Below are 141,948 nucleotides of genomic sequence, written 5' to 3'. Positions count from 1 at the left end.
GCTCTTTGTAAAACCTTGGTGGGGTGTCTTGACCCATCGGTGGCAGAAGCAAGGGCACTGTTGGTGGCAATCAACCTATGTAAGGAAATGGGCTTTTGTAATATGCATTTTGAAGAGGATGCTCAAGTAGTGATAAATGCGGTGAACTCGAAGGAGACGGACTGGAGCAAAACAAGACTTATGGTGGAGGATATCAAATGTGAGTTGGAAAGTCTATCTCAGTGGAGGATGATGTTCGTTCACAAGGGAGGAAACCGTGTTGTTCATGCTCTGTCTAAGGAGGCTACATCATGTTTCTTAGATAAGTGCTGGCTCAATGAGTCACCTGAATGTATTCAAGACCTTGTTTTGATGGAGATCAATGCTCTATCTTTTGTAATGAGAATGAGCAAATTTGATTCAAAAAAAAAAAAAAAAAGGGTTGGAGAATATTTCCTCCAAACTATCCCCATCAATTAGCATCTGTTAATATTAAACATCATTTTACAAGCTAATTTACAATAATATTATTGATCAATAATATTATTGTAAAAACTTAAGCTCACAACATGTAAATTAATAGTTTCATGCTAGCTTGATATGCATAGTTATACACATAATATTTTCATGGTGGAAAAGATTTAGCACTTAAGCATCTTTGTTGGCGATTACTTACCTCAGGCGCTAAATTCCAAACAAAAGCCTTTTGCAAAGAATCTAGCTACTTACTTTGCATTACACTTTAATATTAACCAAAGTTCTAAGCTATAAATCGGCAATCTATATTTAAAACCCTAATAAACACATTCTGCCTCAAAACTGTCCAAACCTCCCAAATATCTTTAAGACGGTCTCCACCATTAGAACTGTCTTCGGCAGCTGAGTCAAGGACCCAAATAAATCAATCTCAAACAATTTCATCCACATAGATTTTCCTATATTGTAGGAGGACAAGCTCCTTGCCATTGTGGCGCCTACGATTCTTGCCATCAGTAAGCCAACAAGCGGATCAACAGTCATGCCACAATCATGTAGCTCATCGCCATCGAGAACTTGAGTAACCATGCAAATGCCAACACCGTCAGTGTGGAGATGCGCAAGATCTACGTCTAGGAGATGTTGCACAACATGTCATCGGATAAGCTCTTGTCATACAAGGAGATTGAAGAGGCGCCACTTGGGTTCGACAAGTTCACCGGGAATTCAAAGGGGTTTGTGTACAAAATCATGGAGGGTTACAAGTGGCATTGGTGAATCTAGTGGAGATGATTGATGGAACCACCTCGCCTCCCATAGTAAGGAGGTCGAGGTTGGGACATATTTAATGACTTAGCTTGTTTTAATGAGGTGCAATTGATGTGGTGATCCATCCTTTTTACATCAGAAGTGATGAAGCTAATTGTGCGATACATACACGTTTGGGAAAATTATTTGATATAAAGTGACATTTTATCATAAAAAGTAAATTGAAGAATGACATACAGAATGATTTGATAACACATTAAACCTTAATGATTGTTTTAATCAATTTTGAATACTTGGAAGTGATTCCATAAAAAGTCAAACTCTAAAGACTAATAATACAATATTTTTCTTTAAATAAAATAAAGAGCCAATACTTCAAATTTTCTGACAATTGGAATATGATTAATGGTAAAAAGGAAGAATGCTTTTGGCTCTTTTCTTTGACTTTTAGAAATGTCTATTTCCTACTTGAACTCGGGGATCGTGGACAAGTCACAAGCTGTCATTCTGATCGAGAACAGGTTAAGAGACCAAGGAACCGACCAATTTGCAAAAAAAAAAAAAAAAGTTGTTTTTTCCTTTTTCTTTTTTTTTTTTTTTTTTTTTTTTTGGCTTTTCCCTAATGGAAGGTGAATGGAAACTGCATATATAAGAATTTATCTCCCGAAACTTTTTACTTTTTGAAAAGTTGAGGATGAACTATATGCATTAGACCATTTTAGCCCCCCGCCACCCAAAACTGTAAAAAAAAGTAGAAAGGTGAAATTTTGAAGCTCAGTTGTGACATATAAATGTTGGGGGGTTTGGCTTCAAGACTCCGAAAGCCCTCCTTTTACACACACATATACATGTGCATGATTCTGGGGTTGTTTGTTGATAAGTAATCGCCATGTCTACTTGTAGTGAAGATGACAATGAGCTTCGGAGAGGGCCATGGACTCTTGAAGAAGACAATCTGCTCATTCACTATATCACTCATCATGGTGAGGGCCGTTGGAATTTGCTTGCAAAACGTTCAGGTGAGCTGAGCTGCTTATTATTAGCAGTAAATTAAAGATGTAGCAATTTGATATCATTTATTGGCTTTTTTGTTAACCATTTTCCTTTCCTGTTTGAAGGGTTGAGGAGAACTGGCAAGAGCTGCAGATTGAGATGGCTAAATTATCTAAAACCAGATGTAAAGCGTGGGAATCTTACCCCACAAGAGCAGCTTTTGATTCTTGAACTCCACTCCAAGTGGGGTAATAGGTAATTTTCTCATCACTTTCTTAATTAATTTTTGTGAAGTAGAATTTGTTGGTATATTTATGGTCTGATTTTAATGCAATTTTGTTGTTCATTTGGTTAATCTTAGGTGGTCAAAGATTGCGCAACATCTACCCGGAAGAACAGACAATGAGATAAAGAACTATTGGAGAACTCGGGTGCAGAAACAAGCAAGGCTTTTTAAGATTGAGACAAACAGCGCAGCATTTCAAGACATTATTCGGTGCTATTGGGTGCCGAGGTTGCTTCAAAAGATACAAGAATCATCATCTTCTGGAGGAATGTTTTTCCAGGACTCAGGAATCCCTCATCAGCCTCTTGACAATCCCCATCAACAGCCTGCAGCAGCAGCAGCAGCAGAAGCAATACAGAGTTTGGATCCCCTGCATGTGCAGATTAATCCAGGCTCAGAATCAATGAATATCTCCCAAATATGTCAAATTTCAGAGTACCCAACAAGTCCATTTCATGCTGATTATGACACATTGGTAAAGGCCAGCTATTATGCTGACAACAATGGCTATGAGATGGAAGCCTTCCACCTGGGAAGTATGCCAGCAACACTGGGGAATTTTGAAAATTCTGCTACAAATTCCCACGTTGTAGAAAATAACTGGGCTGAGAATGATTTTTCAGGCAGCATGAGGAACATGGAAGGACTATGGCAGATGAGGAACTAACAAAAGATCTTGTTCTGGGAAATCCAACCAACTGTTGATGAATTAGTGTTTAGGATTATGTCATTAAGTGATAAGTAATTGTTCATTTTTCTATCTTATTGTTTCTATCCAAAGAAAAAAAAAAAAAAAAAAATTGTTCATTCAATTATTCGTCTGACTTTTATATTGTATTGTATCCAAAGAAAAAGAAAAAAATTGTTCATTTTTATTTGGAAAAACTTCAAAACCCCCTTTCGAGCTTTCATGGGTTTTGAATTTATCTTATCGAAGTTAAAAAAAATTTAATTAAGGGTATCGAACTTTTAATTTATTTAAATTACCTTCTTTTGTTAAGATTTTTTATTAAATCTTGTCAAAATTCTCTAAAAACATTACACATATGTTTTTTTTTTTTTTTTTTTAATAAAAAAATAGATGCATGAATCTTTACAATTTTTTTTTTTTAATTAAAAAAAGATATTTAAAGAATTTTGATAAGATTTAACGAAAAATCTTGTCGGAAGAGAATTAAAAGAAAATGAAAATTTAATACCCTTAATTGAGAATTTTCTAACTTTAAAAGGATAATTTCAAAACCAATAAAAGTTGAAGGTGGATTTTTCCAATCTTCCCCCATTTCTTTCTTTTGAAAAGTAAATGCCCTAATCCTCCAAGAACTTTCTGTCATCTTCCCATTTTCTATTTTGTCCCATTAGCGGGATGGTGGAGGAGTTTTAGAGTTGAATATAATTGAGGAATCATGTTTCTCGTTGAACATTGTCCTTAGCCGACTTGGAAAATCACATCAGATACGGGCAAAAAAGTGGGAGAAATGGGTCCTCTAGGTAGTTGGAAATGTTTGATTTTTCAGATGTTTAATTTTCAAAGCAACTAGATTCCCTATCCAACCAGTTAGCTTTAATTTATGCTTATATTTCACATATGGTTATTGTTTGCAAATTTAAAAAGGATTAGAAAAATATTTTTTAATTTTTTAATAAATCGTCAAATATTTATTATAGTTTTATATAATTTAAGTAATTGCAAGGTACCAGTGGCAGAGCCACTTGAGGCTTAGCGGGTGTCATAGCACCCCTAAAGCTTTTTTCGTTTTTTGTTTTTTTTTTTTTTTTTAAGAACAAACTGGCCAAACTTAATTTTCAGATCCACTGAATGACCCAATTCTGGAAACAAGATATTCTAATTAATGCATGTTGGACTTCCTCCTCTAGGAAGACCCCACCAACAAAGAAAGCATTAAATTGGTCTAAAAATTGAATTAGATGTTTTTTTTAAAAAAAAATTGTTATCTTTCAAATTGACAAATTTGATGATATTCATTTGATTTAACTAAGTTGGTCATCAACAAGTAGTATCACAATTTGTAACTTCTTATTTATTAGCTATACACTCTGAGTAATGTAATACACTATTCTTTTTATTCATTTTTTATTTTTTTTATTTCTCAAAGTTGATGTAGCGTAGTTTTCCATAATATTTGGTATATAAAAATTAATTAATTTTTTGTTGGGGGACCATGCAATAACTAATAGCGAGCGGCTTGATAGGACCAACCCTAACCGATCAAAATCAGTTGATTTGGCCCATGTGAAGATAGGAGACGGAAGAAATTTTACTTTCAAAGAATGATTCATCTATGTAATCCCCCAATAATAATGCCTAATAAAATCATCTCAAGCGCTACTACTATACCTTGACATTAAATACGAAGTGAAAATTGCTATATTTTTTTTTTGTGTGTGAACTATATTCATCAACACTGAGACACTAGAGCTCTATGCCATATACATAATTTTTCATTGACAAAAGCATACATTAATGTACATAGAATTTACAATTCTAAGTACATTCAAAATTTGTCACTACAATTAGTCAACTATGATAACAAAACCAAAACTTACCTTTCTTCATCTCCTTGGGCAACATATGGTAAAGGGTGCGATCAAATACGATAATGACATAAGTGTGCGCACGTAGGACAATGTTATGACACCAATCTATAGCTATTACAGATGAAAGTTGGCATGGGGCAATTTTGGTACCAAGAGAAATCATGTCCAACTGAAAATCCTATCGACCATTATTATAATATGCTCATGTGGGAGATGAAAGCGGGTGCAGTTGGTAAACGCTTTTGGCAAAGGCAATTCATCCAACTTTTTTATTTTTCCAATATTCTCTTACTTTTTACATTACATCAATCACTTTTTAGTACAATTCAACTAAAAAAAATCACTATAAAACAAATTTTTTTTTTTTTTTTTCATTTTTTCAATTTTCCATACCAAACATTCTTACTTTTTTACTTTTTTTTTTTTTTAAAAAAAAAAAAAACAATCTTACGTTTTTTCACATCAATCAATTTTTGCTATAGTATCGAACTGAAACCGAAACAAAATCGTTTACCAAACATACCCAGCGTATGTTGGGAATGATCACACTATAACAGTGTGCACCCTCAACCATGCAATTATCTCCCATGCATGGTGATAGGTTTCCCTTGGGAGATGTCATTTGATAAAGGATAAAAACAACCTTTCCAAGGGTTGCATTTCTGTAAAGGAAGAGTTGCATCTATTGGGAAATGGCGCCACTACATCAATAGATGGATGTAATGGCCCTTGATTTCTCTCCATTTCAAGCTCCGAACAAATTCTCCAATGTGATTAATACCCTAACGGGATTATCATCGATCTTTATATCAAATTTATTCAAACTTTATTTTTTGAAACTCATAGGGTTAGTTATCGAAAACAAGTGACTTTCAATCTATGGGGTTTGGTTTAGAGCCCTAGTGATAGGTACTCGAGGTTGGGTAGTGACTTGAGATGGGATTTGAGAGCTCCTTTTGGGTAGAAGAGACCACACTTCTTCACTTAGGGTAGAAGAACACCACAATACTCCACTTAGGGTAGGAGAAGACTACAAAGACATACGTCTAATTCATTTGAAAATACGTTAAGACTCCCAAATACACCTAGAAGGGGGGGGGGGGGGGGGGGTTGAATAGGTGTGAATACAAATAATGCGGAATTAAAATTAATCACATGCAACAAGCAACATTCACCAAAATATGTAAAGCAATAAAGCAATTAATACAAGTATTTTGGTGACGAAGTGAAAACCAAGAACCTCTTGGAAAAACCACTCCGGGGTAGTGGACCCAGAAAATCGTTCACTATAAAAGGAGGAGGAAATACAAGTTATTCACACTTACAAAACCTTTGGAAGTTGACACAAACCTGTCTAGACAAGCAACCCACTTTCCTGGCTACCGCGGTAGTCCTCTCGGAAACTCTGGCACTCTTACTATCGATTTTCCTTGTTAGTTACTCTAACAAGCTACAACAAACTAATTATAACACATCAAAACAACTAACACTTGCTGGAAACAAATTTAGCAATTACTCCAAGAGACTATGGCTCAAAGGCACATCGCAAACAATCTCTCTTGGCACACAAACAAGCAAACTTAAGCATTAAGGCTTTTCTCTCTAGGTGAGCTGATATACTCTGTATGTTGCCTGAGAAAAAAGATTGGCCAAGTCCCATATTTATAGGCTCAAGAGGACAAGGAAAGTTAGCACAATAATTGGACTTTAGCTGACTGGCGTTCAACCGATAGAAAAGATCGGTCGAACGGTGAAGCCTCATGTGCTAGAAAATGGATGGCAACCGCCTACTTAGGTCCCTGTTTTTTGGAAAGTAGATTCGATGTTGACTACAGCTAGACTAGAGTTCAACCGGTGGTAGTTGAGCGGTCGAACGGTGAAGCACTTCTGAAGACTTCTGCCACGTGGAATCATCTTAGTGGATAACATGAACTAGGATTCCTGCAAACACAAAGACCAGCGGTCAACCGGTGGTAGGTGGGCGGTCGAACGATACTACAGACAATGCTGAAAAACATGGAGACATGCTTTCCTGAATTTCTGGTTCAGTGGACCTTTCCAGGATTTCTGGTTGTCTTGTCTGCGGGTGTTTGCTAGCTGGCGGTTGAACGGTGGAGGCGAACACTACATGTTGACTTAGTCAACGAAGTCAAATGAAACCCTAGCTCTTCCGACACTTAATAAAAAAAATCATTTCTTCATTGGCGGTTGACTAACAGTGAAATGGTGGTCGAACGAGAGACACTGAGTGAACAGTAACTTCTCAGCAAAAAATGCAGCGATCGACCGGTAGTCGAACGGTGGTTGAACGCCTAGCACTGACCTCCCTATAAGTGTTTTACAAAATGCTCCAGAAATGAAGAAAACAACTTACATAATTTTAGTCACTAAATTATGCCAAAAATACTTAGACAAAATATCTAACTAACTCCCCCTTTAGCAATTTAGTGACAAAACCAAAAACCTCAAGACATCCGATTAATAACGAGAGAAACATGTGACTTCATGGATGTCAACTCCTTCCTTCACCAACCTCCAAATGTTACTCCCCTTTTTGTCACACATTGACAAGGGAGCATTAATTTCCTGAAACACTTTAAACAAAACATTACACGTATGGAGAATAGGAAGACTCAAACCCAAACTTTAACAAAAATTCATGAACGACTGAATCATGAAAAGCAACTTCTCCCCTTAATGTATGATTCTTTTAACAAGCATGAGTAAGAGTAGAAAAACTCTAGTTGAGTGTCCCAAAAATATCCAAAGCATGCAAGAGTATCAAAAGATGAATGATCAAAGTCATTTTTACTCTCCATGCAAATATCAATATATACCATCACTAGTCATGCCATTGTGAAATGTGTGACAAGCCTCAATTAGGAGCCAATCGATGGACAAAAATATATTGACAAAGAACCACATAACACTTCCAAACCAAAAGCAAGAAATTTATGTCTTGTATTGGTGGTTAGAAGTCAAATCCTATCTTGCTAGGGCCTAGCTACCTTCATCCAATGCTCTCCCCCTTAGTCTTGGCAATATTATGGCATTTTGTACATTTAACTTGAAGTTTCTCTTTTGAGAAAGTGTCTTTCAATTTAACAAAAGAAGCCCAAGACAAGGAATTTGAGTAGGAGTTTTTAGGCTCTAGGTTCAACTAGCATTTGATCAATCCAACCTGCAAGAAACTCTAATCTATGCAAATGATTTGTCCAACAAACAACAAATTGTCATGGATTGACATTCGTCCTTGAAACTTAAGTGTATAGATATAGCATGACTGAGATGTGCCACAAAAAAATTATGCTTGATAATGCCAATAACGGTTCATTGTAAAGATAATCAACTCAAGCATGATACGAGTATCTCCAAGGCACACATGTAAGAGGATATCACAAAAAGCATTTGAAGAGCATTCAAATAATATATCCACCTTAACAATTCAAGGTACCACACAACACCGCCAACCTTCCCAAAATGGAAATAAAAGTAGAGAATGAAACGCAAACCTAACTAGAGATGCGAAAATACATGAACTAGGATGAAAATAAACAGATCCTAGTCATGTGGAAGGGACTGATTACATTTCATCGCAAATACCAATAGCTTTCCTAAGGAACTCAAACCGAAGAGCATCAAGTAGTTTGGTGAATAGGTTCGCTCATTGGTTTTTCGATGAGACAAAATCAAGAGATATTACCTCCTTTTCAACCAAGTCTCAAATGAAGTGATGTCAAATGTCAATGTGCTTAGTCCAAGAGTGTTGGATTGGATTTTTTGAAATGTTGATAGCACTTGTGTTATCACAGAAAATAGACATTGTTCCTTGACTTACTCCATAATCTTCTAGCATTTACTTCATCCAAAGAATTCAGTACAATAATTTCCAACTGCAATATAGTCAACCTCAGCAATGCATAGGGAAATGGAGTTTTGCTTCTTACTTGACCAAACAACCATGTTTGTACCAATGTAAAAATATTCACCAGAAGTGCTCTTCCGATCATTAGCATTTCCAGCCCAATCAGCACCAGAATACCCTGCAATGTCAAGATTTGTGTCTCTGAAATATACAACACCAAAGTTAAGTGTAGTATTGACATAATGCGTTTTATAGGAGTGAGATGAGATTCTTTTGGATTTGACTAAAATCGAGCACATACACCAACACTGAAATAGAGATTGGGCCTACTGGCAGTGAGGTAGAGCAAGCTTCCTATCATGCTTCGATAGAGTGAAGGATCAATATTTTTCCTATTGAGATCAGCACTCTGTTTCACACTAGTACTCATGGGAGTACGAGCATGACTTTTACCTTCAAGCCCAAATTTCTTCACTAAGTCTTTGGCATACTTGGTTTGAGAGATGAAAATACCTTCATTTGATTGTTTGACTTGTAGTCCAAGAAAGTAATTTAACTCACCAATCATGCTCATCTCGAATTCTTGCTTCATAGTTTCAGCAAAGTTGTGAGCAAGAGAATCCAAAGTAGCACCAAAAATGATATCATCAACATAAATCTGGACAATTAAATTATGATGATTTTTAGATCGAATAAACAAGGTCATGTCTACATTTCCCCTAACAAACCCTTGTTTTAGGAGAAAAGAAGTGAGTATGTCATACCATGCCCTTGGAGCTTGCTTGAGGCCATATAATGCCTTCTTGAGTTTGAAGACATGATCAGGTAGAGAGGAATCTTGAAACTCATTAGGTTGCTCAACATACACTTCTTGAATAACTCCATTCAAGAAAGCACTTTTTACATCCATTTGATATAATTTGAATTTGAAATGACAAGCAATGGAGAGTAAAATTCGAATAGATTCCAATCTAGCCACAAGAGCAAAAGTTTCATCAAAGTCTACTCCTTCAATTTGAGTATAGCCTTGAGCAACCAATCTAGCTTTATTCCGAACAACTATGCCATTTTCATTAGACTTATTTTTGAAAATCCATTTTGTACCAATGACATTATGATCATGAGGTCAAGGAAATAGAATCCATACCTCATTTCGTGAGAATTGATGAAGTTCTTCATGCATAGCTTCAACCCATCTTTCATCCTCCAAGGCTTCCTCAACCTTCTTAGGTTCAAGTTTGGAGAGGTGACAAGAGTAGGTAATATGATTGACCACTCTATTTCTCAACCGAAGCCCTTCATTGACATCTCCAAGAACATTTTCTAAAGGATGATCTTTCTCCACACGAACAAGAGGCTTCTTGAGAAGATGCTTTGGAGAGGGAGTAGAGACTTCTTCTTGATCATCGGTATCTTCCTTGTTTTGAGGCACATTTTCTTTAGAAGTACTATAATCATCATTTATCACAACATTGATAGATTCCATCACAGTGTTTATTCGATGATTGAATACCTTGTAAGCACGACTGTTAGAAGAGTATCCAAGAAATGTACCTTCATCACTTTTGGTGTCAAAATTCCCAAAATTTTCTCGATCCCTGAGAATGTAGCATGTACTTCCAAACACCCGGAAGCATTTCACAGTTGGCTTTCTTCCTTTCCATATCTCATAGGGCGACATGGTGGTCTCGGGTCTTAGGTACACCCAGTTAATGATGTGACAAGCAGTGTTCACAGCTTCTCCCTAGAAATATTGAGGAAGATTTTTAGAATGAATCATAACACGTGCCATTTCTTGGATTACCCGATTCTTTCTCTCCACCACGCCACTTTGTTGAGGAGTAATAGGAGAAGAAAATTCTTGATTGATGCCATATTGATCACAGAAGTTTTCAAACTCTCTTCCATGATCACTCCTTATTCGAAGGATGGAACTTCCTTGTTCATTTTGAATCTTTTTGAACAAGTTCTGAACTTGATCAAATGCATCTAATTTTTTTCTCAACAAAATTACCCCAAGTATATCGTGAGAAATCATCAACAATAACAAGAATGTATTTCTTACCTCCCATGCTTTCAATTCTTGTTAGTCCCATGAGATCCATGTGTATGAGTTCCAAATTTCTAAAGGTGTGTATTCCAAACTTCTTCTTGTGAGCAGCACGAGTTTGCTTGCCAATTTGACAAAGTCCACAAATGACCTGATCAACTTTGTCTAGCTTACGCAAATCAGCAATGACATCTCTTTTTGACAATTTGCACAAGTCATGATAGTTTAGATGCCATAACCTTTGATGCCATAGAGAACTTGTATCCAAGGTGGCTTTGCTGCATTTGAGATGAGGATTTGCGGAGAGACCATAAAGTTGTTTGCAGTTCGCTCACCTCCTATTATCCATGTGCCGGAGCTCTCAAAAATATTGCATTCCTTTTTGGAAAACTGTACAACAAGATCATCATCACAGAATTGGCTAATGCTGAGAAGATTTGCTTTTAGCCGAACAACATATAACACCTCTTCAAGAGTTGGTACACCAGGAATTTCCACCCCCCCTTTTCCAAAGACTTTGGATTTGCTTCCATCATCATAGGTGATATTTCCTCCTCCTCTTCCTTCCTTAAGTTCCTTGAATAGGCCCTTGTTACCTGTCATATGTTTTGAGCAAGCACTAGCCAAATACCACAAGCAAGAATTAATGACATTTAAAGCAATATGAAAAACAAGACATGAATCATCTTCCTTTTTGACGAACTTTTTTTTTTTGGAAGAGATTCCGTACATATAACTGGACTTCCTTGGCAAGAAGCATTTGAAACAGCAACAAGTTTTTCATTAACCTCTTTTACTTGATCAGACAAAACCATCAAATGTTTCATGATATCGGATTCATGCATTTTGAAATCATTCTCCTTAGTCTTAGATTCTTTTGTTCTAAGATGAAAACAATGTGGGCGAATGTGACCAATGACTCCGCAATGATGGCAAGTAGGAATGAATTTGGAGCTCGATTGATTTCTAGGACCCAAAGAGGAATGATTCACATGAGAAGAGGAGGCATCCAGATTATCAACAAACTCATTGTGAATTGAATCATGAAGATTTTTACTAGAGCTAGATTCAACCAACCTCTTTTCTAATGATCTAACTCTATCACTAAGCATGAGATTTTCTGATTTCAAAGCACTACACTTTTCACAAGAACCATTCAGCTTGTCTAACAAAAGATTTCTATCATTTTCAACATCTCTAAGATTCTTCAAGTAGTTAGCATTGATTACTCTTAATTCAGAGAACTTAGTAAACAATCTATAGTAAGTATCTTGAAGATCAATGTCTCTATCAAAATCACAATCAGAGTAATATGGAATATCAAGCAACATATTATCATTAACAAAATTTAAAGCACAATCCGGATATAAAGACATCAAGGGAGTAGACAAGATCACACTCAGGAAATTAATCCTTTACGGAGTGAACCTGTCTCTAATACCAATTGAAAATACGCCAAGACTCCCAAATACACTTAGAAGGGGGGTTGAATATGTGTGAATACAAATAATGTAGAATTAAAATTAATCACATGCAACAAGCAGCATTCACCAAAGTATGTAAAGTAATAAAGCAATTAAAAGAAGCTTTTTGGTGACGAAGTGGAAACCAAGAACCTCTTAGAAAAATCACTCAGGGGCAGCGGACCCAGAAAATCATTCACTATAAAATGAGGAGGAAATACAAGTTGTTCACACATACAAAGCCTTTGGAAATTGACATGAACCCGTCTAGACAAGCGACTCACTTGCCCAGCTATCGCGGTAATCCTCTTGGACCCCCCGGTACTCCTTTTATCGATTTTCCTTGTTAGAACCTCTAGCAAGCTGCAACCAATAATTACAACACAACAAAACAGTTAACACTTGCTAGAAACTAATTCAGCAATTACTCTAAGAGAGTATGGCTCAAAGGCACATCACAAACAATCTCTCTTGGCACACAAACAAGCAAACTTAAGCACTAAGGCTTTTCTCTCTAGGTGAGCTGATATACTTTGTATGTTGCTTAAGAAAAGGAATGGCCAAGTCCCATATTTATAGGCTCAAGGGGACAAGGCAAGTCAGCACAATAATTGGACTTTAGCTGACTGGCGTTCGACCGGTAGAAAGGAGCGGTTGAACTGTGCAGCTTCATGTGCTGGAAAGTGGATGACAGTTGTCTACTTAGGTCCCTGTTTTCTGGAAAGTAGATTCGATGTTGACTACAACTGGGCCAGCGTTCGACCGGTGGTAGTTGAGCGGTTGAACGGTGAAGCACTTTTGAAGACTTCTACCACGTGGAATCATCTCAGTAGATAACATGATCCAGGATTCCTGCAAACACAAAGACCAATGGTCGACCGGCGGATGGTGGGCGGTCGAACGGTACTACAGACAAAGCTAAAAACATGGAGACTTGAATTTCTGCTTCAGTGGTCCTTTCCAGGATTCCTGGTTGTCTTGTTTGTGGGTGTCTGCTAGCTGGCAGTTGAACGGTGGAGGCGAACGCTACATATTGACTTAGTCAACGAAGTCAAATGAAACCCTAGTTGTCCCCACACTTAATAAAAAATCATTTCTTCATGGGCGGTTAACCTGCAGTCGAACAGTGGTCGAACGAGAGACACTGAGCGAACAATAACTTCTCAATGAAAAATGCAGTGGTCGACCAGTAGTCGAATGGTGGTCAAACACCTAGCATTGACCTCCCTGTAAGTGTTTTACAAAATGCTCTAGAAATGAAGAAAACAACTTACATCGCTTTAGACACTGGATTACGCTAATCAAATACTTAGACAAAATATCTAATATCATTCTCTGATTCTCATTAATAACGAAATGGTCTTTAAATAGAAATACAAGTAGAAAAAGCTTAAAGCGATAACACCTAAAGTTCTAATATTCAAATTCAAATAAACTCTAATTCTAATAACATAATCTTAATATTAAATAAACTAATACTAATTTAAATAATCTAATCCTAATGAATTAGAATTGCATTCCAATTCAACTATTATCCTATATAATCATAACCTTATCCTATCACCTAGCCTATACTAAAAAATGTCAAGTGAGTAAGATTATTTAGTAAACTGCTATACAATCTGTCATACAACTTAATGATGTGACACTTAAAATAAGCTTTGAATCAACACTTATGAAAAAAAAAAAAAAAAAATGACTCCAATAGCTGATTTTTATTACAACATCATCTTAGTTGTATGTCAGTAATATAACAGTCTACTAAATAACATTACTCAATATCAATAATAACAACAATTTAAGTTGACTTTCATCAAATATCGAGATGAATATGTTCTTATAATTTTAAGTTGACAAAAAGTTTAGATGTTAATAATTTATATTAGGGAAAAGTCCACGTATCTACCTCAAGCTACCACCGAATTGATAGTCTCACAAACTACCAAAAAAATTGTTAATAGTCTCTTAATAACAAAAATACTGGGATGGACAAGCCATTTAGCCAAATAAGGGTGGCAGAACGAACCAATAGCCTTGCATTTTAATAATTTATATTATCTTTCAAAGATGACTAATGTTAACACTATTAAGCTGTCAACTCCTAGCATGCATGCTTACCCTCAATGAGCAGAATCCCATCCCACTCGTTTAGTGCTTAGTGGCTGCTAGCTTCTAAGGTCAATGAATTTATGGTGGTTTGGTAGGATATCTAAAATTGACATCAAGATTAAAACGGCCTGTTTGCATCATATTTGTTGCCGCCCATGATGGATTTGACAACTTCTTGTCTTCATGAATGATACATATATGCAATGGAAGAATCAGACAAATTTCTGGGATTGGAATCCGGGACGCAGCAAGAGCTTGGGATAGATCCAAGGATAAAAAACTTTAGTGGATAGGGGTCAATAAGTGAAAAAAAAAAAAAAAAAAAAAAAAAAAAAAAAGTTATACCAAATAATTTTTTTTTTTTTTAACCTTTTATTTTTTATTTTTTTTTTCCTTCGATTGAGAGGGGGGCATGGCCTACACTGGCCACCCCAGTTCCGTCCCTGATTGGAATTGATCATGAGGAACAAGAAAGTTGATTTGAATTTAATTACAAGATTGACTGGTCAGGAGATTTTCCATGCATCACAGTAAAGATTCATAAGAACCCGGAAAAAAAAAATCTGTTTTGAAAGAATTTGACTTCACTAGTCGGGGAGTCCTTTCCGGAGAAGAGAAGTTCACCCATTTTGATTTTGGAATCCACCCACAAGCCCATATTTTGTGTTCTTCTTATGAAATCAAAAAATCAAAACGATAATTGAGGTATTTGTTGCATTTTGTCCCAAGCACTAAAAAGGAAAAGCATGGTATCGATGGATTTTGAAATTGGTTTATTATAAAAGCAGGCTTTAGATATAGGCAACTGGGTGTCTGTTCAAAACACATATAAAAGCACTACACAAATGTGATATAGATAATGCTACTTTTACGTTTATTTATTACATTTATTTTATATTAAAGCATTTTATATATAATGTCAATCCATGTGTATTAGAGTATATATGAATTAAATGATTAAATTTGTCTTTTTTTTTATTATTAATTTAAACTTTTGAAATAAGTGGTTATTTATTATATTGGGTCTCACCTAATAAAATAGAGTTTGAGCTAACATGTAAGGATGAGTGTTAGAATATTAATTTAATAATTAAATTTACATCTTCTTATTAGTTTAAACTTTTATGATAAGTAGTGATTTAACTGTGATAAATAAGTGTACAAATGTAAAATTTGCATACACATGCTAATGATCAACTGCAAAATTATCTTAAATGAACAAAGCTAGTCAGGAACACGCTTGAGTTCAGCTCGCAATCGGTTCATTTATTAAATGAATGGAGCTTAAAAAAAATGTATGCTCATTTATTAAAAGAAAAGAGATGCACTTGTATAAACTCAACTCAACTCGTATAAGCTCCTAGAAACTTGTATAAATTTATTTCTATTACTTTCATAATATTATTTTAACTTTGTAATAAGACGATGTTAATTTTGTTTTTTGTTTTTAATTTTGTTTGTCCTAGCTTTCGGGTTGAGGATGGAGTAGATCGGTGTGGGGGCTTAATTCTCACGGCTAGATTTTTAGTTTCTAACTGTTTTTTATTTATTTATTTTTTGTTTTGTATTTAGGCTCTCCATATCTTAGATCTAGTTTGCACGAAGCATATATGTTCCTTAAATATAATTGTACATGGGTTGGCGAAATCTTGAAGTCATTTTTATGACTTTGTAACCTTCATAACTTTTGGCTATGATTTTTCAGAGCTATGCTCTATGGTGTAAAGCTTTATGCTCATGAAATTTCATCAATGGAAGTTCCATAAAAAAATAAAAAAATAAAAAAAATAAAATAAAATTTGAAAAGATAAAATGAATTATCTTCATAATCTAATAGACATAGCTTAAATTATTGAAATTGTTAGTCTTGAAATAGATATATGTATATATGTATGTATGTATATAAGTGGATTTATGTGCATGAGCAGATTTATGTGTATACGTGTGCTTGTGTGTGTGCACTTGTAATGAACGTATATACGTACTATTAGATAAAATATAAACTCATTTTTGAATTGTTTTAAATTTGAGTTAATTTATTTAATTACTTGAATAATAAATCTTAATAATAATAAAATAACTAATAAATAGTATATGTTTTTGAAAAGAAAAATCCAATCACAACATTTATTTTATATAGAGAAAAAATAAGTTAATGAAGTAACTCGTCAACAAGCTCAAATTCATTTGAAAAACAAATGAAAAGAATTTAAACAAATTATCTAACTCAGTAATAAACTCGAGCTATCCATATGGGGTATTTTAATCAGTTACAAAACATGCTTCATGAAGTAAAAGTCACTAGTTCAAATTCTCTCTTTCTATACTCTTGTATAGACATGTCAAAAATAATAAACACGAGCTTAACTTGTATTTGAAAAGTAATTAAATGAATCGAACCTAATCATTCAATTCCCTATTTAGCTCAATTACAGGCTTTTACAGCTTTGCTCCTATCTTTTCAGTCCAAATTATGTGATTATCATGAAAGTCGTGTACAACATAGACTCATAGTTTCATACATTAAAAAAAGAACAAATCAATAAAAAATAATAATAAAAAAAATCAAAAAATCAAACTGCCATCTCTCAGTTGTCACATTCCCATAGAAGCGTAAGGAGACTGAACTCTCTCACATACACATGTAACACATTAATTGCTATGTGACTATTTCTATACCTAGCTATGACGCTTCAATAGGTCCGGTGGTACCACTTTTCTTTTACTTTTTTTCTAAGCAAGAAGACAAGTACGAAAACTAATTGTATCCATTTAATTTGGACGTCAACATAGTACTATTTGTTCTTTGAGAGCCACACAAGAAAGAGGGCATGTGTACAAAGAGGGCCTATGTACACAGTGAAAATTGAAAGCACTTTCTTAAGTCTTGATTAAATCATAACTTAACTCAATTACATGAGAGTATCAATAAGAACTCAAGACGACTAGTATTAATATGTCCAACTACTTGAAGCTAAGAGCTACACAAAAAGGCTGGAGGGGCTTAGACTGTAAAACCTGTAAACGTTCCTTCAAGTCTGATTGACTTATAACTTAACCAAACTATGTCAGACTATTAGTAAAAATTTAAGAGAATTAAGAGCATGTTTAAGATTGTATTTGAGAAATATAATTTTTAAGTCAAAAAGCATTTTTTGACAAAAGTTTAATTTTTAAATTTTTGCCAAAAGTGTGTTTAAGTCATTTTTGGGATTTTTGAACCTTTAAAAGTGATTTCAATTTTTTTTACCAAACGGATACTTTTTTTTTTTTTTTTCAAACGAACTTTTATGCATCTCAAACGCTCACTCAAACAGACCCTTATTCTAATATGTCCAACCACTTAAAATTTTGTTTGAGGCTAGGTATAGTAATAGCCAATATGTGATACCACTTATTTCAAAGATGATCGAGACTAATTGAGAGCGCCACCATGCACCTTCACAGCCTCAAACGTGGTAGCCGATTCTATCCTCATCATCAACTTCTCATACTAAGTAGTAACCACTTGTTTTTTATCTGTTCTACTCGAGTAAAGCTAGAAGTCACTCTTGTGTCTCTCAAAAAATGATGTGGCTTTTAAAATCACCATTAGCCTTGTAATTGATTATTGTTGAATTTTAATCAAATAATGATTTAAAAGACACCTTATTTTGAGAGTGACACGAGAAAGATACAAGAGTAACTTCCATAATTACTTGTTTTACTCATCAGTCCGACATTAATTTTTTAGCTTGGTTTATAGTCTCATTTTACGAATTCTCCAACCTATTATTAATTATATAATATTATTATAGGCTCTTATGGTTTAAACTTTTTAGACAATATATTGTGCATGGTCTAATAATATTTTTTTAAGGATATGATGCTCCCGAATATGTGTATTATCAACAGTTCGGCTACCGTTGTTAAAGAATAAACAAATAATTCAAATACAAAATACTCTTAAAAATATAAAAATAATTTTTACTAAATCTTTTTCACATTAAAAAAAAAAAAAAATCCTCTAAAATATTAGTCAAAGAAATGATTCATGGCCAACTCAAGCGGGTTTAGACGACCGATTTATTGAATTCTTAGAGTAGTCCAAAATTAAATTAGGTGGTATATATACATTTGGGCAATCATTTTCAGCCCATGACAAATTATTAATATTCAAACTTCAACTCAGGTTTCTGACGTTGGATTTTGCTATCAATCTTGAATGTGTATTGGCGCAATCTCAGCCGCAAATTTGTCTACATACATTGTCATTGTCTTGATGCCAGCTTCAACTGTCGATCACTCAAAAATTCTTTTTTATATTATTGAGATATATAGTATTAGTTCAAGAAAAAAATTCTACAAAAATAAAAAGAGATAATATATATAACTCATTCTCTCCCCAACATCTAAGATCATATTCAGTAAGGGTTTTTATTTTAATGATTCAAAATACAATTTTTTTTTTTTTTTTTTTTGTCATTTTAGCTACTACTTTTTCACTTTACACTCAAACAAAACATCTATTTTAACTATCTACTGTAATTAAATATTATTTTTTAGTATTATTTTATTATATGAGAAGAGAGAGAGAAGGAAAAAAGAATGAATATAAAAAGAGTAGAAGGTGCAACAGCAACTTTCAAAAAAATTGCTACAGTAAAAATGCTCAAAATAGCTAAATTTAACTGTATCTCTATTTTGAAAGCATTGTTTGTTTAGACTTTAGAACTAATAACAACGTAGATAACACCTATTGATGTCGTGATAAGATTGGGTCAGGTTATGGCTCAGTGAAACTTGAGAGAGCACATGTAGTTCTTACCATCTAGACCTCTCGTATGCAACTCCTAGCGAGTAGGTGCTTCTATGGTCACGTCTAGGGGTGTCAAAAATTACTGGAAAACCGGAACCAAAACCGAGAAACTGGGAAACTGAGGTCCCGGTTCCAGTTCCGGTTTGAAAAATTCAAAAACCGGGTACCCCGGTTCCGGTACCGATTTTTGGTACCCGATTTTTACCAGGAATACCGGAACCGGGTTTCCATTTTATTTTATATATTATTATATTTATATATTAATATATGTATTATATATATTAATATTTTTTACACTTAGGTTTAGGTTTAGGGTATTTAAAAAAATTAAATTTTTATTTCTAAGGCCCAAATAGGCAAAAACATTGATTTTTTTAGGATTTTTGGACTTTTTTAGGTTTATTTTTTTAATTATTTGGAACAATCACAACAAAGCCTCTTTAATTTAGACAAAAAGACTAATAGATTTTTTTTAAAAATGGGCCAACTTATAAAACAAATGGGCTTATTTTAGGCCCAATACCTAAAATAAGCCCAAAAACCAATTTTTTTAAAAAACCGGTTACCGGACCGGGTAAAACCGGAATCGGCCGGTAACCGGGACCCCGGTTAACCGGGGTCTCGGTTCCGGTTCCAGTTTCTCAAAACCGAGAACTGGGGTACCCCGGTTCTGGTTTTGGCCAAAAACCGGAAAACCGGACCGGGTTGACACCCCAAGTCACGTCTAGATAAAACTCCGTTTGCCTTTTAGATTAAAAAAAAAGAAAGTAGAAAACAAAGAATTGAGACAATTCGGCCTCTTATGGAAATTTCTATGATGTTTGGACTTGTGTTTTGTAGCCCGTAGTTTGAGCCGAGTATTTTAAAGCCCAAATTTTAGCGTAGTTGTCATTATCTTCTGTGATTTACAAGAGAACAAGTAGTTGGCCGGTAGGGAGGGGATCGGAAGGGCCATGACCTCTCCCCTCTTATGAAAATTTCTATTTATATGTATATTAAAGCCAAAATATTAAGTCTGGCCTCCTATTGGCCTTACCCCTGTGGCCTTATTATAAAAATCAAACTTTATTATAAAAAACCCCAAATAGAAAATTTTATTTTAGCCTCTTTACACCTAAAGATTTTTCTATTTTGAATAAGTTTGTTTTTTTAAAAAAAAAAAAAAAAAAAAAAATCAAACGGATTATTAAAGTTGAATTGATGATTCCCCAATGTGAAATACATTATTATCATATGCATATCAACGTATGTAACTTAAGGCACCAAAAAAAAAAACTTGACATAAATAAAAACATTCGAATGAGGCCTTATGTCAAATGATTGCATACTACAATGTTTTCTAATTGTAATTTGATAACTTTAGTGGTTTTTAGTTCATAAAAAACAAATATAAAAATAAATAAATAAAAAACGAGAAAAAGGAAAACCCAAACAACTGAAAAACACCAACAAAAAAAAAAAAAAAAAAAAACTGAAAAAAAATTGATATACAAAAGAAGAGAAGCTCGAGCACTACTGCGACTGTGACACCCTAGGTGACACGATTATTGTAACGCCTCGGTAAAATTAATTAATTAGTAATCAACTTCATAGTTCACCTCTCATTTCAATTTTACAAAGATTAAGAGATTCAAGGATTTCACACTCTCCAAAAAGAGTCTCCAGTGAAAAACTTTTCACTTTTACATTAAGATAGTTACTAAATTAAACAATAATTCTTTAACAAACCAGAGTGATGTTAAACCATAATTCGTTAACAAACCAAAGTGAATCTAAAACATCATAACATAAAAGGGAAAAATATATTTTACCACCATGAAGTATCCACGCATTATGTTTTGGCGCCCAATGTTTAAAAAGTGACGAAAGACCCTCACAATGTATCTGATATTGGCAAAACATACAAGTTGTCTATGAAATCCGTCTATTTGGATAGAAACCAAGTCACGTGCGTGGCATCTGACCTTTTTTAACCAAAACTTTCAAAATTTACCACGGGGGTAATGTGTAAACATAAATGATTTCAGGGGGGTAAAGTGTAAAAAAACAAAAAAGCTTATGTAAAAAAAAAAAAAAAAATCTAAACTAAACAAAAACAAAAAGCCGAAAACTAAAACTAAGACTAAACTTCAAAAAAAATAAATAAATAAACCGAAAACTTAAAAGAGAAGGTTTATGTACAAAATAAAAAAGAAATTAAAATAAAAAACCAAAAAAATAAAAAACTAAACTAAACTAAACTAAACCTAACACCAAAAAAAAAAAAAAAGGAAAAAAGTGGGGGATGGCCAAGCCATCCTCTTTGGCAAAGCCACCCCCAGACCGACCGAATGAGGACAGTTCGGCCACCCCAAACCCATTTGGGGCGGTTTCGACCACCCCACAAACCCATTTGGGGTGGTTTTGGCCTCCCCATTCGGGCATACGACGTGGTCGGACCACCCCCATGGGGGTAGCCAAGCCACCTCCTTGGCCAAATCGAGGGGGCCGAGCCAACCTCAAATGGCTTGGCCAACCCCCACTTTTCTTTTTTTTTTTTTTTCTCTTTTTTCTTTTTTTGTATGCTTTATGTTTAGTTTCTTCTTTTTTGATTTTTTAATTCGTATATAAACTTTCTGTTTGAAGTTTAGGTTTAGTTTAGTTTAATTTTTTTAGTTTAGGTTTAGTTTTCGGTTTTTTTTGTGTTAATTTAATTTTTTATTTTGAATATAAACTTTTTGTTTTAAGTTTTAGGTTTAGTGTTTTTTTTTTAATTATTATTATTTTATTATGTTTATGTTTATATTTACACTTTATCCCCCGAAGTAATTTATGTTTACACTTTATTCCCGATGGCATTTTCGAAAGTGTCAGTTGAAAAATGTCATGTACTACGCACGTGACTTGATTTCACACTCTCCGAAAAGAGTCTGCAGCAAAAAACTTTTCACTTGTACACTGAGATAGTTACTAAATTAAACTATAGTTCTTTAACAAACCGAAGTGATGTTAAACCATAATTCTTTAACAAACCAAAGTGAATCTAAAACATCATAACATAAAAGGAAAAAATACACTTGAACCTCTGAAGTATCCACATATTTGTGTTTTTGTGCCCAATGTTTAAAAAATGACAAAAGACCCTCACAATGTATCTGACGTTGGCAAAAAAACACAATTTGTCTAAGAAATCCGTCTATTTAGACAGAAACCAAGTCACGTGCGTGGCACTTGACCTTTTTTTAACCAAAACTTTCGAAAATGACCTCGGAGGGTAAAGTGTAAACATAAATGACTTCCGGGGGTAAAGTGTTAAAAAAAAAAAAACAAAAAACAAAACAAAAACAAAAACAAAAAATAAAAAATAAAAAACCGAAAACCAAAACCAACTTCAAAAAAAAAAAAAAAAAAAAAAAAAAAAAACCTATTTTTTTTTTAAAAAAAAAGAAAAGGTTTATGTACAAAATAAAAAAGATTAAAATCAAAAATAAAATAAAATAAAAATAAAAATAAAAATTGGGGGATGACCGAGCCATCCCCTTTGGCCACGCCACCCCCAGACCGACCGAATGAGGACGGTTCGGCCACCCCCAAAACCATTTGGGGTGGTTTCAGCCACCCCCATTCGGGCATACGAGGTGGTCGGACCACCCCATGGGGGTAGCCAAGCCACCCCCTTGGCCAAATCGAGGGGGCCGAAGAACCCTCAAATGGCTTGGCCACACCCCACTATTTTTTTTTTTTTTTGTGTGTTTTAGGTTTATTTTTTCTTTATTGATTTTTTATTTTGTATATAAACTTTTTGTTTTAAGTTTAGGTTTAGTTTAATTTAATTTTTTTTTAGTTTAGGTTTAGTTTTTGGTTTTTTCTGTTAATTTTTATTTTTATTTTTTTAATTTCAATATAAACTTTTTGGTTTAAGTTTTAGGGTTAGTGTTTTTATTATTTTATTATGTTTATGTTTATGTTTACACTTACCCCCCGAAGTAATTTATGTTTATAATTTACCCTCGAGGGCATTTTTGAAAGTTTCAGTTGAAAAATGTCAAGTGCCACAGATGTGACTTGATTTCCATCCAAATAGACGGATTTGATGAACGGATGGTGTTTTTTGCCAATGTCAAATACAATGTGGGGGTCTTTCATCACTTTTTAAATATTGTGGCCAAAATGCAAATGCATGGATATTTTAAGGGGTAAAGTGTATTTTCCCCTAACATAAATATCACTCATCAAAGCATAATTGAGTCTATGAGTCATAAAGACAGTTAATTTCAAAGCGTAGTCTTAAGAAGATATAGTAGATAAATGATCATAATCGACTCATGGGGAGTGTCTTCATCCTCGTCCGACATACTCTTTAGCCTATAGAATCTAGCTCCTAAAAAATAACTTGATTATGTCCTTCAAGAGAACTTGGAGCCTCTCAAGTTCCATCATTAACTAAATTGTGTATAAAACAACACATGCTTTACAGGTGAAAAAGATACAAGTGCAAGTCCACGTCTTAGTGAGTATAAATATACATGACGTACAAGTTATCATATAGGGAACTCAATATTTGTAAATCACATGTAGCAATATAATGTTATAGTTCATCATTTGCTCATTAATATAGATATAATATGTTGGGTAATGGATTTGCCACATAATACCCAATAGGCCTCCAAGGTTATTTACCTTAAGCCAGCCCATCATGTAAAGGCCTTGATCCAAATATGTCAACCCACCAAGGGTGAAACGGGAAACTCACAATCCCTAAGAAGAGAAGCCACGTTCATTGAGAACGTGGTCTAGCTTGCAACGCCGAACCAAGCCACGTGTAAGCACGTCCGAGCTAGGAGCACCACCCACGTTCGCCATGAACGTGTTCAAGCCATAAACCAACTCCACAATCCCATGATCAAGAGTTGGCCCACGATCACATGATCAACCCTTCCAACATTGCGCAAGGTGGATCCTTGGGGACGTGGGGCCAAGAATCAGCGAATGCTAACCACTCATTGATGCCTATAAAAGAGAAGCTCCCACCAGGTATTTTGGTCAATCACTCTCAAGCTATTCTTGCCAACTTACTCTCTTTCTCTCAAATCACCAACTGGCTTAGGCATTGGAGCTATCCCTCGCCGGCACACCCAGGCAAGCTCTTATCCTATTTCCCTCTTTTGTAACTTAGCATCTCTTGGATTGACCGCCACATCACCTCTCGGAAAACTGTCATCAACATAATATATGTTGTAATAAGAGAATAATGTCATAGTTCAACTCTATATGGTTTATTTAATCCTTTAATCATTTCTTAGTAGGATTGGCGATGTTCCAAGGGAGCCGTAGTACAATACCAGCGCCTCTAATATTACCGCATACAATCACATACTAACAATCTGATTGAGTTTGACCTCTGGTGGTCCACGCTATTAACAAAGTCATACTATTTTACGTAGAAACAAATGGAGCCTTAATTTTTGTAACAGTAATGTTACAAATACTCCCACTTTCTACACCAATTTTTTTATACCTATATGTGTCTTTTAAAATCATTATTGGATTAAAATTCAATAAAGATTCCTCCTAATCCAATTGTGGTTTTAATTTTTAATTTTTTTTATGAATCCTTTGTGGTTTTAAATGAGTATAGAGAACTGGAAGTCATTAGTTCAAATCCCCCATCTCCCTCCCCTTATGCCGACATGTCAAAAAAAAGTGAGATTGTAGTGACTTTTAAAATTATGATTGAGTTTGTAATTGATTAATGATTACTATTAAATTTTAATCAAATTATGATTTTAAAAGTCACATAATTTTTAGAGTGACATAAAAAATACTTCTAGCATTACTAATGACTAATGTGCCTCCAATCTACTATTAGGGTTGCAATATATGCTATAAAAATGACAAAAATACCTTAAGAATTTAATTTTTGGGTTCATTACCATTTTAGAACCTAGGTTTTTACTTTTTTATTTTCTTTCCACCTAAGCTTCAATTTGTATCACAGATAGTACCTGACTTATGGGTTAATATCAATTTAGTACCCCCATCATCATTCTATCAGCCAAACTAACGGACTGCAATTGGAGTGGTTTTGGCCACCCTTACGACCGGTCTGGGGGTAGTCGAACCACCCCCATGAGGCCATGGGGGTGGTTTGACCACCCCACAGTTTTTGGAGATAGTTTTGGTCATTGGAGTTGGCTGCACCATCCCCAAGGGCCTTAGGAGTGGTTCGGTAACCCCCAGACGGGCCGCAAGGGTGGTCGAAACCACCCTATGACTGTCCGTTAGTTTAGTTGACAGAATGGTGACAAATGTACGAAATTGATATTTACTCATAAGTCATGTACCATATGTAATACGAATTGAAACTTATGTAAATAAAAAATAAAAAAATAAAAAAATAAAAAGGTGAAAACCTAAGTATTAAGAAAATAATTAACCCTTAATTTTTGGTGCCACGTTTGCCTTGGTCAAGAATATAGCTACAAGAGAGCTGCTTCTATGGGGATGTTGCACAAAACTCCACTTTTGTGCATTCCATTTAAACATTGATACATCACCCGGTATACCATAAGAAAATAAAACAAAAACACCGAATATCACCCAAATTTATTAAAAAATTCTCTCACGCACACACATCTTTTTTTTTTTTTTTTTTTTTTATCTGTTTCTCTTCTTCTCAGATGTATTCCCCTTCAGATTTCACCACCACCGGCTAACTCTACCACCGCTGCTGCCCAGCCAGAAGGTCCCGCCTACGCCGCTGACCCCACAACCAGAAGCCATCGAACCCCACCGCAGAACACCGCCGCCCACCCCACACCAGCCGCTGAACCCCTCCTTAGATTTATTCTCTCTCACATATCGGTAACAACAATAGACCCTCCATCAATAGTCTAATAAGAAAGCCAAGGGCTTACGCTATGTTACCTATTGATACAAAATATATCCCAAAGCTCAAACCAAAAGGTCCACTCCAGTTAGAGGCCCACAGCTCACCAAAACACCAAGGCACAAAGCCCAAATCCCAACAAATCCTAATATGATCATCTAATCATATCAGGTCCACACTCAAGCATGCGGTTACGCACCATACCAAAATGGTTGCATGCAAAATCATGTAACCCTATGATTAAGGGAGCACGATAACTGTCCAAACAACTCAATCTGGGAGTAACAACCCAAATCAAAGAGCAGCCAACTAAATCTCTCCTAAAAGGAGTCTAAGTGCACAATATCCTATCTACTTAAAGCTCCCATACTATCTCAAAGGATAATATCGGTTTTCAACCACTCCCACGACTCAAGAGAGTCTAGTGAGAGTCCCACTAGAGTTCACTCCCTCACAGCCTCTATAAAAAGGGGAGCCACCTACAATACAGATACGTACTCAGGCTTTTACTCTTATTATTCTCAATTATTATTGCTCATTATTTTTCTTATTTTATTACTCTTGTCATAATCAAACTCTCACTCAGGCATCGGAGGTGGCACAACCGCCACACCCCCCATCTCGCCGTCTGTCACTACTGATCATTTTTTCATTCTTAGCAGGCTTTGAATCACGTTGCTATCAAGGTTAATAACTGTCTCAACATTACCCATAAGATCTAAATCTCCCTTTAGCATACAAATTCATTAAATTGGTTAAGAACGAGTGCATTTTGTGAGTTGGGATAGAGCCAAGTGCTCTTTTTATGTTTTCTACTCTTAATTTGTCAACCAACTCTATGTTGGGGTTCGACGGAGCAGCAGCATCGATGGTTTAGCAGTCCTTAATCCTTTGTTGGTCATTTCCCCTCACCCTAAAAGGAGCTACCAAGCACTGGTTTAGCAATCTGCAACCCCAGTCAATAGGAACCTTTGCTGAACTTGGTAAGAATTTCCTTTCTCATTTCATTGGAAACCGCTAACGTCGCAAGCCGGCGGTATATCTACCAACCATCAAGCAAGAACGTGACAAGTCATTAAAAAGCTATATGGCTCGATTCAACAAAGAAAAGCTCATGGTCGACGACCCAGACGAGAGAATCGTTCACCCTGTTTTGATGGGTGGTATATGGCCCTACAATCCGTTTATGGCCGATGTAAGCCGTGATCACCCAAGGGATTTAGATGAGCTCATGGCGAGAGCCGAGAAATTCATCAATGGCAAAGAAACAGGAAGAGCCTTCGCCGAACAATCCCAACAAACCCCAGAAAGGAAGAAAGAAAGCAGACAATCAGAGAGTAGTTTGTGACCTCGTAAAGCGGACAATCGATTCAAAACATATCCGGTGCGTGCACCTGCTTCATGCTTCGAACACGGCCAACTCCAACACCAACCTCCAGTGCCAGGTACAACATCTAACTTGTTAATGCAGGTACGGAATCACCCGGCATTTCGTTGGCCAAATCCCATACGATCACCCCAGAAGCAAGAAAATCAGACAAGTACTATGAATATCACCAGGACATAGGGCACGACACAGAAGACTGCTACCAGTTGGAGAGGCTGATTGATAGGGTGTTCCAGCACAGAAGAGAACAAAATGAACGTCCTGGGATACGTCAACCTCCAAATCCAAGAAAGAACCATCAAGAAGAACAACCAACCCAGCCTATCGCAAGAGGAGAAATCAGAACGATTTTCGGAGGATTCGTAGGCGGCAGTCCCACAAACGCTATGAGAAAGGCATACAACGGCGGCTCTGAGCAATGGAGGTGTACATTACGGACCGCCCAACTAAATCCCCGAAGCCTTGACAATCAAAGCAGATGTTTGATATAACTTTCACTGAAGATGCGCAAGAAGTACAACATCCCCATGATGATCCACTTGTAATCACGCTAGCTCTAGCCAACTTTACAATTTACCAAGTGTTGACAGACAATGGCAGCTCTGTAGACATACTGTACGCCCCAGCATTAGGGGTGTCAATACGGTTACGGTTAGCGGTTATTGCTTATTGCCAATAACCGCTAACCGTAACCGCCTTAGCGGGTAGTAGATTTTACTAACCGCAACCGCTAATCGTTAGGCAGTTAGCGGTTAGTGAAATAGGTAACCGTCCGCTAACCGCTTTTTTAAAATTGAGCTTTTTTTTTTGCTTTTTTATGGTGTTTTTTGGCGCTTTTTTTTTTTTTTTTTTTTTTTCTACTATAGCATTTTTTACCCTCATTTGTTTTTTGTATTTTTAATGTCTTCTTAGGCCCAATTGCTATAAAAAGAGCCCATATTGAAAAATAAAAAATATTTGACCCCAAATTTACATTTACTTGTACTTAATCATAACTGGTTAACTTAAAAATAAATAAATAAATAAAATCAACACAACATATGAAAAAAGTTCAACACAACAAATAAAAGAAGTTCAAATAAACATATGATATATATATATATATATATATATATATATATGTGTGTGTGTGTGTGTGTGTGTGTGTGTGTGTGTGTGTGTGTATTATTTGTTATTATATAATCATATGATTTAATGATCAATTCATCATGTGATATAAATATTACTAAAATTAGAATGATAATACATTAATACTTCAATTGTGTTTATAAGTAACACATTGTTAAATCCAATGTCAATTACTTAATTTGATATTATATGAATCACATTATCAATGTACATTAATAATATGATTCATTTGAATAAAGTATTTGAATTGTCATTGAATCATATGATTAAGTATTGATATTATACATTTATATTATTCATATGCATATATCTATAATTATAATTTATAACATATATAGACTTATAAGTTTATAACATACATTGGAATTAAGTCTCTAGGTAATTAAGTGTTGTATTAGTATGAATTGGTATACTTATAACTTATGTCATATTATATATGTATAATTTGTTATTATATAATCATATAAATTAGAATGATAATACATTAATATTTCAATTGTGGTTATAAGTAACACATTATTGAATCTAATGCCAATTACTTAATTTGATATTATACGAATCACATTATCATTGTACATTAATAATATGATTAACTTGAATAAAATATTTGAATTGTCATTGAATCATATGATTAAGTATTGATCTTATATATATATATATATATATATATATATATATATATATATATATAATTTATAACATACATTGGAACTAAGTCTCTAGATACTTAATTGTTGTATTAAAATGAATTGGTATACTTATGTGTTATGTCATATTATATATGCATAATTTGTTATTATGTAATCAAATGATTTAATGATCAATTGATCATGTGATATAATCATATAAATTATAGTGATAATATATTAATACTCAAATTGTGAGTTAAGTATCTTAAAAAAAAAAAAAAAAATGATTTAATGATCAAATGATTATGTTATATGGATAAATATTATTTTCCAAAAAAAATATATTATATAAAAAGATAGTTAGCAGTTACGGTTAGTAAACCCAATAACCTCTAACTGCTAACCACTAGGCGGTTATAGCGGTTAGGCGGTTAGCGGTTAATGCGGTTAAACAGTTAACGGTTATAGCGGTTAGCAATTAGCAGGCGGTTTCTAATCGCCTGCATTGACACCCCTACCCAGCATACAATCTGATACAATTTGGCAGGGAAAAGCTTCGACCAGTAACTTCCCTTCAGATTGGCCTTGCCGGAGACAAAGTCCACCCTATGGGAACCATCGACCTCCCAATCACAACAGGTACGCCCTCATGCCAAACCACGGTTATGGTTTCAATTTTAGTAGTAAACTGTCCTTCAGCCTACAACGCCATCTTGGGGAGGACCGCTCTCAACAAAATGAAAGCGATCTCGTCCACCTACCACTGAAAAATGAAGTTCCCGACGGAAGCCGGGATAGAGGAAATAAGGGGCGACCAGTAATCCGCTCGGAGATGCTACATGACATTGTTCAAAGATCCGCAAGCCAAAGCAACTATAATGATCGATACTGTGGACACACGAAACGAATAGAAACTACTGCAAGCAGAACTTGCAGAATCACTCTCGCCAATAGAAGTGAACAGCAACACAGAGCATGTAGTTCAGATTTGCCAGCACTTGATGGGTGAATATTGTGAGAAGCTCATCCAAGTCCTCAAGAAACATAGAGAAGTCTTCGCGTGGACTCACAGCGATATGCCTGGCATCAGCACCGAGGTAATCTCTCATCAGCTGAATGTTGATCCTTATATCAAACCAGTAATCCAAAAGCAAAGAAGCTTCGCCCCTGAGCGTAACATGGCAATAGCAGAGGAAGTAGAGAAACTCTTGGCGGCAGGGTTCATTAAAAAAGTTGACTACCCCAACTGGATCTCTAATGTTGTAATGGTGAAGAAAGCAAACGGTAAGTGGTATATGTGTGTTGATTTTGCAGATCTCAATCAAGCCTGTCCCGAGGATAGTTTTTCGTTGCCTTGGATTGATCTCCTGGTGGATTCTACCTCTAGTCACGAGTTGTTAAGCTTCATGGATACCTTCTCCGGCTACAACCAGATCAAGATGAACCCGGCGGACCAAGAGAAAACGGCCTTCATCACCGACAAAGGACTTTATTGCTACACCGCCATGCCCTTTGGATTGAAAAACGCTGGGGATACATACCAGAGGTTAGTAAATTCAATGTATAAAAAGCAAATAGGCCGTAATATTTAAGTTTACGTTGATGATATGTTAGTTAAAAGTTGTTATGCTAGTAACCATGTAACTGACTTAGAAGAAGCCTTTGAGGTCTTAAAAAAACATAATATGATACTTAACCCCTCTAAGTGTGCCTTTGGAGTGTCTTCTAGTAAATTTTTAGGCTTCATGGTGTCTCAACAAGGCATCGAAGTAAACCCAAAAAAAATCAAAGCCCTTATTGACATGCAGCCGCCCCGTAATACCAAAAGTTTCAGGGCCTCACGGAATGTCTAGCAGCGCTCAATAGGTTCATAGCCTGTTCCACGGATAGAAGCCTCCCATTCTTCAAGATATTGCATAAATCATTTGAATGGAATGAAGAATGGGAGGCAGCATTCCAAAACCTTAAAGAATACTTGGCAACACCACCACTCCTTAGTAGAGCCGAACTAGGTGAGCTGCTCTATGTCTATATGGCGTCCACTGCCACCACTGTCAGTTCTGTTCTTATAATGGAAGATCAAAAAATACAAAACCAGTCTACGACACCAGTCGCATACTACAAGGGGCAGAAACCAGATATCTAGGAATTGAGAAGTTAGCATTCACCTTGATCACCTCTGCTAGATGGCTCCGACCTTATTACCAAGCTCATCGGATCAAGGTACTTAATAGTCATCCACTAAAGAAGTCTCTCCACAAGCCAAATAGCTCGGGTCGCCTGGTACAATAGTCTGTTGAACTAGGCGAATTCGATATTGAGTATATCCCAAGGACCACAATAAAAGCACATGCAGTTGCAGATTTCCTGGGACGATTCACAGAAGACATTGAAGAAGCAAATGAAGGTGAGTCAGAGCTTGTCTGGTTCATTGAAGTTGATGGGTCATCATCCTCAGAAAAGAGTGGAGCTGGAATTGTTATTAAAACACCTGATGGGGTCATCATTCAACACGCAATCCGGTTCAAGTTCCAGGCAACAACTAATGAAGCTGAATACGAGGAGCTCATTGTCGGACTCCATCTGGCAAAGTAACTAGGAGCCAATAGTGTAAGTGTACAAAGCGACTCTCAACTGGCGGTGGGCCAGTTAACTGGCGAATATGAAGCAAAAGGAGAAAAAATCAAACCGTATCTACAGAAGGCACTGGGCGCCAAGGATACATTTACAAAACTCTGTATTCAGCATGTCTCACATAACTCAAATGTCAAGGCAAACCAATTAGCCCACCCAACTTTTTCTAGTTCTGAATCACCCTCTGGGGATTAAACCAGTATAAGCGAAGTAGAAACACCAGTAATTGAGAATGACCAAGTTTCCAGGTATGTACTATCCATTCATGATATAAATTGGTCTAAACCCATTGTTAAATATCATGTTGAAGGAAACCTTCTTGAGAACCCAGCGGAAGCCAAGGCAGTCCGCTGTCGGGCAGCAAGGTACCTTGTCCAGAATGATGTCCTATACAAATGGGGCATTATACATCCACTCTTGCGATGTCTATCTAACGAAGAAGCAGACTATGTCTTGAGGGGAATCCATGAAGGAATATATGGAAATCACTTGGGAAAGAGATCCCTAGCTCACAACGCTCTGAAGGCGGGATACTATTGGCCAACAATGGCTCAGGATGCACACGACATGGTCAAAAGTTGTAAGAAGTGCCAGCAATTTGCCAACATTCCGAGGAGTTCGCCAAAAGATCTCACATCAATATTCACTCATTGGCCATTCGCACAGTGGGGGGTAGATATTGTAGGACCCTTGCCGTCGGGAAAAAGAGGAGTCAAGTTTGTTGTGGTAGCAATTGACTACTTCACCAAATTGGCAGAAGCTAAAGCAATAGCCACCATCACAAAGAAAAACATCAAGCACTTCATGTGGCGATCTGTGGTCTACTGGTTCGATATCCTGCACTCAATTGTATCAGACAATGGTAAGCAGTTCGATGACGCAGCATTCCAGGCATGGTGTTTGCAACTTGGCATCAGCAACTATTACTCTTCACCAGCACACCCCTAGGCAAATGGGCAGGTCGAAGCGACTAAAAAAACAATTTTCAAGATGATCAAAAGGAAGCTGAGCAGAGCCAAAGGTTTATGGGTGGAAGAATTACCAAAAGTCTTATGGGCGTACCGAACAACCACAAAAACAGCAATCAGAGATACCCCCTTCGCTCTAGCATTTGGGAGCGAAGCTATGATCCTGGTCGAAGTTAGAATGCCCAGTCACAGGCAAGCCAATTTTAACGAAGAAGAAAATGATGCGGCTTTGCGAGAAGGTCTGGACATACTTGATGAAAGAAGAACTTTGGCTGCCATGCAAATAGCAACCTACCAACGAACCACAGCAAGATATTACAATCAAAAGGTAAGGCATCACAGTTTTTGCAACGGAGATCTGGTTCTACGGAAGGTGATGCCTCTAATGAAAGATCCAGCCGACGGCAAATTGTGTCCGTCTTAGGAAGGCCCGTATAAGATGAAGGACAACCGACAATCCGGGACATACCATCTCGAAACACTAGACAAAAAATAGCTGATTCACCCCTGGAATACTGAATACCATTGACATTATTATCAATAAATTCAGGAATAGGGAGTATTAGCCCGCATCCCTCAGGTATGAGCCGTATACTATTTATTTTTATTATGTCTTCTTTTTGCTAACATGAACAAGCAAAAGAAGCAAATGAGAACAAATCAGGAGCGTCAAGAGTGGGAAACACGAACAAACTAAAGGTGATTAACTTCACTTAAATTCATTTCTTTATTTCTTTTCCCATTATAAATTCCATACACCAATACTGACTTAAGCATCGGAAAGTGCCTGGTAACCCGGAGACGCTTCCCCCCAAGAATAACTCCAGGTGGATCACTTAACGGTCCCAAATCTCTTTCCATCTTCAGAAAAAAGATGTACAAACACATTAGAATGTACTGTGGTACGGTGATGGGCGATCTTCCCGCTTGGGTTGGTAGAGGTATACTCAGTACATATTAAAAACGGTACTCCTTCGTGCAGCTAGTTAAAACGGTGTTGAGTAGCCATCAAATTAAACGCCTCCATTCGAATAACGGAAAACTAAAAAGTGATCATCCCACTTGGCTTGGTAGAAGTATACTCTGTACATGTTTAAAAACGGTACTCCTGTATACAGTTAGTTAAAATGGTGTCGGGTAGCCTACATATTACTCCTAATCTCCCAGTTTCGCAACGTAATGGATCCCTCAGGAATGGTCCTTTTCCCAAACTTTTTCAACACAAAGAGAGAAACTCAAACACACATTGAGCACAAGGAATTTTAGAAACTAATAAACTTGTTTCATTGTAAAAAAGTGCAGGTACATAAGCAAAATACTAAAATAAACAGCAGCCCAAAAATGGGTCCGAAACAAAAGCATTACAGATCTTCTTCATTATCAAGATCTACAAAAGTCGGATTCTCCTCAGCAAGGGGCTCTTCACCTTCAGCCGATGGCCAAGGACGGAAAGCAGAAGGACAAGCGATCCTGAGAGCCCGATCCCTTGCCATAAACAAAGACTGTCGAACCTCAATGGGGATGTCTCGCCAACTCAACGTTTCAGGGTTCCTTAGACCAAACTCTCCACGCCAAAAACCTTGGCACGCCCTGAATCCACTCCTAAAGATGCCCCTTCAACTACTACGATTAGCCTCTGGAACACACTATAGCTCCTCTTAGAGAGCAAGGATTCGGCCATGCTGGAAACGCAAACAAGCAAAAACTCATCTCTTTCTTCTGCGGCGTCTTCTCTCACCCTTCGAACCACCAAGTCTTTTTGCCTAGCTCGATTGGCCTCATTACGAGCCTTGGTTTCAGCACGCCTTTGCACAGCACAAGCTCCCTAGATTTCTGCTTCAGCTTCTCGCAATGCCACATTGGCTGCATATCTCGTAGATTAGGCATTCCTGGACAACTCCTCAGCCATGTGAACCCTCTCTCGATAGAAAATTATTGAATTCTTAGCAGCAAGTGCTTGATTGTGGCTGGCCACAAACTTGGCCTCAGCTTCACTGCAAACACACTGAAGGCGGATACACTCGGTACATACAGCTTCCATGGACTGCTGCCTCTCTAGCTCCAACAATAGCTCACAGTTCTGTTCACGAAGTTGGGAGTTCTCCCTCAAAGCAGCCTCTAACCTTAACTCCAGCTCTGACACAACAGGCTGCTGGGAAGTGCTAGCATTGTTAGAGGCCCTATGCCCCGGAGTCATTCCATAACACATGGCCACAGCGTCTAAAGCGGCCTGTGCCAAAGAAGATCAAGCTCGAAAAGTCGTGGGGTCCACCGAAACAGAGGTTGATGCTGGGCCCAACAAACGGACTAAAGCTCCAAGTGGACCTTCAACATCAGTGTTCGCCTAAGGGAAGGCAAACTCTCAAACACTTAGGGAGCAGCAGCTTCTGGAAGACTCCCAGGGAGAACCTGCATTTCCTCCACATCTCCCAAAAGGGGTCTTAGATTCAACATGGCCTTGTCGCCATCTTCAAAAGACTCCAAAACTTTCGTATGAATAGACTCTATACCAATAACGGTATCTTCCACAACCGTTGGATCACCCTCAGGTTGGGACTGCATCTTCTCCATTACTGCCCCAGCAGAATGTTCATCCTTAGAGGCAACACACGGAGTTAGTTAGGGCTGCATCTCCTCCATTGCAGCCCCAGCAGATTGATCACCCTTAGGGGCCACCATGCAGAGGTGTAGGAGGCTGCATATCTCCCATTGCAGCCTCAGCGGCTTAATCATTTTCGGGGGCCACTCTCAGAACCAAAAATGGTTGCGCTTTTTTTGCAACCACCTCAGTAGATCCACCAAGAAGCTCGTGATCACCAAAGCTGCCCCGTTCATCCAGGGACTCTCCACCTTCAGAAGACGAAATGTTTTCGACGGTTGGAAGATGAACCCTTTCATCCGCACCAGGCGAAACAATTTGGCTCGCTGTTGAAGAAGACGATGTTGAAAAAACCATACGCACCACAAGCTGGCCGGGTCGCTGAATAGCCAAAGGCATCATCCAAACAGCCTCATCGACTCTAGCATCCATTAGAGGCGGACCAGGAGGAAACGGGGCAGACAGACCTCTTGAAGAAGAAGGCCAGTCCACTAGCAAGAGAGTTCTCTAATCCCTTAGCAATGGGCGAACCCCTTGGTCCGCTAGCAGAAGAACTCTCTGAATTATCATTTATCAGAAGACGGACCTGTTGAAGCAGATAGCGGGTCCACTGGTCCGCTAGTAGAAGAACTCTTTGAATTATCAGAAGACGGACCCCCTAGTCTGCCAACAAGAGCGTTAACAGAACCATCTACCAAGGCACAATCGCTAGCAGAGCTGGATTTTATGACATGAACAACATTTAAAGGACACCCGGAGCCTTTACACAGATGCCTTCATTTGAGGGGCCTCACAACCGAATGATTCTTAGGGGAGATAGGGTCTGCGGTTACACCTTGATGGCCCTCCGGTGCCACGGACCCAGCAGAAGTAGGACCATCAAGCAACTCAGCCATTCTTTGCTCCTTAGCAAAAGGAATTCCTGCCTCTGCGTCCATAGCAGGGACCACAGGCATCACGTCCCCCTTCGCAAGACCCTTATCTTCAACTGGAACAGCATCTACTTCTGGAATCACGATCATGAAGCGAGCTTTCTCCCTGAAAAAGCTAGGACGACGGCTAGGAATTCGGCCATTTGCAAAATGGCTGGGAATGGCCCCGAGGAAGAAACGTCCTGGAAACCTGGCGACCCTACGCTATCGATCTCTCATCTGGCTTTCAAAGAAACCCGCCAAATCTCTGTATCCAAGAGATTCCTCCATATGCTCATCTCGAATCAACCAATCCCCATGCGTCTAAAGGTTGCGTTGGGTACTGCAATCTTTTGCCCAATTGATGGCCTCCTAAAAACGAATAAGCGTGGAGTTCGGCAAAATGGGAAAGTCTAGAACCCCAGGGGTATCCTCCCCCATTGAGACCTCAATGGAAAATCATGAGCTTCACCTTCAAAAAACTCGAAACCCCGCGAAATGAAGAAAAACTTCTCCTTCCAATTCTTGACCTTGGAAATCTGGTAAGGAAGTTCGAACACCGCGCCAGCCTTCCGAGAGTGAAATTTCCATATGTCATCCGCTTCATTATTGGACAGGAAGGTTGTGTATAAGTAAAGGAACTCCCTCGCCGTGATCTGTGGGTGTCCCTGGTCTTCATATAGCTCCGGCCAAAGGATGGCCATCCCCATTAGAACTCGCCAACCATTTGGCGGAACTTGGAAATGAGCCTAGTTTAAAATGTGTAAAATTTCCCTAACAACCCTAGGAACCGGTAGGCTGAAACCGACCTCGAGTATCTAGAGCGATAAACAAATCTCCTCCCTATTTTCAAGACCGACAGTTCCTTCACCGGCTTCAGGGACTCGAATTCGAACGCCTTTAGGGAATTTATATTTCTCCTTGCAAACTTCTAGATTTGAAGCTTTTATGCGAGATCGAAGAGTAGCTCTGCTGAATTCCATCGCCAAAAACAGTGATTAAGAAGGATTAGAAAAGATGTTCGAAGGCAATAGAGGAAAAAGAGAGGAAACCCTAGCTTTTAAGGCATCCTCGCTATCAATGTTGCAACCCCCTTTGCCAACTGTCAACTAGGAGTCCAAGCATCTCGCAGCCAACTAAAAAGCGTCTCAAATGGAACGCCATTGGATGGAACGATCACACCAGCCTGCGTGCTAAAATTGGCCACATGTCGCCAAAGAGTTCAAGCAACCCTTGGAATAATTAAACCGAGTGTCTTGAAAAGGACGACAACAAAAAAGATGTACCGCTCATATGGATATGAGCAAACCCTGGGATGGCATGCGTCAACCACAGGTGACAGAAGACGTGCGCCGTACTTTGTCATTATGGCCACCATCATGTCCCTCAAAAGGCGTACCACGCCTCAAAATGTGGCATTAATGGACATTAGGAAAAGGCGCCAAATAAAATTGAAGAAATGAGATTGGTGGAAAATTTGAAAAGGAATGAGGCCCAAAAAACACGAAGGCCCTATTCTGCCACCATGGGCCCAAGAAAAACGAAACCCCATTTATTCCCATTAGGCCACTATAGTGACCTAAGGGAATGGTGGGGTACTGTTGATACAAAATATATCCCAAAGCCAAAACCAAAAGGCCCACTCCGAATAAGAGGCCCACAGCTCGCCAAAACACCAAGGCACAAAGCCCAAGTCCTAGCAAATCCTGATACGATCACCTAATCGTATCAGGTCCACACTCAGGCATGCGGTTATGCACCGTACCGAAATGCTTGCATGCAGAATCACGTAACCCTGTGATTAAGGGAGCATGATCACTCTCCAAACAACTCAATCTAGGAGTAACAACCCAAATCAAAGAGCAACCAACTAAATCTCTCCTAAAAGGTGTCTAAGTGTGCAAATCCTATCTACTTGAATCTCCCATATTATCTCAAAGGATAATATCAGTTTTCAACCGCTCCCACGAATCAAAGGAGTCAAGTGAGAGTTCCACTAGAGTTCACTCACTCACAGCCTCTATAAAAAGAGGAGCCACCTACAATACAAATACGTACTCATTCGCTTACTCTTATTATTCTCAGTTATTATTGCCCGTTATTTTCCTTATTTTATTACTCTTGTCATAATCAAACTCTCACTCAGGCATCGGAGGTGGCACGATCGTCACACCCTCCATCTCGCGGTCTGTCACTACTGATCCTTTTTCGTTCTTAGCAGGCTTTGAATCAAGTTGCTAGCAGGGTTGATAACTGTCTCAACATTACCCATAAGATCTAAAGCTCCCTTTAGCATACAAATTGATTAAATTGGTTAATAATGAGGGCATTTTGTGAGTTGGGATAGAGCCAAGTGCTCTTTTTATGTTTTCTACTCTTAATTTGTCAACCAACTCTATGTTGGGGTTCGGCAGAGCAGCAGCAGCAGCGATGGGGTTTAGCAACCAGTGTGGGGTGGGTGGCGGGGTTCAGTGGATTCTGGCTGTGGGGTGGGCGGTGTGGGCGATGCTTTCTAGCTGAGCAGCAGCAGCGGTAGGTTTAGCTACGGCAGTAAAATCTGAAAGGGAATCATCTGAGAAGAAGAGAAAAAGAGAGAAAGAAAGGTGCGTGATGAGTTGAAATTTTAATTTTTAGTGGATTTGGGTGTTATCTGGTGTTTTTGTTTTATTTTCTTAAGGGGAACTGGCTGAGGTGCCACAAACCTCATTGAATGACTCAACCTGCTTAAAGTATAATCTAATAGCTCAACCGCCACTGTCCAAAAATTAAACGAAACATCTCAGCCGTTCATTCTGTCCTTTATAAACACATTTTTATCCCAAACCCTAGGGTTTCTCAAATCCGTGAAGACAAAGCTTTAAGGCTTTATCTGTAACGTACACTCTATCCGCTGAATCATTTATTCTCTGTTTGGTTTCCAAAAAACTCCATGAAAATCTCTCATTATTTTTTTTTCTCTGTTTTCTCGTTTACAATCTTTTTCGTTATGCTGTTTGGTCTCAAGTCTTATTTGACTCTGTAATTGGGTTTCATGGGAAGAAAAGAAAAAGACGCTTCTTTTTAATGGACACGATTGTTGTGGCTTTATATTTTGCTCTGTTTGCTTTCGGAGAAAATGTTAGGAAGAAAATTGAATTGAAATATCAATCTTAGATTGTTGTCATCATTTTTTATCGTCATTTGAAAGAAAAAGATGCTCGTGTTTAATATAATGTAATACGACAGTTAATTGTAGTGGGAATTATTGTCTTCTTCCCGTTACATGTATTTTCTCTATGATGATATAAAAATAAGATTATAATAGTCCTTTCGGTTCGCTTTCTCTGGGGCGAGACAGTAGGAAAGGTGACCAATTGTACTAATGAGTTCGTGACGATTAAAGTCCTACTACAGTATTGGGTTGTAATGGGTTTTGCCAAAAAAAAAATTAGTTTTTTTCTTGTGGCCGGTAATTGTCCAAATAGTGACCGGCTTAAGCATTGAATTCCATTAACGGGACATTGTTATCTATGAGGACCATGATGTGTCCTACCTTTCTAGTAAGATAGCTCCACATTATTCTCAGCCCAAGCCTAGTTGTCGGGGGCAGGCTTTGCAGACAAAAAATTGTTGTCTTTTAAATTGCTTAATTGTCTTTGGCAAATGGCTCTGAGTCATTAGTTTATGATGATGATTTGTGGGACTATAATTTCAATTCTAATTTTCTTCCTAAGCTTGAGAAATATGATGTATTCTGTATTTTCATTGAGTATTTATCCCTAAATAAGTTTATTCTTATGGTCCCTTTTATCAAATTTTTATTTTATTTTCAAGTTAATATATCTCCATAGTTGCACTTATTAAATCTCCGTCTCATTCTTGTGTTGTAGTCCCAGTTTGTCAACATGTATACTTCAAGGAAGAAGATCCACAAAGATAAGGATGTTGAACCCACTAAGTTAGAAGAGACGCCTGCTCAGGTATTTTTGGTGAATGTTATAAGACATTCCTGATATTATTGAACTAGATAATCCCTTCAGGTCACTTTTCAGCTCCTGCTTGAAAAATACCAACCAGGAGCTGAAACTTGACCTGAAGGATCTTTACATAAACTCTGCCATGTAAGAATTTGACAATGGATTTTACATGGTTGGTTGAAACTATTTGGCTCTTGGTTTTCTGCCTTTTAAGTGACTTTAAAAAAAATAAATAAACAAAAAAAATAAATAAAAGATTAGGGGTGGCTCGGCCATTTGGTGGTGGCTCGGCCACCCCCTGGGCACCAAGGGGGTGGCTCGGCCACCCCCAATCTTTTTTTTTTAGAACATACATTTTTTTTTTAATTTTTTTAAAAAAATTAAGTATGTGCCATGTGTCAACATGTAATTAGTCCACGTGAAATTCCGTTAAGTCAACTAACGGTCAACTGACGGATGACTAATTTGGGCTATTATCAAAACCACAGGGACCTCCTGTGATAAAAATGAAACCCCAGGAGGGAAAAAATAAAGTTGAAAAACCCTAGGGGGTTTGGAGTATTTAACCCAAAAAAAAATTAAGAGGAGTGCTACACATTCCAAATTTTCTTTCAAAAGTTAATTTTCAAATGATGTGTCACCATCTGAGATTTATTATTTTGGGAAGTGTGCCACCAACTCATGAGATGGTGACACATCATTTGAGAACGAATTTTTGAGAAGAAAATTTAGAATGTGTAGTATTTCTCAAAAATTAAACTTTTTTCGTGCTGCATTGGATGTGGCTGGCATGATAGATACAAAAATTCATAAAAATAAATAAATAAATAAAAAATGGACACCTTTCTCAAGCCACTTCTCTCTCATTTCACCCTAATTTTTTTTTCCTGAATAGGATCATCTCCAATCCATTATAAATTGGAAGGTATCCAGTTAATAGCTGTGCCACAAATATGTCACGTGTCCTTTCAATAAAAAAATAAAAATAAATAGTAATTAAAACTTAAAAATAAATAATAATAAAAAAAAGATGGGTGGACTTGAGATGGCTTCAGCCACGATTGGATGGTATGTGGTGGCTTCGCTCCTATGAGATGGCCGCCCACCAACGACTCCACCTCCAGTAGATGAAAGCGCCGCCCTCCATCTACACCACCTAACGCCACCAATTGCAACCCACCAGAATATTTTGACAAAGGAGCACACACTAGGGCACCGTTCGGTAAACGGTTTGGCAAAGGCAAAGGCACAAAAATCCCACTTTTTCATTTTTTCAACATTTTTTATTTTTTATATCACATCAATCACTTTTTATTATTATTCCAATTAAAAAATTACTACAAAACAAAATTTATTCTTTTTTCTATATCAAATATTCTTATTTTTTCACTTTTCAAAAAAAAAAAAAAAAATTCTTACTTTTTTCACATCAATCAATTTTTGTTACTGGAAAACACAACAGTTCCACCTTAACTTGGATGGACAACCTTATTAAACAAAGCCAGTGAGCTGTGGGCATATATAAATTCTGAGCTTCTATCGGTTGGAAACCCATAATTGCTAATGATAAACTGTTTGATGCCATAAAGTCACGGGCTGACAAAATAGGTATTTGATATAACTTGTTTATGATCCATTTATTTTATGAATATTTTTTTATAATAAAATTCATTTAGGCCCCGTTTGGTTCGCGGATTAGACCCTTGGATTGGACTAGCTAACACTAGGTATAGCTAGTCATTTGTTTGGTAACACTCTATTCCTGAGAATAGTCTATTCCTATGGGATTACTAATCCTATACACACAGGGTTAGCTAAGCCACTCAAAAACGAGTGGCTTAGCTAATCCTTTCCTGTAGGATTAAAATTATCGTGTAAATTGCCCACAAAAACCCCACCCTTCTAGCACCCACGTCTCTCAAGGAGACTATGCAAAACGATCTCCATCTCTCAAAGAGCAACGATCTCTCTTCTCTGCGCAAGGTATCTCTCTCCCCCTCTCTTCTCTTCGATTTTTCTTCTTTGTTTCTTGGTTATTTCATTCTCTCTCTGTTTCTTGAATTTTTTTTTTTCTCTGTAACGTTTCTCAGTTTTTTTTTTTTTTTTTTCTTATGTTTTTTTTATTTCTTTTGATTCTCTGTATCGTTTCTCTTTGATTTTTTTTTTTTTTTTTCTCCATCTCTCTTTCTCAGTTTGATTTTTAATTCAGTTATATATATATATATATATATATATATATATATATATATATATATAAAACCTGTGTTCAAGCGTGTATATATATACCCAAAACGTTTATGAGTTTTTTTTTTTTTTTATTTCTTTTGATTCTCTATATTTTTTTTTTTTTTTTTAATTCTGTTTCTCCATCTCTCTTTCTCTATTCTTTCTCAGTTTGATTTTTAATTTAGTTATATATATATATATATAAAACCTGTGTTCAAGCACATATATATATATATATATATATATATACACACACACGCTTGAACACAGGTTGTTCAAGCGTACAACCAGTGTTCAAGCGTGTATATATATATATAAAATTATATATACATGACATAACTAAAAAAAAAAATTATAGTAAAATTGTTTATCTTTCAATAAAAAGAAAAGAATAAGAGTCCTTAATAATATAAATTGTATTTATATTATAAGGGTATTTTAGGAAATAAGATCATAATACGATTCGATTCATCAACATATTGCATTGTACCAAACGAAAGAATGAGATTAGGTAGTCTATTCCAGCGTTACAACCAAACAAAGGAATAGGACTAGCTAATATATTCCCAGTGATAGCTAATCCCAGTAGTAGCTAATCCTTTTCCAATGGACTAGACAATCCGCAAACCAAACGAGTCCCTAGGTGTTATAAAAAATAATTTCATATATAAAATAAACGAGTATTTATTTATTACCTGTTTTGCCGGCCAAACATAAACCCACGTGAGTTTCAGGCCGTGGGTCTGGAACAGACGTGGCATACGCCACGTCAGCCTGGAACGAAAGCTTGGGAAAAAATATTCCGGATCCGTAACGTTTCTCTCAACAAAAATATCCCAACATCCCAGCCGTTCATTCTATCTTTTTTAACACATTTATATTCCAAACCCTAGGGTTTCTTGAATCCTCAAAGAAAACTTTTGAAAGGGTTTTCACTCTCAGCAGCAGTTCGCTTGGACCCTCGCTTCACCCCCAGGTACGCCTCCAATCCATTTCTCCGTAGCGAACACTCTATCCGCCGAATCATTTAGTCTCTGTTTGGTTCCCGGAAAACTCTTAAGAAAATCTCTCATTATTTTTTTCCTCTGTTTACTCTTCTACGATCTTTTTGTTTTTATGCCGTTTGGTCTCAAGTATTATTTGACCCTGTATATGGGTCTCGATGAAGAAAAAAAAGGCTTCTTTCTAATGGACATTATTACTATGGCTTTATATATTGCTCCGTTTGCTTTCAGAGAAAATCTTAGGAAGAAAATTGAATTGAAATATCAATCTTAGATTGTTGCCATTGTTTGTGATTGTCGTTTGAAAGAACAGACGCCCGTGTTTATCATACCCTATATAAGTGTTTTCTCTATGATGATATGAAAGATAGGATTATAGTTCTTTTGGTCTGTTTTCTCTGGGGCGAGACGGTAGGGAAAGGGACCAATGTTACTGAACTAATGAGTTCGTGACATTTCAATTCGTATGACCGTGTTGGGTTGTAATGGGTGTGAATCAATTCGGGGAGATCGATCTTAGTAGTAAGACTGCTCCACATTATTCTCAACCCAATGCATGTTGTTGGCGGCAGGCTTTGTAGACAAATAATTGTTTTCTTTTAAGTTTCATTATTGGTCGTAGGCAAATGGTCTTTCTGAGTCATTAGTTTATGATAACGATTTGTGGTACTATAATTTGATTCTAATTTTCCTTCTAAGCCTGAGAAATATGATGTATTTAGTATGTTGGTTGGGGATTTATCCCAAAATAAGTTTATTCTAGTGGTCCCTTTTATCAAATTTTTATCTTGGTTTATTTTCAAGTTAATATATCTCCATAGTTGTACTGATTAAATCTCCGATATGCTTCTCATTCTTGTGTTGTTGTGCCAGTTTGTCAGCATGTATACTTCAAGGAAGAAGATCCACAAAGATAAGGATGCTGAACCCACTGAGTTTGAAGAGTCGGTTGCTCAGGTAATTTTAGTAACTGTTATAAGACATTCCTGGGATTATTGCACTTGATAATCCCTTCCAGTTGTGACATTTGATGATGAAATGAACTATGTCATCATTCCTGCAGGCTTTCTTTGATTTGGAAAATACCAACCAGGAGCTGAAAAGTGACCTGAAGGATCTTTACATAAACTCTGCTGTGTAAGAATTTGACAACGGATTGTACATGGTTGAAACTATTTGGTTTTTGGCTTTCTGCCTTTGAGGTGGCTGGTCTTATTCCCTTTTTATTACAGTCAGGTTGATGTTTCTGGGAATCGGAAGGCGGTTGTCGTTCATGTTCCCTACAGGTTGAGGAAAGGCTTCCGCAAGATTCATGTTAGGCTTGTGAGAGAGCTTGAGAAGAAGTTCAGTGGGAAGGTAATCAAAAACTGGTATATTTTGGTTCTTGCAATTTCTTTCTGGCCTTTTGGTTCAAAGAATATGCAGTTGTGGAAGAAACTTCAATTCATAATGCTTTTCATCTGGGAACTTTTGTATCATTTTTTCTTGTACTCCCCTTGTAATTAAATCCTCTTATCTGCCCTTTCTTTGGTTACTCAGAAGATTTAGCCATAAAATTTCTTCTGTTTTTGTTTTTTTTTTTTTTAACTTGCCAATTGGCCTACTTCGTTCCAATTATGTGTAACCATTTCATATTATTCTAAGAGAGTTAGAGCATCCATATTGAGCTCTACAAATGAAAGTTACATTTGAAGAGAAACTCACTTTTGAAAATTTGAAGAGTCACTTTTAAATTGAATCAAATATCAAACTCACTATATCTTTCTCTACTGTAGTTAAATATTATTATTATTATTATTATTATTTTATTCTTGGTAGATGAGAGAGAACGAAAATGAATATATAAGATTAAAAAACTAAATAACTTTCATTTTTTGGCACTTGGTATTTGGAGAGCCTTGTTAATCAAAGTTAAATTTGAAATAGAATAGAGAGCTTGTTAAATGGTTTTTTTTTTGTAAGTTTTTTCAAATTTTTAAAGAAAAGCCAAATTTAAAGAGCTCAGTAGAAATGCTCTTATTCTGAGACAATGTAATTGATTAAAGTGATTGGGCTTTCTTTATTCCTCCTGCCACAAAATATATGCATGTTTTCCTTTTTATATGTATCAGGGTTGATGGTGTTGATATCCTGTGATTTTATTCCCTTTAAAACATTGTAGGATGTGGTCCTTATTGCTAGCCGGAGGATAGTGAGACCACCAAAGAAAGGTTCTGCTGCTCAACGGCCCCGCAGCCGCACACTCACAGCTGTTCATGAGGCAATGCTGGAGGATATTGTATTGCCTGCTGAAATTGTTGGGAAGCGTGTCAGATATAGAATTGATGGATCCAAGATAATGAAGGTAACCACATTACAGCCCTATAACCAGGAAATTGCTTCTTTCAGGCTGAGTCTCTTGTTGGTTGTTTAAAGAAATTTGCAACTATTGATAATATGGTTTGGATTAGCATTTGCAAGTTTGGGATTTCAATGGAAAGCTTACAATCAGCTTGATGAGTATGCTGGTGGTATATTCTTTCTATTTACTTAAATAATTTATCCAACATGCATGCTCTTGTGGACAGGTTTTCTTAGACCCGAAGGAACGAAACAATACCGAGTACAAGCTGGATAGCTTTGCTGCCGTCTATAGGAAACTTTCTGGCAAAGATGTTGTGTTTGAGTACCCGGTAGCAGAGGCCTAGAGAAATTCCTCTTGAGACTTCTAGACATTATTCAAAGCTGTTGTGGGAACTTTCCAAATTTTTGTGCTGATGAGTTTGTTTAGAAGTGGGAAACCTTAATTGGATCTTGTTTTCCGCATTATGATACGATTTTATGTGCTGCGGTTTGATTTTGACCAATGTAGGATTTTGTTCATTTTAATTTAATCATACTTGAATTTGCAAGTTTACTCTGCGTGCACTAGTTTGTTCATGGAGACGCATCTGCATGTGGGCACCTGCATGTGTTGCTTTGGCTGAAGCTCATTTCCGTCCTGTTTTCACTGGAATTTGGTTACTTTTGAGTATTTTGAGTATTCTCTTCAAAGCTTAATCTGTTGCCAAATTTTTCACTCATGAAAATCAGAGAACCGCGTGTATCCGTGAGGACCGAACAAGAACCAAAAATATTATACTCCATAAGATAAAACACTACACAACAACTACAATTGTGATTTAACAACATAAGTAAAGTTTGCTTTTCTCCCCACTTTGCAAGCTTCCCAATGCAACAAAGAGCTGAAGTGATTCCATGATGATTTGAGCAATATGCCAAGCAGAAATAAGAGGGATTATTGATTGATAATGACAACCAAAGAGTCCCTTTCCAAAATGAGACAAAAGTTGCCACATGAAAGTCACTAATTCTGATGCTATTAGAGCTGGTTTTGCTTCACCCACATTTACTTCCATGGAATTGATTTTTGTTGTACAAGCAGTCAATATTTTATTAATGACCAATACTAGGACTTCATTATTTCAACATTAAAGTTGGCTTTTAAAAAGTGCGATGGGGGTCTACAGCATGTTTTCCATAGGGACCATGGTCATGTTCTCCCTAGTAACTTCATGTGACTTAACAGTTAGCTTAATTTGCTTAATAAGAGAAGAGATGTCCGCTTGATAAGAATTAGCCAAATAGATTGTCTCTAAATGATATCTAATAATATCAGTTTCTAATTGTTCATTACAAAGTGGTCAGAAACAAATCTCATTATCATTGGATGGAATGAACTTGACCATCTTTTCTCTCATTGGGAGAACATCCCAAGCTACCTTCCAAACCATGTGCTTTAATCTGTGTTGTACAGGTTTCATTTAGGTTTAACTCATGAGCAAACTTGACAAAAAATTGACCCCAAGGTGTTGGAGTCCATATCCAAGTGTCATGTGTGGGAGAATGACTTAGATGAAGGTTCTGAATTTGGCTTTGCTGAATAAACATAAAAAAGCCTATATAATCTATTGACACCCCAGCTTTTACTTTGAGGAATTATAAGATTAGAAACCATAATTTGAGGAAGGGAATTTAAAGAAGGGTTGGCAGCTGGTTTGAAGGTTGGACTAGATGCTGAATTTTCCCCATCCCCAATCAAATAGCAAGCACCTTTTACCAATTGATTATTGTTGATGATACCTTTCCATGGCCAAGAAGCAATGTGGGAAAGGTTTGACAGTCAACAGATTGAAATTATTCAGATACTTTTTCTTGAGAGCATTGATCCAGAGTTTTGCAATTAATGCTTTATTGACTGGCCATAGATCTTGTTCCTAATATATTTTGGGGTACAGATTCAACTCCAAGCCATTGGAATGAGATTCTTTTTTTTTTCCTCCTTGAAACCCCAACAAATGCTCCTTAGAATGGAGTCAATTTGATAACAAAATGATTATGTAGCAATGAAGTTTTGGTTGCCTGTGAAATGGCTTGGCCTTCCATTTCGACACTCTATTTAAAATCTTGGCCTTGATTTCCTCAAAAGTCTTATAAAATGCCTTGAATCTAAAGGGCTTGGGCCTTGGGAAGCCAACAATAATTTCCTTCAACATGCAACACAATGGGACAATGGTCCGAGGGAAGAAGAGGAAGATGAGTGACAGCTGCAATAGAAAAGATGGAGATCATTCTTTGTTAGCAATGCATCTGTCTAGCCTCTCACAAATATTTCCCTTCCCCTGTCTCTTGTTAGACCATGTAAAAGGGTTGCCAAAATACCCCAAACCAATCAATCCATTTGTGTGAACATAGAATATGAAGGGCTCTAGGGATGAAGAGCTGAAAGAAAGGATTACCACCTAATTTTTCTTTTTAAGATCATGTCCTCTGTAGAACTTGTCTTTGATTTGGATTTCAATTGAAAAAATGTTAGGCCGATTCTGTTGTGCCTAAGAGGTCAAGGCAATCTCAAAAGTATCCTTGATCACATACGGCATTCAATGAAGCTCAATTAATAGCAGTTTTCAGGGGTTTTAAGGAGTTGATGGTGGGAAAATACCAACAATATAGTTAGTACTTTAAATAGCAAAAAATCGGTATAAAATACAAATGAATTACATACATTTAGCTTCAAGCTAATCCAAGGTATGAAACTATGAATCATTAACATTACCTTTTTCCATAGGTTATCATAAATCAGATTATGACAAAGGGTAAAAAGAATAAAGCTACAGAAATCGACTTGATCAAAACATCTTCCAAACAACTATTCCAACCAAGAAAAGAGATCGGTGTGAACCAGAATCTTTTATCCTGTACAGTTGCACAAAAAGTAAATGTAATGTATGAAGCAGATACAGTAAAGTACTATGATACAATTAATGGCAGTGACAACATACTAAGACCCATTAATCTATTATTAACCTTGTTGCACCAAGTCAGGAGATTAGACATAACATAAAATCAAATGATTCCATTTTGTTTTCTGTAACATTTGACGGTTTCTCAGCACCAAATAACCTCAATGATTAGACATGTTTATCACAACTGAACATAAAGCATAAGAACAACATGGTTCCATTATGTTCTAAAATTATTCTCATTAAAAACACTTTTCGCATCACTTCAAATTCATGAATGCCCAAATGCCACCATTTCTATTGATACAAGGATTCGAGTAATTTTATTATGTCTTCTTTTGGCTAACATGAACAAGCAAAAGAAGCAAAGGAAAACAAATCAAGAGCGTCAAGAGCGGGAAACACGAACAAACTAAAGGTGATTAACTTCACTTAAATCCATTTCTTTATTTCTTTTCCCATTATAAATTACATACACCAATACTGACTTAAGCATCGGAGAGTCCTCAGTAACCTGGGGACGCTTCCCCCTAAGAATAACTCCAGGTGGATCACTCAACGGTCTGAAATCTCTTTCCGTCTCCAAAAGAATGATGTACAAACACATCAGAAGGTACTTTGGTACAGTGATGGGCGATCATCCCGCTCGGGTTGGTAGAGGTATACTCCATACATATTAAAAATGGTACTCCTTTATGCATTTAGTTAAAACGGTGTCGGTTAGCCATCAAATTAAAGGCCTCCGTATGAATAACGGAAAACTAAAAGGTGATCATCCCACTCAGCTTGGTAGAGGTATACTCTGTACCTGTTTAAAAACAGTACTCCTTTATACAGCTAGTTAAAATGGTGTTAGGCAGCCAAAATATTTATCCTAATCTCCCAATTTCACAACGTAAAGGATCCCCCAGGAATGGTCCTTTTCCCAAACTTTTTCCACACAAAGAGAGAAACTCAAACACACAATGAGCACAAGGAATTTTAGAAACTAATAAACTTGTTTCATTGCAAGAAAGTGCAAGTACATAAGCAAAATACTAAAGTAAACAGCGGCCCAAAAATGGGTCCAAAACAAAAGCATTCACCTTCAGAGGCTCTTCACTATCAAGATCTACAAAAGTCGGATTCTCCTCAGCAAGGGGCTCTTCACCTTCAGCCGATGGGCGAGGAAGGAAAGCAGAAGGACAAGCGATCCTGAGAGCTCGATCCCTTACCGTAAACAAAGATTGTCGAACCTCATTGGGGATGTCCCGCCAACTCAACGTTTCAAGGTTCCTTGGCCCACACTCTCCATGCCAGAAACTTTGGCACGTCCTGAATCCGCTCCTAAAGACGCACCTCCAACTACTACGATTAGCCTCCGGAACACACCATAGCTCCTCTTGGAGAGCAAGGATTCAGCCATGCTGGAAACACAAACAAGCAAAAACTCATCTCTTTCTTCTACAGCGTCTTCTCTCACCCTTCGAACCACCAAGTCCTTTTGCCTGGCTCGATTGGCCTTCAGGGGCTCTTCTGCGGCGTCTTCTCTCACCCTTCGAACCACCAAGTCCTTCAGGGGCTCTTTACTATCAAGATCTACAAAAGTCGGATTCTCCTCAGCAAGGGGCTCTTCACCTTCAGCTGATGGGCAAGGAAGGAAAGCAGAAGGACAAGCGATCCTGAGAGCTCGATCCCTTGCCGTAAACAAAGATTGTCGAACCTCATTGGGGATGTCCCGCCAACTCAACGTTTCAAGGTTCCTTGGCCCAAACTCTCCATGCCAGAAACTTTGGCACGCCCTGAATCCGCTCCTAAAGACGCACCTCCAACTACTACGATTAGCCTCTGGAACACACCATAGCTCCTCTTGGAGAGCAAGGATTGCCATGCTAGAAACACAAACAAGCAAAAACTCGTCTCTTTCTTCTGCGGTGTCTTCTCTCACCCTTCGAACCACCAAGTCCTTTTGCCTGGCTCGATTGGCCTCATTACGAGCCTTGGTTTCAGCACGCCTTTGTGCAGCACAAGCTGCCCAGATTTCTGCTTTAGCTTCCAGCAATGTCACGTTGGCCGCATATCTCATAGATTGGGCATTCCTAGCCAACTCCTTAGCCATGTGAACCCTCTCTCGATAGAAAATCATTGAATTCTCAGCAGCAAGTGCTTGATTGCGGCTGACCACAGACTTGGCCTCAGCTTCACTGCAAACATTTTGTAGGGGGATACACTCGGTACATACGGTTTCCATGGACTGCTGCCTTTCTAGCTCCAACAATAGCTCACTGTTCTGTTCACGAAGTTGGGAGTTCCCCCTTAAAGCGGCCTCTAACCTCAACTCCAGCTCCGACACAATAGGCTGTCGAGAAGTGCTAGCCTTGTTAGAGGCCCTATGCCCCAGAGTCATTCTATAACACATGGCCACATCGTCTAAAACGGATTGTGCCAACGAAGAGCTGCAGGGTCCACCAGAACAGAGGTTGATGCTGGCCCCAACAAGCGGACTAAAGCTCCAAGTGGACCTTCAACATCAGAGTTCGCCCCAAGGGAAGGAAAACTCTCGAACACTTGGGGAGCAACAGCTTCTGGAAGACTCCCGAGGAGAACCTGCATTTCCTCCACATCTCCCAAGGGGGATCTTAGATTCGACATGGCCGTGTCGCCATCTTCAAAAGACTCCAACACTTTTGTATGAACAGACTCCGTACCAATAACGGTATCTTCCACAACCAATGGATCACCCTCAGGTTGGGACTGCATCTCCTCCATTACTGCCCCAACAGAATGTTCATCCTCAAAGGCAACACACGGAGTTAGCTGGGGCTGCATCTCCTCCATTGTAGCCCCAACAGATTGATCACCCTCAGGGGCCGCATGCAGAGGTGTAGGAGGCTGCATATCTCCCATTGCAGCCTCAACGGACTGATCATCTTCAGGGGCCGCTCTCAGAGCCAAAAACGGTTGCGCTTCTTTTGCAACCAACTCAGCAGATCCACCAGCAGGCTCGTGATCACCAAAGCTGCCTCATTCATCTAGGGACTCTCCACCTTCAGAAGACGAAATGTTTATGAAGGTTGGAAGACGAACCCCTTCACCGGGGCCAGGCGAAATAGTTTGGCTCGCTGTTGAAGAAGACGATGTTGAAAAAACCATACGCACCACAGGTTGGCCGGGTCACTGAATAGCCAAAGGCATCATCCAAATAGCCTCACCGACTCCAGCATCCATTGGAAGCGGACCAGGAGGAAACGGGGCAGACAGACCTCTTGAAGCAGAAGGCGGGTCCACTGGTCCACTAGCAGGAGAGTTCTTTGATCTCTCAGAAAAGGGCGAACCCCCTGCTCCGCTAGCAGAAGAACTCTCCGAATTATCAGAAGACGGACCCCCTGGTCCACCAACAAGAGCGTTAACAGAACCATCTGCCAAGGCACTGTCACTAGCAGAGCTAGATTTTATGACATGAACAACATTTTTAAAGGACCCCGGGAGCCTCTACAAAAACGCCTTCGTTTGAGGGGCCTCGCAACCGAATGATTCCTAGGGGAGATAAGGTCTGTGGCTACACCTTAATGGCCTTCCAGCGCCCCGGACCCAGCAGAAGTAGGACCATCAGGCGACTCAACCCTTCTCTCTTCCTTAGCAGCAGGAATTCCTGCCTCCACGTCCATAGCAGGGACCACAGGCTCCACGTCCCCCTCCACAGGACCCTCATCTTCAACCGGAGCCATATCTACTTCTAGAATCATGATCATGAAGCGAGCTTTCTCCCTGAAAAAATTGGGACGACGGCTAGGAATTTGGCCATTTGCAAGATGGCTAGGAATGGTCCCGGGGAAGAAACGTCCTGGAAACTTGGCGGCCCTATGTTCTCGATCTCTCCTCTGGTTTTCAGACAAACCTGCCAAATCTTTGTATCCAAGAGATTCCTCCATATGCTCGTCTCGAATCAACCAATCACCATGAGTCCAGATGTTACGTTGGGTATTACGATCTTTAGTCCAATTGATGGCCTTCTGAAAACGAATAAGCGTGGAGGTCGGTAGAACGGGCAAGTCTAGAACCCTAGGGGGTATCCTCCCCCATTGAGACCTCAATGGAAAATCATGAGCTTCACCTTCAAAAAACTCGAAACCCCGCGAAATGAAGAAAAACTTCTTCTTCTAATTCTTGACCCTGGAAATCCGGTAAGGAAGTTCGAACACCGCCCCTGCCTTCCGAGAGTGAAATTTCCATATGTCATCCGCTTCATCATTGGCCAGGAAGGCAATGTATAAGTAAAGGAACTCCCTCACCATGATCTGTGGGTGTCCCTGGTCTTTATGTAGCTCCGGCCAAAGGATGGCCATCCCTTTTAGAACTCGCTAACCGTTCAACGTAACTTGGAAAAGAGCCTAGTTTAAAATGTGTAAAATTTCCCTAACAACCCGAGGAACCGATAGCCTAAAACTGGCATCGAGTATCTGGAGCGATAAACAAATCTCCTCCCTATTTTTAGGACTGACGGCGCCTTCGCCGGCTTCAGGGACTCGAATTCGAACACCTTCAGGGAACTTATATTTCCCCTTGCAAACTTCTAGATCCGAAGCTTTTATAGGAGATCAAAGAGCAGCTCCGCTGAATTCCATCGCCAAAAACAGTGAGTAAGAAGGATCAAAAAAGATATTTGAAGGCAATAGAGGAAACCCTAGCTTTTAAGGCGTCCTCGCAATCAATGTTGCAACCCCCTTTGCCAAGTCTCGCGGCCGACTTAAAAGCGTCTCAAACGGAAAGCCGTTGGATGGAACGATCACACTAGCATGCATGCTAAAATTGGCCACGTGTTGCCAAAGAGTTCAAGCAACCATTGGAATAATTAAACCGAGCGTCTTGAATAGGACGACGGCAGAAAAGATGTACCATCCGCATGGATATGGGCAAACCCTAGGATGACACACGTCAACCACAGGTGACAGAAGACGTGCGCCGTACTTTGTCATTATGGCCACGATCATGTCCCTCAAAAGGCGTACCATGCCTCAAAATGTGGCATTAATAGATGCTAGGAAAAGGCGCCAAATAAAATTGAAGAAATGAGATTGGCGGAAAATTTGAAAAGGAAGGGGGCCCAAAAAAGACGAAGGCCATATTCTGCCACTGTGTGCCCAAGAAAAATGAAACCCCATTTATTCCCATTAGGCCACTATAGTGACCTAAGGGAATGGTGGGGTACTATTGATACAAAATATATCCTAAAGCCCAAACCAAAAGGCCCACTCTGAATAAGAGTCCCACAGCTCGCCAAAAAACCAAGGCACAAAGCCCAAGTCCTAGTAAATCCTGATACGATCGCCTAATCGTATCAGGTCCGCACTCAAGCATGCGGTTACACACCATACCGAAATGGTTGCATGCAGAATCACGTAACCCTATGATTAAGGGAGCATGATCACTCTCCAAACAACTCAATCTGGGAGTAAAAACCCAAATCAGAGAGCAACCAACTAAATCTCTCCTAAAAGGAGTCTAAGTACGCAATATCCTATATACGTAAATCTCCCATATTATCTCAAAGGATAATATCAGTTTTTAACCACTCCCACGAATCAAGGGAGTTAAGTGAGAGTCCCACTAGAGTTCACTCACTCATAGCCTCTATAAAAAGAAGAGCCACCTACAATACAGATACGTACTCACTCTCTTACTCTTATTATTCTCAGCTATTATTGCTCATTATTTTCCTTATTTTATTGCTCTTGTCATAATCAAACTCTCATTCAGGCATCGGAGGTGGCACAACCGCCACACCCCCTATCTCACGGTCTGTCACTACTGATCCTTTTTTGTTCTTAGCAGGCTTTGAATCAAGTTGCTATCAGGATTGATAACTGTCTCAACATTACCCATAAGATATAAAGCTCCCTTTAGCATACAAATTGATTAAATTGGTTAATAATGAGGGCATTTTGTGCGTTGGGATAGAGCCAAGTGCTCTTTTTATGTTTTCTACTCTTAATTTGTCAACCAAATCTATGTTGGGGTTCAGCAAAGCAATAGCAGCGATGGGGTTTAGCAACCAGTGAGTGGTGGGCAGCGGGGTTCAGCGGATTCTGGCTGTGGGGTGGGCCGCGTGGGCGTTGCTTTCTAGCTGAGCGGCAGCGGCAGTAGGTTCAGCTACGGCAGATCTAAAAGGGAATCATCTGAGAAGAAGAGAAAAAGAGAGAAAGAAAGGTGCGTGATGAGTTGAAATTTTAATTTTTAGTGGATTTGGATGTTATCTAGTGTTTTTGTTTTATTTTCTTAAGGTGAACTAGCTGAGGTGCCACAAACCTCATTGAACGACTCAACCCGCTCACAGTATAATCCAATAGCTCAACCGCCACCTTTCAAATATTAAACAAAACATTTCAGCCATTCATTCTATCCTTTATAAACACATTTTTATCCCAAACCCTAGGGTTTCTCAAATCCGTGAAGACAAAGCTTTAAGGTTTTTCACTCTTACTCTGAGCAGCGGATCTCTTGGACCCTCACTTCCCTTCCAGGTACGCCTCAAACCCATTTATCTGTAACGCACACTCTATCCACTAAATCATTTATTCTCTGTTTGGTTTCCAGAAAACTCCACGAAAATCTCTTATTATTATTTTTTTCTCAGTTCTCTCGTTTACGATCTTTTTCGTTATGCTGTTTGGTCTCAAGTCTTATTTTACTCTGTAATTGGGTTTCATGGGAAAAAAGAAAAAAAAAATGCATCTTTTTAATGGACACGATTGTTGTGGCTTTATATTTTGCTCTATTTGCTTTTAGAGAAAATGTTAGGAAGAAAATTGAATTGAAATATCAATCTTAGATTGTTGTCATCGTTTTGATCGTCATTTGAAAGAAAAAGATGCTCGTGTTTAATATAACGTAATACAACAGTGAATTGTAGTGGGAATTATTGTCTTCTACCTGATACAAGTATTTTCTCTATGATGATATAAAAATAAGATTATAATAGTCCTTTTGGTACGTTTTCTCTGGGGCAAGACGGTAGGAAAGGCGCCCCTGAACTAATGAGTTCGTAACGATTAAAGTCCTACTACAATATTGGGTTGTAATGGGTTTTGCAAAAAAAAAAAATTTAGTTTTTTTCTTGTGGCCGGTAATTGTCGAAATAGTGACCGGCTTAAGCATTGAATTCCATTAACGGGACATTGTTATCTATGAGGACCATGATGTATCCTATCTTTCTAGTAAGACAGCTTCACATTGAACTAGATAATCCCTTCCAATTGTTGTGACATACGATGATGAACTATGTCATCATTCCTGTAGGCTTTTTTTGATTTGGAAAATACCAACCAGGAGCTGAAAAGTGACCTGAAGGATCTTTACATAAACTCTGCCATGAAAGAATTTTACTAAGGATTTTACATGGTTGGTTGAAACTATTTGGTTCTTGGTTTTCTGCCTTTTAAGTGACTAGTCTTATTCCCTTTTTATTACAGTCAAGTTGATGTTTCTAGGAATCGGAAGGCTGTTGTCATTCATGTTCCCTACAGGTTGAGAAAAGGCTTCCGCAAGATTCATGTTAGGCTTGTGAGAGAGCTTGAGAAGAAGTTCAGTGGGAACTAGGAAGGTAATCAAAGACTGGTTTATTTTGGTTCTTACAATTTCTTTCTGGCCTTTTGGTCCAAAGTACATGCAATTGTGGAAGAAACTTCAATTCATAATGCTTTTCATCTGACAGTGTTTGAGAACTTTTTTGTCATTTTTTCTTGTACTCCCCTTGTAATTAATTTATCTTATCTGCCCTTTCTTCAATTACTCAGATGATTTAGTCATAAAATTTCTTCTTTTTATATTATATTAACTTGCCACTTGGTCTCCTTCATTCCAATTATGTGTAACCATTTCCAATTATGTGTAACCATTTCGTATTATTCTAAGTGAGTTATTTTATTTTCAATCTTAATAATATATTTCACATTCATGCTTTGTCCCTTACCCCTATTTTAATATATTTTTAATTTATGTCTTGGCCCTTGCCCATAATATTTTTCTGGCTCCGTCTCTACTTGTAAGGGTTTCAAAGATTCGAACCACCAGGTTGCACAAGTACGAAAATAATAAAGGGATTAAATTGGCTACAAATCTCATACACAAAATTATTTAAGCAAAATAATATAAGAGAAAAAAATAATAATTACTTGTATTTTTTTGTGTATGCATTTTGAGAAATGCTACAGATCCGGAATATTTTCCCAAACTTTCATTCCGGACTGACATGGCATAACTGTTTAAGAAAAAAAAAAATTAAGATGAGTGCTATACATCCTAAATTTTCTTCTAAAAGTTAGTTCCCAAATGATGTATTACCATCTCATGAGATTTATTATTTAGGGAAGTGTGTCACCAACTCATGAGATGGTGATACATTATTTGAGAACGAACTTTTGAGAAGAAAATTTGGAATGTATAGCATTTTTAAAAAATTAAACCTCTTTTCGTGTTGCATTGGATGTGGCAGACATGATAGATACAAAAATTCATTAAAAAAAAAAAAAGAATAGACACCATTCTCAAGCCACTTCTCTCCCATTTCACCCCAATTTTTTTGGGAATAAAATCCTCTCAAATCCATTATAAATTAGAGGGTATCCAGTTAATAGCTGTGCCACAAATATGTTATGTGTCCTTTCAATAAAAAAAATAAAAAATATATATTAATTAAAACTTTAAAAATAAATAATAATAAAAATAATAATAAAAAAAAAGATGGGTGGACTTGGGGTGGCTTCAGCCACGGTTGGATGGTCTGGGGTGGCCGAAGCCACCCCCTGGTCCAACTGTGGTGGCCGGACACCTCCGGCCACCTTTTTTTTTTTTTTTTTTAGTTTTTATTTATTTTTTAAGTTTTAATATATATATATATATATATTTTATTGAAAGGACATGTAATATATTTGTGGCGTTAAAGAAATCCTAGCCCACGGACGTGCTCCTCCCTCCCCCGAAAACATTCGGCCACAGCCCACCAATGACTCCACCACCGGCATATGAAAGCGCCACCCTCCATCTAGACCACCGAACGCCACCAGCTGCAACCCACCGAAATATTTGGCAAAGGAGCACACACTATCTCTCTGAGGATGAAGACAAGTATGTCCCATTTGAGCCTACTGGGAAGCACAAAGTTCCACCTTATCTTGGATGGACAACCTTATTAAACAGAGCCAGTGAGCTGTCGGCATATATAAATTCTGAGCTTCTATAAGTTGGAAACCCATAATTGCTATTGATCCATAAGTTGGAAACCCATAATTGCTATTGATGAACTGTTTGATGCCATAAAGTGGGCCGCAAAAAACAAGTGCATGATATAATTCGATTATAACCCGTTTATCTTATATATATTTTTTATAATAAAAATCATAGCGTTATAAAAAATAATTATATACATAGAATAAATAAGTACATGTTTATTTACGAGTTACTTATTTTACCGGCCCTATACTAGACCCATGCAGATCTCAGGCCGTGGGTCTGGAACAGACGTGGCATGAGCCACGTTAGTCTGGAACGAAAGCTTGGGAAAATATTCCGGATCCGTAACATTTCTCTCAACAAAAATATCCCAACATCCCAGCCGTTCATTCTATCTATTTTAACACATTTATATTCCAAATCCTAGGGTTTCTTGAATCCTCAAAGAAAACTTTGAAAGGGGTTTTCACTCTCAGCCGCAGTTCTCTTGGACCCTCGCTTCACCTGCAGGTTCGCCTCAAACCCATTTCTCCGAAGCGAACACTCTATCAGCTGAATCATTTAGTCTCTGTTTGGTTCCCGGTAAAATCTCTCATTATTTTTTTCCTCTGTTTACTCTTCTACGATCTTTTTGTTTTTATGCCGTTTGGTCTCAAGTATTATTTGACTCTGTAATTGGGTCTCGATGAAGATAAAAAAGGCTTCTTTCTAATGGACATTATTACTATGGCTTTATATATTGCTCTGTTTGCTTTCAGAGAAAATCTTAGGAAGAAAATTGAATTGAAATATCAATCTTAGATTGTTGCCATTGTTTGTGATTGTCGTTTGAAAGAACAGACGCCCTTGTTTATCATACCCAATATAAGTGTTTTCTCTATGATGATATGAAAGATAGGATTATAGTTCTTTTGGTCTGTTTTCTCTGGGGCGAGACGCTAGGGAAAGGGACCAATGTTACTGAACTAATGAGTGCGTGACATTTCAAGTCGTATGACAGTGTTGGGTTGTAATGGGTGTGAATCAATTCGGGGAGACCGATCTTAGTAGTAAGACTGCACCACATTATTCTCAACCCAATGCTTGTTGTTGGGGGCATGCTTTGTAGACAAAAAATTGTTTTCTTTTAAGTTGCATTATTGGTCGTAGGCAAATGATCTTTCTGAGTCATTAGTTTATGATAACGATTTGTGGTACTATAATTTTGTTTCTAATTTTCCTTCTAAGCCTGAGAAATATGATGTATTTAGTATGTTCGTTGGGGATTTATCCCAAAATAAGTTTATTCTAATGGTCCCTTTTATCGAATTTTTATCTTGGTTTATTTTCAACTTAATATATCTCCATAGTTGTACTAATTAAATCTCAGATATGCTTCTCATTCTTGTGTTGTTGTGCCAGTTTGTCAACATGTATACTTCAAGGAAGAAGATCCACAAAGATAAGGATGCTGAACCCACCGAGTTTGAAGAGTCCGTTGCTCAGGTAATTTTAGTAACTGTTATAAGACATTCCTGGGATTATTGCACTTGATAATCCCTTCCAGTTGTGACATTTGATGATCAAATGAACTATGTCATCATTCCTGCAGGCTTTCTTTGATTTGGAAAATACCAACCAGGAGCTGAAAAGTGACCTGAAGGATCTTTACATAAACTCTGCTGTGTAAGAATTTGACAACGGATTGTACATGGTTGAAACTATTTGGTTTTTGGCTTTCTGCCTTTGAAGTGGCTGGTCTTATTCCCTTTTTATTACAGTCAGGTTGATGTTTCTGGGAATCGGAAGGCGGTTGTCGTTCATGTTCCCTACAGGTTGAGGAAAGGCTTCCGCAAGATTCATGTTAGGCTTGTGAGAGAGCTTGAGAAGAAGTTCAGTGGGAAGGTAATCAAAAACTGGTATATTTTGGTTCTTGCAATTTCTTTCTGGCCTTTTGGTTCAAAGAATATGCAGTTGTGGAAGAAACTTCAATTCATAATGCTTTTCATCTGAGAACTTTTGTATCATTTTTTCTTGTACTCCCCTTGTAATTAAATCCTCTTATCTGCCCTTTCTTTGGTTACTCAGAAGAATTAGCCATAAAATTTCTTCTGTTTTTGTTTTTTTTTTTTAACTTGCCAATTGGCCTACTTCGTTCCAATTATGTGTAACCATTTCATATTATTCTAAGAGAGTTAGAGCATCCATATTGAGCTCTACAAATGAAAGTTACATTTGAAGAGAAACTCACTTTTGAAAATTTGAAGAGTCACTTTTAAATTGAATCAAATATCAAACTCACTATATCTTTCTCTACTTTAGTTAAATATTATTTTTTTTTTTTTTTTTTTATTCTTGGTAGATGAGAGAGAACGAAAATGAATATATAAGATTAAAAAACTAAATAACTTTCATTTTTTGGCACTTGGTATTTGGAGAGCCTTGTTAATCAAAGTTAAATTTGAAATAGAGTAGAGAGCTTGTTAAATGGTTTTTTTTTTGTAAGTTTTTTCAAATTTTTAAAGAAAAGCCAAATTTAAAGAGCTCAATAGAAATGCTCTTATTCTGAGACAATATAATTGATTAAAGTGATTGGGCTTTCTTTATTCCTCCTACCACAAAATATATGCATGTTTTCCTTTTTATATGTATCAGGGTTGATGGTGTTGATATCCTGTGATTTTATTCCCTTTAAAACCTTGTAGGATGTGGTCCTTATTGCTAGCCGGAGGATAGTGAGACCACCAAAGAAAGGTTCTGCTGCTCAACGGCCCCGCAGCCGCACACTCACAGCTGTTCATGAGGCAATGCTGGAGGATATTGTATTGCCTGCTGAAATTGTTGGGAAGCGTGTCAGATATAGAATTGATGGATCCAAGATAATGAAGGTAACCCCATTACAGCCCTATAACCAGGAAATTGCTTCTTTCAGGCTGAGTTTCTTGTTGGTTGTTTAAAGAAATTTGCAACTATTGATAATATGGTTTGGATTAGCATTTGCAAGTTTGGGATTTCAATGGAAAGCTTACAATCAGCTTGATGAGTATGCTGGTGGAATATTCTTTCTATTTACTTAAATAATTTATCCAACATGCATGCTCTTGTGGACAGGTTTTCTTAGACCCGAAGGAACGAAACAATACCGAGTACAAGCTGGATAGCTTTGCTGCCGTCTATAGGAAACTTTCTGGCAAAGATGTTGTGTTTGAGTACCCGGTAGCAGAGGCCTAGAGAAATTCCTCTCGAGACTTCTAGACATTATTCAAAGCTGTTGTGGGAACTTTCCAAATTTTTGTGCTGATGAGTTTGTTTAGAAGTGGGAAACCTTAATTGGATCTTGTTTTCCGCATTATGATACGATTTTATGTTCTGCGGTTTGATTTTGACCAATGTAGGATTTTGTTTATTTTAATTTAATCATACTTGAATTTGCAAGTTTACTCTGCGTGCACTAGTTTGTTCATGGAGACGCATCTGCATGTGGGCACCTGCATGTGTTGCTTTGGCTGAAGCTCATTTCCGTCCTGTTTTCACTGGAATTTGGTTACTTTGAGTATTTTGAGTATTCTCTTCAAAGCTTAATCTGTTGCCAAATTTTTCACTCATGAAAATCAGAGAACCACGTGTATCCGTGAAGACCGAACAAGATCCAAAAATATTATACTCCATAAGATAAAACACTACACAACAACGACAATTGTGATTTAACAACATAAGTAAAGTTTGCTTTTCTCCCCACTTTGCAAGCTTCCCAAAGCAACAAAGAGCTGAAGTGATTCCATGATGATTTGAGCAATATGCCAAGCAGAAATAAGAGGGATTATTGATTGATAATGACAACCAAAGAGTCCCTTTCCAAAATGAGACAAAAGTTGCCACATGAAAGTCACTAATTCTGATGCTATTTGAGCTGCTTTTGCTTCACCCACATTTACTTCCATGGAATTGATTTTTGTTGTACAAGCAGTCAATATTTTATTAATGACCAAAACTAGGACTTCATTATTTCAACATTAAAGTTGGCTTTTAACTTCATTATTTCAACATTAAAGTTGGCTTTTAAAAAGTGCGATGGGGTCTACAGCATGTTTTCCATAGGGACCATGGCCATGTTCTCCCTAGTAACTTCTTGTGACTTAACAGTTAGCATAACCTGCTTAATATGAGAAGAGGTGTCCACTTGATAAGAATGATGCAAAGCCTTGTTTGAATCAGATCGTGTCCAAGACAGTAATAGTAAAAATTTGAAAATTGTGTCATTTTTTAGGTTGGAAAGATATTTTGAAGGATTAATGTAGCTTTATTCAAGTACCAATTGGGAGATTCTCAAATGTATGACTGTTGAGAAGCCAAATAGATTGTCTCTAAATGATATCTAATAATGTCAGTTTCTAATTGTTCATTACAAAGTGGTCAGAAACAAATCTCATTATCATTGGATGGAATGAACTTGACCATCTTTTCTCTCACTGGGAGAACATCCCATGCTACCTTCCAAACCATGTGCTTTAATCTGTGTTGTACAGCCCTTTCCCTTCCTGAAATTGAGTTTCATTTAGGTTTAACTCATGAGCAAACTTGACAAAAAATTGACCCCAAGGTGTTGGAGTCCATATCCAAGTGTCATGTGTGGGAGAACGACTTAGATGAAGGTTCTGAATTTGGCTTTGCTGAATCAACATAAAAAAGCTTATATAATCTATTGACACCCCAGCTTCTACTTTGAGGAATTATAAGATTAGAAACCAAAATTTAAGGGAATTTAAAGAAGGCTTGGCAGCTGGTTTGAAGGTTGGACTAGATGCTGAATTTTCCCCATCCCTAATCAAATAGCAAGCACCTTTTACCAATTGATTATTGTTGGTGATCCGTTTCCATGGCCAAGAAGCAATGTGGGAAGGGTGTGACAGTCAGCAGATTAAATTTATTCAGATACTTTTTCTTGAGAGCATTGATCCAGAGTTTTGCAATCAATGCTTTATTGACTGGCCATAGATCTTGTTCCTAATATATTTTGGAGTACAGATTCAACTCCAAGCCATTGGAATGAGATTGTTTTTTTTTTTCCTCCTTGAAACCCCAACAAAAGCTCCTTAGAATGGAGTCAATTTGATAACAAAATGATTATGTAGCAATGAAGTTTTGGTTGCCTGTGAAAGGGCTTGGCCTTCCATATCGACACTATTTAGAATCTTGGCCTTGATTTCCTCAAAAATCTTCTAAAATGCCTTGAATCTAAAGGGCTTGGGCCCTGGGAAGCCAACAATAATTCCCTTCAACATGCAACACAATGGGACAATGGTCCGAGGGAAGAAGAGGAAGATGAGTGACAGCTGCAATAGAAAAGATGGAGATCATTCTTTGTTAGCAATGCATCTGTCTAGCCTCCCACAAATATTTCCCTTCCCATGCCTCTTGTTAGACCATGTAAAAGGGTTGCCAAAATACCTCAAATCAATCAATCCATTTGTGTGAATATAGAATATGAAGGGTCCTAGGGATGAAGAGCTGAAAGAAATGATTACCACCTAATTTTTCTCTTTAAGATCATGTCCTTTGTAGAACTTGTCTTTGATTTAGATTTCAATTGAAAAAATGTTAGGCCGATTCTGTTGTGCCTAAGAAGACAAGGCAATCTCAAAAGTATCCTTGATCACATACGGCATTCAATGGAGCTCAATTAATAGCAGTTTTCAGGGGTTTTACAATCACTTATAGGAGTTGATGGTGTGAAAATACCAACAATATAGTTAGTACTTTAAATAGCAAAAAATCGGCATAAAATACAAATGAATTACATACATTTAGCTTCAAGCTAATCCATGGTATGAAACTATGAATTAACATTACCTTTTTCCATAGGTTATCATAAATCAGATTATGACAAAGGGTAAAAAGAATGAAGCTACAGAAATCGACTTGATCAGAACATCTTCCAAACAAGAAAAGAGATCGGTGTGAACCAGAATCTTTTATCCTGTACAGTTGCAGAAAAAGTAAATGTAATGTATGAAGCAGATACAGTAAAGTACTATGATACAATTAATGGCAGTGACAACATACTAAGACTCATTAATCTATTAGTAACCTTGTTGCACCAAATCAGGAGATTAGACATAACATAAAATCAAATGATTCCATTTTGTTTTCTGTAACATTTGACGGTTTCTCAGCACCAAATAACCTCAATGATTAGACATGTTTATCACAACTGAACATAAAGCATATATAGGAACAACATGGTTCCATTAAGTTTTAAAATTATTCTCATTAAAAACACTTTTCACATCACTTCAAGTTCATGAATGCCCAAATGCCACCATTTCTATTGATACAAGGATTCGAGTACACATGTTTTCAGTATATTTTCATATATGTTATCTTTCTATGATCTAAGGGGAAGATCACAAACAATGAAAGATTCAGTAGTTTACACCAAGAGAGTTGGAAGGGTCAAGACAGTTCAATATGATGTGGTTAGGGTTGATCAAAGTGCAGGCAAAATTGACTGAGGCGACACTATCTGGCAGTCTGGCAATGTGGTACGGTTTCTGTTATAGCAAAACCAACCCCATCCCTCAAATCTACCTCTGATTACCCTATGTAGTAACCCTGGATCTCTCTTTCAATCACCTTAGGCCCAATTCCTGTCAGGATCATCTATTGCAAGTTCTTGAACACCTTGGATTTAAGCGAAAATCGCCTCTCAAATACGATACACTACGACCTCAACTACCCCGAGAGGTCAGAGAGTTCCCCATGTCCTACATCGAACTTTCAGGTTCTCAATGGGAAGCCCCTGGGGTTCAACTGTGGTGGGCTGAGTGGCCCAAGTATGCCGACCAGTCAACCTACACCACCATGACAGAAATCAGTTTGGATCAACTCAGTTTGGGGACACCAATTGATAAAGTTTGGTAGACAATTTCTAATACTGAGATCCTTGTTTCGATCATCAGAATAATGCTAAAACCGATTGCACTAAACTGGGATAGGCCTTGGATGTGGTCAATATTTGAGTTTTTGTAACTTTTTAGGTTAACTAGGAACTTTTCAAAACCTATGAAAATTCAAAGAGTCATGTATATTTTCCATTTGCAATAAAATTTTCATGTACATGAGTCATCATCACCAAAAATCATAATCAAACGTGTATGTAAAAAAACGTGATTTTTAGGAGTCACAATATGTCGTCATCATATCTGGTAAAAAGCATGAAAGCAATCTAGTAATTACCCCATGTAGATCACAAACATCTTCTAAAATCACACATTTGAGCAAGTTTTAGATGGCATGCCAATAGAAAATACAAAATCGAAGAATTATTGGAAGCAAAATGTACCTCAAGACAATATCACAAGACCAAGGTACATGGATCCGCAAAGAAACAGAAAAGATATAAAACCCCTGCAAGTGAAGTTCACTAAAGTTACGTAATTATAGGTCAATAAAGCACTTGGTGTTGTCAGTTCAATACATAAGAAAAAATTGTCAGGCAATAATTGACCACTTGTTTTCTTCTAAATGATAAGATGCTTAGTTGCTCACCAAATAATGCCCCATCCAACACCATTGCAGGGGCAAGGACACACTTCTGCAAATTTTTCGGCATCACTGGAGTGAACTCTACGAGATATTAGATCATCATATATATCTGCATAATTACATACAGATTAAGGGATCCATAAATCCATAAAGACAAATAAATTGATTGTTTCATTTCAAAGTCATACCATAAACTGAAAACAAGCTGTTCATCACACCTGCATTTTGATTAAACATGGTAATTACTGATTCTTTCATCCCATTTATTGTGAAAAGGAACAATCATCCTTTGCACCAAACAATATGGAAAGAAAAATAGCAGAATTGCATTTACCAATGAACAAAATGATGTAGCGTAGTATACGAACTTTTGTTGTTTCTTGCAGAGCCCAAATTACACCAATGAAAATAATAAACCCTGAGGGTGAAATACGTAAATATCAAAATTCAAATGGTATATTGCAGCATGTGCAAACCATAGGAAGCCAGACTTTGTATTATGAAAACACATACCAATACAGAGTCCTCGAAGTGTCCACTGCATGAAAGGCCAAAAAAAGAAAAGAAAGAAATTTAAAATGTCATATAACACAGGATAAGATGGTGTGCCAGTCAATATCTTAAAGCAATAAAAATAATAATCGTAATAATAAAAGGACATACAAAAAAATTGAAATCATCTTCTTCTTTTTTTATAGTATGTTTATCTTCTCAATGGCATACTTAGAATGATTTCAGAATGTCAGGAGTCAAAAACGTCCCATTTTCTATCATCAACTGTTTCCATCTTCATTATATGTGAAAAACTTTTGCATTCAATTGCCATAATAGTGAAAGCTGAAGTGCTATGTATTCATGTGAGTTCCAAATGCCCTAATAAGTCTAGTGTAGCATTCATATGAAACCTTGAACGAAAGGAAGAAAGAAATTCTTAATATCCATATGTACTTACGTTTTTAGCCACAAAAAGTACGACAAGTAGAGCAGCGAGAAAACATCCTGCAGCTATTCTTGCAGTAAGAAGATTTGTAGATGCAAGTATCAAAACCATGCCCCAGAAGGATGAACCAAGATCTGGAATGCCACAAAAATGGAAAGAGTGATAAGTGAAGATTGTTTAAATACCTATTATATATTGGAAGAAGCACTGAGAAACAATGTATATTGAACCCAAGATTCGTAACTTAAATTAAAAACAAAATGCATCACATTTAATAATGGATATGTGAGATGCCACAGTGAATTATGCATATGAACATTTCTACATAGTTCTTTTCAATAAGAGTAAAACTTTATGAACGAGTCAACGACAAAAGACATTACATCCAGCGGGCAAGATTAACCAGTATATTCCACCACGTGTCTGTGTGCTACCGCCTTCATCTACGTTAACCTTGATCCCTTCTACCTGCAAACTAAAGTATATGAGAACCCTATGTCATATAAAATATAAAACACTCTAAATTCAGGATATCATGAAATCTCCTAGTGGCTCACCATTTGAACTCACTTAACCTAAATACACCAAGGCGCTTAGCCTTTGCACACGAGGGTATGATCAACTGAAGAGGTCATTATGACAATTTCAGATTACAAATGTGGATGTTATGAGATAATTCTGATTAACCACAAATCTAGGCATTTCATCATTTGTAAAGGGGTACGTATGTGTTTACTGAATGATATATCAGTATAATGATAGTTTATCATGAAAATACTTTGTCTCCCCTATCAAATGAACCACCAGGTGACCAAAAAGCAGTCAGAAAATCACGAGAAAATATAGTTTTGACTATCAACTGAGCTGCTTAGCTTTGCATAAGTAGGCAGAAAGTCATTTGTATAATCTCCCAATATTAGGAGATTACTTAATCAATTGAGAAAATTTCTGAGTTAAATTTATGAATACCTCCAGCACAACAAATTTTAAATTGAGTCTTAAATATATCATGACAAAGATTGCACATTTTCTGCAAGATACAAAGTAGCATATCATAGAAAGCAAGACCATGAGAAGAAAATGATCAATCCTCTGGGATGTTGACAATAAAAATAACCAATGCTGATGTTCAGAATCTTTCCATGCTAATTTTATCGCAATGCTATATCTACTTGAAAAGGAAAATTCTTGCACCAAGAGAGAGAGAGAGAGATTCAATCCACAATGCTTTGTTGAGCCATGAAAACATCAAGTAATAGGAAAGACATCACTTGTACTGTCTTTTTTCTAGAGTTAGAAATTTAGTATAGATAAACACTAGTACTTATAGGCATGAATAATTTGAAAAATGCATCATTATGAACTAAGGGGTGGGTAACCAAGTGCATGACAAAGGGACAATTATGATGGGGAGAAGAACAAGAGGTTAGCTTTGCGGCGATCAAAGAGAAGTTATCTTCTGCTCTCATTCTTTCCTTGCCAAATTTTGAGAAGTTTTTCCAAGTCACGAGTGTGACGCGTCAGTGGTTGGTATAGGTGCTGTCCTTTCACAAGAAGGCAAGCCTGTCGAATTTTTCATTGAGAGGCTAAATGAGGAGGAAATGGACCATTTACAAACTGGATTTCTATGTGGTTACTCGAGCTTTGAAGCATTGGGAGCACTATTTGATACAACATGAGTTTGTCCTATATAGTGATCCCCAAGCACATAAGTTTATCAACACCAAGACCAACTTGAATAAAATGCATGCCCGGTGGTTTGCCTTTGTGCAGAAATTCACTTTTGTGCTCAAGCACAAGTCAGGGGGAACATAACAAAGTTGTCGATGCTTTGAGTAGACAAGCAGCTTTACTCTTGACACTACATTCCAAGATCATAGGCTTTGAACACGAAGCAGTGTTATATTTCTTTGATCTTATTGCAGTGTTATAAGAAAACCAGTGTTATATTGAAGAGGTAGTTTTTGAATCAATAAAAATTCCAAATTTCTTTTCTTCAATGTTTGTTGATTCTGCAACTTGAAGACACAACTCTTCTTTCGTTCCTTGCTTCTGCTATGTCACGTTATACATCAACATTTAACAATACTAAAACCAGTCTTTCTTTTGCAATTTATCAACATGATATAAGGAAAGGAAATTCATTGATGAAAAATAAAATAAAAAAATAAAGAAAAGGTGGAAACAAAGGAGCTTCTTACATGGCCACATGTAAGTTTACATGCAACAGCATGACTCGCCTCATGAAGAAATACAGTGACAAGCTTGAATGGTTTCAGCAATATCGTTCTCCACAACTACAATGATAAGAAACATTCATACATTGAGCATAGCTGGGAGAAAATAAATTCTAAAGGAATTGCATCCCAGCAAGTACAAATAACATAAATTGATTCTGCTTTCAAAATGACTGGACTTTCAGTCAAGTCCAACCCTCAGAAAACCATATGACATGGATTTATTTTCATGGTTCCAATTTTCAATTACCATGATTAGGCGTATTATCCAGACCCCAAGTGGAATTGCTTTTCATGTATTGAATAAAGGTAATACTGCATAGCATAATTGTACAACAGCATATTATGTTTCTAGGATTGTCAATAATCTGTTCTATGCATTTAGACTAGCGTTTTGTCCATACAGATAAATATATGTGGATTTATTGACAATTTTTCATTCCAAATTGAAACTCTAGGGCAGATTCTGTCAAAGGAAAAGAAAATAAAAAGAACAGAAAAGTACTCCCTCCCTCCCAAAATGTTGTCTACCTTAGAAAATCCAGCTTTTCAAGGGAACATCATTGAGTGCATTGTCTTTGAAGCAAAAAGTTACTAGCTTTCAAAATTATCCTCCTTGGTTTAAATTCAAATCAAACAATTCTCCATTCAAATAAGTTAGAAAAGTTACTAAAATTGTGTTTATTGACTTTGCAAAATATGAGATGAGATAGTAAAACAAACAATATAGGACAGAGAAGTAAAATATATTAGCAAGAAAGTAACGAGGAATCTCAGAAATTTATTGGCATTGACAATTACCCAGTTGCACTTTAGTAAAACACTAGCATTACATGCAAGAGTTAAGCATGTTCACAAAATGAAAAATGAAATGGATAGTTGGACACCCCAAGATTTTGATCAATGGAACCCCAAGGGAAGCACAATCGGCTGAAGATCACTTGATCGAGTCAATAATGAAACAAAGGGAAAAAAGAAAGGATTTTGATAAATGGGTTCCAAATTCTATACAGTAATGAAACAAAGAAAAAAAACATTACTAACATTGCCTATGCTCTTTAACCAAACGTGGGTGTCTCTCTGATCCAATGTAGTACAAGCTTTTGATCAAGTACGAGAAGCAAAAATGGAATACGAAGTGGGTGAGAGAGAGAGAGAGAGAGAGTTACCGCGAGAATAACAACAGTGCAGACAGCGACAGTGATAAGAAACACCTCTTGGTCATGGTTGCAGCATTTCTTGAGCTCCCAATTGGGCGTCATCTATATATCTTGCTTAATGATCCCAGATATGCAAGAATTTTGGCTGATCTCTTGGTTTGTGCTCGCCGGTGATCTGTACTATTTAATATATATTACACCATATATGTATTTTTGAGAGAGAAAGAAAAACACAGAGAGAGAGAGAGAGAGAGAGATTCTTCTCTATCGTTCTCTCTTGACTGATGAGGACTCAGAACTCATCAGACATTATTTGGTAGCCAAATGTGAACATTTTGAAAGGAAATTTTCAAACTATAATGATGATTTGAGCGCTTTTTTTTTTTTTCTTTTTTTTTCTTTTTTTTAATCTTAATAGGCAGGATAAAAAAAAAATTAAAAAAAAAATAGCAGATTCAAACCGATGAGATCTTGAGTTTTTTTGTTTTTTTCAAACTTACATATTTTTTTAATACCAAGGAGAAACTCTATTAAAAAAAATATGTATTTCTCTTATGATATAATAATAATAATAATTTTATAAACTCAACGGGGAAAAAATAACTTTTTTTAATAAAATTCAATTTTTTTTTTTTTTTTGAATAAAGTTTTGTGACATTATTTAATTCTGTCTTATCTTGTAGTTTTTAGAAACAGATAGGGCAATGAGGACCCCAGTTAGATGCAGGATTTGACTTTGGTCGACTTTTGTCTTGGGTAATGGGGTACAATGTTTCTGGGCGGCCATTGTCTTTTAAAAATTTGAAATATCCTAGTAGAAAACGACATAGTTTTGTCTTCTTTCTCTGTCTTTATACGAGGATTTAAAATAAAATAGATAAAATTTTGCGAGAGCCTGATTAAGGATCATCTACTCACTCAGGCAGGCAGTTGGGTTGGGAGGAGGAAACTTCTTCCTTTTGGTAATTAAATAGTTTGAGATTCTTTCTTCTTTGTTTTGAAGGTGATGATGATGATCAGGTCAAGGGCTGACTTTTATAAAGCCTTTAACTATTCGAGTCAAACCTAGCTACCACAGCTTTTGTTGGTGGCCAACTCGTTGCTCATTTTCCTTTAAATAATAAAATAAAATAATAATAAGAAGAAGAAGAAGAAGAAGAAGAAAAGGTCAGTTTAGATTAAGCTGGTTCAGGCTCAAATGGCATTTTATTTTTTTTCTAAATCTTAGATGATAGAATGTTCCTTCTATTAAAAAACCTATAAAATGGTTAGGGTGAAATTTTGATATGTTTGGACAAAGGCATAGGGATGAAGTGGCTCGCCATGAAAAATTCAATGGATTGAGAATAGTACAATAACATTAGTTAGGACCGTTCATTTAAATAAACGTCTTAAAATGCAATAGCACATAAGAATATTGAGTCACGTTTAGTCGATGCACTCCAAAGAAATGGCCAGCTAGCACTTTTAACTACTTTGAAGATGGTTGAATCACTCCAATGACTAAAGAGAATAGTTCAACTATCTTCAACCTGGTGTTTGGAGTTGGGCGAACCATCCATGTAGTTAAAAGAGTAGTTCACCACCTCAATAGCCAAAGTAAATGATTCGGCTACCCCCAAAGCAGTCACAAATGTGGATGACCACTCCTTTGTGTGTGTATATATATATAAAGAGAGAGAGAGAGAGAGAAAAAAAAAAGAAGAAGAAGATTTTAGTGGTGGTGGCAGTAGCCACTCCTTTGGTAGTAGCGAAGTTGCAATGGCAGTGGAGTTACAGTGATCATAATGGAGATAGGGGTCAGTAGCTAGTAGCAAAAAAAGAGTTTCAATTTTTAATCTAAATTGATAGCGTAGTAAATTTTAGAATATTCATTTAAAATGAATAGCACATATTAAAGCTATTACACCCTTTGCAATACTTAAGATATTGCTCGGAATCTCAATCCGAATTTAGTAAGGTAACTTGGCTGACCTTATTAAGTGAGTTCTTCCAAATGCAAAGCCAATTTGGCTTGGTATGTTTCCTTCTCAAAAATCCCATGTTAATGGTAGTGAAAGATTGAAAATTGTAGTTGCCTTGCAAGCTGCAAATTGCAAGTGCATTGTCCTTTCTTTGGTTTTTATGTAATGGGATAGTAAAAAGGTTTTGCCATCCAGTTCTGTTTATTCTGCCGTGAGGTTTTCATGTAAGTTCAACCACCAAGTCTAGGAGATGTTGGGAATGTTTGTAGTACTTTTGCTTGCAAAACCCAAGCAAATACTAAAGGATCATTCACACATTATCTTTGCAATATCTGATAACTTTTGAACTTTATCAGGAAAGCATAGATTAATACTTGAGATTCATTGTTTAGTCAAGTAAAAAACAATAATTCAACAGAACTGCTCTATAGTCTATACAAATGTAATCAATAAACCAGCAAATGGTTTTAATGCTAAACAAATAGATAATCTTACATTAGGCTAGCAAAAAAAATTTATCAAAAAAAAGAAAAACAACTTTACATAATATAAATGAAGCTAATTATGCTTTACAGAAGAAAAATGCAGGTCATCTTCCTTCATCAATAGAAGAAACAGATATAGAGTTCCTAGAAAAATCCTCAACAAAACTACTACCTCCAGAAACCTTGGTAACACCAGTATGAGAACTACTAGCATTGGTAGCATTGGTATTAGTCAAAGCCGTAGAAGTCGTTGTCCAACGTCCTCCACGACCTTGAATTCCTGGTTTACCTGGTCTAGGCAAGGTAAATGAGTCGCTTGAAAGCATGAGATGAACAGAGTTCATATCAGGCCTATCTGGAACACTTTGTTGACAACATAACAACCCTAGCTGAGTGCACATTGCTGCCTCATCACTATTGTACTTGGCAAGATTTGGGTCAACTAATTCCAGTGGCTTCCCTCCTTGATAAAGCTTCCATGTCTGCAGAAGATGGCATACAAGAATAAGGAGACTGAAAGAATTGACTGAGCACTTTTGTTTTTTACCCTTATTCAATGGAGGCAACAAGCACATAGGCTTTTAGGACAACCAAATTGCAGTTTCACTTGAAGATTAATATTGAAAAATTAGATTTAAATTCACTCAGAAGCACTTCCATTATATAACTACATGTGAAGAATAAGGCAATTTAGGTGCCACTTTATACTTTTAGTATGCAGGATTTGTTGCCCTAGTCTTCCAGAACAAGTTATGAATATTACCAGAAACTCTTAGTATTTCACACTTTGTTTATACATACTATCAAATTGGTTATATGGCAGCAAATCTAAAATTTTGAGTTACTCCTAGTAGAATCAAACTCAGACATGCCAAGTGTCTAGATAACTAGCTTTAGAGCATTCCTAACAGCTTCCTCGTCATTTTCCCTTCATTTAAAGATCCAAACTATTTTTTGCTTCTCTATTTTAATATACTCCACAATAGCTTCCCTTTATCATTCCCTGTACTAATTAGATATCATTTCTTTACTTTTTTTTTTTTTTTTTTTTTTACTTCTTTATTTTTGTACTTCTTTAATGATTCAGGAGAGAGAAGCATTTTTTTTCTATTTTAATAATCACAAGGATCGCTACAGTTGAACCCTATACTTTGGGTTTCACTGTAGCAATCCTCATGTTTATGGCTCATTTAGGGAGTCTATTGTAGGTGGCTTTTTACGATTTTTTTGACATTTTCCCTTAACTTAGGAAATGGAACCCCATATAGGAAGTCTACTGTGAATGCTCTAAGAAATCAAATACTTGATGCAAAATCCCACATAGCCCATTCCCAATTGAGATGGAATTCCAGTAAAAGCAGGAGATGAAATTGACAATGGTGATTCAATGCCCAAGAGAATTGAGGCTAAATGCCAAAGGCCTTCACTTTTTTCCTTTTCAGGAAACTTAAAAAGAAAGACTAAAAAAACAATCATAGTTTGGAAAGAAGTAATGTGTTTGGGAGGTGCATATGCTAGAAAATATTCCATGATTATGCTAATATTTTGCATAATCCTCATTTACCTAGAACAGAAGCTTACACTTACAGAAAGAACCTCTCAAGTCAAGAGTTTTTTTCTTTGATGAAATCTATCTATAATTTATTGGATTATGTTGCAATATTCAGGCTTAGGTTCTTAAAAGATTGCTTCTTGTTGATTGAACTATGATTGAATTGATTGAACTTTCGTATTGAAGGGCATTTTGTTGCAAAAATTGCTTCAAAACTCTTCACAAAAGTAACTTACGTAGCCCAGGAGGTCTGCCTTCTCTGCACCAAGCTGCCCATCGTGGTTCTTTCTTCCACTAACAATCTCTAACACCAAAACTCCATAACTGAAAACATCTGTTTTCACAGACAAATATCCGTGCATTGCATATTCAGGGGCCATGTAACCACTGCATTCAACAAAAGTTTTTAGATTATTAGTTTTTCTTAGCTACTAATATTGACAATTATTCTGAACTCAGACTAATTATCATTGAAGCGGTGCAGACAACTAATTGAGAACAAGATCCAAATAGGTAAAGTTGAAGAAACTACTCACTGAGTACCGGATATCCTAAATGTATTTACATGGGTGTCTTCCCCAGGAAAGAGCCTTGCCAGGCCAAAATCTGAAATTTTTGGATTCAAGTGTTCGTCTAGCAATATATTACTGGCTTTGATGTCTCTATGAATAATTCTTTCTGGAGCCTCTTCATGTAGGTAAAGAAGACCTCGTGCAACACCCGTTATTATTCGATATCGTGTTGTCCAATCCAGGGTTGCATACTTTTTATCTGAAAAAATATATATATATTTTTCGATAAGTAAATATTTCCACCAGTTTAATTATTACTCTTCCTTATCCCCCTCCCTCCATTTTACCATACACATGCTCAGACTCTTCTAGTTTTACTGAATGCTGTAACTGATATTCAATTTACACAATTCAGATGGCAACATACAAGGCCTACCTGGATTGGAATTTTTACTAAAGAGAAAGTAATCGAGGCTTTTGTTTGGCAGATACTCATAAACAAGCATCTTCTCAGGTCCTTCTGCACAACAGCCCAATAATGTGACCAAATTCTTGTGCTGAATTTTTAGTAGCAGTTTCACCTCATTAGTGAATTCTCTCAGCCCCTGTCTTGACTCTAATGATAGCTTCTTCACAGCTATTTCTTGACCATTTGGCATCAATCCCTGTACAAATAGGCATAATAGTTAATGAGAAATTAACATAAGTCCCAAGGAACACCCATCAAAACAAAACAAAGAAAGAAAGAGAACAATGAATACAATGTTGATTAATAAACAACATATACAACCTTCAGGACTGATGTCAGTAAAGAGAAGGGAGCACAGTCAACAACATAGAGCTTCATAGCGAGGCTTGAAGAAGAAGAAAAAAAAAAGAGAAAAAAAGGATAACCATAAAAAATAAAATAAAAAACATGGCATTAGTTTAAAATTATGTATTGAATTTGTTGTTCATATGCTCCCAGTAATCATTTGGTACTCCAAATGGAAATTTAATGCAAATGTCATACTAATAATTAAAAGAACTTCTAAAAGTGCTCTCTCATTTTTTTCTTTATCTGGATTGGTAAAAGGTCAATTTTTCAAAATGTTATCACCCTTCAATTAGTATTGCTATTTTGGCTTTCATTATTTGTCCTATTAAAAACATCCTAAGGAACCATAACATTAAAGCTTGGGATAAATGCTAAATTGGTCGTTGTATTTGGGATTTTGATAAATAGCTCCCCGAGATTTAAAAAAGAACTTAACATTCCCGTGGGTAAACAAAAAAAACAAATAGGTCATTGCCATTAAAAAAAGTTGACAAAATTCGTTAATGTGCCACATCAACACCAACCATATTGTGAGAAGTGTCACTTATAATAAAAAAAAAAAAAATTAAAATATCAATAAAGAAAAAAGAATATAGAGGGAGTGGTCGAGTCCCTCTATTTTTTTTTTCTTTTCTTATATATATATAGTTTTTTTAAGAAATTAATTTTTTAAAAGTTTTTTTATTGTAAGTGACACGTGTTACAATAAGATGGGTGCTAATGTTGCACATTAACGAATTTGTCAACTTTTCTAACGGCATAAACCTATTTTCTTTTTTTGCTTATCTTATGGCGTGTTTAATTTAAACTATTTTCTAAACTCCATGGAGTTATTTGTCAAAACCCCAAACCATAGGGCCCTATTTTTGTAATACACACAAATTTTTGATTTTGTTGTTCTAGAATTCTATTAATTTAAATATTTTTTCTTTTCGATTTTTAGGATGAGCTGCTTAGTCTGATTGAAGAGTTCATTATAGAGTTATGATTTATAATAATACATCTTGTAAGACATTTATTAAGGTGTGATTCAAAAATTGACTTCGTCTTAGATGGTGTAAATTTTATGTTGTTGTATGAAGTTGCTTCTTTCAAACAGAAAGATGTTTTATCATGTAATTTATGGAAACATATTATGTAACTTACTTGCTTCGCAAGTAATATTTTTCTATATATGATTAGTGAATTACAATTCTACCCAACAAGGATTGAACATGCAAATTTCAAATTACAAGATAGCCAATGCCTTTGATTGGCAACATCACCATGGGGGCTCACACTATGCTGTATGCACCTGCAACATGCCAAAGTTTGAGAAATATATATATATATATATATATATATATATATATATATATATATATTCTCTGCAAATGCAGTAATGCATTGACCAACCCCCAAAAACCAGATCGGTCAACAAAAAGATTCGGCAAGCGAACAAATAATAAATACTTTTTTATAAACTACGGAATTATGCGACCAAAATATTTTATTTATTTATTTTTCTTTTTTGGTAATTATTGAAATGCAAATGCGTGCGTTACCATTACTGAAATAAAGTCTAGCACCGGCGACAAGATAATTTCCGACGGAAATTCAGGCAAACTACGGGGCTAATTTCGTCATTTTCCCCATCCGAAAACCCGACCTCGATCACTTCTAGTTGAGGAATCAATTACAAAACCAGCGAGAGAAGCCGAATTTACGAAACGTACCTTGTAGACGGGGCCGAACCCGCCGTGGCCGAGCTGATTGAGCTCGGAGAAGAAATTGGTGGCGACCTGCAGAGTACGGAGCTCGAAGAAGAGGTCCCACGACTCGACGGCGGCGTCCTCGGCTTCTTCGTCGGCGGCTCGGCGGCGGCGGCCTCTGAATCTCTTCTCCAAGCAGGCGCAGAGAAGGGAGAGAAGCCTCATCAAGGCATGAATCGAAGGGATTGGCCGGCGGGAACAACGGGGCGGCGCCGTTTCGTCCAGCTTCTCTCCTTTATCTCGCCGCACGGGCTTTCGTCGTAACTAGTGTGTGTGTGTGAGCGCTCTTTATCAACAGTGTGGAACGAAGGAGTAATGAGTTTTTGTTTCTGATGATCCCGCCGTGACTTTGGGTTTGTGGGGTTTTTAACTTTTTTGTTTTTTTTTTTTTTTTTCTAAATGGTGTTTGTAATTTGGCATATTTATATTTTAGGTTTTTGCTTTTTAGTTCTTTTCATTCTTGACCTCAGACGACACGACCTTGAGTTTATGGCTTAACAAAGATATTTAATAGCCGGAAAAAGAATAAAAAAACACAAGCAACTTGAATCTTGAAGACAAAAAAATCCATGTTGTAAAAAATGTGTTGAAGTCTTTTTTAATAATCCAGATTTAATTTTTATTTTTATTATGAATTTTTCTATTCTGATTGTTTAAAACATTACAACACATATGTTATAGTTTTTTTTTTTTTTTTTACCGCACCTATTTCAAATCTAAGGCTCCATTTGTGTTCCTCATAAAATAATTTTAAAAAATATTTTCAGTTTGACAAAAGAACTTTCTTTAATTTTTGTAAAATTATTTTCATTTTTTAAAACCATAAACCATTTTCAAATTTGAGCTTTCTCAAATCGATGGACCCAACCGAAATGTCGCTACGACCTAGTTAGGACCCTAACAGGACTCATCAGGACCCAATCGGGCCACCACTAAGACTTTGCCCAGACATCGTCGGGACTCGTTCTGGACCCAATTGGGCCACCATTGAGACTTTGCCCAGACATCGTTAGGACTCGTTCAAGACCGTCGAAACACAGTCGAGACTCGCTAGGACCCGATCGGGACCCCCCGTGACACATTCGGGACTCACGAGATCTAGTCAAGACATTATCGCAATTTAAAGTTTAATATGATTCAATGAAAAGATATATATAAAAATATATATATATTTACTTGTGATTTTCTATACGCGACAAACACCGAAAAATGTTTTCTATTGAAAATATTTTTTGACAGAGAAGTTTTTACATCGAAAAAAAAGGGAGCATAAAATAGTGGTGGTTGGTATGAAAAAAAAAAAAAACAAAAAGGAAGGGTTTGGCTTGGGTTGAGAATTATTGGGAGTAGGACATGTGTTTTATAATTGGTCACAATCCTAACGAGTCCCATTTTAAATGAAACTAGACCCAAACCAAATTAATATATATATATATATGAAGGACATAAATTTCTTTCAATTTAGTTTGAAGGAAATTTCTGTCAACCTACTCTAATAAGTGTCAAATGTCATATTTCACATATTTTCTTTAATATTCTTAACAATCATTTATTGTCATTTTACTAACCTAGAAATTCAAACATTAATTTTTTAGAAACTCAAACATGTTAAATGACACTTATCACTTACTAAAATTGAAAAAAAATTTTGGAAACTAGATTAAAAGAAATTTGTGTCCATAAATAAATACTTATTTCTTTGGGAGATGGTAATAGGTGTCCACGACCCAATCCTAAATCAACATCAACCATTCAACTACCCCCAACAAATTGGTGCTCTAATTGCTAGTTTTGACACCATTGACCATATGAAGTCGAAACCCTCAACAACCTCATCCGTGCCATCTATAATGTTTTATCATTTTCTCACTAAAAACTATGGTATTAGGTTTCCCTAGAGAAATATTATAATAAGTTTCGATAGGGATAACTACTTGACATAAATTTGGCTGTGGAGCTATAAAAATTAAAAAATTAAAAAAAAAAAAAAAAAAAAAAAAAAAAAGAAGAAGAAGAAGAAGTTTTTTCATGAGAAAGAGAGAATAAATTTAAATTAGGATGGTTGAAAAAGTTATAAAATTTATAATTTTTTGATGGCACCTAATTCAAGTCTGTGTTGGTTGTCGATAGGGGTGTAAACCCGGTTCTAGTTGGTCAATTTTAAAAAATAAAACCGGTAATCGATTACTGGTTGGTAGCCAGTTATCTGCACCAGAGTCTTTAAAAAATTTGGTATTTTGAGCCTATTTTAGATATTTGACCTAATTTTTGGGCTTAATTTAGCCTTTTTTTTTTTTTTTTTTTACCATTTAAAAAAAAATAATTATAACTCTTTTGGCCCAATAAGTTAGGCTTTGTTGTGGTTGTTAAAAAAAAAGAACCTAAAGTAAATGACGTTGTTTTACATTTAAAAAATATATACATAGACATACACTCGGTTACCAGTTATAACCGGATGTATATAAATGTAAAAATTGGTAACCGGAAGGGCCGGTTACCAATTATTTTCAACCGCTTTTAAAAGTGGTTGGCCAATTAGCTAGTTACCGATTGATGTCCGATTATAACCAACCGAATTTACACCCCTAACTGTTGACATATAGAACATGGAACCAAGCTAGGGTACGTCTTATATTATAAGAACCAGTCTTTCTTATCTCATGCAAAAATAAATGAAAAAAAAAAAAAAAAAAACACTAATTTCACTTAAAGCTGCTTCAATTTACAGCTGGTGTGGTTATTGTATCTATCTATTATTTGTTTTATATGGTGATAAAAGGGAATAGGGGCCCACGCGCTTCCTCAACGTGCCAAAGTCAAAACTCCAGTCTCAGCATCTGGCGAAGGCGTGGCTGAAATGGTATCCACAACTTTTTCTTTCAGGAAAAATTCACGTACTCCGAGCCTACTGTCTAATAATTTTGAAAAAAGACAAGAGTTTTTCTTCACCTAGACTATAAAAATAATATACGTTTATTTTTTTAATAATATGTAAGATAAACATAAATTTTTATTATTATTTATTTTAACTTTATTTTTGTTATTAAAAAAATATGTGCATCTCACATGTTCAAGTAACACATGTCATTTTTATAGACTGAGTTGGAGAACGTTTTTCCAAATTCAGTTTGAAGAAAAACTGTTATTTTCAAAATACGTCAATATCTCTATTCTCTCATAAATTACAAAAAAAAAAAAATGTCAATATTTCTCAAAGCCAACCAAAAAGACAAAAATAATTTTAATTTTTTTTAATAAAACAAAAATAGCCTTATAAATTCAAAAAAAAAAAACAAAAAAAACAAAGGGCACATTTTTTTTTTTTTTTTTTTTTACATTTTTTAGTTAAAATTTTATTTTTTTAGTTTTTAGTATTTTAATTGAATGAAGAGTATTTTTATAATTAGGGGACATTAACATTTTTTGAGAATTTATGAAAAACCATTAATACAATTGATAATTTAGAGAGATTTACAATGTAATGATAATTTGAGTAGCGTATATATACTTTTTAATTTTTTCTTTCTTTATGGTGTAAACTTTTTTTTCTACTTGTCAGAAAGAGCGAAGTTGTCAACTTGGCGACAAAATGGTTGGTCCATCTACACGTATCGTAGCCTATTTGGGCACTGCATCCTCCCATAGAAATCAAATTTATTTTAAAACTTTCATTTCTATAATTTCCTCACTTCCCAAACAAAAGAATTTAATATTTCCTTTGGGCTTGGACAAGTGTATAAATGTAGTGAGTCAAGTCAACAAGATGTTAGTTTTTCTTTTCCAGGCGGCTGGGTAATTAGATTTGTATTAATGTCATCAACTTTGTAACAATCACAAGTTACTTTTCTTAAATGTTCATTTTTCATTCTATTATTGTATTACTTGATTGATATGACAATTCAATTGATTCAAGGGTTGATGGATACTCTCATATTAGTCTGATGGTATTACTATACTTCGATATCATTAACGTATTTTGCCTGTATAACGGTTGACTGATACCTTGATCAATGAATTTTTGTACTCCGGTCGATCGGTTTCGACTTTTCTCAACTCCAATTGGCTGGATCGACCGTAATAAAGTTTTCTTATTTATTGGGCTAAATGTTTTATTTTTAAAAAACATGGGCTAGAGAGATATAGTACAGTTAGGTTTGGGGTAAAACATAGAGACCCAATGAGCATCAGTAGAACACATAAGGCCAGGAAAAATTTACTGGCCCTATGTGTTGGAGACTGGAGAAGGGCTTGGGATCAATCCCCTAAGCAAAGGGGGCACATGGAGACTAGGGCAAAGCCCTAGCCGTCCATGCTGCTCCTAGTGTTACTTGGAGTATTTTTTTGCTCCTTGTTCCACATTGCTCAAATTTGAATACTTGCTTCCATACCAAGCCTATAAATAGAGAAAAACTCAAATCATTCACTCATCCTATCAAGTTCTCTTAATAATTAATTTTCAGAAACTCTCTGAAAATTAATAGTTCTTGTGTTAACTTACGAATAACAAAAGTTTAAGATTTGAAGAGCCAAGTAAGAACACACTCTCTCTTGGCTATTATTAGTCATTGGTGAGTATATCTACATGTCTCATCATCCCTGAGATCTGTCGTGTTCTTGAAGAAAGAATAACTTATTCTTCGTGTTCTTGGAAAAAAAAAAAGAAGAAGAGAATTTGGTTTTGGTATTCTTGAACAAGAAAGAACATGATCTTGGAGGAGAAAAAAGATTTTTGCCTAAAGTCAGGAGTGGCCATTGATATCTAAGTAAGTGTTCTTCGTTCTTGCAATTTAATTTTAAGTAGTAATTGTTCTTCATAAATAGTTATTGGCATGAGAATTTGATTATTCTACTTAGTAAATATCTAATTTGCAATCCTATTCTGAATGGAAGGTACACATCTTTAGATGTGTGGCAAACCCGTCACCATCGGCCTCCTCACGTGCTAGATTTTGTTTATACTGTCATGTGGCTCCAAGCTCGGCTAATCACCTCAGTGGTGCCGCCATTCGACATATCTCATGATGGCTGTTCCAAATCAGCCAAGAATGTAGCTGTAGGATCCACCACACGCCCTCACATGCACCCAAAAGTTTTTGCCTCTTCTCCCCACGCACTCACGTGCCAACGTTCCTTCCCACGCGTCAGACCTAAGCGATGTACGCATCACATAGCTAGATTCCACTAGCGCGTTTTCTACATGTGTTACACACATGTCATGGGCCACACACATTGAACGGTTTGGTCAGACGAACCCATTTACAAACGGGGTCAACCCCTTTTTGAAGCTTCATCAACTGGTTCAGTTTGATTCCAATGCATCCCCAACCAGTTTAGTTTGGTTCTAGTCAGTGGCGGATCCAAGAGTTCATTCTACCGGGGGCGTCAATAAAATAATAAAATATAATGATAAATAATTTTTTTTCTCTTTATATATTATATTTTTATTATAATATGATAAATACAATAATAATAAAAAAAAATTATACAACAGTAATGTATCACAAAAAGAATATTTATATGCTAAATTGATATATTAGTTACCATGTAGGCACTAGTACAAAAGTAAAGGAAAATACAAAAATACAAAGTGCCTAAAATTGCATTCTATGTGATCTTAGAGAAACAAAATCATTAAATATTAAATCTGAATCGAAGCTTTCAGCAATTCCCTTTCAATGTAGACAAGTAAATTATCTTTAAGAAATTTATCTTTCATTTTGCTACGAAGTATTGTTTTAATAATTGTTTACTTCTCATACTCTAATGATATTATAATAAAATTATTAGCATATTCCGATAGTTATTAGCCTAAAATGAATTAATAAAAAGAACAAATCTAAGATTGGTAATAATCTTCTGAAACTTGTTGATGCTTGAAAAAAAATCTCAAAGTACTATATAAAACACAAAAAAAAAAAAAAAAAACAATATTTTTTTAGAATAAGATAAACAAAATGCCAAATATTGATAAATAAACATTAAATTTTTTGACTTTTTTTTTAAAAAAAAAAAAAAAATGTGAAACCGAAACAGCTGGAGGAGTTTTTTACTTTTTTTTTTTAAAAAAAAAACTAAAAAACAAAATTTAGTTACCTGGGGCAGTAAACAATTCAGCCAAAAAAAAATTTAGAAAAAAAAACCAGGGGCGACCGCCCCCAGGTCGCCCAGGGCGGTCCTGCTTCTCTCCGCCACTGGTTCTAGTGCATCCTCAACCACTTTAGTCCAATTCAAAACATACTCAACTAATTCAAGCAATTTCTACACGGTTCACTCCAATTCAGACCGTCCCAAACCGATTCTATTTGTCTTAATGTTTAATTATGACAAAACCAAGTCAGTTTGTCTTAATGTTTAGTTGTCACAATTTCAGGAAGAAAGGTAAGATTACTAAGTCTTAATATTTAATTGTCAAACACTTCATTAGAAAGAGGGTCAAACAATTATAGTTTGTCAAACTTTAAATTAAGTTTAACAGTGACTATGTCTACATGTATGGAAGAGTCGTGCGTGGTTACGACTTAGACAATAAAGAAAGTAACAGTTAAAGCCATAATCTGTCGGTACACAACTTTCTTTTAGGAGTATTAAGAGGTGTACGTTTGACCCTCTCTAAAACTGTGAGCTTGTGGGTAATAAAGCTCAATGGTGGTAACTGGTAAGGTGGGAAGTGACGCTCAATTGTGGTGAGGTGCCTTGCATCTTGTATTTTGGCTTAATCAAGGTTTTTTTTTTTTTTTTTTTTTACATGCATGAACCACTTTTTGAGTGGTATGAAGTCCACACATCTGTCTTTACAGTTAGAGATTACTCATTAGTGCCATTACATGAAGGGTTAAATACATTTGACCCAATGTGGTTTAACTATTTTATTTTTGGGTTAAATGCAATTTTGGTATATGTGGTTAGGCCCAAAATCAAACAGACCTTTTTGATTTCAAAAAGTGTTACAAATAGTACTTGTGAATATTGAAAAAACATATTTAGTACTTCCATCCATGATCCATCTAAAAATTTAATGGAACTACACCTCAGCACGCTTAAAATGATAACATGTGTCCCAGATGTCACATATTAATGCCAAACCATAAGATTGGCTGACGTGGCATTGTATCATAAGTGGTACTTATGTTTTGGATGCCACATATGCTTAAAAAAATAATAAAATAATGGAAAAAAATAAAATAAACTTTTTAAACTTAAGAATCAAAAAAATAATAACACCAATTAACAAATTAAAAAAAAAAAAAATTCTAAAGAGTTTTGGGATGACTGGTCACCCCATGTTGGTCATAATGGGTGGCCGGTAATCCCATTTTAGCTAAGGGGTGGCTGAACCACCCCATGACCTTATAAGGATGGTTTGAACACCCCCAACTTGCAAAATGAAGGTGGCTCAGCCTTGGGCCACCCTAAAACTCTTCAGAAATTATTATTATTATTATTATTATTATTATTTTTAAGTTTGTTAATGGGTTTTATTATTATTTTCTTATTTTTTCAATTCTTAAGTTTAAAAAGTTTATTTTATTTTTTTTAATTTTATTTTTTTCCTTTATTTTATTACTTTTTTTTCCAGTCACCCCCAATTCTCCAGTATTTTTTTTTTTTAAATTTTTTTTTTTTTTTTTAAATTGGGGTTACCATTTTTTTTTTTTGCAGAATATGTGGCATAAAAATCATAGGTACCACCTATGATATAATGCCACATCATCTAGTCTATTGATTTGGTATCAATATGTGGCATTAGGAATATATGTCACCATCTTACTAGTGCTAACATAGAGATCTGTTAAATATTTATACTGATCATGGATGAAAGTACTAAATGTGTCTTTTCAATATTCACAGGTACCACTTGAGACACTTTTTGAAACCGGGAGGTCTATTTGATTTTGAGCCTAACCACAAGTACCAAAATTGCATTTAACAATTTATTTTTTCTCACCTTGGTTTTGTTTTGTATCGTAAACGCTACCTCGAAAATGGTTAAAAAAAGAGTGATACTTGTGTTAAACTTTCGTCCAAAAATTGACGAAAATTCACGTCAATGCCCTACAAAATTCGACACACGTACACATGTACTAATACCTCATTAATTTAATTTTATTTTTTTAAAAAAATAAAACTGAAATTATTAAAAAATTAAAAAAAATAAGAATTTTGAAAAAAACAAAGGGTTGGCCAGCCACCTTGTTTGGCTTGGGGATGTTTCAGTCGGTCTAGAGGTGGGCAAATCACACCATCCCCATGGCCCATGGGATGGTTCGGCCACCTCCAAAGTTAACCCTTAACACATGTCTAATTTTGAAAGCATTGACGTGGGTTACCATCAATGTTTGGACAAAAGTATCATCTTCATTTTTAGTTATTTTCAAAGTACGGTCTACGATATAAAATGAAACTATGGTAAAAAAAAAACTAAAATAGTTAAACCACAAGTGGCAAAAAAGTATTCAACCCTTAAATGAATCGTTAAGCTCATTTCAAAAGATCACCTCATGTGTTTTACATTTTTTTCCATTTAATATTCTCCGTTTATTTTATAACAACTTTTATTTCTCGCAATTTAAATGAAATGAAGAAGAGCAAAATTGTTATTTTATATTTTTTAGACAAAAACGGAAATGGAGAGCATCCTACTCGGATTATGATCCTCTCAAATTTTTTAAAATATGAGATTCGGCAGATTTTTAAATTCGAGCCATTGATTACATCTAATGGTAACCTATAAACTTCTATATTTGTCTGGATTTAATGGCTTAAATTTAAAAATCTGACTCATATTTAAAAAAATACTCGGGATCTCAATTCTTCTGCTCCTTATTTTCCCGCATAGAAGCCGAATCCAAGCGCCTTCTCCCCAATACGTTCATTTCTCCATTTTAGACTTCCAGACGCCAGTGCGCGTAACAAAACCAGAACGTTCTAGGGATTTCGTCTGAGTTTTCTCTCTCTGTAACTCCTATATCTCTCACTATTTGTCTAATTCGAAAAGCTAGGGTTTTTCTCTGATGTCTATATGTATGTGTTGATTATTATGGAATGTGGCTTTGGCTGCAGGAACTAGTTTGAGCTTTGGCAATGGCGGCGGAGCCCAAGGCAGCGACTGAGGAGGCAAAGGTCGATTTGTTCGAGGACGACGATGAGTTTGAAGAGTTCGAAATCAATGAAGGTAAAAGGATATATATTTTTTTAAAACAATATTACTTATTCGTAGAGACAAGCGACGTGATCTAAATTTGATTAAATATTAGATACTTGTTATATGTTAATAAATTCAGCTACTGCTTTCTGAAATTGATAGAAGCGCCATAGTCTCCGTTAGATGATTTATATTTAGGTCAAAATAGTTGTTGAGGAGAGGATTGGGTTGTTTTCTGATTTGGCTGTAGAGTTGCTATTAGGTCAATAATGTTGTTACTGCTCAAAATGGTAGTGGAAGTTTTAGAGTAGTGGTAATAGTACCTCAAGAGTGGATAAGTTATGGGAATGGATTTGCTAGGCATATTGTTGTTCTGACTAAGTTGACTACAAAGGCCTTAAGCCTTTTTGGTCTGTTGAAATTTTTCGCTGTATGCCTCCATCTAGAGCCTAGTGCCGTTTTCCTTTCCAGAAGATTAGAGAGAGAAAACGAAGTAAGGTGTTTTGTTTCCTGGGTTTGATTTGTAAGAGCTAAGATTCTACTTGCTCTAGTGTTTTTGAGTAGGAGGGGGCCGTATGAGAAATCAAGGGATTCACAAATGTGGCATTCGGACTTGAGAGTTTAGCAACCACTAGTCAACAATCAAGGCTTATATTTTCATCTGGCTCTATGCAATGTTTGGGTTTACCACTAGAGAAAAGGGAAGAATATACTAGAATCTCTTATCATTTGGCATTTATTTGTTAAATGAGGAAAAATTCTAGCAATGTTCAACTTGGGTCCCTTGGAGTTTTGACATAGTGGAAGCAAAGGGAATAATAAAGGATCACCGTCTTTTTTTTGAATTTCTTGAAATCCACAAGGAGGAGAGAAAGTAATTATCGAAGTATACTATATTCAAATAGCGATAAAGAGATATTGCCAAATCATAACGTATTTATAAAAATCCTAATCTCGTTAAATAAAGGAAATAACTAAAAAAAATATTAAGGAAACATAAGAAATGCTAAACCTAAACCTAAATTCAAGTGGCATGTAGATTTAGGTTTAGCAATTGCATGTACTCTTCAACCGTTGTTGGGGGTTACTTGTTAACTTTATTTATTTTAGGAGATTAGGCTTTGGAAGGTACAAGTATGTTGTGTGAGCCTCTTTATCATTATCTAAATAAAATAGATGTTGGTTTCATCATTCGTTCTTCTCCTTGTGGATTTCAAGGAAATTCAAGAAAGAAGACAACAATCTTCATCACTTCCTTTTGCTTCGGCTATGTCTAGTTTCCTCATTTTTGTTCACAACACTTGGTGTTCTGTTTACTTCATCGCTGGAAAGGTAGCATGTCGTACATGTCTTCTGACATCAGAGAGAGGGACCTTGGTTTGTTTTGTGAATAATTGAGAGAAGCTGCTAAAGGTAAAAGTTGCATGGTGGTAACTTTAGAAAATTTTTGAGAAGAGAAGATTGACATTTTGATTGCCAGTTTCAGGGATAGTAGGTAGCAGGAAACAAATTTAAGCAGGTTGGCAATTTGCAAATTTTATTTACACAAGTATACTAAGAGCCTGGTGTATATTATTGAGATTGTGCTTGTTGATAGATACATATTTATACCATTACATGCAGAATTTTGGTTGGGTTACTTGCGTTGCTGTTGAGACACAAGTAATGATGCTAAAATAGTTTGGGCTCTCCAAGATTTTGGGTTCAGGAGACTCTGACAAACACTCTATACTTCTTTTTCTTTGGCATATCTAAATATTTATGAAGTTATTTGTTGTTGTTCTTCTCTCTCTCTCTCTCTCACACGCGCCCGCGTGCAAAAACGGAAGACACTAAAACACATACTTTATTATTTCAAATTTGCAAGATTTGGGAAGAACTTTTTAAGGCATGCCTTTTATAAAAATATTAGTGGACACAAATCTTTAGATCTTGTACATGCATTGCCTATTTAACTTGAAGTTTACAAAAAAATTGAATTTAGTCCTTAGGTTTTTGCGTGATTTCAATTTAGTCCCCAAGTTTCAATTTCAATTATTAGGTCCTTATGTTTTACCTCAATTTAACAATTTGGTCCTTAGGAGGGCAACCGTCACCAGATAAGGGATGGTGAAGAGTGGCTGCCTCTCATCTGGTGAGGGGCAACCCCATCACCGATGAGGGAAGGCCCTCCCCTTCACAGTCATTAGCCCTCTTTCTTTATTATTATATTTTAATGTGCTTTGTAAAATTTTTTAGGGTTAATTATACCTTGCCCCCCTAAACTTGCAACTCTCTTCTCCAAACTACCACCTTATTACGAGTAGGTCTCCGAGTCAGATTTGGGAGTTAAAATAGATGGAATCCGTCACACTTGAGTGGCACATGACATTGAAGCATTTTTCAAGACAAACTTACCTGAAATTGAAATGGGCCGTTTAACATTAATTAACAAAAAAATATTTATGGTATTTAATATTTTGTTTTTCTCTTCTCTTCACCATTTCTTTCTCTTTGACAATGCGTGTCATTGGCGGGGTGGCGGGGAGGGGCTGGCCCCTCGGCGGAGGGGGTACTGGTGGTGGGGAAATTGTACTTGTTGTGGATGCAGGGGGTGGCCGCTCGACTTTTCCCCCTGTTGTGATTTGGCCACCCCCTTGCTATGTTGTGCGAAGGGTGGCCACGGAACCGCCCCATGTTGTGGATGCATGGGGTGGTTGCTTGGCAACCCCCTTGTTGTGTTGTGCAGAGGGTGACTGACCCCCTTTTTTGTTGTTTAGGGTTGGCCGTTGCCAGCCCTTGTTGTAGATGCTCTTTTGTGTTGTGGGAGGGGTTCAAAACGCTGCGTTTCTTAGGGTTATAGCTGGGCATTGTTGTAAATCACTACCTTTAAAATGGGGTATTTTGAGAAACTGATATTATTTTACATCAAATCAATATGTTGGGTAATTTTGTCTTTCGACACAATAAAAATGGGGCAATTTTGGAAAAGTAAACAAGCAAATGTCAAGCGCTAGGCACTTGATATATTTTCCATCCATATTTAATGCCTAGATTTGACTCGAGGACCTAGTCTTAATAAAGTGGTAGTTTAGGGGGAATAAGTTGCGATGAGTCGTAGTTTGGGGGGTGTAAGTGTAAATGAGGTGGTAGTTTAAGAGGGCAAAATGTAATTTACCCCCTGTTTTTAGTAAGCTTGTAATTTATGGTAGATTTGTCGCATGGAACTTTTAGTTGGCGCATTATATAATTTATATGTCATACGCAAGCCACTTGTCATTGACTTAGTGGTTTAATGTAGTACATAGCTAATTAATTGAATAATGGGTTGACGGAAGACGTATTTGAAATTGAGGTAAAACCTTAGAACTTAATTGTCAAAATGCAACAACCTTGGGACTAAATTTGATTTTTCCTGCAAAGTTTATTGATTTTTGTTTATTGACTGGAGGCATATGCATCATGACAGAAGCACAAGTTATGCCTGCTTTCTGAACTTTTGTGTTTATTTATTTTATCTTCCTAACTGCAATAACGTATGACAGAGTGGGAGGACAAGGAGGAAGGAAAAGAAGTGACACAGCAGTGGGAAGACGATTGGGATGATGATGATGTTAATGATGACTTCTCTCTGCAGCTGAGGAGGGAATTGGAGAACAATACGGAGAAGAACTGAGCTAAAAGTTGCTTATTCTCTAGCTGCCCTTTTTCAAATCTTAGTGTATGCACGTTATATTGCTCAAAGCACCATAAGAACTTGTGTGATGAATCTTTTGATCCCTATAACTATCGAAATTTACCCCCAAGGTTAGCTTATTTATGCAAGTAGGAGAGCGTATACAAAATGGACAAAAAATTGCTACAAATTGGCTTGTAGTAAATTCATACAAACCCATCTAATAAAATGATACATATCCCGTCGCTCATATGTTCTTACATGTTAAGGGATACATGTTACTTTATTAGATAGGTTTGTATGAATTAGCTACTAACTAGTTTGAAGCAAATTTTTGTCCATACAAAATCATTGATTACAAAGTGCTTCAGTTGTCTATTAATGTTTTAATTTTTTAGTAGAAAGAAAAAAGAAAGGAGTGAAATGGAAGGCAAACAGACTTGTCCTTCACGGTGTGCTAAGCACGCCGTGTAATCTGTATCACGGCTCATTCTGGTCCAGGTATTATCTTCATTAATTAATTATTTATTTCAGTCTCTAGGCAATTGGTGCAGGAAAAGTTGGTTATGTGTCAATCTCATTCATTAATATTTTTGTAGACGCAGGTGTCAAAAGATTCCATACAGATATATAAATAAGCTTTTTAATGTCTGTCATTGAACTCCCAGTCAACCCCCCAATCCTCGTTAGCTTTTTGCCTTTTTCTAATGTTCTCAAAAGGAAATACTGGTCCACGCGCGGAATCCTTCACGCGCCAAATTCCAAATTCCAAATTCGGTCGGTCCAAACGTCAAAACACATGTCGTGGCCTATTTTGCTTTTGCGCACAGATTCCTAAGGAGATTTTTCATCTTGGTCAATGGTGAAACTTCAAACTCTCATTTCTATCCACAAAAGTTTTTATTTTTTAATGATTAATGCAGCATATTATATTTTTAATTCATAATTTTTTAAACAATAATTAATCTAAAATTGGTTAAAAATATAATTTCTAGTATTACTTATTTTAATATTATAAAATTAGCTTAATTTGTTAAAATTTTTATTTTTAAACTTTTATTTTCCGATCTCAAAACAAAAACAATAACTATCAATCCATAACACAAAATACTTCAAATTATTTTTAGGTTTATGTCAAATATGACACTTTTTCAACCCCTCCCCCCCCCCCCAAAAAAAAAGAGTTAATTATTTTTTCAGTACCTAGATTTTTACCTTTTTTTATTATTATTATTATTATTTTTTTTCACTTAAGTTTTAATTCGTATCACAGATGATACTTGACTTATGGGTAAATATCAATTTAGTACTTTCGTCACTATTTCGTCAGCCAAATTAACGAATTTCTATGGGAGTGGTTTCAGCCACCTCTACGGCCCATTTGGGGGTGGTCGAACCACTTCTAAGACCCTTGGGGGTGGTTCGGCCACCCCAAATGGCCAAAAAAGGGTGGCCAGAACCACCCCCAAAGGCATTGGGGATGGTGGCTGGGAGTGGTCAAACCACCCCACCGTATTGCAGTCTATTAGCTTGGCTGAATGAATAGTGATGAAGGTACTAAACTAGTATTTATCCATAAGTAAGGTACTATTAGTAATACAAATAAAAACTTAGGTATAAAAAAATAAAAAAGTAAAAATCTAAGTACTAAAAAGGTAATTAAAAAAAAATAAAAAATTCCAAAATACATTTACAAGCATGCCCACAGAATGTAACCCAACCCTACAGCTATGTTTGGCAAGAGCCAGGCCTGGCACTGTAGCTGGAACGGCATTGTTCCAGCTACAGTGCCAACTGACACGAGGCAGCAGAAATTGATTTTTTTTTTATCTTTTTTTTTTTTTTTTTAAAATCAAAATATTAAAAAATTAAAAAGGAGGAGAACGCTGGGGTGGTTCCAGCCACCCCTTGGCCAAAATGGGGTGGCCGGACCACCCCAGCGTTCTCCTCCTTTTTTTTTTTTTTTTTTAATATTTTGATTTTAAAAAAGAAAAGATAAAAAAAATCAATTTCTGCTGCCACGTGTCAGTTGGCACTGTAGTTGGAACAGTGCCGTTCCAGCTACAGTGCGGGGCTCTTCCCTTGCCAAACATAGCTTACAAAATCCAATCAAACACCAATTGTAAGCCGGCCTTGAGATTTTAAATTGTCAAACATGAAAATAATAGTGATATGATTGATTCAATTGTTTGTTTAAAGTCTCAGAAACTCATAATGACAAGAGTGGATTGAATTTGAAGTCTATGGATCTTCTGTCCCTTTTACTTCACATATCGGCATTTCCCACCTGTCAATATAGTAAGATTATTTTTGTTTCTGCCGCTACCGATAAAGTCAAAAAGATTGTGAGTGAAGTAGTGAAAAAACCCAATTGAGTTTTTTCTTAATGTTTAATTGTCACAGCTTCAGGAAGATTACTAAGTCTTAATGTTTACTTGTCAAACAATTCATTAAAAAGAACGGTCAAACAATTATAGTTTGTCAAATTTTAAAAATTAAGTTTTGACAATGTGGAAGAGTCAATAACGTAGAAATTTCGTAGCATGAAAGAAAATTTAGAAATGAATATGTTAAAGTAATGATTAAGTGATTAAATTTATCTCTTTATATATATCAGCTTAAATTTTTGGGACAATGGTAATTTAACATGGTATCAGAGCCAAAGGTCGTGGGATCGAACATTGACTCCGTCAAATCACTTTCCATTTAAATTAAATATTCCATATGTTAGGCCTCACCTATTAAAAGGAAGTTTGAGCCCACACGTGATGGTAAGTGTTAAAGTAATTATCAAGTGATTAAATTTATTTCTTCCTATCAGCTTAACCTTTTGGGACAACGATTAATTTAACAAATTAAAAACGGAAAAGAAGAGAAACTAGTGATTTTCATATATATATATATATAAGTCAAAAAGATTGTAAGTGAAATAGTGAAAAAACCCAATTGAGTTTTTTCTTAATGTTTAATTGTCACAGCTTCAGGAGGATTACTAAGTCTTAATGTTTAATTGTCAAACAATTCATTAAAAAGAAGGGTCAAACAATTATAGTTTGTCAAACTTTAAAAATTAAGCTTTGAAAATGTGGAAGAGTCAAGAACGTAGAAATCTCGTAGCAGAAAAGAAAATTTAGAAATGATTATGTTAAAGTAATGATTAAGTAATTAAATTTATCTCTTCCTATCAGCTTAAGCTTTTGGGACAACGTTAATTTAATATGGTATCAGAACCAAAGGTCGTGGGATTGAACATTGACTCCGTCAAATCACCTTCCATTTAAATTAAATATTCCACGTGTTGGGCCTCACTTATTAAAAGGGAATTTGAACCCACACATGAGGGAGATTATTAAAGTAATTATTAAATGATTAAATTTATCTTTTCTTATCAGCTTAACATTTTGGTACAATGATTAATTTAACATATTAAAAACGAAAAAGAAGAGAAACTAGTGATTTTCATTAGATGATATATATATATATATATTCCTCCTCATTCATGGGCAAGCTACATGTGGATTACTTTTCAACACCAAATTGAAAAGTAATTTTAAACATTTTCAAGATTGAGAAATTGATCAGAATTGGGCTAGTTTTGTAAACAATTTAGAAGGTATTTTGTGTGTGTTTTTTTTAAATTAAGGTTAAATATTTTTTTAGTACCTAAGTTTTAAGGCATTTATTTTTTCATACCAAGGTTTCATTTTGTTTAATTTTGGTATTCCGGGCTTAACCTCTATGAGCCACTGTTTTTTTTTTTTTTTTGACATGTCCGCACAAGAGGCACCTTGAATATTTCTCTCTCTTATTCTTACACTTTCTGGCGTGTCTTTTAAAATTTTTGTTGAATTTAAGACAAATCACTATTAAATTTTTAATTAAATGATCATTTTAAAAATCATATGAAAAAAATGTGGAAATGAGAATATGAAAGTAAAAGTATGCATAACATTTGGGGAAGTAAGCATGTGAAGGCAACAAGAAATTGAACAACGTCCATAAAATATAGTAAATTGCAAAAGAGCAAGGCAAGTAATCTTGAAACTCTCGTACTTTAGAGGATATTGGGCCTTAATTCGACTCATTGTTTACGGCCTTCAAAGTATGCAAGTCCATTAAATTGGGCCTAAATTATTTTTAATTAACTCATAGATCATAACTTGAAAAATATATCCTGTTAAAATTTTATTTTTTTTAGAAATAAAAACCTGGGGCTTGGCAGTATATTTTATTATACTGCATACTTGAAAAGTATATTTTATTATATATTTGAGGCATAGGCAGTAATTATAGGGTACGAAATTTATACTATATGCAATATCTTGATTCAAGGTTTTAAAAAGGGTAAAGGTTCAACATAAAATTATAAGGAAAAAAAAAACATATATGCAATGTACAAATACATTATGTATTTACAAAAATATTTACGGATAGATAGTAAGAGTAATGCTAAGTCCTCCCTAGGGTTCTCTATGAGATATAGCTAGCGGTGAGGGGAAACCTTCTACCGGTTTTTGGCAATGGAGGGTTTGGTTTGCAGTGCTTTTAGATCGCGGAAGAAGATGACTGAACAAATAGAGAAACTATGTGGGAAGATCTCTCTCTCGGAGGGAGAACAAACGGGTATTTCTATAACAGAAGGGGAAATTGAGGAAGCTAGGGCATAGGGAGGTAGATGTTCGATAGGCAGGCTATGGATGGGCAAGACGGCAAACAACGAAGCTTTTAAAGCTGTCCTCTCCCGTATCTGGCGTACAATTGGAGGAGTAAAATTCAAAGAATTAAACGACAATGTGTGGTTGTTTGAGTTTGACGACGAAGATGATATGAAGAGGGTGCTAGACGGAAGGCCTTGGTTTTTCGATAGGTAAATTTTAGTCATAAACAAGTTTGATGGGAGCATTCCTCCGTCACAGATGGATTTCTTGCATTCACCTTTTTGGGTTTAAGTACACGATATGCCGTTGTTATGCATGACCAAAGGGGTGGGTACCAAGATTGGAATGTCAATGGGGAGTTTGAAGGAAGTGGATGTCGCGGGAGACGGGATCGGTTGGGGGCGTTACTTAAGGATTCGGGTAGTGATTGATATGGCTTAGCCTCTCAAGTGTGGTCGGGCGCTAAATGTCATGGGGAAATCTTGCTGGGTAACCTTCAAGTATGAAAAACTTCTATTGTTTTGCTTTACTTGTGGACGAGTGGTGCATGGAGATAAAGACTGTCCTATTCGACGAGATGCAAGAGCAAAGTCAGATGATGAAGTGAAGCAATGGGGAACGTGGACTAGGGCGGAGGACCCAAGAAAAAGGGGTAACGACGGTAGATATAATAACTGGTCGGATGACAAGAGTAAACCTAGGACAGTGGAGGAGAGTGATGATGACGGCGGTGAACGTGTTCACTCAAGTCTAAATATGTCAAGGGCCGGAATTTCAGGAAACCCTAGAAGTTTATCCAATCAGAGGTGAGGGACTAGAAGCGAAACTTCTGGTGATTTAAAATATGATGATGACAGGGGTGCGAAGAAAAAGGGAACGGAAGTTACGGGAGAATCTGCTGCTGGGGCGAAATTTGCGTCAGATATGGGTTTTAATGGGGAAGTATCTTCGAATGTTGTTGAGCTGGAGCAAGGTGGAAGCAGTGATGAAAACGTAAAGATGGTTCTAGCAAAAGGAGGGGAGTATACAGAGGGCTTTCAATCGGGCTGTGATCTCAATAAGAATATGGGGAAGGAAAAGGTGGGCTTAGAGGAGACAAGAGGCCCAGCTATGCCTATGGATCTGTGTACACACTGTTAGGAAATTAATCATATTTCCCGAGACTCGTGAGATGCGAAAAATTAAGAAGAATGCGGAATAACAAAGATTAGGCAATCAACACACGATACCAAGATTTAAGTGGTTCGGCTTTACAAGCCTACATCCACTAGCAAAGACGACCCGAAAAATATTCACTATCAAAAGATGGAGTACAAAAATAGTAGAGAGAAAATCACTCAGATCCCAAAACCCAAATACACCAAAATCTCACTATCACAGGAGATAGATTATTCTCAAAATAGAATACAAAAGACAGATGTACAAACTCTTCTTTTGCTGGAATAGATGGCGGTTGATCTCTATTTTCTTCTCTCACTTTGCAGCACCTTTTCTTCTAATCACTTGTTTTTGGCTCCCCCAAAAACACCAAGAAGAAAACACCACACTTGGCTTTTCTAATTCCCTTGTGCAGCACCCCCTTGTGCTTGCTGCCCTTGTACTCTCCTGATATCCCTCTCTCACGTTTTGTCCTACACTCCTTTGGTGCTTCATGTTTTTGACACACATAAATTCACCTTGTGCTTTGTTCCTTATATAGAAGCTTAAGGTCGGCTACCTCTCCTTTTACATCTTGGTCTAGGACTCCTACTATAAGTCAAACAAGGACTCCAAAACCCACATGTAAAGGAGCAAACTGGTGGTCCCACACATGGGTTTAAAGGCACCTTCTTTAACAATCTCCACCTTGACTTGAAACCCATCATGTCCACCAAAAATGAATCTCCTCTCAGTGTGCCTCCGCGCATTGCTCGAAGGGAAATCATAATCTACAAGTACCACTCAAGTCCAAGTGCCTCTTGAACTTGAGCATAGGACCTTGTTTAAGCATATTTCCATGCTTTCCAACCAGTCCCGTTGACCATACCGCTTTCTCTGATTACTCTTTCTTTCTATAGACCCATCTGCACTCTTTAGCCTTTTTTTCCTTGGGTAATTCTACCGATCCCCAAGCTTTACCTCTCGGTAGTGACTCCACCTCTTTGGGCATACCATCCTGAATAGACGATGGATCTTCACTACTAGCTGTCAGAGCAAAAGAAGCCATATCCTCAAAGCCATACCTCTCTAATGCCTTTTGATCACGTTTCTCTTTGCCTCTTGCTAAAGAATAACACTCTTCCCGGTGCTGTAAGTCTCTTGAAAGCTCTTCGTCATCACATTCATCCATGAGTGAACGTTGTTCATCAACCTCCACCTCCACGAATTGTTTCTCTTTGTGAACTGTACTTTCAGAAAGCTCATCTAAGTTAACAAACTCAGACTTCTCCAGTTCTTACTCTGTAACTTCAGGTTTTGCACTTGACCCATCCTTGTACATAGCACACTCACTAAAAGTCACATTCTGACTTCTAATGATCTCCCGATTTTGATCATCCTAAAATCGATAACCAAAGGCATCATCCCCATATCCAATGAAGAAAAACTTTCTAGACTTAGCATCTAGCTTACTTTGAGTATCAAACTTATCATGAACATACGAAGCACAACCAAAAACTTTTAGATGTGAAAGATTTACCTCTTTTCCACTTTAGACTTCTTCCGGTAGTCTATGGCTCAGGGGAATGGAAGACCCTGATAAGCGTCGAATGTTGCACATTCAAGCCCCTTAATTTGCATATGTTAATTCCTTAGCATTGTTATTTGTTTGAATTTGTTTTGTTTTGTGTTTTCAGGTGTTGAATAAAGATACAAGAAAATCATTGATTTTGGGCTCAAAATGCAGTTTATTTTAGCGGATTCACTGTAGCAGTTACTGTAGTGGATTCACTGTAGCAATTTTACTGTAGCAGAGTTACTGTAGCTACAGTGCGCTTGAGCGCACACGCGCGATAAAGGCAAAAAGGAGTCCGAAATTGATAAGGAAAGTTTTTCTAGGTCTCTCAATCTGACTGGGAGACTGAATTACGATTTTTCTGGTATTTCTAGGGTTTTTAGGGTTATCCTAATCCCTATAAATAGGCCTATAAGCATTGTAAACACACACCGCTTTCTAAAGTTTAAATTTCAGTAAATTGTCTGTGAAGCTTAGAAGATCATGAGGGCTAAACCCCTTCGTGGGGTGTTGATGTAACCCAATCCAAGCACAATGGTTTGATTGTATTTAATTTCTAGATTTTCAATTTATGCATGTTGATTGTATAACTATGAGGATTGCTACAATTGATTTTTGTTCTTCATATTAAATGCAATTGTTCTTAAATTTCAAAATCAATATTTGTGAAATTCTTCTCTTGTCTTAGAGAGTATTTTACTTTTATTGATCTCAAATCATTCTTGTTTTCTGTGATTATGAGGATGATGGTTATACAATGGGTTTAATTGACATATGATCAATAGGATTTGATAGGCCATGCCTAGGGAAGACGGATTGTACTACACCCTAGTTTAATGTAATTTAGGTAGAGAGTCCGTGCTAACCGAAGATGGGTTACACTTATTCATTGATTGTATGTATCCTGTTAAAGAATTTGATAATTTATACCTAGGGAAGACAGGTCGTACCACATCTTAGTAGTTAGGTGGACGATCCGTGCCAACTGAAAATAGATTATGCTTATTCTTTAATAAGGTAGTTTCTTGTTTATTTATAACATACATAGAATGAATTTATGGGATTAATTATGATTAACCATTGTTGTGCAGATAGATGTGAAGTCAATACCCTACACTCTCTCTTATTTTAAATCTCTTTTATTTTCATGCACTTTAAGTTTTAAAGAAAATCAAATCAATTCTCTTTTTAATTAAGTTAATTTTAATCTTTCGAATTTTGATAATAAAACCCTTGCAGTCCTTGAGGTTCGACACCCTCAATATAGCCCTATCCTACGAGATTCGTCCTATTGCAAGTGGTAATTTTATAATTGATATTTTTGGTCACAAAAATACCACATCAGACCCCCTATTTATCAGGTATGCAGCAGTGCTCACTACATCAGTCCAAAAAGTCTTTGGTAACCCAGCATGCAATCTCATACTCCTAGCACGCTTTTGAGAGTCCTGTTCATGCACTCAGCCACGCCATTCTGCTGCGGCATTTTCGGGATGATTTTCTCTATTTTGATCCCATTCACTATATAGAACTATTTAAACCTCTCATCTTCGTATTTTCCTCCATTGTCTGATCTCAAACACTTGAGCTTCAAGCCCGTTTCAATCTCAGCCATGGTCTTCCATTTCTTAAAAGTCTCAAATACATCAGATTTACTTTTCAAGAAATAAACCCATACCTTCCTACTTGAGTCAGCAATAAATGTGATGTAATATCGTGAGCCTCCAAGCGATGCCATTGGTGCGGGACCCCACAAATTCGTGTGTACCAGCTCTAGCTTTCCAAGCTTAGGTGCTTTGTCAACTTTCATGAAACTCACCTCCTTCCGCCTCCCTAGGATGCAGCCTTCACACAAATCCGACTCAACTAACTTCAACTCCGGTAGTTTCCTCTTTGACATAAGTACCTTCATCCCTTTCTCGCTCATGTGCCCAGGCCTTGGGTGCCATAGTTTTGAGTCAGCACCCGCATTTTCAACAACAGCTGTATCCTTGCTGTTCGTGGTCACATAGAGAGTACATGTCTTATGACCACGAACCAAAATCCTGGCTCCCTTGCTGACCTTCCACTTTCCACCGTGGAAATGAATTGAATGCCTTTCTTCATCAAGGTATCCTACTGAAATCAAGTTCTTCTTCAGCTCTGGAACATGCTTGACCTTCTATAACTTCCATACCGAGTCACTGTGAACTCTAATGCGAACATCACCCATGCCTACAATATCCAGTGCCAATCCATCAGGCAAATACACATCCCAAAATCTCCTCCAACATAGTTCTCGAGAATTTCATAGATCCCTATCATATGGAAAGATACTCCTGAGTCTAAGACCCAAGAATCAAGGGGATTATCAACAGAGAGAAGTAGGGCATCAGATACTTCTTTTGTCACTACGTTTACATAATCATTCTTAGTCTCCTTCTACAGTTCCCTACAATTCTTCTTGTAGTGGCAGTCTTTGTCATGGTTCCAACACTCAGGTTGTTGTCCGAATCTGGATTTCCTTCTTCATTTTTTGGAATTTGATTTGCCTTGACCAGAGTTTCTGTCTTGTCCTCTGCCCCGAGTCTCGAGGTTTAAAGCAGCACCAGAACAAGAGGCTTCACTCGTATCTCTTCTGCGAACCTTTTCACTGAGAATCAAATCCCTGATATCTTCATAAGTAGCGCCCCATAATTTTCAAAGTTATTTAAATAGATTATTTCGATAATGATGTTATTTTAATATCCATTGTAGCCAAGGATTTTAATTCTTGGAAAATTTATGGTGTTATAGAGAGTGGTAATTAGAGAATGGTAATTGGTGAAATAATATGATAGTAAATGGTAGGAAGAATTGTATGGGTAGGTAGAATAGTAATTGTAGAATAGTCAATGGTAGGTATAAGGAGGGTAGAATTTTAAATAAGAAGGTAAAATAGTCAATGGTAGGTATAAGGAGGGTAGAATTGTAAATAAGAATGTAGAATAGTCAATTGTAGGTATACTAAGTGGGTAGGTGGAATAGTAAAATGAGGGTATAATTATAAATTGAAGGTAGAATAGTATTTGGTTTTCTCCTATAAATAGTGCTCTTTTCCTTCACAATTTCACTACTCCTCTCCCATCTCTTGCACATATTCTTCTTTCTTCCGCTTTTTACTCGGTCTTTCTTCTTTCTAAGAGTGTTTACTCAGAACAGAGAGAGAAAGGGCAAGACAAAGCGTTACAAGAAAGAAAGAACACAAGAGATAGCGGACTTTAGAAATTAGTTTCAAAAGATATACTAGTGGTGTTAGTCAGATTGAAGCAACTAGATTCCTTCAGACCACTTTTAACTTCAGTATAGAGGTAAGTAAATTCACTACCCCTTCTAAAGTTACTTTATGTCATGCTATTTATTCATTCTTGTATCAAACTGTAAATGATTATTTTATTTACCTGTCATGGAGATATGTTGCATGCATGAAGGATTTTTAAAAGAATTATTTAGAAAGTTTCTATTTTTTTAAACGCTTTTTAAGTACAACAAGTTTATATTTGGAAAAGTTTCTATTTTGAGAAAAGAAAGTTGAGAAATGATGATGATTATAAGAAAGAAGAATGATGAAAAACCCTCATACATGTTGCCCTAAGATGCATCAATAGAAGTACAAAGAAAAGTACAAGAAATGAGTTAAATGTTTATGAAATGAGGGCACATGTATAGAGGAGAGTATTTTTGGCCCCAAGATAAGTAAGGATGAGAAGAGTTCGGTACCGATACTCGGATGGAGGCGAAACCACTGAAGGAGGCTATGCCAGAAGGTGGTATTCCATCAACAGACCGTTGAGTGCACCAAGAAAATAGTTAATTGACGGTCGGGCATGGCTGAGGCCACAGTTCAGTGCCATGGTCACAAGGACCCGCAACCCTCGTACACAGAGGTAACAGTGTACATGGGCCCTAATATGAGAAAATGATGATATGATTTCAAAAATGATATACTATGATGATTTACAATGATGGTTTATAATGATGATTTATGACGATGATTTATTAATAGACGTAATAGTATGTATATGCTACGGGAGATGCAACCGTACATACATGTATTATTATGGCTGAATGTATATTTATTTGTGAAAATGATTTTCAAAACTGAGAACAAGGAGTAAAACTATTTATGGTTGTGGATTTTACTTGCTGGGCCCTCTTTGGGCTCATTCAGTTTTATTTCTTGTTTTCAGGTAGAAAGGACGCTGGAATAGGAGGCCAGAATGGGGACGAGAATAATTATTAATTTTCAAAGTCTTTTCATATCAGTGATTGTAATAATATGATATTCCGCAACTAAAGTTTAATGTTTTCTAATTTCGCTTGTAATAAAATCTCTTGAATAATGTTTTATACATTTATCGTATCCTTTAAAATCAAGTACTCTGATAGACCTTATAGATCTTTGCAAAAACTTTTGTTGTAAAAGAAGAAAAGTGACAAACTCAGCCTTAACGGGCTGGGGATGTTACATCATAGCTCAGTTTACTCTTCCCTACAGAGTTACTCACAGCCATCCTCATGGCTTCCCAGCTATTTGGTAAAGACGCCAAGACGATCAAAGCGTGAACCTCATCATCAAAATCAATTTCCACCAGGGACAATTGATTTGTGATAGTGTTGAACTCATTGAGATGTTGTGCTACTGAAGTACCTCCCGCCATCTTTAGGTTGAACAATTTCTTCATCAAATGCACCTTGTTGTTAGCCTACGGTTTTTCATATATACTTGATAAAGCTACCATTAAACCTGTTGTGGTCTTCTCCTTTACAATGTTGTGTGCAATTGATTTTGACAGTGATAACCTGATAACTGTTAGAGCTTTACGATCAAGAAGAGCCCACTCGCTATCATACACGTCATCGGATTGTTCTCCCAAAAGAGGTTGATAGAGGTCCTTCCTATAAAGGATATCTTCAATCTGTACCTTCCAAGACCCAAAATCTGTGCCGTTGAATTTTTCGATTCCTATATTTCCTTCTTCTACTGCCATCGCTCCCACTTGAACCAAAAGCTCTGATACCAGCTGTTAGGAAATTAATTCTATTTTCCAAGATTCGTGAGATGCGAAAAATTAAGAATGCGGAATAACAAAGATTAGGCAATCAACACACGACACTAAGATTTAAGTGGTTTAGCTTAACAAGCCTACATCCACTGGTAAAGACGACCCAGAGAAAATTCACTATTAAAAGTTGGAGTACAAAAATAGTAGAGAGAAAATCACTCAGATACCAAAGCCCCAATATACCCAAATCTCACTATCACACAAGAGAGATTATTCTTAAAATAGAATACAAAAGACAGATGTACAAACTCTTCTTTTGTTGGTACAGATGGCGGCTAATATCTATTTTCTTCTCTCACTCTACAGCACCTTTTCTTCTAATCACTTGTTTTTGGCTCCCCAAAAACACCAAGAAGAAAACACCACACTTGGCTATTTTCCCTCTCCTAATATCCCTCTCTTACATTTTGTCCCACACTCTTTTGGTGCTTCACGTTTTTAGCACACACAAATTCACCTTGTGCTTTGTTCCTTATATAGAAGCTTAAGGTTGTCTACCTTTCCTTTTACATGTTGGTCTAGGACTCCTACTATAAGTCAAACAAGGACTCCAAGTACACATAGGAGAAGGACTACAAAACCCACACATAAAGGAGCAAACTAGTGGTCCCACATATGGGTTTAAAGGCACCTTCTTTAACAAACACTCGATGCAAAGGGAGAGCCCAATAGCAGATTGTATTGAACGATGCAAGGAATTTGGAGAGAATGCAACAGACCCTCTATGTTCCGAATAGGTAGAGGGTCTACGAACTTGGAAAAGGAAGGCTAAATATGGGAAGGGTCACGAGGGTCAACTGGATAATGATAGCAGCAATAGGAGGAAGACGAAGGAGATTCAAAATCCTATTGGCAGTAGGGGAGGAAGAGACGGGAAACGGGGTAAGTGGGCAATGAGTGAAGTTTCAGGAGGTGAAGATGAATTGACGGTGGCTGTGATCCAACCCGCCAGTCTCAATGAATCTACTAAGCTGAAATTGCTGTGGGCTTGGGAACCCACGGGAAGTTCGGGACCTTTGTCAAATGACAAAGGAAAAGAAACCCAACATTGTGTTTCTCATGGAAACAAAATGCAGGAAAGTTAGAATGGAGATGATACAGATAAAGTTGGGGTTCACCGGTATGTTCTTGTGGATCCAGTGGGAAGGAGTGAAGGTTTAGCTCCCCTTTGGAAGGAGGTGGATATGTTGGAAATTCAGAATTTTTCGCTACGACATATTAATGCTATTGTTAGACACACCGATGTGGATAGGCCTTGGAAGTTCACAGGCTTCTATGGCCACTTGGATTGGACGAAAAGACACAAGTCATGGTCTTTGCTGAGTCATTTATGATTTTTCTCATCGAATCCGTGGTTGTGTGTGGGGTATTTCAACGAAATCACAGATCAAATTGAGAAATTGGGTGCGGTAGTGAGGAAGGAGAGGCAAATGGCTCAATTCAGGGAAGATGGGTTTCATGGGTTCCAAATACATATGGAATAATGGGAAACAAGATGATAATTTTACTAAAGAGAGACTGGATCGAGATGTGGCTAATGTAAGTTGGTGTGCTTTGTTCAAGCAAGTGAGGGTGTAGGTGTTGGCGGGACGTTCATCAAATCATAAGCCATTACTTATTGGCTTTGCAGAGGAGTTTAATAGCAATATAACGTGTAGGAGAGGAAGCAAGTTTGAAGCTTGGTGGCTTTTGGATGAGGAGTCAGATAAGGTCATTAAGGAGGCCTGGCAAGAATCAGACAGTGGTGGAACACACATGCAGCATATCCAACAGAAGCTAGCAACATGCAAGTCAAAATTGGGACGGTGGAGCTGGCAAAAATACGGTAATATAGAAAAGGCCATTAAGGAGAAAATTTAGAGGTGATGCAGCAGCAAGAGGGACCAGGTGTTATTGGTGTAATCCGTCAACTGCAAGAGAGATTGATTTTCTTATTGAGCAAGATGACACACGATGGAAACAGCGAGCCAATCAGAATTGGTACCAAAATGGGGACAAGAATACTCCTTTTTTCCATGTGTGGCTGGTCACCGTCGAAGAATAAATCAAATTTAGAAGATTACGGATGATAGGGGCGTTGAATGGAAAAAACCTGAAGAAATCAGCAAAGCTTTTATTTGCTTTTATCAAGAGCTCTTCAAGGTTGGGGAGATGTTGAGCACGGAGGAGAGTCTGATGGGGATGGAAAACAAAGTAATGGAAGAGATCAAATTTAATCTCCTCAAGTCCTTTACTTTGGTTGAAGTGGATTGTGCCTTAAAGCAGATGCATCCTTTGAAATCCCTTGGTCCAGACGGTATGCCAACTTGTTTTTATCAACATTCATGGGTGACTGTGGGGGAGGAGGTGTGTATGGCGGCTTTGGATTTTTTGAACAATGGGGTTTTTGACCCTACTATCAATGACACTTTCATCACTGTTATTCCCAAGGTTAAAAATCCTTCCCGTATTACAGGGTATAGCCTATAAGCTTATGCAATGTAATCTATAAATTGATTTCCAAGGCGCTCGCAAATAGACTGAAGGTGGTGTTGCTTCATATCATTTCCCCTAATCAAAGCGCTTTCATATCAGGTAGGCTCATTACAGATAATATATTGGTGGCTTTTGAGGCGCTTCATACGATGGATACTCGGATGAAGGGGAAAAAAGGGTTTATGGCACTTAAACTCGACATGAGTAAAGCTTATGATCAAGTTGAATGAGGTTTCTTGGAGGCTATCATGGTCAAACTTGGTTTTGCAAGGAGGTGGGTGGAGTTTATGATGACTTGTGTACGTACGGTCACCTACTCTATTTTGATCAATGGCCAACCGTACAGGAAAATTACTCCTTCTTGGGGGATTAGGCAAGGTGATCTGCTTTCCCCCTATTTTTTCATATAATATGCTGAAGGCTTAAGCACTCTACTGCAAAGGACCAAACGAGAGGGAAGTATAACAGGGCTGGCCATTTCGAGAGGTGGAACAAAAATTAATCATCTATTTTTGTAGATGATAGTTTACTATTTTGCAGGGCTAGCATATTGGAGTGGGTGCAAATACAAGGGGTATTGGAGAAACATGAGAAGGCGTTAGGGCAAAAATTAAATCGTAAGAAGACTTCTATTTTCTTCAGTCGAAACACAAAAAGGGAGGCAAAGGAACTCATTTTGGATGCGGCAAGGGTTAATTCCACTACACTGTATGAGAAATATTTAGGGCTCCCAGCTTTTGTTGGGAGTTCTAAATTGAAATCTTTTTTAGCTCTTAAAGGGAAAATTTAGGAGCAGATAAATGGGTGGAAGGAAAAATTTCTGTCTCAAGCAGGAAATGAAGTTTTGTTGAAGGTTGTTGTTTAAGCAATTCCCACATACACTATGAGTGTATTCTTACTCCCAAAAGGTCTATGTACGGAGATAAGTTTGATTATGTCGAAGTTTTGGTGGTGTCACAAGGAGAAGGATTCCTGGATTGCATGGATGATCTGGAGTAGAATGGGAAGGTCCAAGGAGAAGGGTGGCTCGGGGTTTAGAGATATTGAGATGTTCAATCTAGCGCTTCTTGCCAAAAAAGGCTGGAGATTGACCCAAAATCCTGACACGCTGGCTGCAACTATTTTTCATGAAAAATACTACCCTAATGGGACATTTCTAGAATCTAATTTGGGTTGTAGGCCCTCATATGCATGGAGGAGTATTTGGACAACTAAGTCATTTCTACAAGAGGGTGTAGTGTGGCTTGTGGTGAATTGCAAGTCTATACGCATATGGGAAGATAGTTGGTTACCAAATTCGAAGATTTTGGCTGACTCAGCTAGTGGGGCATTTATTAATAGAGATGTGAGAGTAAGTGAGCTTTTGGATCTTGACACTAATTGGTGGAAAATGGATGTAGTCCATAATATGTTCAATGAAGATGAAGCGCGGGAAATCTGTTGGATTGTTGTGTGCCCTCGGACAAGAAGTGACCAATTGGTTTGGGCGGGTGCGAAAAATTGGGAGTTTACAGTGAGGAGTGATTATCACTAGAGCTGGCAATTTTGACACGACCAGCGAACCCGACACGAACACGACACGAAAAAACAGGTATTGGGTTTGGCCTTATCGGGTTCGAGTCTCAATTGGGTCTACCCGTTTAAGACCCAGTTAATTTCGTGTCTGTGGGTCAACCCGCCAGACCCGGATATTGTTCGGGTCTTGTGGGTACCCGTCAGACCCGGTTACTATTCGGGTCTGGCAAGTACTAATCGGGTCTGATGGGTACCCACTAGACCCTGTTTTTTTTTTTAAAAAAAAGTAAAAAAATGAGCTTATTTGTAATGTTTCATAATTCATATCTTTGATTACATGGGATGGATCATGGATCATTCAAGACTTCAAGTGCTTTTGAGTTTTGTTTTGTTTTGTATTTTTTTTTAATATTGTTTTTATTCGCTTTTTATTTTATTTTATTTTTTATTATTATCTTTTTCTTTATTGCTATGATGGAAATGTGGTGGGAAATCTAATTTGATCCATATTCATTTCATATATACACCATTTATATATATATATATATATATATATATATATATATATATATATATATATATGTGAAATTTAATATGAACAGTAAAACAGAGAACATCCAGACTGGTCATCATAGCAAAGGAGTCTCCTTAAAGAGAAACTAAAATCATTATTGAATTACATATTATTATGGAAATGGACTATCTAATATTTTAATTTGTATAGAGTTGAAAATTCCTAATTTTTTTGAATGCTTTTATTAACAATTGTATTGGTATTCATGTATTATTATTATTACAATTTTTTTTTTTTTTTTAAAAATTTAAGGTTTAGGTTTTTTAGCGGGTCGGGTCGGATTACCTGTTAAGAGAACAGGTCGTGTTTACCCGATATGACCCGTTTATTGTAAATGGGTTAAACGGGTCGTGTCGGGTTACCCGGCTATTTTCGTGCCATAATCGTGTCAGACCCGGTTATTCATTTAGCTAAACGGGTTGTGTTCGTGTATAGGCTAATTGTGTAACGAGTACCCGCAGGTCATAATCGGGTCGTATCAGGTACTTGTTTTGCCAGCCCTACTTATCACATGGCTAAGGAGAAAGGGCTAAGAGATGAAGGGAGGAGCTTCAATCCGCAGCTTTTGGAATCTTTACGGAAGGAGATTTGGAAGATCAAGGGATCAGGTGTTGTTAAGACCTTCCTTTGGCAGGCATGTAATGATATTTTGCCAACAAAGGAGAGATTATTCAAGAGACATTTTACAGGAGATCCGCTTTGCCCTATTTGTGGTATGGAAACAGAAACTATAGGCCATATTCTCTGGAGTTGCACGTCCGCTAGAGATGTGTGGCTAGAGTGTACTCCTCAGATTTAGAAAAGCACAAGTGATGAGATTGAGTTCATCTTTATAATGGAGAAGCTGTTGGAGAGACTTAATGCGGAACAAATGCAACTAGTGGCGATGGTGGCTAGACTAATCTGGTTGAGAAGGAATTCAGTTGTCTTCGGTGGTGATTTTCTGGACCCGTCATCACTTCTTCGGCCAGCACAGGACCAGGTTGAGGCTTGTATGAAAGCGTCCCAGCGGAGAACTAGAAGAGGAGAAAAGCTAAATACGCCTCCCATTGTAGTCTGGCAGAAACCACCTGTTGGGTGTGTAAAGCTCAATTGGGATGCAGGTTTTGATATTCAACGGAAAAGGACGGGCATAGGAGTCATTGTTCGTGATCATGAGGGGAAGCCACTTGCTATGCTTTGCGCAAGTAAGAGACATGTCTATAATCCTACGATGGCAAAGGCAATCGCTGCTTGTAGAGCTGTGGAGCTTGCTGTCCAACTGGACCTTCATCGTTTCATCTCGAAAGGGGATCCTTTAGTGATAGTCCAGGCGCTTAGGAGAGATGAAGGCTGCTGGAGCTTGTTTGGCCAAGTGGTGAATGATGCTCGTGATATGTTGAATAACCATCAAGTTTGGGAGGTGCAACATGTTAGTATAAATGCTAATGATGATGCGCACCGTCTGGCAAAGATGGCACTTACGAGGTAGGATGATTGTCTGTGGAGGGATGTTTTTCCTTTTTCTTGTTGGATATGTAATCATTTCTATTATGCTGGTTTTTGCTTGAATGATTAGTACCATTTCATATATATATATATATATATATATATATATATATATATATATATATATATTTTCTATTCCGACTTATTTATTTGTTATCTCTTTTACTATATTCAGAATCTTTCATTCTTCATGAGTAATAAAAATAAAAAATAAAAAAAAATTCCCCACATGGTGCTACTACATGATATACTTTCAGAAATATGGGAACGAAAAATAATTATTTTTAATATATATATTTTTTTCTCTCAGGGTAGCTTAATAGGATGCCTCATGAAGTGGAGGTCACTAGTTCAAATTTCCACTTTTCGTAATGTGGAAATGTTTAAAAAAAAAAGAAAAAGAAATTAACATCACAAACTCATCTCAATAAACATGCCAAAGCTTGTATATAAACCTCAATTTAAATAAGTATTAACATTGTTACTTCATACTTAAATACATAACTCTAAACATTGTTGACTAAATGAAAGACTTTATATGTTTGTTATCTCTTTTACTTATGTTGTTATAATATAATTTCTTAAGACATTGTAAAAAATATAAATATTTTAGAATTCTTATTAAGCAATTTAATATATTGACTCATTGAGTATGTATTCCTTCAAGTTTTGGTTGTACTTTCAAGTAAAGTGATAAACAAAATACGTATTAATTATTTACTCATATTATAATTCAAATATTTTAACCTTATATATATATATATATATATATATATATATAAACACAAATACTAACGTTTTACTCATATATTTAATGATTCAATTTCTAGAAAAATTAATAGCAGAGATAAAAATAAAAATAAATAAAAGAATGGGAAACATAACTTTTCTAATTATGAAACTGATGTAGGTAAAAATAAAGTTGTTAAACCACAGGGGCAAAAATATATGCAACCCTAAACTTTAATACTCTTATCAGGGCTATTGTTACTTTACTATGTATCACAAATGATACATTGCTTATTGATTAAAACAGAATTAGTGCTCCATCAAAAAAATTAGTACCCCACCTCAAGTTGAAGTTATACTCAAACTTTTGGCAAATTTTTTTTACAGAAGTCCACGTCAACCAAATTAAAAACTGGCACATGACAATTAAAAAAAAAATATATATATACTAGAAATTAAAAATCAGTAAAAAAACTAATAATCACAAAATTGAAAATATGAAAAAGATTTTTTTTTTTTTTTTAAAAAAGGAAGAAAAAAAGAAAGTAAAAGGGTGGCTCCCTTTAGGCAAAATGGGGTGGCCGCGAGTGGTTTCGGCCACCCCTTCGACTTGTCTGGGGTGACTGAACCACCCCATGGATGGGCTAGGCACATGAATTTCTCTTGGGAAAAAGGCTCTCATCAAGGACAATGAGGTCCATTTAGGAATTTTTCAACTCAATCCTCAGAATGCCAATCAACAACAATTTTAGCAGTATCCTACACAATCTGGAAAATCATCTCTTGAGGATACTTTTCATCTTTTTATGAAGTGCTCCATTCAACTTCAAAAAGATACCTAACATGTGTTGTAAGCTAACCAACAAAGTTTACATGCCAACTCGCAATCCATTGCCAAGTTGGAAATTGAAATTGGTTAACTTGGTGCAACATTAAGTTGGAGGGAGACATGCAAGTTTCCTAGCCAAGTTGTAGCAAATCCAAAAGGACAGTATGAAATCGGTTGTAATTCAAATTAGGAAGAACACCATGAACAAGTCAAATCAATTACTACCCTTAGGAATGGTAAACAAGCTGATAACTAAGTGGAAATGCCTAGGGATGAATCGAAATCTCCTTCAACGGGGTATGAGATGGAGAAGAGTAATGTTGAATTCTGTGAAGACAATGTCATTTCAAAGAAGAGCCAAGAGACACTAACATTCCAGTAAGGCATTCCTGTGGTACCTTATGTGCCCAAAGCTCATTTTCCTCAAAGATTGGCCCTGACAAAGAAAGGAACAAATTTTAATGAGATCATGGATATGTTTTTAAAAGTGCAAATAAAAATTCCACTACTTGATGCCATCAAGCAAGTTCCTTCTTATGCCAAGTTTCTTAAAGATCTTTGCACACAGAAATGTAAGTTGAATGTGCATAAAAAAGTCTTTCTCACTGAGAAACTCAGCTCTATCATTCAACATAATATTCCACCCAAGTTTAGAGATCCACGATGCCCCCACCTTTTCTTGTGTTATTATAGATCATATGATTGAGAAGGCACTACTTGATTTAGGGGCTGGTGTTAATTTGTTGCCATATTATTTATATGTGCAACTAGGGCTTGGTGAGTTGAAACCGACCACTATAATACTACAATTGGTTGAAAGATTTGTCAAAATTCTTTGTGTTGTTGTTGAAGATGTTCTAATTAAGGTTGATAAGTTTTATTTCCCAATGGATTTCATAGTTTTAGATACACATCCATTTCAGAATCTTAGGAATCAGATTCTTGTTATCTTAGGATGTCAGTTTTTTACCACATCCAATGCTATCATAAATTGTTAGAATAGGGTTATGAAACTATCCTTGGGAAGCATGAAAACTGTTAGAACAGTTTTCGGAATGGTGTGAACTGCACGCTATTCGAGGCCTTTAAGATCTACAATATGTCGTCGTCGTGTGCTCCAAATAGCTACAAAATAGTAAAAGCGTCAAAAGGTCCGCTGGCACTGTGCCGGGGAAACTCCTATGCCTAAGTTAGTTTCTGAGAGAAAGATTATGCTTCGGCGCACACTAAATCAATATGCTCAAAGGGGACTGATTGAGCTCTAATTCGTAATTTCTAGTATGAGAGAACGTAGAATATGAGAAGATGTTTTTGTACCTTGTGTAGGCACCTATTTATAGGTTGAAGGGTTGGGGTGGACTTGAACTAGTTCTCCTCATTTGAGTTGGTTTGGGAGTCCAGAGTTGAGTTAGACTTGAAATGGTTCTCCTTGTTGGAGTTGATTTGGGATTCCTAGGAGCTTGAGTTGGAATTGAGCTCCTATTCCCATGTAGAATTGGAATAGGACTTCTTTATTTCAATATAGTCCCAATTAGAATATATCTTCTATTAATTAATTAAATAGCCCTTGCTTATTTAATTAATATCTCCTTTTATTAATTAATCGCCCTTGCTATTTAATTAATATCTTCATGGGCCTATCTTTGGCCATTGGGCCCAGCATTTGGTGGGCTTGTAATATGAATTTATTCCTAACAGTTACCCCTCAATTCCCTTAGCTGAGGTACTCAGGTAACAAGAATTTAGTCAAAGCCTTCGGGCGGCTTGTTGTTTGACCTTGTCCGAGACTCGTGTCTCTCTGGTGAGTGTGCTTTGAGCTTGTTAGCTGGAGCTCTTTAGTTTTGTTTCTGGCGTCGTATGAGTTCTTGGGAGTACCCCCAGCTCTACCCTTTGCCTGGGGGTTTAAACCTGTCATAGCCTTGAGACACCCGGGGATCATGCTCAGTCCTCTCTTCAAATCATCAATAATCTAAAGGTGTAATATGGCGCCTTCCCATCAAGTCATCCGGGATCTATACTCGGATAGTCTTCCAAGACACCTGGGAATCATGCCCGGGTCTCTTTCCAAGCCATCAAAATAATCCGAAGGCAGATCTGGTGCCTTCTCTTCAATGCCCTTTTGAACAACTAGGTTTTGAAGCTGCACAATAATCTTTAAGCAATAATTTACAAATCTTTCAACAAACTAACCTTTGTTCCCCATTCACCTTGGGGTGATTCCTAGTTTTCTTCTTGTCTTCGAGAATCTTCTAGTTTTTGTCCAAAGTTTACTCCTTGTCTCCAAGTATGAATCTCCTGTTTTGTGACCGGGTTGTCTCCTTGTTGCTTGTTTTTAGCCCAAGGTTGTCTCCTTATCTCCTGGTTGTCGAGAGTACCCTTAACTCTTTCCTTTGCCCGGGGGTTAAGCCTGTCATATCATTGAGACACTCAGGGATCATGCCTGGTTCTCTCTTCAATGCTCGTTTTGACAAACTAGGCTCTGAACCTGCATAATAATCTTCAAAGAATAATTTATAAGTCTTTCAATGGACTAACCTTTGTTCCCCATTCACCTTGGGGTGATTCCTTGTTTTGGTTCAAGGTTTTCTCATTGTCTCCGAGAATCTTCTAGTTTTTATCCAAGGTTTACTCCTTGTCTCCAGGTATGAATCTCCTTGTTTTGTGACCGGGTTGTCTGCCGTTGCTTGGTTTTAGCCCAAGTTGTCTCCTTATCTCCTTTGCTATCCTTTCGCCTTCTGGTAGCTCCTTGTTTTTGCTCAAGGTTTTCTCCTTGTTTCTGGGAATGAACCTTCTTGTTTTTGTCCAAGGTTTTTCCTTTGTCTCCGGGAATGAACCTGTACAATAATATGCTAATAATGATTTATAACTCTTTCAACAGACTAACCTTTGCTCCCCTTTCACCTTGGGGGTAGCTGCTTGTTTTTGTCCAAGGTTTTCTCCTTGTCTCTAGGAATGAACCTTCTTGTTTTTTGCCTAATGTTTTCTCTTTATCTCCGAGAATAAACCTTCTAATTTTCTTGTTGCCGGGGATGAATCTTCTTGGTTTTTGACCGGTTGTCTCCTGTTAATTTTTTTTTGCCCAAGGTTTTCTCATTGTCCTTGTTTTAGAGGGTTATCTCCCTATTCATTGTTTTTGCCCAAGGTTTTCTCCATGTCCTTGTTTTAGAGGGTTGTCTCCCAATCCATTGTTTTTGCCTAAGGTTTTCTCCTTGTCTCCAAGGGTGAATCTTCTTGTTTTTTACCAGGTTGTCTCCCGTTAATTGTTTTTATCCAAGGTTATCTCCTTGTCTCTGATGACGCTCCTTGTTTTTTACTGGCTTGTCTCCCGTTAATTATTTTTACCCAAGGTTGTTTCCTTGTCTTCTTGTTTTTTTCCGAGTTGTTTCCCGTTAATTGTTTTTACCCAAGGTTGTCTCTTTGTCTTCTTGTTTTTTACCAGGCTGTCTCCCGTTAATTGTTTTTATCCAAGGTTTTCTCCTTGTCTCTAATGGAGCTCCTTGTTTTTTACCGGGTTGTCTCCCGTTAATTGTTTTTACTCAAGGTTGTCTCCTTGTTTTTTACCGGGTTGTCTCCCGTTAATTGTTTTTACTCAAGGTTGTCTCCTTGTCTTGTTTTTTACCTAGTTGTCTCCCATTAATTTTTTTTACCCAAGGTTATCTCCTTGCTTGTTTGTTTTTTACCGGATTGTCTCCCGTTAATTGTTTTTACCCAAGATTGTCTCCTTGTCTTCTTGTTTTTTCCAGGGTTTTCTCCATGTCCTTCTTGCCAAAAAGTAATTGTCAAAGGGGGTCCCCGGAGACCGGGAACATTCCGATGCTTAAATTAGTCTTACTCTTTCTTCAAATCAAATTTATTATTGGAAAGACAGTCATATAATAAAAAACACAAATAAATCAAACGATGGTACCCGAGTGTGCTACTGATAGCACCCTGCCAAATCTTCTTGCTTTTGCCCAAGGTTTTCTCCTTGTCTTCGGAGGTGAATTTTCTTTTTTCTTCCTTTTTTTTTTCTTCTTTTCTTTCTTTCTTTCTTTCTTTCTTCTTTCCTGCGGCAACCCATATTTCACGATCTTTTTTTTTTTTTTTTTTTTTTTTTTTTTTTTTTCTATGGATACTTTTGGCTGGTTGATGTTATTGCTTGAACGCGTGCTCACCACCATGACGGATTTTTTTTTTTTTTTTTTTTTATAATTTTTTTTATGAGAAATGAATAATCGTTTCCACAAATGGCGCCAAACTGTTAGAACAGTTTTCAACACAGTGTGGACTGCGCACTCTTCGAGGCCTTCTAGATCTGCAATACGTCATCGTCGTGTGCTCCAAATAGATACAAAATAGTAAAAGCGTCAAAAGGCTCGCCAGCACTGTATCGGGGAAACTCCGATGCCTAAGTTAGTTTATGAGAGAAATATTATGTTTCGGTGTACAGTAAATCAATATGCTCAAAGGGGACTGATTGAGCTCTAATCCATAATTTCTAGTATGAGAGAATGTACAATATGAGAATATGTTTGTGTACCTTGTGTAGGGGCCTATTTATAGGCTGAAGAGTTGAGGTTGACTTGAAGTAGTTCTCATTGTTTGAGTTAGTTTGGGAGTCCAAAGTTGAGTTAGACTTGAACAAGTTTTCCTTGTTGGAGTTGATTTGGGATTCCTGGGAGCTTGAGTTGGACTTGAGCTCCTATTCCCATCTAGTCTTGGAATATGACTTCTTTATTCCAATATAGTCCCAATTGGAATATATCTTCTATTTATTAATTAAATAGTCATTTCTTATTTAATTAATATCTCCTTTTATTAATTAATAGCCCTTGCTATTAAATTAATATCTTCATGTGCTTATCCTTGGCCATTGGGCCCAGAATTTGGTAGGCATGTAGTGTGAATTTATTCCTAACAAAAAACTAAACTAAATGTTTTCAATACTGGTCAACAATCTTCAGATGCAGATGATTCATTTGTAGTTAATTTGATTGAGAGTCTAGTTCATGATTCCTTCCCACAATTTTTTTTCGGAGAACACCCTTGAGACTTGTTTAACTCATTTTGGCTTGAATTTTGACATAGAGAGTTCCATTAGAGAAATCAGTGCTTTGCTTGATTCTACTCCTACTTTGGACTCAACTAAATGGATAGCCAAGGTGGAACTTCTTCCACAACTTGTCCCATTTATTGAGGAACTACCTGAATTGGATCTTAAGCCATTACTTGAGACTCTCAAGTATGCATTTTTAGGACCTTCAGAAACCTCGCCCGTCATAGTTGTTTATGACCTTGATACTAAACAAGAGGGCAAGTTACTCAATGTTCTCAAGGAACATAAGACAACTTTAGGGTTGTAATGCCTCGGATATTTAATTCAAAATAATAATAACAGGAGACTTTAATCTGCCAACCTCTCTGAATCCTACTAGATATGGAGGACTATGAATGTCCAACTAGTGGAAAAAAAAAAAAAAAAAAAAAAAAACCCAACTATGTAAGTCCATGACTTAGTAAGTTACCTTGGAATCGAGGTCATTCTGAGAGCCTAACATTTTAATGTAATATAAACCAAAAGCATTTGAAACATCTGGAAATGCCACATGTTTTGCAATACAATCTAGAAAATGTATTATCTCCATTATTATGCTATTAAAATAAATGAGTTAATGTTTGAGACAGATTATCAAAGCATAATTATAGTGACAACTATTTTAATCACAAAACACGAGAATATGCTAACATTATAAATATAAGATACTTAATCATTAGAGGTTTCCTCCATATGGTCTATTTGGGCCCTTAACCCATTCCCGTTCGGGTTTGTGCGTTCTCGAAAGAGCCTTTGGTACAACACAGGTGCCTCTATATGCACAAACTAGTGGTCATTATCATTAGCTTGATTGGGTTTGACTTCGGGTGGCCCACATTGCTAACAATGTTGTATGTCATAACCACCATGTGAACATGGCTGTACGTGGTTACTCATTTGGCCTCTTAGATCGAATGGCAAATTATAACATAAATTGGACCATAGGGTCAAGCCCTTATAATGGTATCCCATGACCCTTGGTCACGTCATACTAAATGCAATATATTCAATTAACATAACAATATTTCTTTCTTAAATCACAGCAATGTAAACAATAAAGATCATTGATTAATGCTTGAAAATTTATAGGCTCACGACATAATCATAAGAGTTGAAAATAAAGATCATTGATTAATGCTTGAAAATAGTTTAATAATTTATATCAATATAGCATGCTAAAAATAGTTTTCATTTCCGAGTTTCGTAAGTATTCACTTACCTTGACCAATCAGATGATTTCTCATACATCATAACCTCATGCACTATAAACCAACTTACCAGTCACACAAATGTTAAACACAAACCTAATACACACTCAAGATCCTAAATCACACATTAGAAACCCTAACTTAGGCTTCCAAGCAGTTGTGGTCAACTTGGAAAGTTTTAGGGTAAATCCGAACAATTTGGGATCAAACCGAACAATCTAGGATCAATTCGAAGCAGTTGGGATCGATCCTGTATGAGTTAGGATCAATCCTGGCTGGGAGGATCGATCCTGCCAGTGTAGGGATCAATCATGGTGCTTTCCAACACCAGGTTTGTGCCTTCTACACCTCTCGAATGTATAATTAAACACACTAAAACTTCCTAGGGTTTTTTGAAAACATCTGGAAATGTTCACAAGGTTCAAGGTTACGCTCCTGATATGAGTTTATCAAAAGTTAACTTTGATTACCTTGAACCAATCATAAAATATTACATGTGTGTGTCTGTGTTGATTTAAAACGTTGTTTGAATACTTTAAAATATAAATATGTAACATAAAATATCAACTTTTATAAAATAATGTAAACATAAAATATAAATTGTACTTTATTTGAAATCATTGTTTAAAACAATATATCTTATTACAAAAACGTATTTATTCATCATAGTATTGTTTAGTAATGGTCTATTCCTAGGAATAGTTATTCCCGTGGGAATCACTAATTCTTTACACATAATACGAGGAATAGCTATCCCTTACACACAATGAGAGGAATAACTAAGTTTTCCAAAAAAAAACATTTTTTTTTTTTTTTTTAAAATTTTCTCTCCAACTTCAAAAAAGAAGAAGAAGAAAAAAAACCTTGTGGGTGGCTGGCCACCCACAAGGTTTTTTAGTATTTTTTTTTTTTTTTTAGTTTTGGAAAAATTATAAATTATATGGGCTTTTTAGTAATTTTGGTTCTATTCCAATTACGAAATATGTGTTACTACCGAACTAAAGAATTTGAATAATTATTTCATCTTGACTTTCCCATGAATACCTATTAATTTACCTATTGAAATATCTATTCCGCAAACTAAACGGAGCCTAAGGGTTATGGTTTTACCTTGAGAAAACTGAAGAGGAGCGTCATCAAAGTCTTGGAGAATGTCAGAGAACATTAGTTACGAGCTGTTTTCGAGTTCTAGTATTGCCCTAGAACTCTGGAGGCTAGGTTTTTTGTGCATGTGGGTTGTAAGAAGGGTAAGAGGGGTTAATATAGGCTAAGGGTCGAGATTCTAGGGTTTTGGGTGCCCAAAATTGAATTTTTGACACAATAGGATCGATCCTAAAAAGTGGGGGGTCAATCCTAGTGAGCTGGGATTGATCCTGTACGGATAAAGATTGATCCTCTTGGGTAGGATCGATCCTCAATTTTTATTTTTTATTTTTTTTTAAACGAACCCTAATTTTATGTAAAACATTTTTGTCTCAAGAACTATGTGCATTTGAAAAATATTTATATATATATATATATATATATATATATATATATATATATATATATATATATATATATATATATATATATATATTAAAAATAGATTTTATTTTTTGGGGTATTACAAGGGTGAAAAATAGTGGACATAATAGGTATCAATCCATCCGTGTGTATGCATCGTATTCACCTTGAGGAGAATTCAAAACCTACCCACAAGATGCAACGAAGAATTAATCCCAACATGAGAGAGGTTGTCACAGTTAAAGTTCTTAAGTTGTTAGATGTTCGTATCATTTATCCTATCTTAGATAGTAATTGGGTTAGTTGAGTTCAGGTTGTTCCAAAGAAGTCAATAATTACGTTGTTCAAGAATAATGAGGATGAGTTGGTTCCAACCCGAATAACCATTGGTTGGAGAGTTTGTATTGATTATTGTAAGCTGAACTTAGTCACAAGGAATGATCACTTTCCTCTCCCTTTCATTGATCAGATGCTTGAGAGATTAGCAGTGCATAACTACTATTGTTTCTTAGAAAGTTATTCTAGTTATAACCAAATCCTAATTGCCCTTGAGGATCAAGAGAAAACCACATTCACCTGCCCTTTTGGTACTTACGCTTACAGATGGATGCCGTTCGGAATGTGCAATGCACATGCCACTTTTCAACGGTGCATGATGAGCATATTTTCTGATATGGTTGAGTGTTTTCTGGAGATATTCATAGATGACTTTTCTATTTTTGGATCTTCATTTGATGAGTGTTTACACCATCTATCTCTTGTGCTCGAAATGTCTGAAAAGATTAATCTTGTGTTGAATTGGGAGAAATGTCATATTATGGTGCAACAAGGGATTGTTCTTGGACATGTCATTTATTGTAGGGGCATTGAAGTTCATAAAGCCAAAATTGATTTAATTTCTAACCTACCTTCACCAAGGACAGTGAAGGCGATTAAATCATTTTTTAGGCCATGCTGAATTTTATGGGAGACTCATTAAAGGCTTTAGTAAAATTTCTCGACCTCTATGCAACTTACTTGCTAAGGATGTTGATTTTGTCTTTGATAAAGAATGTTTGGATGTTTTTGAGACACTTAAACAATTATTGACTTCTGCATCAATCATCCAACCACCTAATTGGAATTTACCTGTAATACCCTATAAAAACATCTGTTTTAAAAAGGGATTAAAAATGTGGTTAGTAATTTTATAAAATATAGTTTTATAACAAAAGATTTAAACCCTTGTAAGTAAACCAACCCCTTGAGCATTTTGAGGCAATACCAAGATCCCACTCCTTTTTGACTGTACGTACGCTCCTGTCTTTAGTGAGGACGTATGCTCCTGTCTTTAGTGATGATGTATGTCTAGGGGACCACCCGTACATACGCTGATGTCTTTAGTGAGTACGTACGCCCAATAGTATAGTACATACGCACCTGTCTTTAGTGAGTACATATGCCTAATAGTATATTACATACACTGACACTTTGAAAAGCAGTTTTAACCCATTTTCCACCTTTTCATAGCATACCACACCCCAAACCCCTATATAAAGTCCCCAGTCAACCTCTAGCCTCCCCTACACTTAAGAAACCATAAAACCTAGTGTAAGGGGTGATTTTGTGAACGAAGGAGGAGATTAGAGGAGTTGGCCATAATCTAAGGTAACCCCTTGCCCATTTTCATAACTTTCATGTTGTTCTTACTACTTTCCTAATGTTGTAAGTTCTAAAGGCACTATGACAAGCTCTTGTACCCATCTTCTTACAAAACCAAGAAATGTTTTCAAAGGACCTTAAAGCACCTCTTTGTATTGCATGATAATGCGTTTTCTTACAATGCATGTGTTTGCTTAGTAGCTTAGGATGAGATGTATCAGCCTTTAGATTGAATAGAAGTCTCAAAACATAGTTTGGAGCTGTTGGTCGAAATACTTAACTCACTGGCCGGACATACGCTCTCGAGGCCGTACGTACAACTAGGGAGCCAAGTGTCTGCCTTTATTTCCATTCGTGTAATATTAGGTCCAGCAATCCCTTTTGTGAGATATGACTTAGTACCATACTTGTAGAAGTCCTCTAGTACTGCGTATAACGATGTGTCGTATTTTGTTATAGCAGGTTTTTGTGATGTCGGAGGACTCGAGCAAGCGAACAAGGTAAGTAAACACTTACAAATATTTTCTTTAAAAAACGAGGGATATGTCAGCTGACTGACTACGTGTATGATATGAGCATGTCTACTTTTTGTAATAACTTGGTAATTGCTTTAATAACTAGTTGTGATAAGATGCATCATATGACATGGTATACCGGTATGTTTGGAATAATGGCTATGGGCTTACTATATAGACTTGATTCTGTGGTCAAATGTGTGTGTTTGTGGGCCTTAGATCTAATGATTTTTGTGACCAGTGCAGGCATTGCCAAATGGTTGGTTATTATAGGATGTACATCACTAGTAAAATGGGTCACCTGCGAACGGATTCGGTCAAGCTGCTAGTGGTGGACGGTAGCGTACAATGGTAAGGACACCGGCATTGTATTACAGGTCCCTAAGGACAGCGCCAACCTTGCTGAGAATGGGTAATATCTTGGGTAGACCATATATAATAGTTACAACCTATAAGCATTAGTTTTTCTGCATCAAAATACTTAGGCGACTACCCCGGGGAGTACACCACCCTTTTATTAACCAAACAATATTGTTAATGTGTATTAACGGAGACAACACCTAATTTTTAATGTTTACCAAAAACTACATGTTTATTTCTACTTAATAATAATGAGCTTATGTCATACCAAATTGTGAGGTTTACTTACTAAGTCGTTAGACTTACGTGGTTATTACTCTTATAAGGAGCTTGTTCCTAGAACCCAAGAGTGGTACAGTTGCTACTACAAACTTTGCTCTAAGATCTTCATGTTATTATCAGGTTTGCTTTATATTATTGTTAGTTGCTCCATTTATTTGATTTGAGTATTTTACTTGTACCATAATGATTTATAGTTTTTCTAAAATTAATTTCACATTCCTATGCATTAACTTTGATCATGCTTAGAGGGGCGATTCCTCATTTAGCCACCAGTTGGTTATTCTGGGGTAATTGCCCGTAACCCTGCCAGGCTGGCCAATGTCATTTTTAGGGGCATTACATTACCTTTTAAGCATATATATGATGCATTTGATTAAGCCGTTGGAGCTGTTTTAGGACAAAAGTGAAACAAGTGGCCCCAAGTCATCTATTACGCCAATAGGACCCTTAATGATGCTCAACTTAATTATTCTACCACTGAGTAAGAGTTACTAGCTCTAGTATTTGCATTCGACAAGTTCTGATCATATCTTTTAGGATCCAAAGTCATAATGTTTTTAGATTATGCAGCATTGAAGTATCTTCTCTCTAAGAAGGATGCTAAACCTCCCTTGATTCATTGAGTTTTATTGCCACAAGAATTTGATATCGAAATTCGGGATAAGAAGAGTTCTGATAATGTTGTAGCTGACCATTTGTCTAGACTTGTTGCAGAGACTTCTATGAATCCATTACCCTTGAATGAGTCATTTCTTGATGAACAACTTCTAGTTGTCTCTCAATTACATTGGTACGTAGATATTGTGAATTACATTGTTACAGGTCAATTCCCTAAAAGTTGGACCAAACAAGATAAATATAAATTTCTTGCCGAGGTTAAACATTTTTGTTTGGGATGATCCATACCTTTTCAAGTGTTGCCCCGACCAAGTCTGGGAGATGCATTCTGGAGAGTGAGTTTCATAGTATTATCTCATTTTGTGATGACCATGCCTGTGGTGATCACTTTGGTGCTAAAAACACTGTTGCAAAGGGTATACAATGTGGATTCTAATGGCCTACTCTTTTTCGTGATGCCCATAAGTTTTGAGCCACATGTGATCGATGCCAACTTATGGGCAATATTTCTTGATGAAACATGTTGCCTCTTACCAATATTCTTATTGTTGAGATATTTGATGTTTAGGGTATCGATTTCATGGGTCCATTCCCTCCATTGTTCGGTTATCTCTATATTCATGTTAGTGTTGATTATCTTTCCAAGTGGGTTGAAAACTTGAAGCAGTGCCTTGCAAGATGAACAACTACAAGGTTGTGGTAAATTTTTTGAAAGATAATATTTTGGACTAATTACCTTTTCCCCCATTAACTACAATGCATTGTCAATTTTCCTCCATGAACTGCCAACCTTACTGCCCGACCCTAACAGACTACCATTTTCTTCTCAAAACTCCTCTTCCGTCAGTCAAACTTGTTAAATTGGATGGAATATTCTCTTTTAAACGTTAAATTTCATTAAAAGACAAAAATACCCCCAAATAAAAATTCAAACAAAGAAATAAATATATAAATTAACTTTTTTTTTTAAAAAAAAAAAAAAGAAAAAAGAAAAAAGAAAGTAACCAAGTGACCCCGGTTGGGTCACTTGTGACCCCAGGGGTCACTTGTTGACCCACTGTGGGTCACAAAGTGACCTATCAGAGGGTGACCAAGTGACCCAACAGTGACCCACCGTGGGTCAGAATGTGACCCAACAGGGGGTCACTTGTGACCACTGTGGTGACCCACAATGGGTCTTTTTTTTTTTTTTTCTTTTCTTTTTTAATATAATAATGATGATAATAATTTTTTATTTATAAGTTAGGGTATTTAGGTCATTTCAAAGTTTTTAACAAGTTTGACTGACGGAATGGGGGGTGTTTTGGAAGAAAATGGTAGTATGATAGGGTCGGACAGTAAGGTTGGCAGTTCATGAAGAAAAATTGACAATGCGTTGTAGTTTATGGGGGTAAAAGGTAATTACCCCAAATATTTTTTCTCATTTTGGTACTCCTTTAGCAATTATAAGTGATGGTGGTACTCAATCACTCATAAAGTTGCAACCCCTTATCATCCATAAACAAGTGGACATGTGTAAATTTCAATTCAGGAGATTAAGCATATTTTAAAAAGAAAAAAATGTTCAACCACATCGTAAGGATTGGTCACAACAGTTGAACGATGCTATTTGGACTTATCATACAACATTTAAAATCGCGATTGGTATGTCTCCCTATAGACTTGTATTTGGGAAAGTAGGGGTGTTTAAACGGTTATAACCGTTGGTTATTGGCTATAACTGCTAGCCGCAACCGACTTTGGCGGTTATTGGTTTTTAATAACCACAACCGCAACCGCCTAGGTAGTTATTTTATAACTGACGGTTAGTGGTTATTCAATCCAATAACTGCCAATGATAATCGCTTTTTTTAAAATGGGCTTTTTAATTGTTTTGGGCCTTAATTTGCCTATTTTTTGTTCTTATTTTAAGGGTTTAAGGCCAAAATGTTCAAAAAAAGATGAAAAAGAACATGCTATTTTTTGGGCCAGCCAATGTTTGAATAAGGTTTGGCCTAAAACATCTCATATCACATTATATATTTCACATACATAGTCATAAATAGCTCATATCCATTAATCTAAATACAAATGAAAAAATTAAAAGACAAATCCCAAATCTGGAAACATATTACAAACCAAATGGAAGCAAAGCAGTAAGCAGTAAGCACAGCCAACAAGTCTGGATAAAACCAAATCCCAAATCTGGATAAAACAAATAAATTCTCAAATGAGCCAAAGAAGCATAAGCTTGGTATCTCAATTTTTTGGTCTTAATTCCGAGAAATAAGAGAATGGCAGGCGGGCACCATGAAATGAGAAAATGAGGGATTGAGAGACCGGGAGGGACTACAGAATGAAACCCTACGGTTTATTCTCCTTCCAAAATGACGCGGATGTTTTATTTAATATATATTAATGACTGTTATACAGCTCATCAAGAAAATTTTGAAGAAGAAGGACCAAATTCCCCAACACAAACAGATATAGAAGAACCTCCTTTACATCAACAATTAATGACTATAAGTAAACCATTTACTTTAGACCTCCAACCCTTTATAAAAAAGTATAATTCTACCAAGAATACAGAAAAAAGAGAAAAATATATGTTAAAATATACAAAAGAACAAAAAATAAAAATCTTTGCAGAATGGGAAAAATTTATGAATGAACATAAGTTACATATAAAATTCTTTGACTTTATAAAAATTTATGAAAATAAAAAATTAAACATGTTAACCCAGTGGGAAAAAGAAGATAAAACAATAATAGAAGCGAGTCACCCTCCAAAAGAACCGATTTTTGTAAACTTTAAAGGATAAAAAATTTTAGCATCCCCTTTTAAAACTTCCAAAGATGACGAAAACATAAAAAAGCTAATGGAACAAAACAATTACACAAACCAAAGCCTCATAACCACAGGAAAACAATTAGACCGAATAGAAAACAGAATTACACCCCCAATTAAAACTCAAACTGAAAAGAAAAAACCCCATTACGAACAACCCCTCTTAAAAATTTAACAACCCAAAATGTTATACTTAAAGGATAAAGACGAAACCTGTCTTGAAAAGGTCAATAATATGCTAAAACAACTTGAAAATGTCAAAAGTGAAACCTCGTCCTCTAAAACGGTCCAAGACATTAGAAAAGACAAACAAATAATCACATATGAAACAACAAGTGAAACACAAAGTTCAGAATCTGAACAAACTACAGATCAAGAAATACAACAAATTGAACAACAGTTCAGTGAATTCCAAATTAATAGAATGATTAGACCAACGCCTAACGCTCTCACTTGGTACTCTAGACCTACACCACCAGATATTCAATCTGAAGAATGAAATGTTTTTAACCAACTCTTAGTCTCTACTGACAAGATTTATGAATGGAATATTGACGGTTTGTCTGAACAAGAAATTTTAAATAAACTACAGCACATATCAATGGTTACTAATAATTACCTCACAAATTCTGGAAAAACTAATGCAGAAATTGTAGACATTTTAACATCAGGATTTATAGGAACACTAAAAGCTTGGTGGGAAAAATATTTAACTGAAGCAGATCGTACTGAAATAAAATATGCAGTTCAAAAAGATGAAGAAGGAATCCCAATTTATGATGAAGCACATAACAGAGGAATCTCAGATGGAATTAATATTTTAATTTACACCATAATGAAACATTTTACAGGAATCCCTAGTAATGTTACATCCAGAATTCTTGACCAACTAAGTAACCTTAGGTGTCCAACCTTAAGTGATTTTATATGGTATAAAGATGTTTTTATATCAAGAGTAATGTTAAGAGATGACTGTAAGAATGCCTTCTGGAAAGAAAAATTTATCAATGGTTTACCCAATCTATTTGCCCATAAAATCCGTGAAGAATTAAGTAATAAAACTGTAATTATAGAATATGACAAGCTTACCTACGAAGACATCATAAGTACAATAAGTAAAATAGGATTAAAAATATGTATAGATATGAAGATAAATAAAAACTTGAACAAAGAAAAAAGAGAAGCAAAATATGAGATGAGAAATTTTTGTGAACAATATGGCTTACCTCCTATATCACCCTCTAGAAGAGAACATAAGGATAAATACGCAAAAACTAGAAAGCCCTACAAAAAAGGTTATAGAAGCAACAAAAACTTTGAACCAAATCAATATTACAAGAAAAATAAAACAGCAAGAAAATATTACAAAAAACAAAAAAACACAAAATATGACAAAAAGAAAGTAAAATGCTTTAAATGTGGAAAAACAGGTCATTACAAAAATGAGTGCAAAGTAAAAGATAAAAGCAATCAATTAAAAATTTCCAACAAAGAAAAAGAAGATTTGTATAAAATCTTAGAACTCAGAAATTTAGATTCTAGTGATAATGAAGATGAAATCTTTAACATGTCAACAGATTATAAATCAAGTCAAAATTCTAGTAATTCAGAGGTAGAACTAGGTTGCAAAGATTCATGTTGTAAAACAAAACTTAAGATAAATGTACTAACTAAACATGAAGAAATGCTAATTGATTTGATAGAAGGAATAGAAGACCCAGAAACTAAAGCCAAATACCTTAAAAAATTCAAGAGTAATTTAATAAAGAATGAAACGAAAAATGGACCAATAAAAATTACAGAACCACAAATTAGTATTGATAAAATCCTCAACAGATTTAAATCAAAACAAAGAGAAGTAACCCTCCAAGACTTACAGCATGAAGTCAATCAAAGCAAAATAGAAATAAAAGATTTAAAAGCCAAAAACAAAGAATTAGAACAAGAAGTAATGATTTTAAAGATTGATAAAAAAATTTCTGAACAAAGTCAATCTGAGAGTGAACAAGAATTAGAAGACGAAAAATCTACAAGATCTTCAACCAAAAGTTTAATCTTCAAAGACAATATAGATGAAAAATACTTAAACATAATTGATAGAATCATTTTCCAAAAATGGCACTCTAGAGTAACAATAATTATTAATGGCGAATGTATTCAGGAAGGAATGATACCTACCAAATACTATTTAAAAACTACAGAACATTTATCATCAGCTAATGGCAGTGAAATGCAGATAGATTACAAGTTGCCTAAAGCACATGTCTGTCAAGATGATGTTTGTTTCAAAACTTCATTTGTCTTAATAAAAAACATGTCTGATTCAAAAGTCATATTAGGAAATCCCTTTTTATGTCTTTTGTATCCCTTTACTGCAGATCATAAAGGAATTACCACAGAAATCCTATGAGAGAATGTAAAATTTAAATTCTTCAAAAGGCCACATATTAAAGATCTCAATATATTAAAAGAAATTTCAATTTCTAAAACAATTAACATTTTACATAATAGGAGCAAGCACTTGAACTCCCAAAAAAAAGAAATTAAACATAAAAGAATAGCAGAACAACTATCAAGTGACATTATTTTACAGAAAATTGAAAGATTCAAAGAGAAAATACAAAATGAAGTTTGTTTTGATCTCCCCAATGCCTTTTGGCATAGGAAAAAATATATTATAAAACTCCCCTATATAAAAGATTTCAGCGAAAGAAATATTCCTACAAAAGCTAGACCCATCCAAATGAATCAAGATTTAATGGAACTTTGTAAAATTGAAATTAAAGAATTGCCTAACAAAGGAAAAATTAGAAAAAGCAAGTCCCCCTGGTCCTGTTCAGCATTTTATGTACAGAAAAATGTAGAATTAGAAAGAGGAGCTCCAAGATTAGTAATAAACTACAAACCTCTCAATAAAGTCTTACAGTGGATAAGATATCCAATTTCAAACAAAAAGGACCTAATAAACAGAATAGGTCAAGCCAATGTTTTTTCAAAATTTGATATGAAGAGTGGATTCTGGCAGATCCAAATCCATGAACAAGATAGATATAAAATAACATTTGTTACACCATTTGGCCACTATGAATGGATCGTCATGCCCTTTGGGTTAAAAAATGCCCCAAGTGAATTTCAAAACATCATGAATGAAATCTTTGACCTTATAGCACATTTCTCAATTGTTTATATAGATGATGTCCTCCTATTTTCAAAATCAATTGATGAAGACTACAAACATCTTCATTCGTTTCTCAGTATCATCAAAGTTAGTGGTTTAGTTGTTTCAGCTACAAAAATCAATTCTTTCAAACAAAAATTAGATTTCTAGAATTCAACATCAGTCAAGGAATGGTTAAACCCATTGATCGGGCCATTCAATTTGCAGACAAATTTCCTGATATCATCCTTGATAAAAATCAGCTCTAGAGGTTCCTAGGATCTTTAAATTATGTTGCTGAATTTTATCAAAATCTTAGAAAACATTGTAAACCATTGTTTGATCGTCCTAAAAGCAACCCTCTACCTTGGACAAATCTTCATACTTCAATTGTCTAAGAAGTCAAAAAAATATGTCCAGACTTTGCCCTGTCTTGGCATTCCTGACGTAAAAGCTTTCAAAATTGTAGAAACAGACGCCTTCAACATTGGATATGGGGGTATTCTCAAACATAAAATCTCTTCAGATTCTCCTGAACAAATTGTTTGTTTCCATTCAGGAATTTGGAATTCAGCACAAAGTAATTATAGTACTATTGAAAAAGAGATTTTATCTATAGTATTATGCATCTCAAAGTTTCAAAGTGATTTGTTAAACCAAAAATTTTTAATTCGAGTCGATTGCAAAAGTGCAAAGCATGTTTTAGAATACATCAAAGGAGATCAAAATTCTATACCTGATTTCCTCACTCGTGAATTTTTGCAGGGAAAAGATGGCTGAAAAGCCACAATCCAGTAAAAACAAAAATAAAATACCTTCCATCAAGTCACAACCCAGTCACCATTTAGTCCTGAGCCTAGGAAATGTAAATCCTTATGACACATGTTCACACATTAACATGTTAAACAAGTTTCAGGTTCTTGGTTCCCCAAGACCTACTTTTTCATCCACTTTAGCATCCCCAAGTCATCCGGACCCTTACCAGTTGGTAGAATGTCCTACAGCAACTGTTATCCCTACCCAATAGAACTCTTCAAAAAACGTACAGCAACAAAAATTCTATACCAACCAGCCCATTACCTATACCAATAGATCTAAGGTTGTCCAAAAAACCTATATAGAAAACCTGTTTTTTGTAGAACATGACTAGCGTCATCTCAAGAATCCTTTGGATCTTGTAAAGAATTATTTCCTTCCTAAATGGAATTTCATTCCATTTCACCCATCTAAATCCATCAATTTCGACAGAGACATTTTACTCCAAACAACATCAATTACCAAAGACTCTGTCCCAGACAAATATGATCTAGAACATAAAAGAATAATCTTTGATAAAATGTATATCACAAAGATCATTTCAGCAAAAGAATGGGGTCACCCAGCTAATCTTAAAGTCCTGCAGGGCCACTAAGTTCAATACAACTACTGATGTGGTATTTCTGTGACCAAAAATATCAATTAAAAATAACCACTCGCAATAGGACGAATCTTTGTAGGATACGGCTATATTGAGGGTGTCGAACCTTAAGGACTGCAAGAGTTTAATTATCAAAATTAAAAGATCAAATTTAACTTAATTAAGAGAAAGTGATTTGTTTATGTGAATTTAAAGTGCGTAAAATAAACGGAAATAACGGAAGTAAATATATGAGAGAGAGAGTAGGGTATTGATTTCACCACTGTCCGCACATCAATAGTTAACCATATTTAATTCTAGCAATTCTTTCTATGCATGTTATAAATTAAACAAGAAAACATATAAAAATAATTTCATACAATCAACGGAATAGCATAAGCCATCTTCGGTTGGCATGGATCGTCTACCTAAATTACACTAAACTAAGGTGTAGTACGATCCGTCTTTCCTAGGTATTGTCTACCTAACCCTATTGATTGCATGCCAATTAAGAACCATTGTATAACCATCATTCTTATAATCACAGAAAATAAGAATGATTTGAGTTCAATAATAGTAAAATAATTTGTAAGACAAGATAATAATTGTACTAATATTGAATTGGAATTAACGAACAATTGCATTTAATATGAAGAGCATAAATCAATTGTAGCAATCCTCATAGTTATACAATCAACATGCATAAATAGAAAAACTAAAAATTAAATACAATCAAACCATTGTGCTTGGAAAGGGTTACATCAATACCCCACACTTGGGTTTAGCTGCTCATGCTCTTCTAAGCTCCAAAGACAATTTTATTGAATTTTTGCTCTAAAAAGAGGTGTCCCTGTTTACAATGTTTAGAACCCTATTTATAGGGATTTGGAAAACCCTAAAACCCTAGAAATCCTCAGAAAGTCGGAAGTCAGTCTCCCAGTCCAATTGGGAGACTGAAAACCAAGTCCTTGCTGGAAAAGGACTGTTGCCGTGTTGTACACGCCCGAGTGCACTCAATCCGAGGTCTTGTGTGCTCGAGCTTAGCTTTTGTGCGCACGAGCGCAGGCATGCGCTCAATCCCTGGCCGCAGACGCTCGATCCTAGGGGTGCTACTATCGATCCTAGATCCAGAATGCTCAATTTGTTGTCTTTTTAAGCCCAATTTCCAATGGTTTGTCAAATGAGACCTGAAACACAAAAACAAAACAAAATCAAACAAATAACAATGCTAAGGAATTAACATATGTAAATTAAGGGGCATGAATGTGCAACATTCAGCGCTTATCACACTCTCCAACTTACATATTGCTTGTCCCTTAGCAATACAAAACAGAAAATAAACTGAAAACAAAAAGATAAATCCAGCTTTCGTGGGATGTACGGTTGCATTTAGCGTATGCAACAAGCCTTTTAAACCCCTAGGAATTCCCTAGAGGACGAGTGAAGTCTTGTGAGGGTTTTCCAGGAATGATACCCACAAACATTTTATGACCATGTAATCCCCAAGAATGCAATATCATGACCATCATGGTTCTCAGTCATTAACATGCTTAATAAAACAAACACTATCTTCACAATTTCAGGAAATTGTAACTTAGCTCCAATCACGGCAATTATGAAATATTACAAAATTCAACTAGTGTATGTGAACTCAACACATAGTCATGGGATTTCAAAACTATCTCAATCATGCATGGATCAATACTCAAAATTCCTTAGACTCCCCATCGGATAAAACATCCAAGGCACATAATTTCCTTTTTTTTTTTTTTTTTTTAGCTCACTTAGATCCCTTAAGCTTTTCTGATTGACCCATGTATCGAGCGTTAGGCCAATGACTCCCAAACCAGATGGTTTTAGGGCATTAGGTGTAAAGACACCCCTAATGACTTACTAACTAGGGTAAAAAAGGCTACAAAGCTAAGCTACTTTTCTTTTTTTCTTTTTTTTTTTTTCTTTTTTTTTTTTTCAATCAAACCAAACTTCTCACTTTTTGATGCGAACACTCACTGCTTAATGAGGCAAGAGGTCCGGTTAATTGGTGGAAAGTTTAAAATGATTTTTTTTTTTTTTTTTTGAATTTATGCCAAGGTCATTTTCCCAATAAGTTACCCAATTACATTCTGAATATTAAAACCAGACATTATTGATTCTAGATTTTATGCCCTACAAACTACATGCTAGTGCGCGTGTGAGAATCAAATTGAAACAAGTAATATTTCATGCTACCAATGAAAGTAACACAATTTTAATTCTTTAATCAAGTGATCATGTGTTCGTCATATTAAGCCCATTAATGAATTTCAAATCACAACAAGAAAATCAATTGCATGCTCAGAACTAACATGTATGCCCACACCCCCAACTTAAAATGCAGAATGTCCTCAGTGTGTGGAAAACAACAGTAAAACAGTGCAAGGGATAGAAGTACCTGAGCTATCACTGTGGCGCAGAAGAAGATGCCCCTGAAGCAGGTGGTAGCCGTGCTAAAATGGCGAGCAACAGTTCTTGCTGGGCTTCAAATCTTTCATCTGCCCGGTCCTGCCTCCGCCCTCTGGGTAGCAAGCTCAGATCGGAGCTCCCGTAGTTCTTTCTAGAGGGACTCATATTGTGACATGGTCAGAGTGACGGTCGCTGCCGCTCCCTCTCTGGCTACCGGCCCAGCTGCAGGTGGCTCATCATGTGTGGGCCTATCAGCTTCCTTGACGATCTCAGCTGCGGCAGGCTCTCGACAATGTCTCGGCATGTGGGAATAACTCTGGTTCCACTGGATCAGGCCAAACTGGGGGTGTGCAGAGATCGGCCCATCAGCGGGTGTACCCTCAATGCTGTGGGTCTGAAGGATATGGGTGAGGAGAAAAGGAAATGGAAGTCCCCAGGTAGACGAGCCTAGAGTGCACCGCACAATCGCCCTGTCCCAAAACTTGTGTATTTGATCCCAAATGAGCTGAGGGATGGAAATCCAAAAGCCTCTTCGAAATGCATAGAGGGCCGCAAGGAAGGGGCCTCGCCTCTGAGTCTTATGTCCAAAGGGACAAAAATTCCATTGCAAAATGAAGTCCACAAACCACAGGCGAGAAGGTAGCAGGACTTTGCTTGTATAGTTGCGGAGTTCATCGGTGTAACGGCCGCGGCAGATGTCATCCACAATAAATTGCAGTGTGAGGTCGGGCGGCAGGTCTGAGTACCGAGGGGAGCCATCCCGAGCCAAAATGTTAGATAGGCAATCATGAGAACATTGCAAAGTAGCAGCAATGTCGTCGGTGGTCAGCTCAACGTCCATGCCCGCCACCGATGAAGAGAGGATGCTCGGTCGAGTACAGTCAAAGGTGAGATGGGCATAAAATTCCTGGACCATCCCTTCATAAGCAACGGGGCTGACGGGCTGGAATAGGGCGGTGAGGCCACGTCGTCGGCATTCTTTGACCGCCCACTTTGTTGCTTGAAGGCTTTGGAAGATGGTGTTGACAGCAAAGGATGTCTCTAAGATGAGCTTCTGTTGCTTCCCACGGCGTGGTAACGGCTGGGATGGGGCCTCAGGGGTGGTGTCCCGAGCAGGGGAAGACAGGGAAGTGGACACGGGGGCCAAAAGCATGATTGGGCTTCGTTGAGGCTTATTGTCGAACACTTGGCGGGCACTGCAAAATGGAGGTGGTTGAAAACCACGTGGCTTGGTTGCCCAACCCCCTATAAAAAGAAGAAAAACCCAACACAGGGCAATTCGTGTGCGGTGGAGCACTCACAGACTGCGATTTCCACAAAATTTTTGAAAGAAAACAGGTACGGTGGGGTTTGGGAAGAATGGGAAATGTGAGAGAGACAAGTGGTTGAAGAGGGAGAAAAAGAGTGGGGGAAGGTCGGAGGTGGGTGAGGGCAATGCTGGGTTGCTGGGCGAAGTGGGTACGTGGGGGATTCGGCGCTTGGAGGGGGAAATTGGGGAAAAGAAAAGGGGGTGTGACCTAAAAAGGTCACGTGAGACCTCTGAACGAGTGCGCTCGAGCGGCACTAATGTGCGCTCGATTGCACTCGCACAGAGGGTGGAATGGATGGCGGGGATACGCTTGAGCGCTCCTAAAGGTGCGCTCAAGCGCATTCGTGCAGGTGTGTGTTAAGTGTGGAGCGCCTGCGCTCGATCCCACGCAGGGTTGGCTCGAGCGCAGGCCCATGCTCTGGGATCGAGCGCACAGTGGGTGCGCTTAAGCCCAGGGTGCCAAAACCTTAATCAAAAAAGTAGACGGGATCCGTAAAATCGACGGATTCCACGCCTGTACCTGGCTCAAAGTTCTGGATGGAAGGCTTCAACCTTTGACCGTTGACCATGAACAGAGTGCCATCCTTTGGGTCCAACAATTTGACGGCGCCATAGGGCAACACCGAGTTAATTATGAAGGGGTCGTCCCATCTGGAGCGGAGCTTTCCAGGCAAAAGCCGGAGTTTGGAATTGAAGAGCCATACTTTTTGGTCTGGTACAAACGTCTTGGGCAAGATATGTTTGTTATGAAAAGCCTTAGTCCACTCCTTATAAAGGCAAGCACTATCATAGGCATCTTGCCGCAGCTCCTCCAACTCTGTCAACTGAAGTTTCCGTGGGGGCCGGCTGCTTGCATATCAAATTAAACTGCTTGATAGCCCATAGAGCCTTGTGTTCTAATTCCACAGGGAGGTAACATGCCTTAGCATAAACCAGCCTATAGGGAGACATTCCAATGGGGGTTTTGTAGGCTATGCGGTAGGCCCATAATGCATCATTGAGGCGCAAGGACCAATCCTTTCGGTCTGGCCTAACCGACTTCTCCAGAATATGCTTAATCTCCCGGTTAGAGACTTCTACTTGGCCACTTGTTTGAGGATGGTAGGGAGTGGCTACCTTATGTGTGACAAAGTACTTGAGAAGTAAGACCTTGAAAAACCGGTTACAAAAGTGTCTACCTCCATCACTGATGATAGTTTGAGGAGTACCAAATCTGCTGAAAATGTTGGCTTGGAGGAACTTTACCATAACCTTGTGATCATTGGTCTTTGTAGCAATGGCTTCTACCCACTTAGAGACATAGTCTACTCCTACCAAAATGTACTCATACCCACAAGATGGTGGGAAGGGTCCCATGAAGTCGATACCCCAGACATCAAAAATCTCGACAATAAGGATTGGGTTCAATGGCATCATGTCCCTCCGAGATATAGCTCCTAGGCGTTGACATCTCTCACACGCTCGGCAGAATTCATAGGCATCTTTGAACAAGGTGGGCCATGTGAATCTGCATTGGAGAACCTTGGCTGTTGTCTTCTTGGCACTGAAATGCCCTCCCCAAGCTAGAGAATGACAAAAAGTGAGAATGCTAGAAAATTCACTCTCAGGGACATAGCGTTGGATGATCTGATCAGCACAATATTTGAACAACTCAGGATCTTCCCAAAAATAGAATCGAACTTGCTTGAAAAAACGGTCCTTATCTTGCTTAGACCAATGAGAAGGAATCCGTCCGATGGCTAAATAATTGACAATATCAGCATACCACGGTGGATTTTTTGGAGTGATTTCAAATAGCTGCTCATCTGGGAATGAATCATAAACAGGAACCGGCTGGGGTGTCTCAAATAAAATTCGTGACAAATGTCGGCAACAACATTCTCAGTACCCTTCTTGTCCCGAATCTCAATATCAAATTCTTGCAGAAGTAATATCCAGCGGATCAATTGGGGCTTTGTTTCCTTCTTGGCCAGCAAATGTCGCAAAGCAGCATGATCCGAAAAAATGATAACCTTTGATCCCAGAAGATATGAATGGAATTTATCCAAAGCAAAGACCACAGCTAGCAATTCTTTCTCGATGGTGGTGTAGTTGACTTGAGCATCCATTAGAGTCTTGCTAGCATAATAAATGACATGAGGGAGCTTGCCTACCCGTTGTCCCAAGACTACTCTCACAGCATAGTCGGACTCATCACACATGATTTCAAAGGGCAAAGACCAGTCAGGAGGCTGCAAGATGGGGGCAGAAGATAACAAAGACCGGAGCTTCTGGAATGCCTCGTGACATGCTTCATCAAAGTGAAAAGGGGGGTCCTTAGCAAGCAAGCTACATAAGGGCGTTGAAATTTTACTGAAGTCCTTAATGAAGCGGCGATAGAAGCCTGCATGCCCTAGGAAGGAATGGATCTGCTTCACTGAAGTGGGCAATGGTAGATTTTCAATGAGCTCAACTTTGGCCTAGTCCACCTCAATACCTCTTTTGGACACTATATGGCCCAAAACTATACCTTCCTACACCATGAAGTGGCTTTTCTCCCAGCTTAAAATCAGATTAGTTTCTTTGCAACGTTGAAGCACAAGTGACAGATTATGGAGACATGTATGAAACGAAGATCCAAAAACAGAAAAATCATCCATAAATACTTCCAAAAATTTCTCCACCATGTCAGAGAACATAGACATCATACATCTCTGGAATGTGGCAGGTGCATTGCATAAGCCGAAGGGCATGCGTCGGTAAGCAAAGGTGCCGAATGGACATATGAATGTCGTCTTCTCTTGGTCTTGGGGATCAACTACAACCTGATTATACCCGGAATAGCCGTCTAAGAAGCAATAGTAGCTTTGACCAGCAAGACGCTCCAAAATTTGATCAATGAATGGGAGCGGGAAGTGATCCTTCCAGGTATGGGAATTGAGCTTCCGATAGTCAATGCAGACACACCATACCGTGGTTGTGCGCTGTGGAACCAACTCTCCAGCAAAATTCTCCACGACAGTGGTGCAAGATTTCTTTGGAACTACTTGAGTGGGGCTTACCCATTTGCTATCTGAGATAGGGTAGATGATGCCTGCATCAAGTAACTTGACTACCTCTTTCATGTTGGGATTCAACTAGCGCTGTACCTCACGAGAAGGTCGAGCATCTTCTTCCAAATGGATCCGGTGCATACAGATAGAGGGGTCGATGCCTTTCAAATCTGCCACGGTCCACCCAATTGCCTTTTTATACTTCTTTAACACTGCGAGCAGACTGTCCTCTTGCTCTTTTTGGAGGTCGGAAGCAATGATAACTGGCAGAGTGTTGTTAGACCCCATAAATGCATACTTGAGCTTTGTTGGCAGGGGTTTCAACTCAAGTTTTGGTGGAGACAGTAGAGATGGAACATGAGGAGTGTTTGATGTCACAGGTAGGGGCTCCTTTGCTACTCTCCATGGATGAAAATCTACACTAGCGGCTGTTTCTAGCAAATCATAGACCTCTTGAATGTACTGGTCGGTGTTGAATTCTTCAAAGTCGAAGTAATTCAGGCAGGCTTCCACTGGATCCTTTGTCAGGAGACTGGGTAGTGAGTCTTCTACATATTCTTCAATGCAGTCCAAAAAGAAACACTCATTCTGTTCAGGAGCATGCTGAAATGCAGTAAAGATATTCAATCGAACCTTCATATTGCCAAATGAGATCTCCATGACTCTAGTTCGACAGTTGATACATGCATTCGCTGTGGCTAGGAAAGGACGCCCAAGGATGACAGGAACTAGCTTCTCAGGATTGGGCACAGGCTCGGTATCAAGCACTATAAAGTCAACTGGGAAGAAAAATTTATCCACCTAAATGATCACATCTTCTACAATCCCTCTAGGCTTCTTAATCGAATGATCAGCTAGTTGCATAATCACTGTGGTAGGCTTCAGCTCCCCTAGGCCGAGCTGCTAATACATTGAATAGGGAAGTAAATTCACACCAGCTCCTAGATCTAAGAGTGCCTTATCAATCTCTCTTTTTCTGATAATGCATGAAATTGTAGGAGCCCCAGGATCTTTGAGCTTTGGAGGAGTATTGTGCTTAATCAGGGAACTCACCTGCTCAGTCAGAAGGACTTTTTTGGGGATGTTATTCCTGGTCTTCCACTTTTGAGTACACAAGTCTTTAAGGAACTCGGCATAGCCAGGCACTTGTGCGATGGCATCAAGAAGAGGGAGACTGATTTTCACTTGTTTGAACATTTCCATTATTCCTTGTATTTTCTCTCCTTGTTTTCCAAAGTGGGATGGTGCCTTGAGATGTTCTGGGAAGGGGGCCCATGGCTCATATGGAATCTCTGGAGTGGGCGCTACTGATGATGAAGCCTCCTTGCTTACTTGCTTGCATTTATCATTCTGCAGATTCTGTACAACCTCTGTGTGCTCATCCTTCTTCTCCTCCACATGTTTGTCAACTATTCTTCCGCTTCTCAAGGTTGTGATGGCTTGAACTTGCTGATGGTATGAAGTGCCCTAATCTACCATGTGGTGCCCCTTAGGATTTACCACTGGCTGACTTGGAAGCTTTCCTTCGTCTCTTCTATTGAGGGTGTTGGCAAGTAGTCTGACTTGAGCTTCGAGCTTGGCAATGGATTGGGAGTGTGAGTTTACTATCTCCTCTTGAGCTTTGACCATCTGCTTTATTTCACCCGCCAGGTCACTCATTATTTTGAGCACCTGATCCTCAAGATTAGACTCTGGTGCCTGATATTGCTACAGTGGAGGCCAGTAAGTGGACTGAGGTTGATAGGGCTGCCTGTTGGATTGAGCTTGATTCTGTGGCCTTGGGGCTGAGTTGCCTGAATGTGCATTCTTCCATGAGAAATTTGGATGATTTCTCCACCTTGGGTTGTAGGTATTGGAGTACGGATCATTACTCGGTCTGGAGAAAGCTACATTAACCTACTCATTAGCAATATCAATATAATTTCCAGTAACAGGGCAATTATTTACATGATGCATAGGACTGGAACAAAATGAACATGGTTTAGGTAGTGTGTGCGTGTGAGCAGCATTAGGAGCAAAACCAGCAATCATCCATTGATCTAGCTTCTTGGTGATAGCCTCAACCACTTGGTTAGCCATATTTGGGGGATGGCCTGCTTCATACAAACTCTCTGTCTTGATTGCTTTAGGTGCTGGAGCCCTTTGTCTGGTGGAAACCTGCTGAAGAGAATTGTTACTCAAATTTTCAAACATAGCCCATGCTTCATCTTCGCTTTTTAACATGAAAGTTCCCCCACATGATGCATCTACCATTTTTCTATTGGACTCGGTTTGGCCATCATAAAAACACTGCACTAGCTGCTATTTTGGGACAGCATGGTGTGGACATGATCTAAGCAAACTCTACAGCCTATCCCAAGTCTCATGGAAATCTTCTCCCTCATATTGGGAGAAACTAGTGATAGCTCTCCTAGTGTCATTGGTCATTCCTATGGGAAAGTACTTCTTAAAAAATTCTTGTTGCAATTGAGCCCAAGAAGTGATAGAATTGGGTGTTAAGGACTGGAACCAATGTTTGGCTTTTTCCTTGAGGGAGAAAGGAAAAAGACGCATCCTTAGGGCATCCTCAGTGAATCCATTCATTTTAGTGGTATCACAAATTGCTTCGAAATCACTGAGGAAGTCATAAGGATTTTCAGTGCTAAACCCTAGGAAGGAAGGTAAACTTCGTATAGTGCTAGCTTAATTTCATAATGGGTTGTCGTAGTTTCCGGCAACCGAAGACATGTGGGAGTAGTGTAAGTGGTAGGAAGATAATGATCTTGCAACGCTACGTGGTTTCCATCCCCCATGGTCTCAGTGAAACACTCTTTTAGCAAATTAGAGTTCTTTTGGGATCTAATTTGTCTAAGGGTGCATTCAATTCCAAGGTCGCAAGAAATTAATGGAAAAGACAAAGAACGACAACCTCTCATAAACTAAACAGAAATTTAAAAATTACAGAAAGAAAATAAGCTAAAAACATAAAACAAACAAAGCTCACAAACGGCCTTAGATGCACTTAGGGTTCTGGATGCAAGCTGCCGCAAGTGCGCTCAATCGCACGACAGGGTGCGCTCGAGCGTATTGCCGCAGATGGGTGCGAGCGCAAGAGGAGAGGGCTCGAGCACTGCTGGCTCAGTGCCTGCTAAAGTGCGTCCGTGCGCTTGATCGCACTCGGTCTGCGCTCGATCGCACTCACAGAGAAAGCAGCTTACGGACTTGTTTGCAAATTCTAAAAAAAATAAAAACCAAACACAAAACAGAATTAAAATTAGCAACTTAGAACTGAAAAATAAATTACTAAGCTAAAATCAATCCTTAAAATTTGACAATAAAACCATTAAGCAGTCCCCGACAACGGCGCCAAAAATTGATGTGGTATTTTTGTGACCAAAAATATCAATTGAAAATAACCACTCGCAATAGGACGAATCTTTGTAGGATATGGCTATATTGAGGGTGTCGAACCTCAAGGACTGCAGGAGTTTAAATATAAAATTTAAAAGATCAAATTTAACTTAATTAAAAGAGTGTGATTTGTTTGTGTGAATTTAAAGTGCATAAAATAAACGGAAATAAAGGAAGTAAATATATGAGAGAGAGAGAGAGAGAGTAGGGTATTGATTTTACCACTATCCGCACATCAATGGTTAACTATATTTAATTTTAGCAGTTCTTTTTATGCATATTATAAATTAAACAAGAAAACATATAAAAATAATTTCAAACAATCAACGGAATAGCATAACCCATCTTTGGTTAGTACGGATCGTCTACCTAAATTACACTAAACTAGGGTGTAGTACGATCCGTCTTTTATAGGTATGGTCTATCTAACCCTATTGATTGCATGCCAATTAAGAACCATTGTATAACCATCATTCTTATAATCACATAAAATAAGAATGATTTGAGTTCAATAATAGTAAAATAATTTCTAAGACAAGATAATAATTTTACTAATATTGAATTGGAATTAAAGAACAATTGCATTTAATATGAAGAGCAAAAATCAATTGTCGCAATCCTCATAGTTATACAATCAACATGCATAAATAGAAAAACTAGAAATTAAATACAATCAAACCATTGTGCTTGGAAATGGTTACATCAATACCCCACACTTGGGTTTAGCTGCTCATGCTCTTCTAAGCTCCAAAGACAATTTTACTGAATTTTTGCTCTAGAAAGCGATGTGTTTGTTTACAATGTTTAGAGCCCTATTTATAGGGATTTGGAAAACCCTAAAACCCTAGAAATCCTCTGAAAGTCGGAAGTTAGTCTCCCAATCCAATTGGGAGACTGAAAACCAAGTCCATGCTGGAAAAGGACTGCTGCCGTGCTGTACACGCCCGAGCGAGCTCGATCCGAGGTCTTGTGCGCTCGAGCTTAGCTTTTGTGAGCAGAGCGCAGGCATGCGCTCGATCCCTGGCTGCAGATGCTCGAGCGCAGTGCGCTCGATCCCAGGGGTGCTACGATCGATCCTAGATCCAGAATGCTCAATTTGTTGTCTTTTTAAGCCCAATTTTCAATGGTTTGTCAAATGAGACCTGAAACACAAAAACAAAACAAAATCAAACAAATAACAATGCTAAGGAATTAATATATGTAAATGAAGGGGCTTGAATGTGCAACATTCAGCGTTTATCAGCTACTATGATTACATTGAAGCATGGTCAAAAGTACTTCTTTATCAAAACAATAATGATAGTCATTCCTGGTATCTTTGTTTTGATAACAATTTCAGCAGTTAGCTCCTTATTTGGTTCAACAGATGGTGGCAAAGTCATGGGATGATTCCTGAGATTTTACTCCCAGAACTTGCAAATGCATTACAGCAGTTCTCTACAGCCTACAGAGTTAATGAAGCAGAAAGTCAATTTCCTTCCTTGCTCCATATGGCAAAGAAATATAAAATCCCATGGCTCTTCAAATGGGATTATGTCATTGATCAAGGAATTTGCAGAAGAAACAGATATGTCCACTGGTGGGACAAATACAACATTCAAAAAATCCTTTCATCAATACAGAGAGAATTTCCTTCATTCACCACTCAAAGTCAATTCTTGACAAGCAAATCACATCTACAGATAGAAATTGCAGCAGTCATGGCCCAAGTCCAATGTAAAGTAGACCTCAAGGACCTTTGCAGAAGCCTTCTCCTTAAAGTAGAAGGCATTGAAGAACAAGGAGAACAAAGCCCAGCTTCGTCCTCCTCTTCGACAAACCAAGTACAGCCCATTTACTAGGAGGCCCAAGACCCCTATGATCTTAGTGAAGATTGAGACTTAGAGAAGCCCAAATACAGCAATCATTATTCCAAAATATAGCAAACACTATTCCCAAATACAGCACTGTTCATGTTAATGTTTTGGCGGTCATTACTGTTCACGTACTGTTCACAGCACTATTCAACACTATTCACCCAACAAATCACTGTTCATCTATATTGTTCAGCTTTTAATTTTTATTTAAAGCCCCTTTAGCTCCTGTAAACGCAGATCGGATTCTTCCGAACTTTGAACTACTCTTTTCTCTTCTCCCTCTCTGATTATTAGTGAAATCTCACAATGTGTATGTCAGAGTTTCATCTATGTATTACAAAATGTTTTATTCAATGAAAGCTTCTTCAAGCTAATTTTACAGCATCATATTTTTGTAAGTTTTTATTTTCATATATCTTATTTTCATTATGTATATTCTTGAATATATGTTTCCAATTGAAGTAGATTCAACATTTCATATTCATATTTATGTTTATATCTTTGTGTATCCTTCTAGATATTCTGTTCATATTCAGCCTACAATCTTATCTGCAGTCTCTGTTTAAATATATATATATATATATATATATATATATATATATATAAAGGCGGTTATCGGTTATAACTGCATTTTTATACCCCTTAAAACCACTAACCAGCCCTAGGTAGTTAGCGGTATTTAATAACAGACTACCAAATCGGTTATCGGTTATCGGTTATAAGCTGTTAGCGGTTGTTGGGTTGGTTATAACCGACCTGCTTGAACACCCCTATGGAAAGTGTCACTTACCCGTGAGTTAAAACATCATGCTTTTTGGCATTTTTACAGCACTTGCTTTTGTTGTTTAATACTTATGTGTCATCCTCTCTAAGAGCATTTTCAATGGAGTAGTCAAATTTTTATGCAAAATGGCTTATCAAAACTCACTTTTATCTAGTTTAGCTAATAAATTTTTAAATGCATCCACATCCGATTAGCTATATTTTTATCTATATCATTTAAATATTATTAAAAGTGAGAAAAGTTTTGGGAAAAAGAGAACATGTGAGAGGAAAAATGGGAAAAGTTTTGGGAAAAAGAGAACATGTAGAGAAAAAGTAGGAAACTATTTGGGAAAAAGAGAAAACATGTGAGACAATAAAAAATAAAATGGCTCCCTTAAAAAATGCTGCTACATTTAGCTTTGTTTTTAGCTTTTCCAATCAAATATTTATTTTACATTTTCTTTTGGCTATTCTAATGTAGTAAATTTTTTAAATATTTGAAGAGCTATTTTAGATAAAAGTAACATTTGGCTCTTCCATTGAAAATGCTCTAAGTAGAACTTTAATTTGTGCCAAAATTCTAAGTTATTTTCGTCGCAACTAATTTATGGATTGCGCGT

The 141,948-nt window shown here is 36.9% G+C and overlaps 9 protein-coding genes and 1 long non-coding RNA gene across 13 annotated transcripts in view; 8 read left to right on the top strand and 2 right to left on the bottom strand.

Annotated features, from left to right (window-relative positions):
- The first annotated feature begins 1,920 nt into the window (after positions 1–1,920).
- Positions 1,921–3,285, top strand: LOC132184750 (transcription factor MYB108). Its single transcript, XM_059598490.2, has 3 exons — positions 1,921–2,243; positions 2,343–2,472; positions 2,579–3,285. Exons 1-3 carry the CDS (start codon positions 2,114–2,116, stop codon positions 3,168–3,170), a joined length of 852 nt encoding a protein of 283 aa, XP_059454473.2. The 5' UTR covers positions 1,921–2,113; the 3' UTR covers positions 3,171–3,285.
- A 29,698-nt stretch (positions 3,286–32,983) lies between these two features.
- LOC148584444 (uncharacterized) lies at positions 32,984–33,385 on the top strand. Its single transcript, XM_088518451.1, has one exon. It carries the CDS (start codon positions 32,984–32,986, stop codon positions 33,383–33,385), a length of 402 nt encoding a protein of 133 aa, XP_088374577.1.
- A 10,139-nt stretch (positions 33,386–43,524) lies between these two features.
- Positions 43,525–46,553, top strand: LOC132184121 (small ribosomal subunit protein eS7). Its single transcript, XM_059597628.1, has 6 exons — positions 43,525–43,629; positions 44,531–44,614; positions 44,721–44,794; positions 44,890–45,013; positions 45,819–46,001; positions 46,225–46,553. Exons 2-6 carry the CDS (start codon positions 44,540–44,542, stop codon positions 46,342–46,344), a joined length of 576 nt encoding a protein of 191 aa, XP_059453611.1. The 5' UTR covers positions 43,525–43,629; positions 44,531–44,539; the 3' UTR covers positions 46,345–46,553.
- An 8,064-nt stretch (positions 46,554–54,617) lies between these two features.
- LOC132184907 (uncharacterized) lies at positions 54,618–56,703 on the top strand. Its single transcript, XR_009440594.2, has 2 exons — positions 54,618–55,439; positions 56,388–56,703. It is a non-coding gene; the product is annotated as an uncharacterized LOC132184907 (long non-coding RNA).
- Positions 56,704–58,544: 1,841 nt separating this feature from the next.
- On the top strand, positions 58,545–61,565 carry LOC132185745 (small ribosomal subunit protein eS7). The gene is made up of 6 exons (XM_059599520.2): positions 58,545–58,656; positions 59,548–59,631; positions 59,738–59,811; positions 59,907–60,030; positions 60,831–61,013; positions 61,237–61,565. Exons 2-6 carry the CDS (start codon positions 59,557–59,559, stop codon positions 61,354–61,356), a joined length of 576 nt encoding a protein of 191 aa, XP_059455503.1. The 5' UTR covers positions 58,545–58,656; positions 59,548–59,556; the 3' UTR covers positions 61,357–61,565.
- A 1,079-nt stretch (positions 61,566–62,644) lies between these two features.
- On the bottom strand, positions 62,645–70,366 carry LOC132184335 (uncharacterized). Of its 4 annotated transcripts, none has more exons than XR_009440553.2 (11): positions 70,017–70,366; positions 68,812–68,907; positions 66,994–67,078; positions 66,623–66,744; positions 66,184–66,208; positions 66,005–66,088; positions 65,859–65,888; positions 65,674–65,779; positions 65,468–65,532; positions 63,976–64,102; positions 62,645–62,663 (listed from the first exon to the last, which is right to left on the bottom strand). XR_009440553.2 is itself a non-coding variant. In XM_059597930.2 (10 exons), exons 1-9 carry the CDS (start codon positions 70,107–70,109, stop codon positions 65,469–65,471), a joined length of 705 nt encoding a protein of 234 aa, XP_059453913.2. In that variant the 5' UTR covers positions 70,110–70,366; the 3' UTR covers positions 63,770–64,102; position 65,468. The 4 variants fall into 4 exon arrangements, 2 of the variants coding, with proteins under 2 accessions (XP_059453913.2, XP_059453912.2); XR_009440552.2 differs by lacking the exon at positions 62,645–62,663 and adding an exon at positions 63,128–63,458; XM_059597930.2 differs by lacking the exon at positions 62,645–62,663 and having other exon boundaries at positions 63,770–64,102.
- A 2,038-nt stretch (positions 70,367–72,404) lies between these two features.
- On the bottom strand, positions 72,405–77,372 carry LOC132183608 (cysteine-rich receptor-like protein kinase 44). Its single transcript, XM_088518255.1, has 5 exons — positions 77,053–77,372; positions 74,957–75,185; positions 74,545–74,779; positions 74,245–74,395; positions 72,405–72,938 (listed from the first exon to the last, which is right to left on the bottom strand). The coding sequence occupies exons 1-5, from the start codon at positions 77,251–77,253 to the stop codon at positions 72,561–72,563; spliced, it is 1,194 nt and encodes a 397-aa protein (XP_088374381.1). The 5' UTR covers positions 77,254–77,372; the 3' UTR covers positions 72,405–72,560.
- An 8,509-nt stretch (positions 77,373–85,881) lies between these two features.
- LOC132184597 (protein DSS1 HOMOLOG ON CHROMOSOME V) lies at positions 85,882–90,027 on the top strand. Its single transcript, XM_059598286.2, has 3 exons — positions 85,882–86,043; positions 86,149–86,260; positions 89,755–90,027. The coding sequence occupies exons 2-3, from the start codon at positions 86,170–86,172 to the stop codon at positions 89,883–89,885; spliced, it is 222 nt and encodes a 73-aa protein (XP_059454269.2). The 5' UTR covers positions 85,882–86,043; positions 86,149–86,169; the 3' UTR covers positions 89,886–90,027.
- Positions 90,028–107,739: 17,712 nt separating this feature from the next.
- LOC132185289 (uncharacterized) lies at positions 107,740–108,375 on the top strand. The gene has a single exon (XM_059599083.2). The coding sequence runs from the start codon at positions 107,740–107,742 to the stop codon at positions 108,373–108,375; it is 636 nt and encodes a 211-aa protein (XP_059455066.2).
- A 33,561-nt stretch (positions 108,376–141,936) lies between these two features.
- The window catches only part of AMSH1 (associated molecule with the SH3 domain of STAM 1), a 16,765-nt gene continuing 16,753 nt past the window's right edge, over positions 141,937–141,948 (top strand). The window contains exon 1 of the mRNA XM_059597175.2: positions 141,937–141,948. This exon is cut by the window's right edge and continues 361 nt beyond it. The gene's annotated coding sequence lies outside the window, so the exon portion shown is untranslated.

Source organism: Corylus avellana, chromosome 7 (genome assembly GCF_965113065.1).
Source record: "Corylus avellana chromosome 7, dhCorAvel1.hap1.2, whole genome shotgun sequence".
Classification (NCBI taxonomy): Eukaryota; Viridiplantae; Streptophyta; class Magnoliopsida; order Fagales; family Betulaceae; genus Corylus; species Corylus avellana.
The sequence above is the reverse complement of the archived record's forward strand: the minus strand, read 5'-3'. Positions and strand labels throughout refer to the sequence as shown.

Excerpts from the sequence above, each read along its gene's own strand:
- LOC132184335 (XM_059597930.2), bottom strand. The coding sequence starts at position 70,109 with ATGACGCCCAATTGGGAGCTCAAGAAATGCTGCAACCATGACCAAGAG. Across the intron at positions 66,745-66,993 it reads GTTAATCTTGCCCGCTGGAT|ATCTTGGTTCATCCTTCTGG; the intron begins GTAATGTCTTTT and ends GTGGCATTCCAG. Across the intron at positions 65,780-65,858 it reads CAGCTTGTTTTCAGTTTATG|ATATATATGATGATCTAATA; the intron begins GTATGACTTTGA and ends GTAATTATGCAG.
- LOC132184121 (XM_059597628.1), top strand. The coding sequence starts at position 44,540 with ATGTATACTTCAAGGAAGAAGATCCACAAAGATAAGGATGCTGAACCC. Across the intron at positions 44,615-44,720 it reads TTGAAGAGTCGGTTGCTCAG|GCTTTCTTTGATTTGGAAAA; the intron begins GTAATTTTAGTA and ends TCATTCCTGCAG. Across the intron at positions 45,014-45,818 it reads AGAAGAAGTTCAGTGGGAAG|GATGTGGTCCTTATTGCTAG; the intron begins GTAATCAAAAAC and ends AAAACATTGTAG.
- LOC132185745 (XM_059599520.2), top strand. The coding sequence starts at position 59,557 with ATGTATACTTCAAGGAAGAAGATCCACAAAGATAAGGATGCTGAACCC. Across the intron at positions 59,812-59,906 it reads CTTTACATAAACTCTGCTGT|TCAGGTTGATGTTTCTGGGA; the intron begins GTAAGAATTTGA and ends TTTTTATTACAG. Across the intron at positions 61,014-61,236 it reads ATGGATCCAAGATAATGAAG|GTTTTCTTAGACCCGAAGGA; the intron begins GTAACCCCATTA and ends TCTTGTGGACAG.
- LOC132184750 (XM_059598490.2), top strand. The coding sequence starts at position 2,114 with ATGTCTACTTGTAGTGAAGATGACAATGAGCTTCGGAGAGGGCCATGG. Across the intron at positions 2,244-2,342 it reads TTTGCTTGCAAAACGTTCAG|GGTTGAGGAGAACTGGCAAG; the intron begins GTGAGCTGAGCT and ends TCCTGTTTGAAG. Across the intron at positions 2,473-2,578 it reads CACTCCAAGTGGGGTAATAG|GTGGTCAAAGATTGCGCAAC; the intron begins GTAATTTTCTCA and ends GGTTAATCTTAG.
- LOC148584444 (XM_088518451.1), top strand. The coding sequence starts at position 32,984 with ATGATCAAAAGGAAGCTGAGCAGAGCCAAAGGTTTATGGGTGGAAGAA.
- LOC132185289 (XM_059599083.2), top strand. The coding sequence starts at position 107,740 with ATGGAGAAGCTGTTGGAGAGACTTAATGCGGAACAAATGCAACTAGTG.
- LOC132183608 (XM_088518255.1), bottom strand. The coding sequence starts at position 77,253 with ATGAGGCTTCTCTCCCTTCTCTGCGCCTGCTTGGAGAAGAGATTCAGA. Across the intron at positions 74,780-74,956 it reads TAGTAAAAATTCCAATCCAG|ATAAAAAGTATGCAACCCTG; the intron begins GTAGGCCTTGTA and ends ATATTTTTTCAG. Across the intron at positions 74,396-74,544 it reads TTTAGGATATCCGGTACTCA|TGGTTACATGGCCCCTGAAT; the intron begins GTGAGTAGTTTC and ends TGTTGAATGCAG.
- LOC132184597 (XM_059598286.2), top strand. The coding sequence starts at position 86,170 with ATGGCGGCGGAGCCCAAGGCAGCGACTGAGGAGGCAAAGGTCGATTTG. Across the intron at positions 86,261-89,754 it reads AGAGTTCGAAATCAATGAAG|AGTGGGAGGACAAGGAGGAA; the intron begins GTAAAAGGATAT and ends AACGTATGACAG.